This window comes from Alosa alosa, chromosome 20, assembly GCF_017589495.1.
Source record: "Alosa alosa isolate M-15738 ecotype Scorff River chromosome 20, AALO_Geno_1.1, whole genome shotgun sequence".
Taxonomy (NCBI): Eukaryota; Metazoa; Chordata; class Actinopteri; order Clupeiformes; family Clupeidae; genus Alosa; species Alosa alosa.
The window spans coordinates 14,647,434-14,791,612 of record NC_063208.1 but is presented as its reverse complement, the minus strand read 5'-3'; the positions used below and the strand labels follow the sequence as shown (position 1 = coordinate 14,791,612).

The window sequence follows — 144,179 nt, the reverse complement described above, 5'->3', positions numbered from 1 at the left end:
TGCTATTAAATCCGCTTAGTATCATTAGCATGCTGCACATATTTGTTTAAAACTCTTGCATTCAAGTTGACTGATCATCTCAATACCAACGTTTCCCAAAAGGGCTTAGCTGTCCCAAGGAGAACAAGTATTACCTTGAAACCTAAACACACATGGGGAAACTGAACAGTCCAATCAGACTGTGATAAGCTAGGCAGCTATGCTACTTTGTTTACAATATTTCCAGGCTTCAACCAGACAGCTGAATTAAAGAGGTGGAGTTGTAATAAAAATGGTAGGCCTATAGGCTAATCTGCATAAAGTGTGTGCTGTCATAAATATCAGACATTCAGTAAAATCTTTTTATATCGGGATATAAAATAATACAGATATATTATACTGTAATTAATCCTCTGGTGTTCGTAGGCTATTAAAATGTCTAGCCCCCAACAAAAAATAAGAAAAATCGAGGTTCGTGGGACAAAAATCGTAATACAAACCGAATCGTGAGGTTGGTGTATCGTTACAGCCCTAGTAGCCTATAGAAGTACCCTAAACCCCTCTCCTTGCCCCGCGCTCGCCCTCTCCTCAGCATGCACATTTAATCCAAATAAAACATTCATAATCGTGAACGCAAGGAGGTAGCTGCTCTTTGGAATAGGGTAAGCTCTGATAAAAATGGTCAATTATTAAATTAATATTAAGGTGCTATATTGTTCTTTGAGGACAAAAATTATCCCAAAACTCAGATTAGACCAAACAGTGAGTTCTGAGACATGGCTGCTTGGCTACATTTTACCAGTTCACTTTGGGGGGAGTTTAAATAGGCTATTCGGTAGCCTACTTAGCATAATGTAGCCAGGCTACACATAGCAAGCTAACTGGCTACAAACTAGCTTAAACAACTAAAACAAAAGCAAGTCACAAACTCAGTAACTTAATATTTACGTTTTAATTACAGTAGGTTATGTACAAAGACAAATAGAAACCGACTGTATTGCTCACAAATATATAAGAACTTTAGCTGAAGCTTGCCTCTCGACTTCACCCGCCAACACTGCATCCCTGAACTTGAAACTCTTCCTCTCCAATCGAGACATGGGCTGTCAATCAAAGAAATCTAGCTAGCACTACAGGTTGCTATAGACCTCTCCAGAATAAGTCCCGCCTCCGTAACTTCCGTATCCATCCAACTTCCTGGCGTCGATTGTCTATGGTAAATAACATGGCATTTCGAAATATCATACCGGTAAAACATAAATAGGTAGCGAAGTAGAAAAAGCTGGTGGGCAGATTGGCCTACACACTTCTGCCATCTAGTTTCCACTGGATTTTTTGATTGTCGGCGCCGTTTAAGTAGTATACTATAGACTATACTACTTAAACGGCGCCGACAATCAAAAAGTTAAGTAAAGTAAAGTAAAAGTAAAGTAGTATACTATAGACTATACTACTTAAACGCCGACAATCAAAAAATCCAGTGGAAACTAGATGGCAGAAGTGTGTAGGCCAATCTGCCCAGCAGCTTTTTCTACTTTGTCACCTACAGAGTTTGACAGGTACGATCTTTCAAAACGCTATGTTATTTCCCATAGACAATCGACGCCAGGAAGTTGGATGGATACGGAAGTACAGACTTATTCTGGAGAGGTCTATGCCAGTTGTCAGTTTGGTTCTTCTGGCTCATAGATATATATACTGACTGTCAGTATATCTATGCTTCTGGCTCACGAAGGATCCACTAGCTAATAGCTAGCGCTACCTATCAGTAGGGAATTTATAAAAATAAGTTGGGGGGAAACCCCCCAAACCCCCTTAAATACCGTAACATTTATTCATCATGTTGACAACATAGACTGTAAACAAGCTATTTTACAGTCTTTGGTTGACAACTTCAACCCTAACCTTATCAATGCAATCCTTGTTAGCTACAGGTTGCTATGCTAGTTGTCAGTTAGATTCTGGCTCACCATAGATATCTAAATTAATTGCATATATAATTTTTGCTGTGAAAGCATTTTAAATATTTAAATTCAAATTAATCATTGAATAATCAGCATTAGCGACATTAAAGTTCAAAAACTCTTTTATTATTATTTTCAGTGTTCAAATAATTGCCATAATAATCTATGATATGACCTAATATGCTGAGGAGATAAATTCAAAAGTGCTTCGGGAATAAGTTTTTTTTTTTTTTTTTAAACAAGGCATTTCAGGCCACAGATATAACCTAGGGGACACAATGAAAATAAATTAACACTCCCCTCAATGTCAACACTTATTTCTTTGCATTGATGTGCGACTATAGAGTTGATGAACTCCAGTGATATGCAAATTCCTTGCTGCAGACATTGCAGAGCACGTTTTCTTCTCTCTCCTTCATTTTACAGTCTAATTTTTACTGACTAGAATGGCTCGGGGTCAAAGGTCATACGGAATCGATTAATCTGCACTCATTTTTTTAATCAGTTATTTTTTCTCAAATTAATTAATCGAAATTAATTAGTTATTTTGGCAGCCCTAATATATATCTATGCTGGCTCACGAAGTTTAGATAGCAGTACTACATATATATAGAACACCTATTTTACAGTCTTTGGTTGACAACTTCAACTATCAGTTGCGTTAAAATTGTTCAACGTCCACGACCAGAATGATGATTTGATTACTAATCATCTCCATAGAAACGGACGAGGTAGTAGCCTTCTAGCCTCAGCTGGCCAATCACAGGGCGAGTAGGGCGGGACTCTTCCCCTACCACCCTACAAAAAAAACATCGCGTCCGGGCCATCCCACTGCCGCATTCACTCCTACAGACGCCGGGCTTCCCTGGAAATTACGATTTTGGGGCGTTTGTCCAATAAACATCTATCTTGTCTGCACTGAGATCAGCTACATTTTACCAGTTCACTTTAGGGGGAGTTTATATGCCATTTAAACCCTTACTTCCAAACAGTGATTTTATATAGTGAATGTGCAGTTAATAGCAGTTATTTCAATCGTGTAAATAATATTGTTTTGATATTGAATTTTATATTTATCATCGTGTATTTTATATCGTGTGTGTGAAAGCGGTTAACGTTAAAGGCAGTGCTTCTTACCTGACACATCCTATGCTGTCATCACTGCTCAGTCTAATGACATCACTTTTAGTCTAATTGCCAAAAGTTGACCTGGAAATGTTGAGTACAGTGAACTTTTATACATTAACAAGTTCTATAGGGTTATCAAAGTAAAAGTTGTTTGTTTGCCCTTTGGGCAACTTGGGCATTTCTCAGAATTCAACTTTCAAGATTCTCCATTCATTTGTCCTATAGACAAAATGAATGGAGGTCAATGGGACATGTTCACGTGACCTTACCCTGAATTCTGTGCAGCAATGATGGATGTCGGACACACATATAAAATTGAATTGACTTTATTGTTAAACACAAAGGGCGATACTGACAAACTTAAAAGAACAAACCCTCTCTAGTGGCTAACTCACTGACTAACAGGGCCTAATGGTAAGAGCTGACACTAACTAAACTCTGAACTTAACTGCTCAGTCTGTGCCAGAGTCTCTGCTCCACTGAGCAACATCACCAGGCAGAAAGAGAGAGGGAATGGAACCTGAACTCGGAACCTAGCCAGTGTGTCTCCCCCCAGATATGTCTCCCCCACCCGCCACCCAAGAGTAACCGTCCTATTCAGGGATTAGCTTGGGTTTGCAGCGGCAAAGGTTTGGGTGTTGGTTGCAGTCATGTTCAACTCACACACAAACACAAACACACACACACACACACACACACAAAGACACAGACACACACACAGACACACACACACACACACAAATACAGACATACACACAAAGACAAAGACACACACACACATACAGACACACACACAGAGCGAGACATCCACACAAAGACACAGACACACACACACACACACAAAGACACACACACACAGACATATACACACACACACACACAAAGACACACACACACACATGTTCTCCACAGCCAAATAGAGAGAGAGAGAGAATAAGGGATACAAAGGAAAGAAGTAAGACACACCCAGAGAAAGCGGATGAAAAAAGGAGAGACAGGGCCAGATGTATGTTTTTGTGCCCACATCAGGCATATTTCATTCGCAAAGTGCACGTAAAAGCATGGCGAGGTATGTACAAACAGGCCGCACTGAGGAAAAAGTGTAGACTGCCTGTCGTGGGAGCTGCAAATGGCTATTTGCGCTTTTCCGTGTCATGCATATGCATTCACAGGAGGGTCAGGGGAAAGTGGGAGTATTGCGCAAACACAAGAGACGTCAAGTGCTAATAGCATTTTAGCCTTGCGCCTGTTAAAAGCAGGTGTAATCGAAATCGCGGTTGAATGTGTCAATTAGAGAAACTTTTAGAGACAGCTGAATAAGTATTCAGAGCATCAGTTTTCTTCATTGTGCAATAAATAGTTCAAGTATTTTTAAGTAGATTAGTAGAACTACTAGGCCTACTCTGTATGTCGCTGCTCGTTGACATCTTATTATCATGTATGATCGCTAAAGTTTGTTTCTTTTTAATGTCGCAATTGGTTCACTATTCAACTGTGCTTGTGGTTCAGCTGTGGGCACACAATTAGCTTTGCAGAGGGGGCGTGGAAACAACTACAGATATGATAGTAATATGTAATAACACATCCAACACAACTACAGATATGATAGTAATATGTAATAACACATCCAACACAACTACAGATATGATAGTAATATGTAATAACACATCCAACACAACTACAGATATGATAGTAATATGTAATAACACATCCAACACAGATCTAGATCACCTCAAACAGAAAGATCACCTCAGTTTTCTTGAGCTGTAGTATGTGCGGTGGCACCCCTAAATCATAATGTACTGGAAAAATATTTTGCATACACTTTTATTCAAAATTCAAGAATTGTGTTTTTTGATGCACCCTAACGTGCAGTTAAGATTTTATGGCTTATAACGCAATTGTCAATGGAGAAATTGCATTGAATTTTTACATCCGGCATCGGCTGTGGGCGGGACTGTGCAGCTCTATTTGAAACTCTTCCTCTCCTCCACTATGACGGTTTCTCCAATCATCATACAGAAGCTCGGCGTCAGGGCCATCCCACTGCTCCATTCACTCGCAGAGATGCCGGGCTTCCTTGGAAATGACGATTTAGTGGCGTTTGTTCAATAAACATCTAGCTTTTCTGCTCTGAGATCAGCCCACTCTGTAGTGTCACTGAAAGTCCAGTGAAGCCGAGCGTCTATGGGTTTTTTGATGGATCGTGTCATCACAGCAATGTATTAGAGGCGTGAAGTCGAAATAGGTGACCGACAAAATCTTATTGCTGAACGAATTAACCATGAAGTTGAATACGTTTTCTGTGACATTTTAGGAGGCTGAGCTTCCCCTGTAGTCTTGTAGTGTTAATTTTGTCACCTATTTTTTATTTAGTCTTTAAAGTCTTAAGGCTCTGGTACGGTCCCGCGTCACATTTGCGCGTGTCCAAGACATGCGTCAACTTCTGCTGTCCTGAATGCACGTTAAATCATTAAGGTTAGCGCCTGCGCACTACGGATTAACTGTGATACTCTGCCCCACCAACTGGGGGCGGTACGTCGAGCCTGAAAGTAGGACACAACCACCAAAGAAGGCTGAAACGCTTGAATAAAAGAAGAACGTGGGATGTGCGAGCACTGAACGAAGGAAGAGCTAACGAAGGAAAAATCACCACGAGTACTTTCGCCTGTCTGCTGGGAAGTTTGATAAGTTGGCCCATCGCACCGCTCCATGTCCACCAGAATACACACATCACACCTGTTGGTATAGCTGAGAGACTTGCTTATAGCTTAGCCTACTTGCTTATTAGGCTACTTAGCCTATAGCTAAGTGACTCGGTGCAGCGAGGGCAGCAATATTGGTGCGATACAAAGTAAAGACATTTTTCTAAACACAGCAGTGTCATGGTAAGAAAGAGTTGTGCGTACATATGTCCTCAATTAAATTTGTATTGCGTCTTCACACCTGCCTCATACCAAAACGTATGAAACAAAAACCTGTAATTATGACGTGTCAATGAAAGTTTTGAAGTAGCCTAACTCTTTGTGTTCATAATGTATAATGTCTCACTGTATTTAGAGCGAGAGGTAGCCTAGGTTATTCCCAGGGATTAAAGCAAAAAAAATCATCTGACTGAAAAAACTTTAAGGCAATCACTTTGTGTCATGGTCGCATACTGACTCAATATTCGAACTCCATTTGGTCCAATACCCCTATACTAGTTCAAAGCTAGGACATATAACCAATATTTTATCGCAAGACTTAACCATTTTTGTTAATGGGCTATACATGACAAAACGTCAGCACAAGTTGTCAGTGCAAGCATTTATTTCCACAATGTTTGAACAATAAACACGGTGTAACAGAAAAAAATAAAGTTACTAAATAAGTTAACACACTAAAACACAAAAAAACAAGAGAAAATGAAAGGCCAATTTCTTTGGCCTTTTAGTGGTGAATCCAAAGTTATCGAACTTTAGGACACCTGATGCCCGCTTCTGAGTAGAGTTTAGATTCTCTGCCCGAGGTCGAATTTAACCCGACCCCCGATATTTCCAGCCACTATCCTCGGGCGGGCGGGGCGGTCCTTGATCAAGCATTTTTTTTTTTTGTTCTTAAATCATTAGCCTACTTGGGTGGGGAGCTAAAGCTATGCCATAGTCAGACTCAGAAATATTATATATTTATTTTTTTAGTAAGTAGGCCTAAGTAACAAGTCTATACAACGTTATACAAGTTAGGCTCAGAGTTACAAAATGTCATTTGTAATGTCATCGATCTGCGCAACACGTGTCATGCGCAGCTTCTCCACTCGCACGCATCACACCGGGCTTGCTGTCCTGTAGGCCTGTTGTGTAGCTTAAGTGCAACGTGAAGCTTGAAGATGTAGATGAAGATGAAAACAGGAGAAATAACTTCGAGCAAGTTTGGAGAAAAGTCGGAGGTATGCATTTGTCAGGTATGCTTTGTTGCATGCATTAAGTGCGCACGATGTTCACCTATGACAGAAAAAAGACTTTAAGATGAACATGAAGCAGGCTTGCCATGACAGAAATAATGATAGCTAGCCTTCAATGTCCTCTTTTGTCACTTCTCCAAGCATACACCTGAGAGCGAGGCAAGCCCTCACAGAGAAATACGTTGAGTTTTGCTGCAGGGACATAATTTACGTTGTAAGTGACGTTTCTTCATTCGGATTCATTTGCAATCCATTCCATTCTGAATAAACAAACATAGTTTAGCCTACATTCTTCATCCTCCGTTGCATTATTCATTAATATAATTCTAAACGGATTTCTGTGGCTCGGAATTGTAGTTGAGAACGTCAGTTATAATGGCCCACGTATTTAAAAAATGTCGGGTTTAAATCGGGCTCGGGCTCATAATTACAGTTAATGTGTCGGGCCGGGTCGGGCTCGGGCACAATGTGCACGGGCTCGGGTAGGGTCGGGCTTGATTTTTTGGGCCCGATCTAAGCTCTACTTCTGAGGGGGGTTTTTTGGCCTAGGAGGAGGGGAGGAAAAGGGGGGTTTTCCTGCAGGTGTGGCTTTAGATGAGCCAAAGGAAGAAGAGGAGCAGGGAGTTCCACCAGGAGTTCCTTTTGAGGAAAGGGGTTTCCCTGCAGGGGTAGATGAGGAGGAGGGGAGGAAGAGGAGGTTCCAGCAGGCGGACCTTTTGAGGAGAGGGTTTTCCTACAGAGGTAGATGAGGCCTTTGAGGAGAGGGGTTTTCCTGAGGGGTAGATGAGGAGGAGAAGGAAGAGGAGGTTCCAGCAGGCGGGCCTTTGAGGAGAGGGTTTCTCCTACAGAGGTAGATGAGGAGGAGAAGGAAGAGGAGGTTCCAGCAGGAGGGCCTTTGAGGAGAGGGGGTTTTCCCAACAGAGTTAGATGAGGAGGAGGAGGAGGAAGAGGTTCCAGCAGGAGTGCCTTAGAGGAGAGGGTTTTCCTGCAGGGCAGATGAGAGAGAGGGGGAGGAAGAGGTTCCAGCAGGAGGGCCTTGGGTTTTTCCTGCAGGTGTGGCTTTAGATGAGCCAAAGGAAGAAGTTCAGCAGGGAGTTCCACCACAAGTTCCTTTTTGAGGAAGGGGTTCCCTGCAGGGGTAGATGAGGAGGAGGGGGAGGAAGAGGAGGTTCCAGCAGGCGGGCCTTTTGAGGAGAGGGGTTTTCCTACAGAGGTAGATGAGGAGGAGAAGGAAGAGGAGGTTCCAGCAGGCGGGCCTTTTGAGGAGAGGGGTTTTCCTACAGAGGTAGATGAGGAGGAGAAGGAAGAGGAGGTTCCAGCAGGAGGGCCTTTTGAGGAGAGGGGTTTTCCTACAGAGTTAGATGAGGAGGAGGAGGAGGAAGAGGTTCCAGCAGGAGTGCCTTTAGAGGAGAGGGGTTTTCCTGCAGGGGTAGATGAGGAGGGGGAGAGGGTTCCTGCATGAGTACCTTTTAATTTCCCAGCAGGGGTATTTTTTTGTGTGGAAGGTGGGAGATGGCCAGCAGGGGAAGCTTTTTTGGATGTGGAAAAGAACGAAGATGAGGGGGAGGGGGGGTGGCCTGTAGGGGTAACTTGTCTGGTTGTGGAGTGGGAACGGTGGGAAGATTTGGTTGCTGATGAAGAGGCTTTTTTCACCTTCTTCACCCTCACTGCTGAGAGGACCTTTAAAGCTTCCCTGATTTTCCGATCCTTCTCGTCACTCATTCTCTCTGTCTTCTTCTTAAGATAGCCTTTGTACCGCTGAAATGAGAGGCCCAGTAAACAAAGAGAGCAGTGCCCTTACCAATTTCCCCAAGACAGGGAATCGGATTGAGCCTTCTGGTGTCTTCATTAAAAAAAATTCCCTCCACCAGTCAGCATCAATACGTGCAGCATTGTCATCAAACCCTTTGCCCTTGTCCTCCAAATCCAGGTCAGTCTGGTAGGCCCTCACCTCTTCATCCAGCTGGCCCAGTTCATCAATGGTGATGACATTTGGCAGAGCCTTGGCCAAAGTGCTAAATGCTAAAAGTATGTGTTTGTCCTGGATTAACGAACATAGTTCGAATTACAGGGGGTACTGGGGGGTACTATACCCCCAAAGAGACAGAAATATCAGTTTTGGGGGGGTCAGATAATTTTTCTGATATTGTGAAAAAATATTACAGTTGGCTACAATACAAGTCAACTCCTATTTTCACTAGGAGAAATTTAATGTAAAGCGATTTCAGACACCCCTATTATGGACCGTACCATTTTTAACCACCGTGGTGCTAAAAAAGATAGAGAACGACTTCAACTTCTCAAGCAAGTGTCAACGACGTTGAATGACAAAACGCTAGATTCCTCCAGTAGCCTAAATTCGGTTTGCTGCTGACGTGCATGGGTAAATGTAAGTTGCTAGTAGACGTCTAGCTTGTTGAAAATGTGCTATTTTACAACCTTCATGTATTAACGTGTTTTGTTCTTTCATAGCTCATGTCACGTCTTCATACATTTAATTACCGGCTACTATACCTGCTACTTACTTACCCACTGAGGCTAGTAAAGTGGACCTTGGTTAGTTACCAAGGTTAGTTAGCAAGATAATTCTCTTTTTAAATAATTTATTATTTTACATTGTGGTGAGGTAAAATCTATTGTCATTTCCAAGGAGATGAACTCCAGTCCATAGCCTAGGTGTCTATTGATTCTCATTTTATCTTGAATAAATTATTGTGCCCTTTTGAATTAGTTTGGCACAGATCCTGTGTTGTTTTTATTATGCACAAGAGGGTCTGATGTAGCTAAGCCTACATAACATTAGTGATACCTGTGGAACATAAAGAGCCAAGTAGCCTAGGGTAAATAGTACATGCTAATATTTGAATTTGTTTTTAATTGGTTAGTAGGCCTATTGTTTTTACATTCTGGCTATCGGATTCTTGTAGGTTACCGCTCTGTAGTTCTTATGTGGTAGTATGTTTTTTCATAGTAGGCTATATGCTCCTTAATCACATTAAAGATTGCTTAGGTTTCACATATCTCTAGGCAATTGTGTTGATTTGACACTGACTACCATAGACTAATGGAAAATTGGTTTCGGTTTATACAGTAGGCTAGGCTATATAAGAGAGTTGGATCTTACCTCCAGGTCTTATGAAATCTAAAAATAAACCAAATCAATATGTCATGAAATAAGCAATAGGCTTCTTGTAAAGGTAGTACTTTTACTAGTAATTAGAATGGTATTTCAGTGCACTTAACTTCTAACTTTTGAGAGTTGATCAAAACAGTTCTCTTTTGGATATATAATAACAATGAAATATTCTGTAGCAAACTGATTATCAGTTTGTCGCATGTTTACACCTTGTATGTGTGTTGCACAACACATGTTGCACTTCGATCACGATGGGGATTGATATGGACCATGATGGCCATAGAAGAAGTGAAGGAGCAGTACCCCCCAATTATGGTGGGGTAATTCGCACTCTGTTAACGAAGGTGACAGTGCAGACAAGGAGGAAATGATAATGTTGCTTAAGGGGAGGTTTTTTAGAAGGAATGCAGCTGCCTTGGTGTAGCCTTCTCTTGCAACTCCTGCACCCATGGTTTCTTCTCCACCCTGGCCTTGTTGACGGCAAAATGGCTGAATTTACCAACCGACAACAATTTGTTTGGATACTGTAGGTCTTGATTCTAGATATCCAGTTTCAACAAGCCCTTTACATCCAAGGGGATCGCATCGGGCTTCATGAACTTGGAGAGGACATCTCTCACCAGCAGCACCATCTCAACATGCAGAACATGAAGCATAGGCTTTTCATGCTGCATTCTCTTGAGAAAGACCTGGAAGGATGGGAGTATCCTTGCAATTCATAATAAAAAAAAAATATTTTTTAGAATTCGAGAATCTTCAATGCACATCATTGCAACTTACCACTGAAAATATTTAAAAACTATATCAATTCAGAAAGAATGTGGTTCCTGTGATAATTAACTGTTATTGTTCCTCAAGCTCCTTAAAAGGTGCTCTAAGCGATGCCACACATTTTTTAGGCTAAAACATTTGTCACATATGTCACTTACTGCAAACATCACCTAACCAACCACTAGCTGTCTGTGTCCTGAATACACTGTAAAAAAACGCAATCTCTGTGGACAGCCCAGGCTCCAAAAACGGCAACAAAAACAACCTGGGCAAACCTAGCCCATAAAAACATAACAAACTGTTCCAGCAAATCACAGACGAGATGTGCGTTTAGGAGTTTCAATTGCACGGGAGGGAGGGGGAGGAAGTAGCGAGCTAGCTCTCTGTTTTGTTTGAAAGTCAAAAGAAGTGATGTTACCCAGCATCGCTTAGAGCACCTTTAATTTAAAAATATATACAGTATTATATATGTTTACCATACCTCTGTATAAGTCGATCATGGCTGTGAGCTTATGGAACTCTGTAAAAAGTACACAGATCCTTGTCTTCCTGTCACTATTTGTGTCGGTTAGGCCCTTTGCTGATTTTGCAAGTTGTTGATGTAGTACATCCATCCTAGCCTTTTCATCAGATGTCACCCTATGCTTTTGCAGAACCTGGTTGAGCAGCCATCTGTAAAAAAAATAAAATAAATAAAAACACAGGACATACATAAGATTAAAAAGAGTAAAGTTCCTTTGCATTTGAGACTTTAAATTTAATAGAGAAAATATTGAAGGGAAAGACTAGACTACTGCTATCTCACCTGTATTTGCGCTGATCATGGGGTGAAAGGAAGCTGAAATAGTGTGCAATCAGTGGATCCACTAGCTCCCTTACCCTGTTGCACACTTCCAGCATCTGAAGGAACCTGCTGCTGATGGGGCGGATCAGGCTCTTGCTCTTCATGTGTAATAGAGATTGAAACTCTCCAAACAATTCCTTCTGCTTGGGGAACTTTTCGATGTCATAGTAGACATCTGTGCAGAAATCATCAACAAAATTCTTGAAAGGATTCAAAAGGGCCTTGGCAGCATTTGACACCATATGCACCGTGTCTCCATTGATGTCAAGGAGGGATTCGTTTTGTTGTCTGATCTGCGTCTCCACTCCAGATCGCTTCCCTCTCATAACACTGCAGTTATCTAACAAAACAGACACAACCTGATCCCAACTTAAATTGTAGGAGTGAAGGATTTCTGCCATTGCATTTGTAAGGGTTGAGGCATCTGCAATGTTCACTCTCCTTGAGCCAAAATGATGGGTCACAACTTTCCCCATATCCTCATCAAAAAAGCGTACAAGTACATTTAGAATCTTGTCCATATTCATATCAGTTGCCTCATCCGCATTCAAAGAGAACATCTTTGTTTTCAGTTTCATGGACAACTCTGTTTTGCAATGAGCTGCAATTCCATGTGTGCACAAGTAGGAGGCGTGTGCATTGGACAATGACAGCCTGGAGAGAGCGCTCTGGTCTTCTGCAACTGATCGAATCAGGTTGACAAGAGGCTGCGATAAGGTCAGGGACAAGGCATGCTCTGCTATGAAAGAGCAAATGCGTACTTTTGTGCGCAGACACGGTCAGCCATAGAGGGACTTACTTCTGTTGTGGTGGTTGTTACGCCAGGCAATGAAGATGTGTGCTGAAGAGCTCTAACATTAGCCTTATGGCTAGCATCAGAATTATGGCGTGAAAGGACTTTCTTGCCATTGCTCCCATACACGATTGTGGCAAACCACACAAAAGCAAACGCCTGGCATTTTCATTTTTTTACACCAAGAACTAAATGGCTTGCCATCATCACCTATTTCGCATAGCCAAGCCCATCTCCACTTATTTTTTACCGTTTTATCAATTTCCGACACATCAGTGCCTTCCTTCAGTAGAAGTGTGGCCATGCTGCCAAAACTGAAAGTAAAATGACGTGCTCCGATAGGCTCGACTTTCCTAAAGGAAAATGTTCGGATGTGCTTTTAAATTTGAATTAACCCTGACCTTTATTTTTTGTAACAAAATCCAGGCCGGGACTCATTTTAAATAGCCTAAGCCATGTTTAAAAGTATAGGTCTATGATAGGCTAAACCATACCGCTCATATGGCCGGAATCTTTTATTTACTTGGGCTGCGCAAAGCACAGGCCTTTATTTGGGCATGCTTGTGCGTTTTATTGTGAGGCATGCATTTAGTGTGGAGCTGCATACCGGTAGACTGAGATCAAAAGCAGAAGATTTTCGGTTTGGTTTGGGATTACTTTTGGACAGTTTGATTATATTGCTAAATGTTTGAATAGATGAAAACTGGGGATATTTGATAGTTCACTATTATGTTTCATGTAGTTGAAAGAGTGTCAGGATTTCACCCGCGATTTAATGCGATAGAAGCCGCTTTCATTCATTGAATGTGCGCTGTGCTGTAGTGGAAACCTTGTGGAACTGCCTAGCCAAGTAGCCTAAATTGAGTTTTTTTTTTTTAAGTATGCATGATTTACTTTTTATTAAATTCGTAGGCTGTAGGCTAATGCCTCCAGTCGCGGCAACAATTGTGTTTAAATGTAGTAGGCATAGCCTACTGCTTCAGCCTCTGGCAAGCTCAGAAGGGGGCGGCAAGCAACTGAGCTTGAGAGCGACGTTGGAGACCCATGGTGTAGGACAACGACTTTTTATTGACCACAGTATTAAACCCACCAACAATATATTCACATTCACATCCCATCATGACAGAAACAACATAATAGCCTACATTTTTTCTTGCTGTGTTGCTTCTTCATTTTCCTTGCACATAGGCCTACTAGCCTACAAAAAGAGAGAAGGACAAGTGTCCGCTCGATTGCCTGTTTAGTAAGACAAGGCGGCTAATCCAAAACGTCGGTTCATCTTTCTTTCTTTGATTCCTTAAATGCATTTATAGCCTATAAATTGGCCTCTTATTATGACCGCCCGCGCCTTAAGCGGCGATCATATAGGTTTAATCAGATTTTTTTTTTTTTTTTTTTTTTTTTTTTTTACATGTCAAATTTCCGTCAATGATTCCCGGGACACTGAAAGACCGGGGGTAGACAAAACTTGGTGGGCATGTAACCCCATGGATAGCATGGAACCATCGTTTTTTCGTTTTGATCTGTAGCCCCACGCTGGACTGCACCCCGAAAGGAGGGTAGGGCAGACACAGTTTTCTGTGAATATCTCAAAACCGTAGGGTTTAGGAGGACCATTTTTTTTGTATGTTGATCTCAAGGGGCCATGTCAACCCATTCCATAACCACTCATTTCATGTATAAGCCACCTAGTTAAACACAAAAAAGTAAAAATGAGGTGGTGTAATTGAAGGTATCTGTGACCTAACATAGTCAAAACTGCACGAAATTGGAAGTGTAGGATCATTATGACACCCTCTGTATGCACGCCAAGTTTTGTGGAATTCCGTTCATGGGGGGCCACACAATAAATTAATTTATGTTACTATACACCAACTGGCCTGTAGGTGAATGCCAGGTCAATCATACACATAAAATTTGGTGCAGTTCTGAACATCTTAACTGAAGATAGGGGCGATTAAAGCAGAATAATATTGCATTTTCATTTTTTACCGGGGGGTGGGGGTGCAAATCACAAATGAGTGATTATGAGCCAGGTTGATGTGGGCCCTTGAGACCAACATACCATAAAAGATTCTTCATCCTCAGTGCCACGGTTCAGGTAGTTATTTAGGAAAAACTGTTTTGTTTTTGCGGTTCAGGGGGCCCAGCAGGGGGGGGGGGGGTGGTGGTGGTGGGTTAACATGACCCCTGGAGGCAAACATACGGAAAAAATTGGTCATCCTAGGCCCTACAGTTCTCAAAATATTCACAGAGAACTGTGTCTGCCCTACCCTCCTTTCGGGGGGTCCAGTCCAGCGGGGGGGGGGGGGGGGGCTACAGATCAAAACGAAGAATGACGGTTCCATGCTATCCATGTGGGGTTACATGCCCACCAAGTTTTCCGGGAATCCTTGTTGGTGTACGTCACTAAATGTACACATAAATTATTTTATTGTAAGGCCCCCCATGAACAAAAGTACACAAAACTTGGCATGCATTCGGAGGTGTCATAATGATCCTACACTTTTAATTTAATTGCAGTTTTGACCTTGTCAGCCAGAGATATTGTGATGAAAACACCTAATTTTTTGCTTTTAATTTTTAACTAGGTGGCGCTATACATGAAATAAGTGGTAATGGGATGGGTTGACATGCCCCTTAAGACCAACATACATAAAAAGGTGGACCTCCTAGGCCCTATGGTTCTCGAGATATTCACAGAAAACTGTCTCCGGCCACCTACAGGCCAGTTGGTGTATAGTAACATAAATTAATTTATTGTGGCCCCCCATGAATGGAATTCCACAAAACTTGGCGTGCATACAGAGGGTGTCATAATGATCCTACACTTCCAATTTCGTGCAGTTTTGACTATGTTAGGTCACAGATACCTTCAATTACAACACCTCATTTTTACTTTTTTTTGTGTTTAACTAGGTGGCGCTATACATGAAATGAGTGGTTATGGAATGGGTTGACATGGCCCCTTGAGATCAACATATAATAAAAAAATGGTCCTCCTAAACCCTACGGTTTTCGAGATATTCACAGAAAACTGTGTCTGCCCTACCCTCCTTTCGGGGTCCAGTCCAGCAGGGGCTACAGATCAAAATGAAAACGATGGTTCCATGCTATCCATGTGGGGTTACATGCCCACCAAGTTTTCCGGAATCCTTGTTGGTGTGTCGCCACTAAATGTACACATAAATTATTTTATTGTAAGGCCCCCATGAACAAAAGTACACAAAACTTGGCATGCATTCGGAGGGTGTCATAATGATCCTACACTTTTAATTTCGTGCAGTTTTGACCTTGTCAGCCAGAGATATTGTGATGAAAAACACCTAATTTTTTTGCTTTTAATTTTTAACTAGGTGGCGCTATACATGAAATAAGTGGTAATGGGATGGGTTGACATGCCCCTTAAGACCAACATACATAAAAGGTGGACCTCCTAGGCCCTATGGTTCTCGAGATATTCACAGAAAACTGTCTCCGCCACCTACAGGCCAGTTGGTGTATAGTAACATAAATTAATTTATTGTGTGGCCCCCATGAATGGAATTCCACAAAACTTGGCGTGCATACAGAGGGTGTCATAATGATCCTACACTTCCAATTTCGTGCAGTTTTGACTATGTTAGGTCACAGATACCTTCAATTACAACACCTCATTTTTACTTTTTTGTGTTTAACTAGGTGGCTTATACATGAAATGAGTGGTTATGGAATGGGTTGACATGGCCCCTTGAGATCAACATATAATAAAAAAAATGGTCCTCCTAAACCCTACGGTTTTCGAGATATTCACAGAAAACTGTGTCTGCCCCACCCTCCTTTCAACCCAGTCCAGCAGCTTCTACAGATCAAAATGAAAACGATGGTTCCATGCTATCCATGTGGGGTTATGCCCACCAAGTTTCGTGTACCCCGTCTTTCAGTGTCCCGGGAATCATTGACGGAAATTTGGGCATGTGAAAAAAAAAAAGAAAAAAAAAAAAAAAAAATCTGACTAAACCTATATGATCACGCGGCTGGCAAGCCTGGTCATAATTAAATAGGCCTACGCAATATTTTACAGGAAAATATTGAAACGGGAAGACAACAGGAAAAAAGTTTAAATATGTGAGAAACCCGGAAAAAACGGGAGGGTTGACAGGTAGGCCTATGCCATACTAGGTTGCAAATGATATATGAACAGTCTCCTCTATAAAATCCTGAAGTGGAGTATTCTGGTTCAGAGTTGTGAATGTTTAATGTAATTAATCAGCTGTGTACGTTTTGTGGGGCTATCTATTGTGAATGTTTAGCCTATTCACCTGTAAAATATCCATCCATAGACATATAATGAACATAAACAGGCTGATAAAACACAAAAAGCTACCCCAAATGCAATGCTATCACATCTTTTCTAATTCTAGGGTGGTATACCTTGTCAAAAATTACTATGAGACTTATTCCCCTTGAATATCAATTGACCAAAATTAGGGGGTGTGGCTCAAGGACTAAATGTTGTAAATCTTTATTTTATACTGTAACAATCAATGTCTGTCAGCAGATTGCCGTGCAAAAAGTACAATACAATAACCCCCCCTCCCCCACACACACACACAATAATGTGTAACTTTTTTAAAAATGTTGTAGCTACAGTATAGCACCGTTGATACCACATAGCAAGTAGTGTCTTGTGCATTTCTCATTATATATTTAAAAATACCACAGATTAAACTGTCATATTGACAACTTGACAAAGCAGTTTGACTATCTTGTTTAAGCAATGGCGTACAGTAAGGACTTGTTGATTGCACTGACAGTTTCATTGGCATAAATACTCACTTTTGAAACATAAAGTAAGTATTTTGAGCGAGATACTGCTTAGGTAATTTTGCACTAATTGATTTCAGAAATATACTTTTGTGCAAATGTTAATGATTTGAAAAGATGCACAGATCCTAATTGCCATGGAATTCTGTGAGTCACTTTGATTAAATTAACCTTGATCTGTGTCTCAAATTATGTTGTCTTGAGTCCTTGAATTTGATGTTGAAGAAAGAGAACCCTGACTCAGGTTCAGATAAGACAAACACCCAGATTTGGCTCAGAAGAGGAGGTTTTATTAGCAGATTAAAAAAACAGACCTTCCACAGTCCTGAGAGTATTCCACAGGGAAAAACACACTGGGCCAGTCCTCATCAAAAGGCCGTCTTCAGAAATTGAACAAAAATAGCTCTGAAAGAAATCCTCTGGAAAAAAAGTTGATGCGATGGGTCTCATGTTCAGAACTTCACATCAGTGGTGTTTTGTCCCTCAGCGCACAGGATGCACACTGCTCAGTCTTTCATTGCTGACATATCAGTTTCAGCTTCATTTAATTGATCTCCATAAATTAAATGAATCATACAATCATGAAATCACCAAAACAAAAATTTCTTCAGCGATTTTATAGTGGATTCTGTTTGTAGATTGTCCTCCTATGTTTTGTCTATTTGTCTCCCTCTGCAGGGGCTGTAGTGTATTACTGCTGTCGGTCAGAGTCTCCGCCCTTCCTCGGTCTGCTCCTGGTTCTCACCTGCCCTGTTCTGTCTATCAATCACCTGCACCTGTTTGCAAATTCGGCCAGTCTGCCAGAAAGTTCTGATGACTCGTTCGGAGCTGACAAATGACAAATTAGTCACAGTCTGACAACATTATTATGTAGGTGTCTATTTCAACTCTATCCAAGTATTTGAAAATGTGATAGGCCTACTTACTGTAGTCCTCTTTGCTGAACTCTTGATCACCATCTCCATCAACATGCAGTGGGAATGGGCCCACCTTCCTCCTCGTCCAGCTGAGGTCTCCCGTGGTCAGAAGCGGAAGAGCACACAGCTTCATTACATGAGTAAAAGTACAGGATCCCTTTGCTAAATTTTACTCAAGTACAGGTAGAAGTACAACGGTCAGATGTCTACTTAAGTAAAAGTACTGAAGTACTTGTTTTTAAAAGTACTTGAGTATCAAGAGTACGAGAGTAGCCTACATTTTCTAAATATTGCATTACTGCCACAGTGCTTACATTTATGTACAGAAACGTCCTACATGGAGTTATCAAGTCCTTTTCATCTTTTTACTTTACTCCACTACATTTCTATCCATAACCGTGAGTCCCTGTTACTTCTTCTAAAAAAAAAGGAAAAAAGAAAAATCTCGGAAACCCTCAATTTGTTGTTTCCCTCTCAAACGTGATTGGATAGTGCAGGCGCCACTGATTGGGACAACCTATCAGCAATCACCTTCAGCTTTCCGCCAAAGTCAACTCCATGGTAAGATTTAGATAAGAGACGAAACCATAGATGAAACAATGGATGAAGAAGCAGAAGGTCCATCCCGGGAATGTGCAGTGCCAACCTGTGGCCCCACCTCGCCAGACTATTTAAATTTTCTGAACAAGTTAATGATAGTTTTCACTTCAAGTGTTTCAATTACAAAATAGTATTTTGTATTTGAAATACGTATTGTAAATGCATGTATTAGAAATAGGCCTACTGCCCATCCCTGGCAACATAGAGTACAATATTTTCCTCTCAAATGTACTTGAGTAAAGTCATGAGTACTCCCCAAAAATGATACTCAAGTAAAGTACAGATCCCTCAAAATTGTACTCAAGTACTGTACTCATGTAAATGTACTCCGTTACTGTCCGGCTCTGCCCGTGGTCAATAGTTGACCCTTCCGGATCTGTGGAGAGATTTGAAAGGATGATTCTGATTGAAGTCTGACAACATTAAAATGTAGGTGTCCATTTTGACTCTTCAAGACTCGTAGGCTATTCACCCATATTGAGTTTGAGTTTATTCACAATACCACTTCAAACATTACAATAATCCAGTAGCGGTACAGAATCAATTGGGTAGAGTGAATGGGTCCCCCAAGGAAGCTAGGCAACCTTATAGGTGGGGGCCCATGGTTCATGAAAGGGTAGTGGTACAGACAATGGTATACACAGTTACCACCTGTAACCAGATGGTGATGAGTAAATGCACGCAAAGCGCACCAAAACACATAACATACCTAAACTGAAAATATGATACTTACTGCAGTCCTCTTTGCTGAACTCTTTTCTCCTCCTGTCTGCCATCTCCTTCTTGAGGCAATTAACCTCCTTTTTTGCTTCTTCTTGCTGGTGTCAACCCTCTCATTCCTGTGCTTCTTCTTTCGGACTGGTAGACAGCAGCTGAAAAGTTCTAATAAGACCAAACAGATTCTAGGAATTCACTGAAGATTCTAGCCTGACACGTCAAACTCTTCTAGTCAGAATATGAGTCTGATATTGCTCCATTGGGACGTAATTATGGGGCGTGTTTCAACCGTTACAAGGGGGGAATACCTCTGCACTCAATTGGATAGATCAGAGCAATGAAATACTGTGAGCTGTAGGAAGAACACACTAACCATCCTTCTTCTCCACAAATGCAAACATTGTTTTCTGGTCTTTTGTATAAGTTATTGTGCCGTCAATATCTCCTACAACACCCGATAGTGAAATCTAAGACCACAAAATACGTAGCAGGATAGGCTACTTGCAAAAACGGATATTTCCCCTCCTTCCCTTTTAAAAATAATTCCGTTGAACACTGATGCTACAAACATGTTATAAACAGCTGGGGAAAGGTGTCGCAAACCCCTCAAGCAAACAGGTGGCCAATCAGATATTTAAAACAAATGACAGAACAGCATGTAACAATGCAAACAAGCTGTTTTCCCTTGATGAAAGTGAAACTGGAGTTTTCCCACATATCAACTTTGGCCAAAGTTTTCAGAAATAATCGTTTTCAGTGATAAAACCTGGGTTCAAAGACGATTGACAAAGCCAACAAAATCAACCTAAGCATGCTCAGATGATGTGAGACGAGACACTTCTGCAGGGGCGTCGGACTGGGGGTAAAACCACTGCTGATAATAGGGGCCCAAGGGGAGAGAGGGCCCTTGAAAAGTCTGGAATATATTTTATTTTACCTGGGATGAGGAACATGGGGGCCCATCAGGACTGCTTATGCAGGGGCCCAGGATCTTGTGCTACGCCCCTGCTCACCTGTCCACCATCGTAAAGTCCAATTTGATTGGTCCAAACAGCTCTGGTTCTAGCATAGTTGCTCCACAACGGAGCAATGCCAGACCGAACTTCCCGACCTCAAATGTTGTGGGCGGGGCTAAGTTCGGCTGGCACCCAGGCTATGAAGATTCTACTTTGCGAATGGAATCTTTAGCGTTCTGTAAATAAACATTCCAGGTGAAGTTACAGCGATAAATCTGAACAGAAACAAAGGGTTTAGAATGTTCAGCCCAGTGCACTCATATTGATTTTTTATTGGGTAATGCTATTTGCACCCCTGGTACAATTAGCAGTGTATGCTGGTGCAATTAGAAGTGAATTCTATTCGTACCCCGGTGCACACAGCAATGTGTTCTATTAATACCCCGTCTGGTACAAATATCAGTGTATGCTATTTGCACCCCTGTGCATTTATTCTGGCATATTGATCACACAATGTAATAATAATAAAAAAAACATGTTTTTTTGTTGTTACGTAACAGGGTGTGAATTTCTCAGCTGTGTAATACACTCTGAATAAGGTCTCATGCTGTTTGCATCAATGTATAGTTAGAAGTGGATGCTATTTGTACCCTGGTGTATATAGTACTGTATGCTATTTACACCCTGGTGCATGAACTAGCTAATTGTTGCAATCAAAACTTCCGTTTGAGAACTGATTTCTTGTTCAAATTGCGCGCCTTCTCTCCAGAGACGTTGGTACACATGCAAACTCACTCTGCCAAAACGCATCACACGAGAATTGAACCCCAGCCTCCCACATACTAACCTCCTTCCAAGCAGAGTGCGTTTGCAGGTAAACTTATAGTTTATAGGCCTGAACGTCATATTCACGAAATTTCTGTTAACTAACAAACTGACGGTTGTATGTGTTCACTGAAACAAGATTATGAAAATAAAACACAACTTTTCAATCTAAAACTTAATCTGAACAGATATTAGTGCCGAAACCTTTCAGAATTCTTCACTTTCTGCTGACGAAAAAACGAATGTCCGCCATGTTTTTTGTGTACGTGAGCAATGTCTTTTTGTTGTTAAGTCACAGGGTGTGAATAGCTCAGCTGTGTGGCCAAGGCTATTCATACCAGGGGTGTAAATAGACACACAATAGACACGTTTTTTATTTTACAATTGGTTATGGCTATGGTTATGGCTATATGGCTGTATGGTTATGATTCTTGGCAGACACTTTTGTCCAAAGTGATGTACAACAATAACAAGAAAGCTATGGGCCCCATTCCTCTCTGTTGAATTGCTCATGTAGTTCACGTCACACATGATTTGAGCTTTCCAACGGTGCTAGTCACAGATAGTAGTTGCTGTGATAAATCACTCGCGAGAAAGTTAACTTTGAATTACATCAAATTGAATCAGATTTACAGTCAGAGCTCTGCGTCCATCTCCACATCTTTGTCAGTGGAATAGGCTCTGCACTAGCGTAGTGACGAACTTCCGTTTTTGACTTGAAGTTGGCAAACCAGTTTCCTGTTCATTGACATGGCTGTTAACAAGTACCTGAAGATGAGTGCTTTAGTTGTACCAAAATGTAAGAAACAACACATATAGCGCTTTCACTCAATGCGCTTCACAGTGAAGAGGGGACATTACTGACCACCATCAATGAGAAGCACCCACCTGGGTGATGCACGGCAGCCAATATGCGCCAGGACGCTCACCACAAAATTATTTGTGGAGTGAAATTATTTGAAAACGCTATTATCTCCATTTTTAAAAACATTAAAGAGTCATGTTATTTAGTTGTGTATTTCAGGGAATATCAATAAAATTGCAGTTGTATTGTTTTGATTGAAGATTAATAACAATACCCAATTACAGTTCTACATTAATTACTTGAAAAAGAAATGTAAAACAAATGTACAGTATTTTTTAAAATTCGATTTGATTAACGTATATTATGTGTGGAGAGCCTTCACTCACCATCGTGAACATTACACAAATCAGTGACAGAGACAAATCAGTTCTAACCCTGCCATGACAGTATCTGCCCCCCCCCCCCCCCCCCACCCCCATATATTGAACACACAGTAACACACACCCCTGGTTTAGAGGCTTTTGCATCTAAACATCATCCGGCAACCTTTCGCTCAACACCACCATCTACAGACCGTTTGGTATACAGTAAGAGGCTGTCATAATGATCCTACACATCTGACCACCTATCACCAAGATTCCTGATTACAACGCTTAATTTTTGCTTTTTCATTTTTAACTAGGTGGCTCTATATCCCTGAGTGGTTATGGGACGGATTGAGATAGCACCTTAAGACCAACATACAACAAATATTTGGTCCTCCTAGGCCAGGCCATATGGTTCTCGAGATATACACAGAAAACTATATCAGCCCCACCCTCCTTTTTTTGGGGGGGGGGTCAAAATTATCAGAGCGATGTTTCATGGTCTGTCAGTGTCCTGGGAATCATTTACACAAACTTACTGGGAAAATATTTTTTTTTAAAAATTCTTAGAAATCCAGAAGAAAAAACATAATTCTAACTAAAACTAAAAAAGTCATAATAATACATTCCCCTAACCAGGTTTTAGGTCACCTTTTTAAAAAATGTATTTCCAAATGTAAATAATGCTGAAACATGTAACATTTTTATTTTAAATGGTTCTTTTGATGGATATATGAACCTTATCTTTTCATCTATGGGTGTTATTTGAATGAAGCTAACACTGTACAGGGAGCAATGACAGACAGTGAGCAGTGTACATCCTAAGCGCTGATGGATGAATCCCACTGATGTGAAGTTCTGCACATGAGACCCATAGCAGTGTTGCAGTATCACAGGTGCTCTATGTATGGATGTTGGTGTTTCCCCTCACATAGGTAGCAGATCTGCGCTGACCACCACCTCTCAGACACTGGGTAGAGGTGCTATCACAGTAGTAGCCATGTGGACAGCAGTGGATGCCATCACTACAGCACTGCGCCTAAAGACCAAACCAATCAATCAATCAATCAGCCTGCATTTGAAATCGGTCTAATACTGTAAAACCTTATTGAAATAAACATAACATAATGCATGGGCAATATACATGGATCATTGGCAGGAATAGTCTCTAGTCTAATTATTTGGATATTAAGAATAGTTTGTAGTCACTCACTGGCAAGTCATGTGTCAGCACATAAGAAAAATGCATTTATTTTTTTCACTCACAAGTGGGTGGTTACAGCAACCCCAGCCAAAATAAGGGCTTAAACAGCATGTTGTACCATCAGGGCAGTGAGTGGTGTGGTTATGGTTACACCATACCACAGACAGGTCTGTAGGCCTCTCCTGAATGGCGTTTGTCTCAGAATCAGGAAGGGAGAGCTTAAGAGGGCCAGTTTCAGGCTCCTTGGCAGGCGAGTTCATTGTCCACTGCAGTCTGAACCATGGCAGGCCATCTTTTACACACGACTGAGCTGCATCACCACAACGGTAGCCAGCTGGGCAACAGTGCAACTGGTCAGAACAACAGACAGCCTGGGAAAATAGGAATATGTTAAGCCATGAAAACACTTGAAAATCATTACACCATGAAACACTTTATGCTAACAGAGTTTTACAACTCTGATTCTGATTTCAGATTGTCTTGATATACAAGTCTTTATGATCTTACAAAGGGATCGTTGCAGCAGCCATATCCTCTCGTGGTCAGGCAGCAGGTGTTCTTGTCTGGACACAGACCCCCATCTGGGCAGACAACTGTTGCAGAGACCAGTCCTACACAGAGGAATGTCAGCACGGCATGGGCCAACATCTGCATCAAAACAAAGACCTTACATGGCACACACTATTTTTGTATTGTGATGTACAGGGGGGTATTCCAAGTACATGGTTTAGTGACAAACCTGAGTAAGTTAACTCAGAGTAAGTGGTAAACCTCCTAATAGAAGAGCTGTATGGCTTCATTCTCCTGACTAAACAATGCCATAGGGCTTTTGTTGTAGGAGGTTTACCACTTACTCTGAGTTAACTTACCCAGGTTTTCCACTAAACCATGTACTTGGAATACCCCCCAGAACAATAGAGATATCCAAACTTTACTTCAAATTGATTTTATAGTATCCTCACATTCTCACCAGAGTGGAGACATTGTGTTCTGGCTGTGACACACACACGCAAATTTGATGATTTGATGTGACAAGCTATGTAAGTTGTTACCTTAACGCAGTTCCTTCTTGTTTACTTTTGCTGTTTTGAACATTTGTGTTACAATGCATTTGAATGGTTAGAAAAGAAAATCCATCAATGTGATGGATGATCAATTGCACAATTTTGATTTGTTTTTATTTGTCTGTAGAATTAAATTGGCAGAAGGAATGGGTTGTGGACAGACCTTTCCAGCAACAGGATAAACTAATGGGGACCAAGCTCAGACATCCCAACCTGCAGAACCTCATTTCAGGGAGGTAGCCTACCATGACACCACCAGCACGCTTTGACTACTGGCTGATTGACAGTGAATGAGGAAGAGAGGTCGACTGTAACATCCACTCACAGAGGGAATTGATTACAGTAGTAGGTCTGCAAAAATAGCACAAAGAAAGATCAGTCAGGATGCTCTCCCTTTGATTCTCCCTGTCATTTGTGCTATCAGTCCCTCAAACTCGCTAAAACATTGTGTAATTGCGTGATTTGCAGGAGTAATTGCCATTTGTGGGCGTCAAGGAGACGCTATGAATATGCAGCTAGGAAACACCTCAAGCTTCTGGCAGAGTTGGAATTTTCACTAGCCCCCAAAATGCAACCCACAACTATCAGTAGGCAGCCTTTGCTTTCTTAATGGTACATTGTCTCTGTATAGTTTTGATTATCTCCTGGTCTGCTTCCTTAAACTAATATTGTAATAAATGACATAAAATATATGATGGCATGCTATTATATTTTTCTCGTCTGCATATGTGTCGACAAAAGGGAACACTAAAAGTGATAAAACTTTCTTGAGCAATGTTGCTGGACAACCACAGATCATTTGTTTTGATTGATCATGAAAATTTGCCAACTAAAAAAAAAATAGTTACCATTACATATTATCAGCTTTAGAACCTAAAAAACACACATAGGCCCCAGCCTTTGCAGACAATCAAATGAAGAAATTGAAAAATCACACTACTGCTTAACAAAGTGAAGACCAATGACAAAAACCAGGACAGGATACCACAGAAAATGCAACTATCGAGAGACAGAAGCAAATTAAATTGAGACGATAATCAGAAACAACTGAATGAACACAGACGTGCGAGTATAAGGCCTCTTATAGGCACTGGCCACCACAGCCTACCAGATCAAGTAAAAGGAACTCCATTTCACAATACCCATGCAAGCGTTTCCTTACTGTTGCAAAAACTCTTCAAATGAACAGGACAATAGGACGACAATTACAGACGATTCTGTTATCCAGCAGATGCCCAACCCCAAAACATGCAGTGCGACAAGATGAGACTTGTCACAGTTGAATCTCATCTAATTCAAACCTCCTCTGGCAGAAATCAAAATCCTCCCTGGTGATGACACAAATCACAAAACATGAAGACTTCATGAAAATAAAGAAAGAAATATGTCTGAATGGACGTCCTCGCCTTACTTTCACAGCAATCATCACTGTTATGCTCTCCTTTTCTTCTCTTTTCACCACTCCTCTGACGTTCGTTTACATTCTTTGAAACCCTTTAAAAGCAAAACAGAAGCGTAGCCAGAATCTTTCAACAGGGGTGGACTTTTGAGTAGTAGGATGGGCCACTATTTTTTGCATTCAAATTCCAAAAACGCCAAAGAGAGAACCCACAAGGGCAACCCACTACGGCATGGCATGCAGAGTCCTGTCCAGGGATCAGAACTACAGAAGACCAAGGTATTGTGGATTAATGCAATTACATTGAAGCAATAACACTAACAGATGTACTGGAAGATATGACATAATTCACTAAAAGAATCAGTGTGGGTTTGAAAAAGCAGTTTGGAGAATTTCCTAAAAGCCTAAAAGGGCAGGATACTGCAGGGCCATTTGCATCTCAGATCAGAATTGAAATTCTCAAAACCTACTTGTTCAAACTCCATATCATCTAATCATTTGTGCACATCAAAAGACATTTCTCCTAATCTTTAACAGCTTCTAAAGCTTTAGAATATCCGTGCAACTGATTGTGTACAAATGTCTGCTGTTTTTTTTTACATTTTCAATTGCTAATGTCATGTTGATCAAAATGCATGCATTGCATGGCAAAGAGCTGATGGCATATCATGGCAAAGAGCATATTCACATTCCAATTGACCAGGTTTAATGTAACTTTTAATTTATTTCCAAGTGTAGATACCACTCCAAAATGAATGAAGAAATATTTGTTTTGATGATTTCATGATTGTATGAATTTATCATTTAATTTATGGGGATCAATTAAATGAAGCTGAAACTGATATGTCAGCAATGAAAGACTGAGAAGTGTAGGCTACATCCTGAGCACCAATAGATGAATCCCACTGATGTGAAGTTCTGCATATGAGACCCATAGCAGGGTTGCTGCATCACAGTAGCTGTATCTCCCTCATGGCAGATGAAGGGATGTTGGTGTCTCCCTTCACACAGCTCATGGAGGTCGGGTCACATTTCCACTTGTACTCACAGCAGTGCTTACCATCTAGGCAGCATTGGCCCTTTGTGTAATACAGAGAAGACCGAGAGTTAGCAGTGTACTTAGTGATATGTGGCAAACTAGTAGGTATATGTAGGTGGATAGATAGATAGATAGATAGATAGATAGATAGATAGATATGAATTCATATGTTCATATGAACATTTCTTAAAGTGTAATTCCAGCGAAAATTGACCCAAGGGTGTTTTTCTGCATTAAAACACATCAAATAAGCCGTGGAGACAGTATTTTTCGTTGATCAACCACAACAGAGCTTGCTCCGGTATAAGCTATAGCCACAAATCGCAGTGGATTAGCTAAGGGCCATGAGTGAAATGGTTCCCAAATAGCATTTTTTTTACCAGTAATATTGTTCAAAACAGCATCAAACATCGTCAGTAGCTTGCTCAGGGTCCCTACACATAAAACGAAGCACCAACAACGTAGTTAGGGAATACAGAGTTTATAACAGAAGACTATGAAAACACTTACCAACTGTCCCCCTTATAGCTCCTCTTGAAGGAAAGTCCTTCTCAATTGAGAAGGTCTGCGTGCTAACCAGACTAGTAAACAGGCTCTGGCTAGCCTACAATCTTGGGCTTATTTGATGTGTTTTAATGCAGAAAAACACCTTTGGGTCCATTTTCGCTGGAATTACACTTTAAGAATAGTATTTTTGTCTCTTCACTGAAGAAAGAAAGGTAATTCTCTGTGACGACACAGTAGTGTTTTACCAGTGGGTACGGGCAGCAACCCCATTCTCCAGTGGGTGACTTGCAGCAGGAGTTGCCGTCGGGGCAGTAGAAACGTCCGTCACAGCGTATGACCTGAGTGGTCAGGGCCACGCTGCCATCTCCAGGGGCCAGCTCCAGTGTGACCCAGGGTACAGGAGCAGCAAAGTCTCTCACACAAGCCCTCAGCTCTCTGTCACAGTGGAATCCCACCTGACAACAGCCTGCTTCGCTCAGACAGCACGGGTCCAGCTGGAGGTATGCAAACATCTGGTATCAGTGGGTATAGGTGATTGGAATTTATCTTGTATTGCAAGTTATTTGTTCAGTGCTCATAGGCATCAGTGATGAAGATTTAACACTTCTGCTTACATTTTGGAGTCAGAGTAGTCTTCCAACATTTTTAATACATTTTATGTGCTTATTTTTTTTCTTCAAATTAAAATGCTCCATTATAGTCGAGGTATGAGTAGGCCTACATCTAGTGTCAGTTGGTAGGTGATCGGAATTTATATTTTATTGCAAGTTATTCGCTCAGTGTTCATGGTCAGGAGAGGAGAGCATGTCACTGGTCAGTAGTTTGTCTGCAATTGTATGTTTAATACCTGAGCTTTATCCGATCTGAGGGCAGGCAGCTGAGGAGTGGCAGCTATGCCTAGACCCCCCTTCAGACAGTGGGTAGAGGTGACATCACAGTGGGTGCCATACGGACAGCAGTGAATGCCATCCCTACAGCACTGACCCTGAAAATCAATCCACCACTCAGCCAGTGTCTCAAATCAATCTAAAATTAATATTGTTAAATGTTGAATTATGTTTGAACTATATTATGTTTATAATGTAATTAAAGGAAGGCAATAGTCTTGTGGAATCCAATAACAGTGACAGTTGGCATGAATAACTTCTAATTACGTAAACATTAAGAATATATTTAGCTGGAAGAGTTACAGCCATTGCCAAATCATGTGTCCAACAGGTAATGATAATGTTCACTCACTAATGTGTATATGCAGCAAAACCAGGATCCATATACGTATCTGCAGCATGTTGCACCATCAAGGCAGTAATAGAAGTTATCACACCACACCACAGACACGCCTGAAGGCTTCTCCTGAATGCTGTTTGTCTCAGAATCAGGCTTGAAGAGAGTCATCTCTGGTTCCTTAGCAGGCGTGTTTTTATACCACGGCAGTCTGAACCATGGCAGGCCATCTTTCATACAAGACTGAGCTGCTTCACTGCAGTGGTAGCCAGCTGGACAACAGTGCAACTGGTCAGAACAGCACACGGCCTGGGAAATAGGAATAGGGGACTAAGCCATAAAAACACTTGACATTTATGATGACAATGTACACCTTACAACACTTCAATATATATGCCCTTATATCAACAGGATGAATTGTTGTCTTTTACTATTTCTAAATATGCCCTATTAATTTCATTTTTGTTGTATTTTTGTAATTATAGCATGTATATCCATTTGTACAACACATCCCTTATATTTTATTCTACTATATACAGGCAGTTTTCTTCTCCTTCGCTGTATTCATTCAAACTACACAAAAAAAGCCAAACTTATAACCATTTGCTTCATGAACTCACGGAGGGATAGATGCAACATCCATATCCTCCTTCGGTCAGACAGCAAGTGTTCTTTTCTGGGCACACACGCCCATCCGGGCAGATGACTCTGGCAGAAACCAGTCCTACCCAGAAGGAAACCAGTGCAGCACGGGACAACATCTGAATCAAAAATTAGGGAAATGAAAGTGAAGACCTTAAATGACATTCAAAGTATTTTGTACAAAAAGGTGTTGTAAAATCCAGCAGTCCAAACATGATTTAAAACACTTTTATGTGTCTCATAGTCTGCACATTGATCAGTTGGACTGTCCAACTTGAACACTGAACAACTTTTTCTTATACGTTTAGAGAAGAAATCTTTATCTGAACAAAACAAGTGTAAACAAGTGTAACAAATGTATTATGCAGAATAAATGTCTACATTTTATAGATGGATTGATTCTCATACGTTCTTACACATTTCTGGCCCAGAAAAAAAAACAGTCAGGTTGTGATCTTTAGTGATCTGATGACTTATTATAGATATGAGCTCCAAGCCACAACTCACTGAAACCTATGACAGACATTACAGTAAAAACCTCCCCAATGGCACCACAGATCACAAGACATGAAGAAAGATTCAAGAAAAGCAACCAAAAAATATTAAAATTAGTAAGCAAACAAACATCAACAGCATCAGCTCACCTTACTTTCACAGCTAGATGTGCTTGGAGTTATGTTCTCATTCTCTTTTCATCTCTTGCCGACTTGCAATCTTTCAACCTCGGTCAATATATTTTTGGGAACTTCCCCTTTTCGATTTCAAATAGGAAATCTTGCTGTGGGTGTTCCTGTCAATAATTGATGTGATGTTAATGTGTGTATTAGGTTTTTGCTTCTTCTAATTGTCAGGACCCTGTCGGGTCTGTACTATGCGCCAACCCCGCCCCTTTGTAAGTGTTGTCCAACATTTTGCTTTTCTTTCATTATACTGCCATTTATCTAGCACTTTAATAAATATTCTTTATTAATTATGTGTGGACTTCCATTATGTTCTCATGCTTTGAGCCAAGCATGTGTAACATAATGAACAAGAAATGGCCTCAACATGTAATTGAATGGGAAGCATCTGACCAATAAATGATGAGCCTAACGTCAGTTTGGATAGTTGTGGATACTGTTTTTTAGAATTGATTTTGATTAAGTTTTATTTAGTATAATTTGTATTTTGTATATTTAGTATATTCTTTATCTTCTACAGTCCTTATTGCTTTGTTGTGTTTTTTATATTATGTACTTTTAATGACTTTTTCTGCTGTTATTGAATGTGTGTGTGTGTTGTCTGTATGTTCCCCTAGGGATCAATAAAGTATATCTATCTATCTATCTATCTATCTATCTATCTATCTATCTATCTATCTATCTATCTATCTATCTATCTATCTATCTATCTATCTTTTCAAATCAACATACATGGAGAAGGAACTCCATTCCTGAGATAATTTGTGTTAGCAACTCCTAGTCAGTCTCAAGAAGGATAAAGTTGGGAACGAAATTACTCAATGTGTAAACTATACATTACACAACTTTGGTGTGATTGTGTCTACACAGTAGTTTCTAATTGTAAGCTGACAACAAAATAAAATCCCAATGAGTTTTCCAGAAGGTTATGATAAATGATTAATCTTTGAACATCTTTACCAATGGGGTATTTCTCTTCAAAGAGAAGCATTGTTTTAAATGAAAAAAAGCTTTGCATAGGATATAGGATACCTATTTAGTATACATGCACATAGTACCTGTATTTTATAATATTCCCTTACATTTGCATTTCCAATAAAGATCATCATGACACATTTTATTTTGTCTCAGATGGACACATTACAAAACATAGGTTATGAATGTAACCTCGGTTCTTTGAACGAGAACACAAGGCGTTAACCAATCGAAAGTCATCCCCATATGACGTCATCAATTTGAACTAATCTCCAATCCCCCGTTTTAGGACATTTTTTCATGTGCCTTATAGCATTTTTACAAACTCATCGTATTTAAAACATTCTGAAGCAACTAAATGACCAGTTTCACATGGTCAATGAGGAACAAAGGGTTAACGTCACACGTTTTCCTTCAGAAAACAGAGGTTTTATTCATAATCACATGCTCTCTTTCAGTCATGTTTACTCAACGTAAACTAATGGATTACATACCACAACCCTCATTGAGATGGTGGACATCAAAAATCATTGTCTGACTGACATTTGCTTCATCATAACAAGTGCTCTTAGGGGCTCTGTTGAAATGTCCATATTTACCATTTTAAAAACAATTAAAACGTTGTGACAATGTTAATGTAAAGACCCATGTTTATCTTGCCCCCATGGATAGTGAGGAGGATGGTAAGAGAGGTAAAAATATTCCATATGGATCATTGTTGTAGAGTTACAAAAAAATCTTCAAATGTGGCTTTGTGCTAATAGATTAAAGCATGCCATGCAGGAAAAAGCTGAATGCTACAGTGACTTTGTGCTCTGCTGTCAGATGTCTTTGGCAACAAACACTCAACGTAGATTTGGCATACATACTGATATGACTATACTGAAACAAACCCCAAGCCTAATGATAAATATGGTGGAGGGTCTGTGATATTACAGGGCTGTATTTATTCCAAAGGCTGGAACCATATTATGCTGCAGTGCATGATATTATGAATGTATCTGTTAGTCTTTGTCATGATTGGATCATCCAGCATTTAAATTTGGCAACTGCCATTGGAACTTGCCATTGGAAATGTTTTTGTTAACCGGTTATCTGAAATTTAAAATAACCTGAACCTGAAAAATAACCTTTGAACTGTTTCTAACACTTAGAATACGTACATTTCAAGGTTAACTTCCCTAATCATTATGACCGCCACTAGCGTAGCAGTCATACAGGGATTGTCAAAGTTTGCTTTGTTTTTTTCATCAACTTCCTACATTTTTGGTCAACGATTCCCGGGACACCGAAACACCGGGGCACATGTAACTTGGTGAGCATGTAGCCCCACAAAATGTTGTTTGGTCCCCGGGGGCCACCCCCCCCATCCTCCCACCAAATTGTGCTCTCATTTTAATTGTTGCACAATTTAGTAAAATGTGTGCACGATTTACTAAATTGAGAGAACAGTTTAGTAAAATGAGCGCACTATTTAGTAAAACGTGCACACAATATAGTAAAATGAGTGCATAATTTACTAAAATGAGCACACATTCTCTCAATACACACCTCTTGGGCTCCGTACAAGTTAATTTCCCAAAAGATTTTGTTATACTTCTTTTACTCAATTTTACCAGGAGTGACAATAAATTAGCCTAGAAATCTAGACGCGCCCCTAGCGGCCGCAAATTACATTTGCTGCCAGGGCTAGTCTAGCAACTCTCCGTTGGCTTGTGAGCTCCAGAAATCGTAAACTTAATCAGGCCAATGAAATCGTGTATAGAGTCGTTAGGGTGGGCTTAACATAATGATTGATGGCAGAGTTGCAACGGTTTGGCTTGAATTCCCTGCTACTTGAAAACAAATAAGATGGATGTTGCTGTTGGCTTAACAGTGTGACACGAAAGCTTTTATTAAGTAGGCAAACTGAACTAGCCAACTAGTCTCGCTTGGTGGGAAACGATGGGACTCATAGCTGCCGCTGTCCCATTAATTGGCGTGCAGAGGGAATTTGAAAGACAACTGATTATCCCACCCCTCGGACTGAGCACTGCGAACGGTGAGTGCCCAGACCCTACATTTTAATGTGGGTCTGGCTCGTCAGGCTACCAATAAATGTGAAGGGCAATGTATTTTCAGTTGTGCTACATTTGAAACTATTATAGAAAATGGTCAGAGTAGCATCAGTGTTTCACTTCCCTCTACTGTACTGTGTGTGTAAGTTGCACACACATGACTGTGTTCTTTTACATGTTTGGACTCAATTGAAACCAGCGTATCACCTCATGACCAAAGCATTTTAAAGTACAGTAACACAATGTTAAAGTAACTTCAATTGTCATCATTCCGAATTAGTGAAAAGGGGGAACCCAGTACGTCTAAAACTGCCGAAAAAGGGTCATGCTACTACTTTAGGAATTTCAGTGCACTTTGCCAATGTCATATTATGGTAAAAAACTACATTGTGTTGCTTTAAGCTGTTACTCACTTGATCGTTGTTCTAACCACCAATGTAGTATAATCTATTATACACCCTATTTTGATCTTAGTGTTTAGTGTGTGTGTGTGTGTGTGTGTGTTTGTGTGTGTGTGTGTGTGTGTGTGTGTGTGTGTGTGTTTCAAGTGTGTGAATAAGTGAAGGTGTGAGGGTGTTCACAAAGACTGGGACTGTGCCCATCATTCTGACAAGTGTACAAATTGCATCATGCCTTTTCAGTTTTAGAAAACATGAAATGGGATTCCTTTCCTTAAAACAACCGTATCCAATGTGGTGATATCTTTTTGATCTTATGATTTGTCATTCTACCAGAAAGACTCCGAAAACAGATTCCGAGATGTTACCCCTGAAGAGCATAGAGCACGTGTACAGGCAAATATGGTAAGCAGTCTTTGGATACAGAGTCTTTGGCCTCCCGCATTCGATCCATGAGTTGTGAGCAGATCTCAAATCCTACCATCAAGAAAAGAGGACAGGGGCAAGGAGCCCACTCCTGGACATCCAGACAAGGTATCAACTGGTGGCAGTGGGGTGGTGGAGGAGGAGACCTCAAAGTCAGTGTCCTTTGTTGTAATTGAATGAAAAGATGACATTTCCAGGTAAAACTTTTGCAAAATGTATGATTTCCTCACTATAATCACAATCATGGACGGATTATGAACTTTCGGGCCCCTGGGCTCAGATGTATTAAGGGCCCCACACTAATTGTCGCATATGTGGGAGGGGGGGTTTGGGGGTCCTCCCCCAGAACACTTTTAATTTGTTTGATGTGATTTCCTGTATTCTGGTGCATTTTGGGGATGGCCAATACTTCAATTCAATCAGATTCATAGCCTACATCCTGATTTGTTGATATTGAGGCAATGATTCCATGGAAAGACTTGGGCTTCTGGGCCCCCTGACCCCTTGGGCCCCTGGGCCTGGGCCCGGTAGGCCCGTGCAGTGATCCATCCCTGATCACAATCCCCATTTATGGACACAGACAGATGAATGAATCCAGGTGACTACTCCAGCGTACCTGTATTTTCCCCACAACAAGGTGAATAAATGCAGATTTCCTAATTATCCCTTATCTAAACTGATCAGTCTCACAATCCACCATGATGATTTCTGTGTGAAAATCCGTTGTGATGTAAGGGAGAAATGCTATAGTGTGCATTTAGTCGAGATTTGTTCTTGACTGGCTTGATTTGGTTTGACGGTGTGTTACCATGAACGATCATTTTTCAGAACCTCTCTTCCCCCACTGTGCAGTCATACCAGTAGATGGTGCCCTTCCATCATCATATTTGGAAAATTTCAGCATGTTCCATCTCCAATTATTGTAAAGTGTATGTGAAATGTATGTCAACTATAAATCTATAATATATATTGCATTTGCTCACATGACTGACATCTATTTACACTAGATTACATTCACTAGATTACAGTCCTGGACTCCTCTAATAGTTTATATGTCTGGACAGAATGTGTACACCGATCCATGCTTGTATCTGTGTTTCATGTCAATGCTTTGTGTCTGTGTGTGTGTGTATGTATGTGTGTGTGTGTGTGTGTGTGTGTGTGTGTGTGTGTGTGCTCGTAGGGAGTATTTTAAGACTCCCGAATGTTGCTGTCCACCACGTGCTGTGACATTTCATTGGCTGAGTTGTGTTTAGGAGCAGAAGGGTTTCATGAGGATGAGGTGTGTGTGTGTGTGTGTGTGTGTGTGTGTGTGTGTGTGTGTGTGTGTGTGTGTGTGTGTGTGTGTGTGTGTGCGTGCGTGTATTTGTATGCGCGTGTGTGTTTGTGTATGTGTGTTTGTGTGTGTGCGCGTGTGTTTGTGTATGTGTGTTTGTGTATGTGTGTTTGTGTGTGTGTGTGTGTGTGTGTGTATTTGTGTATGTGTGTTTGTGTGTGTGTGTGTGTGTGTGTGTGTGTGTGTGTGTGTGTGTTTGTGTGTGTGTGTGTGTGTGTGTGTTTGTGTATGTGTGTGTTTGTGCATGTGTGCGTGTGTGTGTGTGTGTATGTGTGTGTGTGTGTGTGTGTGTGTGTGTGTGTGTGTGTGTGTGTGTGTTTGTGTATGTGTGTTTGTGCGTGTGTGTGTGTGTGTGTGTGTGTGTGTGTGTGTGTTAGTGCGTGCGCATGGTGAGTGAGAGGCTCTGCTGCTGCTGTACTGACACTGAGCAGGCTGGAAAGAGCAGGCTGGAGCCAACACAACACAACACAACGCAGCACAGCACAGCTCAGCACAGCTCGTGTCAGCCTGGAGCCGGGCCATGGCGTAGGTACTCAACACACACTCAATCAGCAGCACCCCGGGGCTTAGTCAGCGTTCTCCAATCCACTGCACAACTCTGTACACACACACACACACATATATATATACACATACACAAACATACACACAAAAACACAAACACACAGGCACACACACACACAGCACCCCTTTGGTCAGCTACTTCTGGACTAATTAGGCACGGTTGGTGAGCTTCTAGCTATGAGAGGGTCTTGTAGCTCAACAGGTCGAGCAAGGTGCTTGCAGCATCAAGGCAGAAGGGTTAAATTGTTGGCAGTACAAGAAACACAAGAGAACATGTGTCTTTAATGCTTTTAAAAAGTCCCTTTAGGTGGAAAGCATGAGATGTAATGCTCACGAGAAGTCCATTACATGGCGTGCCTTTAACCGCACATAGACCACCCAACAGGTATGAGAATATGTGGAACTGGCTCACACAGATAAGTAAATGAGTAAAATGATTGGTGTTATGGGAAGATTTCCAGGAGATTGCTTTTAGAATCGTGCAATGTTACCACCGAAACGCAGCATTTCGGACGGAATGGGAGCTAGATTCTACTGGTGGCTCCCCTGCTGCAGTGGTGACCATTTATTACTGTACCTCTGGCCACTATTTTTTCCCATGATGCTCTGTGTCACATTTTCCATCTCGAGCCTCCCTCCTGTTGCCCGCTCCAGGGCCTTGGGCTGCAGCCGGCACCGCTCAGCAGAACTGTGGTTCCACGATCCCACATCAAGACCACCCCCTTGTGACAGTAGTGTACCTCAGCTCATCTGGAATTGGCTTGGGCCGGAAAGCTCTCCCTGTGTAGGTAATACTTTGCTGGAGAGGCCTCCGTCTTGTGGTAATAATGAGTGTTTCTTGGCCAACACAGCAACACCCTCTATACACACACATACACTCACACATACCAACGCCACACACACACACACACACACACACACACACACACACACACACACACACACACACACAAGTAACCAACTTCTCCAACATGTGTGAGCTCAAGATAATTCTCACACGTGTTTCCTTCTAAATCTTCCAACAAACATGGGTTTGTGTGTCTCTCAGTATACACTACACACACTTCCTGGTGAGCGAGGATTCATTTTGCTCTGCGCTCACTTGGTCCTGTCACTGTAAACCAACACAATTTAAGAATTGATATTCATCCCTTGTCGTCAATTTTCAATGTACTGGGTACCCCTTTAGCGTCATTTCTCAATGAACATTGAATAAACATGAACAGTGGAAAATGACTGCATGTACCGTATACCGCATGTCCGAAAAGTGACAAAAGAGGTCATGTTTCCTGCCCAATACACCAGAGTGGTGTAGTGCAATGCCAAGGCATTCTGGGGGCACGGTGCCAATGACAAGAGATGCCATTACCCCCATTATAGGTCAGCATACCATCAAAATCAGTTTGAAGCTGTTATTTGAAGGTAAAAACTATGTAGTATTGCTTTAACGTTGCTACTTGGTGCCTCTGAGGCCTCAGGGTATAGTTGCTTTGCTGCGGCTGTCGGTGAATGGGAGGCCTGTAAAGTTCTCACTGTGGTAGTGGTAATGATGTTGACCAGATACAGGGGGCGGGGGGCGGGGTTGGTGGGTGTAGGGGTCATGAGATGAGGAAATGACTCTTCCGTTCTTTCCGTTTCTCAGTCGATTTCTCTCGGAGAGCAGACGAGAGTGAGATTGAGAGAGAGAGAGAAAAGAAAGAGGAAGGGGCTTTCTGTGAGAGAGAGGTTGTCTCGCCGCGGTACCGATGACGGGCAGAGGCGTTCGGTGAGGTCTGCACATGAGATCCCACACATAGAGGCTTCCTATTGAGGGGTTTGCACATAAGTGAAAACATACACACCGAAAGATAGAGAAAACATACACACGAAAGATGGAGGGAGAGACAGACAGACAGAGGGAGGAAGTGAAGGGAATGAAAAAAGAGAATAAAAAAAAACAGAGGGAGAGGGAAACACATAGGGAGCATCTAGCAGTTACACACACACACACACACACACACACACACACAGTACAACTGAGAAGGAAACTCACTGTATAGGGCGCATCTAGCAGTTAGGCAGTCTCCAGGCGAAAGAGGAAGGGGGCGGGTCTGTCTGCATACTCTCCCAGCGTTCTGATTGGTCTGCACACTTTCATTCATCCCACTAATGATTTATATGAGTGGGAAACTCTTAACTGCGGCTTGCAGGAACAGGACAGTGCAATGTTTGCAAGCAGCGGTCGTGTTGTTTTTGTTAGTTGTTTTAACTCGCCTTTCTGTATTTTCCTGTTGTTTAGGGAACAACATTCGGCATTCAGTCTTTTATGACCTCTTTCCTCCTTTCCTTCTCCTCCTTCTCTCTCTCCCTTTCTCTCTCTCTCTTTCTCTCTCTCTCTGTCTCTCTCTCTCTCTCTCTCTCTCTCTCTCTTCCACAGTGCATTTAAAACGCTCATTGCCCTCGTAATGAGAAGGGTCAAGTCAGACGGTTAGGTCTGGCCAATGTTTGCACGTCTGAGCGTGAGAATGCTTCAGCATTCTTCACTTCTCGGTGGCTGTAACAGTCAGAGCAGAACTGTGATAAGTACAGGGTTTGGTGTATATGCGCGCGTATGTGTCTCTCTCTCTCTGTGTGTGTGTGTGTGTGTGTGTGTGTTGTGTGTGTATTGTGTGTGTGTGTGTGTGTCTGTGTCTGCAGCTCTGCCTCGCCCCTTTAACGCATTCCACTTTCGCTCGACTATCTCGCCCACGCACTCGGCATGTGACTGCCAATGACAGGAAATCAAGGATGTCAAATTCTGCTCTCCCTGCCTCTCTGGCTTCCAGTCCCGTGTTACCTCTCCGGCCAGCCTGCCCCCTTCTCTCTCTATCTCCCTGGGCACACCAGCAAGTCTGCCAAAAGGACAGTCACACATTCAGGTTGATATCTATCCATGACAAGTCACGGTTCTAGATTATATTCATCGTTAATTCATCGCACACAGACCTCTTGGAGAGAATAGGATCTTTGCAACATCCAGCCCAAAGAGAAAAGAGAGAGAGAGAGAGAGAGAGAGAGGAGAAAGAGAGAGAGAGAGAGAGAGAGAGAGAGAGAGAGAGAGAGAGACTAGGTGGAGTAGAGGGCAGCACACCATATTTTGTCTGTGAGCAATTTGTTGATGTCAGCTCCGCTTGGCCCACGGCACCCCTCCCTGCTGTGATAGACGGCGGATCGACACAGTGTGGAGACGGGCCAGTGAGGGCCTGCATGTGTGGAAGAAGCCATAAGGGCCCCCGCCGCGTGTTGCCCACAGTGTGTTGCTACGGTGCTTGTTGACACAACCGAGCCCCCGCGTGTTGCTTCAGGGCTGTACCTCCTCCAGCTCTGCCTCCCGACGTGCCTGCCCTGCATCCATATCAAAACAGCCTCGTGCGTCGTGTGTTGTGTGTTTGTTCTGTACGCCCACCTGGTTTACCTGTTGCCTGTTGTGGGGCTATGTCAATAAAAGGTGAGGCAAAAGAAGTGGCAGCTCAACTAGACCAGTAACTGACGCTCAAGCTCAGTTGCTAGCCAAACTACAAGTAAACAAGGAATGTAAATGTCAAAAATTTAAATGTCAGCATACCTTTCCCGGAATACCCACCCTTGCCTTGAACTGGATTAAACTAAAGCTTTGCACACAGCAATGACCTGGATCACATGTGTCTTAAAACCATTGATGTGTGGAACAGGCTACAGTATATTTACATTGATATTTATTCATTCAACAGACACTTTTATCCAAAGCAATTTACAACAATGAGGAATAACATTCAAGCTACATTGCGGACGAGACGTAATAGTGAAGACGACATTGTTTGTCTATGTGAATGATGGCAGAGTTCTCCAGTCCTCCAAACAGGATCTGGGGCATGGCCACATAGGAACCGATTGTTAGCCCCAGAGATGAGGTCATGTTCCAGAGGTGTGACAGAGAACAGCTCCTCAGCCCTGGCCGGCTGGTGAATATTTCTCTCCGTTTGGCGATAATAAACAATTTTTGCTACGGCAAGTGCATTTGGATGACTGGGACATATTTCAGTGCTTCAGACACGCACATGCGCGTGCACACAGACACACACACACACACACACACACACACACACACACACACACACACACACACACACACTCATGCTCAGTCATGCTTACCCCACCAACACCCCACTGCCACACACACGGTAAGACTAAGCACACCCCCACACACACACACACACCCACATGAGGGAACACACACAGGCTCCCACACAGAGAACACACAAATATGCACATGCACACACCCATACACACACTCTCTCTCTCACACACACACATATACACAAAAAACACACACACACCCACGCACTTGCACATGCACACGCACACACACACACACACACACACACTCACACCCTCAAACCGTCTCCCTGTGAGTCCTGGTGCTCCCTCACGTGGCACCACCCTGTCTCCTCCCCTATAGGCCGGCCCGACTGAAAGACACAGTGTGTGTGTGTGTGTGTGTGTGTGTGTGTGTGTGTGTGTGTGTGTGTGTGTGTGTGTGTGTGTGTGTGTTTCTGAAAAGACACAGGGGGGAGACCAGGCCAAGTTTTAACTCAGATGATGTAATCTAAAGGAACGTTTTTTTTCTCTGCTAACCCCCTCCATACACACACACACACACACACACACCCTCTCCAAAATATGAACCACACTATACAGACTCCTGCATTAGCCTCCAGACTCTGTGAGCTAGATGTCTTTTGGCTCTGAACCGTTCATCTGTCACCAGACTGTTTAAGTTATAAGAAAAGCCAGATGAGATTTCTTTTGTCTCCGCAGACATACAGCCGCGCAGATGCACTTTATAGACATATACAGTTAGCAGACGCATACACAGACGCATGCTTTGAGCTGTCAGTCGCTTTCGCTGTCTGACTGCCAAAAAAGGTGTGCAGAATCCGTGAGACTATCCCAGCATCCGACGAATACATGTACTGTAGCCATGTGTTGGGATGTGTGCATGAGGGCCTGAGGCCGTCCTTTGATTCGAGTCCAGGTGCATGTAGTTGAGTTGAAATGATGGAGGAAGACAGTCATACTGAGATCCTCACTGAAACCATGTGTACAGTAACTTCTTGGCTTGAATGAAACTCTCGGAATGAATGGGTCTCGGAGCATAAGCTAAAAGTGAAACCGTCGGGAAACTTAAAACAAAGTGCAATTTCCATACTTGTAAAGATAGAGCGGCATCTCGATTCGTTTAGTACTAATATAATTCAAGTTACCTGTGGGCGTTTATGACTGTTATATCTAGCCATAGATAGCTGATATGAGCTTTCTTTTCAGGGTTTAGCTATGGGGCCTCATCAAAGGAAGAACTGTGGGTAAGAGTGAAAGTGACTTTCTTGGTTGCCATATAATAAAAAAACAAAATACAAATTCCAAAACTTGCATAAGGAAAATATAAAGCTCTTTGTTGATCCATTTTATGAACCTTTTTGGTGATTCGTATATGACCTTCAAATGATTATATGGACATTTGTACGGATAAGATAAGCATACACAAAAGGCAAACTTGGAGAAGCAATAAAGTGAAAAGCAACTTTTTTTCCCTTTTTCTCTCAGTCTCTCCCTTCAGCATTATTAACAGTGATTAGTGATGTGGGGGCAGCCGGTGGGGTAATTAATGATGCTTTTACCCCCCCTGCTCCCTCCCTGCCACCCCCCCCCCCCCCCCTCCCCCTGGTCCCCTTCCACCACCCGCATGGAGAGTGGTTCATTTGAACATGAATGCGTGGAGCAGCTGCCACTTAACGTGCACAAATGGGAGACGTGGCCGCGCACGCAGAGAGAGAGAAAGAGAGAGAGAGAGAGAGAGAGAGAGAGAGAGAGAGAGAGAGAGAGGGCTGAGCCACCGGGGGCGGTCAGGGGGCCGGATAAGCGTCAGACAGCTGGAGCTGGACAATGTGCTCTCAGTTATTCATTAATGCTGTTAATGAACGCATCGGGCACCGGCAGGGCGGCCTGGACAGTTTGGGGACTTTCCATGGGCCCAGCAACAACAACAGAAGCAGCCGCGCTGCAAGGCAGCAGGAGCAGCGAGGCAGCGTGTAGTGGGCAGTGGGGTCCAGTCCTAGCCAGAGAGGTCCTGACCCCTGGGTGGCTCTCCCTTTGCTGATAGCCCCTCAGCACAGATGAGAAGAAATGGGGGGAGGGAGAGAGAAAGAGAAAGAGAGGGAGGGAGAGAGAGAAGGAAGGAGACTGGGGCTTGGTGTTAGGGAGAGAGAGAGAGAGAGAGAGAGAGAGAGAGGAGGAGGAGAAGGAGGAGAAGGAGGAGGAGGAGGGAGGGGGAAGTGGCCTGGAACAGCCTTTTAAACAGTGACAGTTACGGGGAGCCAACTGAAAATTTCATAAATTTGATACATTAATCCTCTTCGACTGGATACAGGAAACGCTTATTTTAATGCCCCATATGGTGCCACACAGGGTTTTAACATATCTTTGCCAAGACTGGGAAAGTAGGAGGAGGATATAGCTCTAATTAAAAGAAAATTCATTTATTTTTCTAGATCAGACCCCCTTAATTCACTATGTCATCAATTGAAGAATCCACACAAAGTTTCCATCAAGACATCCTTCATTAATGAAAACTGATTTTAAATTGTGAAACCTTTATATTATTCTTTTTCATTATTCACTTTTAGTAAGGGGACAAATGACGACTCAGCAGTCAAGAGGAGGAGTATAGACTAGTCTCTTAGTCATCAGTCATCAGAGAGACATGTCATTTATGTCACTGAACATATGACCTTGTGTGTGTGAGAGAAAGAGAGTGTATGTGTGTGTGTGTGTGTGTGTATGTGTGTCTGTGTATGGGTGTGTCTGTGTGTGTGTGTCTGTGTGTGTTGAGAGTGAGTATGTTCAAGTCACACAGTGAGTGTGAGTGAGTGTGTGCTGGAGTCACCATCTGCAGAGGTGGCAGGTGTTCCTCCTTTCTTCAAAGAGCAGGTTTTTTATGTCCCTCCTCAAGTTAGTTGCTCGGTTTCCATGGAAATGCCCAACAGAAAGAGTCTTGTCTTAGGGGGCCTGCACTGGGGGAGGCTTTACTCTCTGCCTGTGCTGAGGACTAGAGCAAGGGAAGAAAGAGAGAGAGAGAGAGAGAGAGAGATAGAGAGACAGCCTTGACTGAAAACAACCTAGCATTGTCTGCTAGTTTGATGTTCAGTTTAAATGCAGACGTTCTCAGCGGATGTGGACTAAAGCCCTGACACACAGACCCTCTTGTGCTGATGGACTCCACCAAGTTCGATGGCCTGAAGTCTGCTCGATCACTGCTGTCTGGCAATACCTTTACATTGTATATTATCTTTACAATGTAAAGGTAATCACTGAGAATGAATAAATAAATAAACAAGCCCCCCGCCTCTCTCTTCAGTCTGCAACAATTAGGTTGAGTGCAAAAAGCACACTCTGGGGGCGACAATGGCTCTAAGTCCTCGTTGAGAGGCGTTATTCCTGTTTGACTTGAGTTTATTTGGATTGCCGGCGTCGCCATTGTTCCTTGATTACCTAGGCTATAAGCTCTCACTGGAGTGAAGCAACATTCCGCGAGATAGAGAGAGAGAGAGAGAGGAAAGGAGAGAGAGAGAGGGGGAAGGAGAGAGAGAGTGACAGGAAAGGCACACCCATGTGTGGAGACAAAAGGGCAGTGCTTTGTTGCCAGCGCTGCGGGTCTACAGGTGTGAAAGGGGATCTGAGGAGCCGCCGCCACCACTGGAGGCCACCGCTCCCTCAATCTGGGGCTGCGGAGGGGGTCGCCTGACCTGGGATGCAATCTGGTCCGATGAGGAGAGGGGAGAGGTGGGGGTCGGGTGGAGGGGTGAAAGAGGTAGCAGGCCAGTCACCTGGCCCCTCTCGTCTCTGCGCCGCTGGGAGAGTTTAGGTGTCTTTTCCCTCCGGGGATGGGACGAGGGGGTACGGGAGGCATCGGCCATCACCATCTGTCGCATCGCGTTCTCAAGTGTCCTCTCGGCCGTCTGTGCTCTTCTTGCCAGCGTGGGGAATGGAGGAGGTGGTGGCGTTGGTGTTAGCGGCGGTGGTTGGGGTGGGGGGTTGGAGAGTGACACTGTATCGCCTGACCTTTTCTCTCTCCGCACGTCCACGGAGGGCTGACACCTAATCAGCTCGGGCAGGTCTGCAGATGAGCCGACATGTGGCCGAGAGGACACCAGGGAACCTGCGGTCAGGGATCGAGTGTCACGGGGGGAGCGGAGTGGCCGCCGCCACCGCCTGATGGCTTTTGCACATTAAAGGGCTACAGTCATTTGTAACCTCCCCATTCAGGACTGGACGAGACCAGAGAAAGGGGGAGGAGGAGTGGCTGGCTGGCTGGTCTGCCCTGTTATCTTACCGTCCAGGGCAAATGGTTTGCTCACTGATATCACTTTATCCGCTTGGCAGACGCGGAGTGATGCAGCACAGCTTTTATCAAGGCACAATTGGACGCATGGCCTTTTCATATCCATCTGTCTGCTCGGGGCTTATCAAAAACTGCCATTTCACCTCAGTCAGTGTAATTTCAGCCCAGAGGGCAAGGGGAACCACAGCACAGCTGAGAGGGGGACCTCACAAACAAGCCTATCTCTCCAATTATTACAGCAGTCGACTTTTACTCATTGTGAGGGCATGCTGATTACTTACATGTTTCTGTGGAAAGTCTCAGAGGGCAGACTAGTGTTTTTGAGTGTTTTAAATACTTCAATAAGGTGATAATTAACCTAACCACAAACAATTCCCTTACATCTTTAACCAAGACCAAAACACAAAGACACAGGACTGAGCACAAGAAAGCTGTTTGCTCTCTTTTTAATTGTCTTCCTTTGCCAAGTTTATATGTTGTCTGAGTGGCAATCACCATGCCTGTTGTAGGACATTTGGAGGGCTGACACCTAATTTGCTCTAACATTATCAATAGAAGTTCAAATAACACTCGTATTCTATTTTCAACTGTTGATAAGTTAACAAATCCCCCCTCACAATTAGCGCCTGAACTTCTCTCAACTAATAAATGCAATGAGTTTTCATCTTTTTTTAAAGGTAAAATTGACAAAATCAGACTCAACGTATCTGCTCAATTACAAATTCAACAACCTGAACTTCCAGCAACAAACAGAGGGAAACTAAACTTGATGTCAGAGTTCAGCTTGATAGACTACGAAACACTTGAAAAAACGGTACAGAATCTCAGCCCTTCCACATGTGTCTTAGACACTCTGCCTACCAATTTCTTCAAAACTGTTTTTCACCTCATAGCGGCGGATGTCCTTCAAATTGTAAATGTATCATTGCTGTCTGGCACTTTTCCTAAGTCACTGAAAACAGCTGTTGTAAAGCCACTTCTCAAGAAGAATAACCTGGATGCCTCCATGCTAAACAATTACAGGCCCATATCCAATCTACCTTTTATTGGTAAAATTATTGAAAAAGTAGTCTTTAATCAATTAACCACCTTCCTAACATCAAATGGGTATTTTGATTACTTTCAGTCTGGTTTTCGGGCAAATCACAGCACTGAAACAGCTCTCATTAAAGTTTCCAATGACATACCTCAACACAGATTCAGGTAAAACATCAGTCCTAGTGCTACTGGACCTTAGTGCAGCATTTGACACTGTTGATCACAATATTTTACTACACAGACTAGAACACTGGGTTGGATTTACAGGCATAGTTATCAGCTGGCTAAAATCATAACTACAAGAAAGGAGCTTCTTTGTTGCCATCGAAACTGTACCTCAACACCAACGTCCTTGACCTGTGGTGTTCCCCAGGGGTCGATCTTGGGGCCACTATTATTCAACCTCTATATGCTCCCACTTGGACAAATCATTCAAAATAATTTGATTTCATATCATAGCTATGCAGATGACACACAAATTTACTTAGCTCTATCACCAAACAACTATGGTCCTCTTGAATCTATGTGTCAGTGTATAGAACAAATCAACACCTGGATGTCTCAAAATTTTCTTCAGCTGAACAAAGAAAAAACTGAAGTAATTATATTTGGTAAAATGAGGAAAGACTTAGGGTTGCCACTCTCCTTGACACAAAAGGGTTGAAGGCAAAGGATACTGTTAAAACCTTGGTGTATTAATTGACAGTGATCTAAATTTCAACAGCCACATGAAAGCGATAACTAAATCAGCTTTTACCACCTCAAAAATATTGTCAAACTCAGAGGGCTGATGTCAAAACATGACTTAGAAAAACTCATTCATGCATTTATCTCCAGCAGGGTTGATTACTGCAATGGACTGTTCACAGGCCTTCCTAAAAAGACTATTAAACAGCTTCAGGTGATACAAAATGCAGCAGCTAGGACTCTAACAAAAACTAAAACAACTGACCACATTACTCCAATTCTTAAGTCCTTGCACTGGCTTCCAGTAAGTCACAGAATTGACTTTAAAGCACTATTGCTTGTTTATAAATCAGCAAATGGAGCAGGACCTAAATACTTGTCAGACATGCTTCAGCAGTACACACCTTCTCGTCCTCTCAGGTCCCAGGTGAAAAACCTGCTAGTAAAACCTACAGTTAGAACTAAACATGGTGAAGCAGCTTTTAGCTGCTATGCTGCCTCAGCTGTGGAACCAACTTTCGGATGACATTAAAAAGGCCCCAACTGTAGCCAGTTTTAAATCTAGACTTAAGACCAAACTGTTCTCAGACGCTTTCTGCTAACTGTGCCGAGTTACAAATTCTGAATCTGCCTCGATAATTATTCTACTTTGTCTTTTATTACTTTTTTTACTACTTTTGTTTTTGTTTTTGCTTACTAATTATTCTTTATTTTTAAATGATTTTACCTTGTGTTTTATGTTTTCTTTTTATTATGATCTTTACCTTTTAACTATTCTTTGACTATATTGCCCTTCTATGCTTTTATTTGTTATTATCGTTTGGTTTTGTTTATGTAAAGCACATTGAATGACCTCTGTGTATGAAATGTGCTATATAAATAAACTTGACTTGACTTGACTTGACTTGACATTTCGTAACTGATAAAGGATATCATTACATATCTGCGATTACAGGATTATCAAAGATTCTCTGATCGACGTGTCATGTGTATCTTATCAAGGACTATTTCTCACGTGTCTCCTATAACCCTTTCATGATTTTAGTCAAGCACGTCATCCTGTCTGTCATCAATACACAATACTTTAGCATCTCTTGGAATGACATGTCACCTCTAGTCTGAGTGTGTGTGTGTGTGTGTGCGTGCGCTTGTGTGTGGTGTTGGGGGGAGTGCATACTTCGCACCAAACTGATTTTAATTGGGTTGTTTTCTGGAATCCTCCAAGTATGCATACTAATGTAGTCAGCCTGGCTAATGGCTATCAGCGCTCATTTGAAGCGAACAATAATGATGTGTAAAGGAAGAAGGTTACAGTTATTGGCCGGGAGTACATTGTCTATGGTCCATGCTTTGTGATGCTAATGTTGAATTTTAGGGTTGGTGAGAAGGGGGGGGGGGGGGGGGGGCTACAGGGACGGGGACTGTATTGCCACACAAACTTCAAAACTCATTTCTGTTTTGGTCACCCCCCACCCCTCTTTCTATACAGTTCTCACTGGTAGCAGCTCTGCGGCGTTTCTATGCACCTCTGGACCATAAAATTATATTTATGCAAAGCGCTTTGCGATGGCCCCCTCCAAGACAATTTTGTTTAGGAAGCATCAATTGAAATATTCTTATCCTAATGTTCTGCCCTCTCTTTCACACAGCTCCTCTACATAAAGCTATGGTAATGGGGCATGAAGACATGGCTCTAATGGATGTCTTATGAAGATAATCTGAAGGCAAGCCTTGTCATGTTTCTGACAAAAGTTCTGAACCATGCCCATAAAGAGGTGTGGAGGAATAAAGAGCTGTCCACAGACCAAGGTTTTCACAGAAACCTTTTTATACGTTTTTTTTTACTATAAAAAAATTACTTTGTTTTTTGGTATAACATTTTTTTATTTTAATTTTAAATTGAATAGATTTTAATATCTACAGTTAGACAACATATTATTTTCCAGATAACTCTGTGACTGTCATATTCAGTCTACATCTAATCTAAACAAAATAAACATTTATAGAAAAGCATTACATGAAAAGGAAATAAAGAAAGCAGAAGTTATTGTGTCTATGGTAAAATGATGGCACTAGATAAAACAATACAGTAATATAACAATAATAAACAACAATAAAGCAATAAAAAGAGAGATTAAAATGATATTTTAATGGATAATTCAATAGATTTTCTGTTTAATTTGTGTTATTAGCTATTTCAATTCAGCATCACTATATGTACATTAAATTTGATGATTTAATCAAAAATACATCTCTATTACAAACCCATATGTGAAAAAAACACTTTGTTCTGAATTTGTCACTTAAGACACATTTCAATATTTCATATTTAAGGATCTGTGCATATTTTTGACACATTCCACACTCTCAATTAAAAATCATACAGTCATTACAGTCACAGGTCATTACAAACCTTAATGTGGTTCAATACATATTGTTTTCAGTTAATTTTACAAACATTTGTACAAAATGTAATTTAGTCGACAATGTGTATTGAAAATACATACTTGCGCCATTTGTCTACTATTGATCCAATTAAGGTGTTTTATCTAGAAGCAGACAGCATAAAATTATATATCTAACATTAAATCATTGACAGTCGAGACTTGAACCTGGCCTTCAGGTATACATTTGACAGTCGCCTCTCCCAACATCGCATGGTTAACAAACTCCTTCCAATGCTCATAAGTCGGCTGTGGGTATCCAGTAAACTTTTCTGCACTCAAAACTTTTTTGAAAGCTGTGACGATCCTGTTTTTGACACTTAAACAAAACAAAAAAAACTATGAATGGTAAAGAACCAAGAGGCAGCACAAGCAAAAGGAGGCGGTTTAGCCTTTGTAGTCAGTGAGGAATGCGGAAATGTTCCTGCCCTGTGTCAAACCTCTCTGAAGGGGGTCAAGGCACATTGAGCCAGCGTGGGAAAGCGTAGAGAAGACGGAGCTCACAGACAAGCATTGCATATTCTGGGATTGATGGGAAAACCATAATGGGGGGAGCAGAGACACAGTAACGCGAAGAATATATTCAGCTTCATACAGTGATCCCTAGGAAAAAAGCAACAAAAAAAACGCACTGCATAAGCTGCGCACACTGATTTGGGCGAGGAAAACGCACCCCCCTCCCTCTCTCTCTTGGTAGTTGATCTATTTGAGTTGCAGTGGTGGTACCGCTGGAGGATGGGGGCTCGTGCGTGCACCATGTCTCTACCTGTGTGGCCCTGAAGACGGACAGTGAGAGATCTGTGCCGTGTTTGCAAACATCGGCTTGCGAAGACACCGGTTCCTCATCGCCTGTTTCAGAAGAACAAGTCACAGCAGAATTTTAAGTAAATAAAAAAGGTAAAGTTTATTTGTGCTCGGGTGAATTGCAGAGCCTTTGTTGCATTATATGCACGTGCATGTTCCTTAGAATAACTTTGGTGAACTGGGATTTTTGTATGGAAGTTTGTCTTTAGAGGTTTAATTGTAGGGTAAGCCCTACTTTGGGGAAAGTTGTACCAAATAGTTTTATTTATCAGTATTGCACATATTAACATGCATTTTGTAATGACACATGCTGTATACTCCTTTACCACACATGTGGTTTCAACTGACAATTTACTGATATGAAAAGTTTACACAATGAAATCACTAGACAGCCACGTGCTCAGGACTGTATTTAACCAAACAAGAGACTTTATTGCAATGAACGCACCGGAGCTATAGTGTTAACCAACAGACTTATGTTATAAAGTTCACTGATGTCGAATTTATTTCTTGATTTAATATTTTGAAAGTTTTTGTTTACAATATGCTTTCATGCATAATACACGCTATGTTTGATATTCGGCAAATGTCTAGGTTTATCTAGTCATTATTTGGACATGAATAGATATTTATATTTTGCCATGTGACTCCAGATGTTTTATGGGGAAACAGGACATGACTTGACATGGGTAATTGTTTAAAAAGTGGGAGTGGAAGAGAGCAAACTCGAGGTTAGCAGTGTCCAGAGAGGGTAAACAATCGTTTAAAGTCCGCCTGTTGTGTGCCTATTTGTGATAAATCCGGTTATATTTGTGTTTACCTCCGCTTCCTTTGTGCTTGCTTCACACAGACTGTAGCCTACACGTGCCAGAGCCGTTTTCCCAATGATGCCCCTGTAAAGAATCTTCGTCGGGATTCCCCGCAGCAGGCTGCATTGAACTGAGGAGCAATACGTTTTTAAGATGGACAAAGAAATAGTCGGTCAGTCCTATGAGCCTGTTGCCGAGATAGGTGAAGGTGCTTATGGAAAGGTGTACAAGGCTCGGGATTTGAATAATGGGGGTCGCTTTGTCGCCTTAAAACGAGTGCGGGTACAAACAGAGGAGGAAGGGATGCCTCTCTCCACCATTCGCGAGGTGGCAGTGCTGAGGCAACTGGAATCCTTTGAGCACCCCAACGTTGTCAGGTAAGGTGGGGGTGCCCTGATAATGTGTGTGGGGGATATTTCATGGTATCGTAGTTTGCATATTACTGTGGCTGCAGTTTTTGGATATGAGTGGATCCTTCAATTGTGCTTTCCCCAGACTGATTTATGTATTTCCTGTACTGGTTTAGCCTCAGTTGAACTCATATCAGAGGGGATGTTACAAAATCATGGAGCATGCATCTCTTACCATCAAACATTTTGATTGGTACAGTCATACTCGTATGTTGTGTTGCATTATACTGTATTCATATGATATGTTAGACTAAGCCATTATAGTGACACGTCATTGCCTTGCCATGCACCACCATGCCATATCCTAGATGTTGTGAGCATGAGGGGGTGGTTTGATTCCCCCAATAGTAGATATTTTACTGGGGGTGGGGATCCTTTTTGGTTAAGTGGAGACCTTTCTGGGTCTTTTCTTATTTGGAGTAGAATTAATGACCCCCTCATGGTGAGGTCCAACCTGGAATTGTTTTAGGGCTGTCCTTCAAAAGCCCAGCAGCCAATGAACTTTTCATCTGCAGCTAAGTAGTTCCCAAGTGCTTCCTATAGAGTGTAGATGTATGGATGGATACATATATAGATAGATAGATAGATAGATAGATAGATACTTTATTGATCCCCAAGGGGAAATTCAAGATCAGAGATCAGGACCAAAACTTTAACATTACAAAATGAGTCCTGATGACAGATGAGTCCTGGCAACTCCACTGCATGGTCCTCTCCATTACAGGTGGAAGCTCTGTCTTGCCATTATGCTCCATTGTAGAGCTGCTTCAGAATAATTTTTTTAATGGGTTCAAATCAGCACGACTGACCTGTTGCTCATCCATGGACAGTGGGAAGCTGCAGATTCTGAAGGACAAGTGATAGCACTTTCATTCAGCCTGTGCTAAGAGTGCGTCATACAGTGACCCCGCTCAAGGTCCAACCTTGCCGTTGGACGTAAATGGGAGATGGAGGGCAGTTGAAAAGTGTCTGATTATACACATAATATTTATTTGCCAGCCAATGTCAACTTGGGACAAGAGCTTTGACCAATTGGCTTCCATGTAAATGTGGTCTGCAGTTCAAGCATAACCTAGCCTTGGTAGGTTCCCACTTTTACTTGTATGATTTATTTGTACATAAGCATAAAACTAAAATTAAAGATAATTTTGTGCACACATGGGCTTGAGATTCTTAAGAAATGCATTTTTAGACTTCTTAGGTTTTTTTTCAGTTCTTTTTTCAGTAATTTTTTCAACATGTTCTACTGTTTTACTGACCTGATGTACACTTATGCAGGAATGGACAGATGTCACAAGCGAAAATTGGGTCAGAAGGATTTTTTTAATTGTGTGAGATTCAATTGTTTTGTGACTAGCAACCTATGTCCATCCTCTGTCCAATAAAGTTCTATTTACAGAACACACATATAATAAGCCTGTAATGGAGGCCTAGGCTGTAGGTTCACAAAAGAATGACAATGTCTTCAAATCAGTTGGATATGTAGGGAATGAAACTCAACATGAATAGATAATGTATAAACCCCTTCAGCCATAGTGTAAACCACCATCCATTGGCAGATAGACATCATATTTTTGCATGCTTATTGCAAATCATAATTCTGTTAGGCTTATGCTGCCAAGTTATAGCTTGTAGCTAAACAAGATTTTTAGTGATGGCAATACGGAAATAGATAGATCCTATAGATTGTTTATCTCTTAACCAAAACATGGTTAGGGTGAACAGAACTTGGTGAGGTGAATTAGCCTATACTTACACAAAGATTGCTAGTAAGTATTGTCATGTTATACCAAACAAACCCAGAGAAGGCTTTGACCGCTGATGTTTCTGATAGACTATGCTAATCTCATGCAAATAGAACAAATGGACTGATGAGTTTTAGGTTTTCCATGAGCTGTATCAACCAGCAAGTTTGCAACTTCATCTGATTTTCCTAGATTTTCCACAGCAAAAACTGAGGGAGCAAAAATTTAATCTGAACCAAGCCCCCCACCCCCCCAACCCCACCCCGACGCCAGCCCTGGTGTTACCAAAGAAGGAAGTTGTAATCTACACTAAATGGAGGCTCTGTTCCCTAATGCTAACCAGCATGGAGGCCCACTGATCCTTAAGTGCTGTGCGTTTTGGGCTGGCCTAATGTTACTACAGACAACCCTTGGATGTTTCTAATGAGAACATTATTCATTCCATATGGTTTATGGAGGCTCCATTGTACAGAAACAATTTGGTTCCTTGGAGTTCTTTTCTCCTTTTTTTAACCCCATGTTTTCAAGTGGTAGCTCCTTCCATGATGTCATAGCTAGTAATGAGGATTGACCATGAAAGCGTCTTTCTGTAGACCAGGGGATTTAGCCCCTGGTTTGTGTGACCAAGCATATTGAACCTGAACTGAGATCCACATTTTTTCTCAACACAGCCAAGATGATTTGTCATTCGAAACCCATTTCACATGGAGCAGGATTAGATATCTTTTGCAAATCCACCCAATGCCTCCCATGTATATGACTTCTCTGACTGAATGTATGCTTAGGCTTATATGTAAAATCTCACTGTCATTTATTACATGTGTATTAACGCTCACACAGTATTTACTGGTCATGTTGTACACTATGCATTACACATATCCAAGAATTGGTCACCAAGATCATTCAGAATACCATTTTTTTTGTATTTATCATTTCATTGGTAATGATGTTAGGGTGAATGCAATTGCTAGATTTTACTATTTATAGGTAGAGATGAATTACATGGACTCTAAAAATGACTTGAGATACAAGTTTCCTTTTATCTGATGGATTGGTGCGAGATACAACTTCACCCATGGTCACCATCACATACCCTACATAGGTTGCTATGAAACATTGCGTGTTACCATGGTTTGACAAAGAGAATTTCCTGGTTCTCAGTCTGAAAAGGAGGTTTTAAATAGCTTTTACCCAAAAGACTCCACTCTCTCAGTCCATGTATTATTATGAATTAGTTCATGGTGACCATGTTCTCTTGCACAGGTGCAAACATCAAAAAAACCCACCTGGAGAAATATAATGCACACTGCACAGAAGAGCATACCAGTTCAAAACCTCATGTCATTAGCATATTGGATTAGCAAAGACATTCATACCATTCCATTGTCTGTACTCAGAACATTCATTAGGATTAGTGAAAACAGAGAACACCTTTCTTTAACAATGTTCATTGTTGGACGTGGAGCAAATCAGTTCATGCTTGAAACATTAGGCCAAACCCGGTAGCATGCACACTGACTCAGACTCTGTACTGCTGTGGGCTAAAGCTTTTGGGGTTGTTAAAAACTGTTGCATTCCTCACATACTCTGCAAAGGTGTAAGTTAACTGGGATATGAAGGGGGGAGAGATGTCCTGTAGCCAAGATGATGATCAGTCACGGGGGCTGAAGCCGCCTTGACTGGTTGGCTCTTTTCATTTTGCCAACAAAGCCTCAGTATTTGAAGCATAGCGGACATTCTTTCAAACCATCAGCACAAACTAGTCTGGACAGTGACCTGACACAACCAAAGAGCCTTTTTTTTTGTACAGTGAAAGTGGATTATCAAAATCAAATGATTATTGAAATGAAGGCAGGCCGCAGAGAAGTGATGTCCTGGCATGATATGAAGTGCTCTTTTCAATCACAATTTGATCATTTGGTGAAGACCATCTTACATAATTCTTTTTAGAAACAGCAGGACCTAAAGCAAACCATCATTATGTGTTTTTCTACAGAGCAATTTTATCATTATATATTTTTTAAATGTTACATTTGCATTTGTTGATGATTCTTTTCTATGAATGGCACTGACGCTGTAGTATATTTCACTTCAATTCCTACAGTAAATGAGACTGAAAATGGTGTTGGAATCCATTTAAATGAACTAGCCTCCACAAAATGGTGTAAATAGCTGAGAAATGCCACTGCTCTCATTTCCTCCAGGCTCTTTGACGTGTGCACTGTATCCCGAACCGACCGAGAGACCAAACTGACTCTGGTGTTTGAGCATGTGGACCAAGACCTGACCACATACCTTGAGAAGGCGCCAGACCCAGGGGTACCCCCCGAGACGATTAAGGTACTACCCGCTAATGTCAATTTGCTATGCTAATGACCTTCAATGAATGCAAGGACTAAGCTCTCAAGGTCTCAGACTCTCTCCCAGAAAGTGCCGAAAGGTATGGCAAGCAGCCGGGGCGACTTTTTGCAGGAGGTGCCTTGGCTTAGCTCGCCCAGGCAGATGTAGTACAGCTCTCCCACACATCACAGTGAGCCTGGGCCTTTTGAAGACCAGTCCATGTGGTAGATGGGCTCCTAATTAGAGGGCCAAGCCCTTGTATGCTTCTCTATTTTCATTCTGGCCTCTCTGTTTTTTTCAAACCGTGGATTGGGCCGAGGAATGTTGTTTCAGTGTGTGGGTGTGTGAGTGTGTTAGTGTGTGTGTGTGTGTGTGTGTGAGGGAGAGCGAGTCTTGGTGTGAGTGTGTGCATGTGTGTGTGTGTGTGTGTGTGTGTTAGCATGTGTGTGTGTGTGTGTGTGTTAGCATGTGTGTGTGTGGGTATATGTGTGTGCACCTTCAGTCACTATCCCAGTAGTTCACATTTCAGGCCAAGCAGAATAGTGTTAATGGAAAGACCTTCCGGCTCAAAGCAGGCTGTTGGTAGCATTCATTCAGATAGACTGGAGCTGCTATCAGTCTATTAGGGATCCTGTTGTGTGACAAGTGACACAGAGATCCCTTTCAGGATGAAAAAGGTGCGGAACGGAAGTTCTCCAAGTTCCACTCCATCACCTAGAGTCACAGAGTCTATTTTTACCTGTTCCCACACTTTGACTTTTCAGTCTTTTTTCCCTTACCTCAGGCTTTGGGTTTTGTTACACTGTCGTATGGGAAAGCGTTCTCAGTGGCTACTCCTCTTCAAATTGATTGTTGCCGACTGAGTGTTGATTGACAAAAAAATCCCCCTTTCATAGAAAAGTTTTGCTACTTTTGTAGCCTAAACCAGCTTATTACAGTGAACAAGGAAGATGAGTCACCATTTGTCCTCATTTCAATGTCATTTTTGCACACATAGCACACATAATGGTTAAGAAAAAAACAGCAACCTAAAATGGGAAGTGTAAAGGCTCTATTTTGTTTGTATTAAGTATTCTATTTTTGTAAGAGATTAAAAGTATTATAGATATTCATGACTGCAGTCATTGAAGGGAAATGGAAATGTCTCCCCTCCATTCCAAAAAACCCTTGACACTCGGTCAGGAAATCAGTGATGTGGAAACGTGGACGAAAATGTCCTCCTGCTTCAGACTACAATAACTCCTTTAAACGGAGAACAGGGGGAACCTGCCCATATGGCAGAGGGGCCCGGAACTGATCCAGCCCCAATCGGGCCCGGACCCGTCCCAGTGTCTTCTCTCTGTTGACTGGGGTGGAGGACGACCAGAACCGAGAGAGTATATACGCGAGTCACGGGAGGACACAAAAGAGTCACTTCAGTGTGCGTTTGGTGGAACATTTGAAGCCCCCCTGTTCCTCATAGAGAAGCACCTCCATGCCAGCAATTAGAAGGATCCAGAAGCTGGTTGGCGAGACCACCCCTCCCCTCCCTCCCCCACTGAGTGGTGCCAATTTAGCTGTGTGCGATCTGGTGCCACCGGACCAGTTCAGTGAGGACAAATGCTGCCGATTGCCCAAAGATGGTGGCCACAGTCTGCCTCCCTCTCTTGAGCCACCACTTGTTTCTACTCCTAACCCTTTTTGACCCCCTATCCCATCCCACTCCGCTACAACCCTCCCCACCCCCACCACCCCACACACACACACACCCATTCCGACCCTAACCCTCCCCAAATCGCCACAACTTCATTTAGAGAGGACACCAGATTGCAGAGGCCTTCACCCCCTACTGACATAAAACCCACCCCTCTGCCCCCTCACCCCACCCTCACCCCCACACACACACACACACCCCATCCTGTCCACTCCTGCCCCATTTTAGACCCACCGCATGGTAATTGATGAAAGAGGCCCCAGGAATGAAATGAGCTGGAAGGACATCAAGCGGCTCCCCCTGCCTTGGGGGAGTGCGGCTGGCCTGGGCTGGGTTGGGCAGGGCTGGGGGCCTCGGCGGGCCCCGCGCGCCTTGCAGGGCCCCGTCTCCAGGGTCATAAAGGGGAGCTTAATGAAGCGTGGGGAGGGAATTACACTAACGCTAACAGGCAGATGTCCTGCATTGTGCCCGGCCACAATAAACAATATGGCCGCCTCTCCAGTATTAGCATAAGAAAGAGTTGGGGAGGGAAAGCTTTCTCTCTCTCTCTCCCTCTCTCTCTTTCTCTCTCTCTCTCTCCCTTTCTCTCTCTCTCTTTCTTTCTGTTGCTGTGTTTTGACTGCTTTTTTTAAGGTTTGGTTTGGACGCTGATGGTTGAGGGAGTGTTGGGGTGGTGAGGACTTTTTCCCCCTTCTTTTTCTTTTTCTATTTCTCTTTCATTCGACTCTTGAGTTTCTGCCTCAAACCAGCCACCACTACCCTCCTCCAGCCCCCCCTCTCTCTCCCTCTCTCTCCTTCTCTCTCCCCTTCTCTCTCCCCTTCTCTCATTCTCTCTGGTGGGTTGGTGGGGGTGCTATGATCAACAGGTGTGACTTGGGTCACTCTTTTGTTCTTGTCTGGGGTGGGTGTGGAGAGGGAAGCACTCCTCCCCAGCAGGGTCCTTTCAGGTGGACACTCGAGTGTCAGTCAGCCACATTCCTGCGCTGAATGGACGCGGTGTGGGCCCCCGCTCCGCTCCGCTTGGGCTAGTGTCCCCGCAGGCTACCCGCAGCGGCAGCCCTTCAAAGTGCTCCTGGTCTCTCCACACAGCAAGGGGTGTTAGATTACACCACACACACACACACACACATACACACACTGTACATAGAGACACACACACAGACATACATGTATACTGTATATACAAAGATACACAGAGAGAGAGAGAGAGAGAGAGAGAGAGAGAGAGAGAGATACTGTACAGACACACACACACACACACAGGCAGACATACATGTATACATATGCAATAACATACACACACACACACACATACAGACAGACAGACAGACAGACAGACAGACACACACACACACACACACACACACACACACACACACACACACACTCAGGAAACCCCAAGTCTGAACTGAGATGGTCAGCAATATGATTGGATTCATTGTCCTCCTTTTTTTGTGAGAGGAGTGTAGATATATATCTCTGGAGGAGGAGATTTCATTAGGAAGCAGCTTGCTCACACTGAACTCATCCTGACTGTAAACGCCTCAGCAAATCTGCTGAGTACAGCTGTCATGGGTTAGCTCATGGATGACACACAATAGGCCCCAGAAATGTTTGTGTTTGTCCCATAGTCACCTTCATGAGATAATCTGTGTTTGTGTGTGTGTGTGTGCGTGCGTGTGTGCAGGAGCACGCGTGGGCGCGTGTCTTTTTGTCTTATTTCCAATGGCGTCAAAAGGAAACATGGTGAAATGGCTATGTAAAGCAAACTTAAAGGAACTCAAGGGGTGGGGGATTGATGGTGGTGGTGGATATGTGTGTGTGTGTGTGTGTGTGGGCGGGGGGGTGATACCATTGTGTCAACCCCCCCAAAATAACTGCCTCCTCTTCCACAGATCCCTCGGTCTGTCAGGTCATGGCTGGGGGGACATTCAAAAAGGAGGCCTTGTTTATGCTCGCAACGCGCGGCCTAGGACCCCTCTCACTCACTCACACACACACTCACTCACTCACTCACTGACTCACTGACTCGCTCACTCACACAAACATACTCAAACACACACACACACGTTTCCTGGGCCCTGATCCCCTTTCTTCACATTGTGAGGTGTACTGCACTGCCCCCCCCATCCCTACAACCCTCAACCCATGATACTCTCACCCCCACCAGCCACCCCCTCCCCCTCACCACACACACACACCACTCGCACCCCACACCCTTCCACACACACACACACAACCAGCATGGCCGGCCCCGCGCCGTTTGCAAATGCTTTCTGCTTGAGTGTGCACACCATTGTTTCAGCAGTTTTAATCACTCACCAGCTGGCTGGCCAGTGAATGGGAGCTGTGGGCCCAGAGCCATGTCACTTGTGAGGTCTTGGACGTGGGCTTTTTGGGGGGTAAGACTGGACTGCTGCGGGCGGCACAGGACGGAGTGAAGTGAATTCGTGCAGCAACTGTGACCGCCCCCCCCACCACCCCTTTCTCCCCCCTTCCTCCACCCCTCGGCTCCCCAAGCCCCCCGAACCACGTTGACACCACCACAACTCTAATAAACACTTTCTTTCTCTTTCTATTTCTTTGTCTCGTGTGTGTGTGTGTGTGTGTGTGTGGTTTTTTTCCGTGGTTTTTAGTTTTTTCGCGCTCTTTTCCCCTCCATGTTGTCAACCGCTTGTTGACTCCTCCACTATCGCTTAGGCTTGCCCCTACAACTGCCACAACCACCATGGCCATCAGGTTCTCCTTATGTCGTTATGCAAGTTCCACAAGAGGAAATGGCCGTTGAGCCTTTCAGCATATTCGATCTTTTCTTTCTTTCTCTTTCTCTCTCCTTCTCTCCCTTTATTTTCCCCCTTCTCTCTCCCACTCTCTCTCACTCCCCTCTCTCTCTCTCTCTCTCTCTCTCTCTCTCTCTCTCTCTCTCTCTCTCTCTCTGAGTGCCTGTGGCATTAGGCTCTGCTCTCAGGCTGTCCCTGAGACCCCGAACAAGTGGATCCACAATTAGCCGGCGTGATCCAGAGACGGCAGCTGCAGGGAAACGGAGGCCCGCTGAAACTGGGCCTCACGGCTGCGAGGCTTTTCCTGCCTCGGCGCAGCCGTGTCAGTTATCAACATCTGCCACACTCCTGCTTTTAAAGGGACCACAGTCTCTTAAAAAAAAACGAAAAAAGAAAAAGGAATAGAAAAAACAAACCTGTCTTTCCTTGCTTCCAGTCACTACGAGAGCGCTAGTGTATCAGTTAGCAGGCGGAAACAGACAAAACCAGAGGAGTAAAAAAAAACAAGGGCTATTCTGGTTCTGCATTCTGGTTTGGCTGCTGCAGTTTAAGGGATTTCCTAACCAGTCAATCCAGAAGTTTCATTTCATATGGTGCTTTGAGAGGCTACACGTCTGAATACAGACTAATGCAGTTTTGATTAGTGTATGCAATGTCAGCCATTTTGTTTGTCATACAGTTGTAAACACCACAGGGTTCTTACTTCTGTAAAGGATGCTGAACTCTACACCGACTTAACACTGACATGACAAATGTATGCAATTACAACAGCAAGTAACAATGAGTAGCATTTGTAGTTGTTTTGTAAGTTAATTCTTATTTATTATCTTTTTCTTCTTCCTGTTCTGTCTCTTTTTCAGGATATGATGTACCAGCTGCTTCAGGGTCTGGACTTTCTTCACTCTCACCGTGTTGTGCACAGAGATCTGAAGCCACAGAACATTCTGGTAACCAGCGGTGGTCAGATCAAGCTGGCTGACTTCGGCCTGGCGCGAATATACAGCTTTCAGATGGCACTTACCTCAGTGGTGAGTACTACCTCAGCCCCCAACCCCATAGAGGAAGCTAACTCTGCATAAAAAAAGGCAGCCAATAGGTCCCCACAAAACTAAGCACAGAAATCATGTAAGTAAATGGACTCTATTCAAGTGCATACTAGGTCCTGGCTCTCCCTGGTGTAGTCCTCCAAATCCATTCTATTAGAATAGTGGGATTTCTAAGGAAGGGGATTCTAAATATAGCAAATGTCTCATAAGCATTTTGCTCCCACATCCCAAAGACAAAGGGTTGTTCATCAGGGACAAAAGGCTTGCTTGAGGCCTTTCCTCTGAAAACCTGATCCCTCTTTCTCCCTCTTTCTCTCTCACTATCTCTCTCTCTCTCTCCAATCTTATCTCCCTAGCTGTTGTTCTTTTTTATCACTCTGTATTGTCTTTGATCTGTCAGCTTTCTTTCCATTTCTCGTTCCATATGTTTGCAGAGGCTGTCTATGTTGGCAAAGTTCTCTACAATAATATTCAGATCTTTCCTCCATTGTTGGCTTTTGAGTAATGTGACACATGTGGCAGACGGCGAAATGATTGGTCGGTCCCTGGAGACTGGCGTGGAAAGCCACCAATCAGATGTGACAAGCGTGAGATGGCCACCAATAAGACAGCAGTCCAAAGAGCCTTGTGCACGTAATCTGTAAAGTGAGAATGACAGCGGCGGTCGGAGAGGCCCAGGATTCACGAAGGGCTCAGGTGAAATCGATCACAAGATCGGGTCGGGCCGGTGAATTCCTGCGGCCCCTGCTCTTTGAAGTCCAAGCCTCTCGCGGAGGGTTCTGATGTCAAGAGATAGGCTACATCGTCGTCGTCGTCTGAAAGGACTTTGTATGGGTTTTTTTCACCCTCTCTTTCGTTCTTTCTCTTGCTCCTTTGTAGAGGACGACAGGGACAAGACCCTTCAGTCTGCCGTACCTTTGGGAAATTAGCAACCATGCGGTTCTTTTTGTGTGGAACTAGCACAGAGCTAAAGTAATAATACTGTAACATCAACAACATATCTTTCCCCAATCTGTTCAATCTTGTAGTCAACTATATGTACACAAATGTTTGCTGTTTACCAGAAAATGTCATCAATTGGTACCTTAACAGTGAACAACTTGAATGACTGTGAAAGTTGAAGAGCGGCTGTGAATTCATTGTTTCCATGTCTGCCTCGTCTTCCTTGACTGCCTTGATGGGTTTACAGCGATCCCTTGTGTCATTTGTGTGGTTTCGGTGGTTTTGCGAGCGATACGACTCTGAGCCGTTGTGCAGCAAACCCAACGACCTTCACTAGGGCTGCGCTCATTTTAACTTGGGTCACTCATGCGTGCCTGCCCTACTATCACCTGGGAATCCACCCGAGACACCAGAAAGTACCTCTGCACTGTTCACAGCTTTTGTGGGTTGGGGAGGGGGCCGTTTGGGGAGAGCCGAAGACAGAGTAAAAGGAGCTTGGTAGATGGAAGACGGCATCGTTACACTAAGAGACTACGATACTAAGAGAGATCAGGTGAACTGTGGAGCTGAAAGAAGTGAGTTTGGGGAGGGAAGGGCTAAGAGGAAAAGAGATTGTGTGTGAGTAGAGATAAAGACGAGAGAGAGAGAGAGAGAGGGGGGCAAAGAGAATTGGAGATCCTAAGAGAGACGGAGGTGTTCAGATAGTAGCGTGTGAACCGACGCTCGGGCATACGGATCTCTGTCCTCCCTGATTGGTTTCCCCTCCTGGAATCCCCCTATCACCTGCCCTCCCTTGCAGCCAAACCAAACAGACAAGAGAAAAAGAAAAACAAATTCCTCTTTTTTTCCCTAGCGTTACTGTACACCTTAAAAAATGGAAACGGTCATAACGACGACATGAAACCTCCTACCCTCTTCCACAGTGAATGGTGGTGGCCGCCCCCGCAGTGCAGTTTTAGTAAACCACCAGAGAGTATGCTGCCTAGTTTTACCAGGTGAAGAGCTTTATAGGGGAATTGGGTGCATGTGAAAGGTGTGTGTGTGTGTGTTTGTATGTATATGTGTGTGTGTGTGTGTGTGTGTGCGCACGATGCACGTGCATGTGTGTTAATGTGTGTGTGTGTGTGTGTGTGTGTGTGTGTGTGTGTGTGTGTGTGCGTGTATGTGTGTGTTTGTTGTATGACGCATACCCAGCAGCAGGCTGTCCTGTGAGAGGTGGCCTGATTCAAATGAGGCTGGTCTGGGGTTGTGATACATTCATGACATGACTCGGCTGAGGGGAAAAAAAACATAAGCAGCAAATTTGCATAAGGAGCTCTGGTGGGGATTTTTCTCTAACTGAAATGGCAGCACTCTGTCATCTCTCTTTATGAGAAGTGTGTAATTTATCTCACGTTGGACCTTCTTCTGTGAACCAGGCCATTGTTCCTTCCATAAATGTGTAATGAATGTCAAGGGCCTTCACTGTACATGTCTAACAGGGGCTTTATGTTGCAAAGAGGACCACCAGCCAGCTAGAGAAAACAAAGTTTTCATGACATGTTGGAATTTCTTTTTACAAAATGGCCTTGGCTATTATTTTTCCATAATCTCCTTTGGCCTGATGTGTTTGTTGAAGACTGACTTCTAGTCACCCCACTCTGCGCCCCCCCCCCCCATTCCAGTCACCATGACATGAGAGAGAGAGGGAAGTGGCAAAAAGCACGACAATCCCAGACCACCCATCTGGCAGTACAGAGTTAGAGATTAGCATGACCATACAATTCTCCTGGGTCCTACTGCATTGTGCCGCATTCAGATGGACTCCAGCCCCCCTCCTCGCCCCCCACCCCCACCCCAGTCCTTGTCCACGTCGCCTGATTGACAGCCCTAAGCTTCTGACTCCAGGAATGAACACAGTGGTGGCAGCAGCGATGGTGGAGGCAGCCAGTGGCAGCGGCAGCAGACAGCTTGTTGGGAACACTGTAGTATCTGAAAGGGAACGAAGGGCTTGAACCCAGGGGGTCACTCCCATGCACCGACTGCCACAACTCACTCACGCAACATTACACGGATGACATGGCCTAATGAAGATAAGATTGGGATCTTTTCTCAGTGCGTTACACTTTTTCTATGCTTAATTCATAGTGTTCATGTACCATGTAGGGAGAAACAGTCATTCTATCAGTTCATGCCCTCAAAAAAAAATCTGTATGTGACAGAGTTGTTGACGGTATATGTTATGCTTTGAGTCATGTTTTTTTTCACTTTCATCTTCACATATATTTTCCCACCGATGTTGATCTTTTCTGATGTTGCTTCAGTCCATCTGTTTATACAGTACTTCTATAAGCCAGTGGCTATATCTAAGGTCCATGTGGCTCCTGTTACTGTAGTTTTATTAAAACAAGCATGGCAACAGGTTTTCCACTAATGAAGCTTGAGAGGAAGATGGCCTCTTCATGAGTGCTGATGTTTTCAAGAGCTTAAGGAAAGCACTCGTAACCACATTTGCTGACACACCGCAACTTGATTTGGGGAGTGTCAGCTATTGACATTGAAATGAATTGACACTTTTCAGCCACCTCCGACTTTCTGAAGAGAAAGGACTTCTTAGGTGTAGGCTAGAGGTCGAAAAACACTCTACCGGACTCGGCAAGACCAGACCTGATGGGACCTGGGAGAGTCAAGTGTCTTGACACTTCGGCAACACTGAAAAATGGACTATTCACACATGAGTTACAGCGTCAGTTGCTGGGGTCAAATAGGGACTCAAAATGGCTCCATCTATCACATTCATTGGCTGCAGGGCCAAACTTGCTTGACCTGATACCGGAGAAATCGACCAAATCAAAAGACAACATCTTTTGTCAAGCATCTTTTGAGTTCTACAATTCCTTGTGATTCTAAAACAAAACAAGATGGATGATATCTTGAAACTTCACTCCTTCAAAAAAACATTATAACATTATTAAATATTATAATGCAATTCTGAGTAAAAATTATTTATAATATTGATTGATGCGACATGAGATGGCTGTATTTTGATTACCTCCATGACAGAAATCCTCCTCTCTTGTACTGTCCTCAGTGTACTTTATGGACGTGTTAGCGTGTCTCCAGCCTTGGTCCTTCAGGCATGGTGCCTCTGTACCTCTGAGACCACAACTTTCACACAGTCCCCCCTATAAACAGACTTCTAAGGTAATGCCGATACTATGTTGTTCAAATTGATTTTTGTGCCAATAGCAGTCATTGTAATAGGAGACAGACTGGATTGTCCCATGAAAGCGATTAAGAGCCTGGCTCTGTTAGCGTCATGTGCACCACATTGCACATGAAATTGGATTTGGGAACAGCAGGGAAATGCCACTAATAATTTATATCCAGCTGATTATAATTGCATATTTTGGAGCGACCAGAAATCAAAAGAACCATCCCAGAGGAGCGTCTCAGAGAAGTTTCTTCCGTTTTCGGGTTTCTTTCTTTTCCCCTCCTGGGTAGTCTCAGAACCTGTTTTAAGCGCATTCCATCCCATGAGGGGCTAATGAATTACTTGCCGTGTTCTGCAGCAGCACCATGCTGTTTGTTTGCAGGGCCCGCAGTGTCTCCAGACCTCAGTGCCTCAAAATGTTATCAGCCGATTCCTCCAAACCATATTTAGAGCACACACCAAAATAGAATCTGTCTGCTGCAAATTTTATTATGCAGAGAGAGCGAGAGAGGGGAGGAGAGAGAGAGAGAGAGAGAGAGAGAGAGAGAGAGAGCCTTCAAGTCATACAGCTGTTTTGCAACAGGAGAAGGGACTTGCTTAAACTCTGCTCTGCAGACATCTTAAAGAATTGCCGCCCCACTCAAACCCCACCGCCACGACCACCAAAAACCCACTCTTCCAGAAAAATGTCTCTTTTTTGTTGCTTTTCCTCTTCCCTGCATACCACAAACTCCAAAACAACAACTGCTGTGGGAGTCCTTTGGGTCTGTCACTTCCTTCCCTTCCGACGATGGAATGAATTCCTCATGTTGGCAACACCTACAGACCACCGCCTGAGCTAGCTCTCACCCCCATGTCTGCCAACATCCTCATTCCTCTTAAGTCCCATCATCCTGACAATCAGGTTTCAAAGTCAAACACTGAGTTTAAAATGGTTCACCTATTGTTCATGCCAGTTATTGCCATGTAGTAGGACACATGTCGTTTTGCATCGCTTGCCCAACAAGACAGACACGGACAGGCCATTTAAGAAGATGCTGTGAATGGCTGTGCAGGAGATGTGTGCTGCTGTGATGGGACTGCATGAGGAATGTCTCACTGAAACACTACTGGTCACTTCAGGCCAGTGAAACAAAACTGAATGTAAGACGAGACGTTTTTGAGATGCTTTGCCCAACAGAGTTGTCTTGCTTCTTGGTGCATGTAGTTTTTTGGTCTTTTTGGAGAGGTTTATGTAAGTGAATTACAGCTCAAAGCATTTCTCACACTGCAGTAGTTGTCGGGTACAGGTAGTTAACTTGGCATGTTTGAAATCTTCATGACTTCACATCACCCACACACTGATATATTGACATATTTGACAAAGGTCACATTTAGGGGATATGAAAAACACAATAGCAAGCTGAAAACATAATCACAGTGCAAGAAACATATTTCGACATACAGGTGTATGCAGTGAAAGTGCGTTTAGTTGAAGCCGACATTTGTAGACTCCAGTAGGACCTGTATCGTAGTTGGTGATAGGTTAGATTACAGACAACCTGATAAAATGTGCACTTTGCTTGTGATATTTATCACTTCTGATAAAAGAGTAATCCAAATGAATAACTTAATTAAACATGATGGCCCTCAAAGCACTGTATGGATGAAAAGGTGTGTGGAGGTATGAACATTCATCACTGACCATATTTTTGCCATTAGCACTGTACCACAACCTCCATTACAATCTCCATCTTTTCTGCCTGTTGTGTGAATCAGACACAACATTGAGAGTGGCAGATTATGAAGGTCTAGTGTTGTCATCCCCAAACAGACAAAAGTCTGTGCAATGAGTGGCGTGTGCCAACAGACGCTGCCTACTAACAACGGTTCCCCTTCGCCCATCTGTCTTTACCAGTCCGCTTGCAAAATGGCCGCCCCACACTATGGCAGAAGAAGATTCTAGAAAGCATTAGGGGGTCATGGGAATAATTACTAGGGACTTTACACAGTGATAAAATTTATACCTTCCCTGTTCTGTAAGTCACTGAAGTCTGCTAAGTAGATAAATGCAAATGTAATAAGGGCAAGGAAGCTAATATTCTCAACTAACCAACTCAGGCTGTGTGTGAAGGGTTGGCTTGTACTCAAACCTGACTCAGCAAAAATTGAACTTTCCCTCTGGTCTTCAAATGACTGTGCATGATAACTGCTACCACTGACTTTGTTTCAGATTTGGATTTCGATATGTGTAGGCGCGAACTTCATCATTGTCGTTACTATGCATAAGCTGGACGAGATGACTCATCGAAAACCAACTGAGGCTCTGTCAGTGGATGGCCCGGCTGCTCTGTCATATCTGGCTCGAACGCTGCCTCATAGCACGTCTTAGTGTTAGCGTTGGCCAGCAGACAAACTTGAGTAGGCTGCAAATCACAATGAATCAGTCGATGGACCACAGACAAAGCTGTTTTGCAGTCAAATAACAAGTCCTAGGGTGGCTTTCCGAGTCAGGAGGGGAAGTTCTGTTTTTAACATATGGTTTTCGAACGCTTGTTTGGTTGCTTAGTTACAGCAGCCCATGTTTCCACCGATGGTGTAAGATCCCAGGAGTTATCAGTACAGTGCAGAGGCTGAGTGTGGTTTCATATGCACATATCTTGCTCGATAACCCTTGTCTAAATATGACATTTAAGATAATATTCACCTGAGATATTTATCTTAAAACTATAATTAATTAAGCATGCATATTAAAGATTCTTAAGAGCTGACTAAGTGAACTGTACACTTAGCTTATCTTAGCTATTAGCTCTGTGTCTGTCTGTATTACTATAGAAGCTAATAGCTTGTGGATTCCAATAACTCAGCAATTAAGCTACACACTCAAAACCCTCTGCATGGCTTAACCACAGAATCATTATCATAAAACACAAAATGTTGAAGTGGAATGAAACTTGTCAGTAATGGTTGTAACTGGGCAGGGGTGGAGTGGAGTATCTGGAGTACCCGGGTTGTACACCTGGAATAACAGGTGATGCAATATCTTTGTCCCTAGAAAAATAAAGAGAGAGTGAAAGAGAGAGAAAGAGAGAGTGAAAGAGAGAGAAAGAGAGAGTGAAAGAGAGAGAAAGAGAGAGTGAAAGAGAGAGAAAGAGAGAGTGAAAGAGAGAGAAAGAGAGAGTGAAAGAGAGAGAAAGAGAGAGTGAAAGAGAGAGAAAGAGAGAGTGAAAGAGAGAGAAAGAGAGAGTGAAAGAGAGAGAAAGAGAGAGTGAAAGAGAGAGAAAGAGAGAGTGAAAGAGAGAGAAAGAGAGAGTGAAAGAGAGAGAAAGAGAGAGTGAAAGAGAGAGAAAGAGAGAGTGAAAGAGAGAGAAAGAGAGAGTGAAAGAGAGAGAAAGAGAGAGTGAAAGAGAGAGAAAGAGAGAGTGAAAGAGAGAGAAAGAGAGAGTGAAAGAGAGAGAAAGAGAGAGTGAAAGAGAGAGAAAGAGAGAGTGAAAGAGAGAGAAAGAGAGAGTGAAAGAGAGAGAAAGAGAGAGTGAAAGAGAGAGAAAGAGAGAGTGAAAGGAGAGAGAGAGAGAGAAAAACATGGCACGCAGGGAGCACGTCGTTTAGATATCTCCAGTGCACTCTGAGGAAAAAGGAAGGGGAAAAAAATGAGAGAGAGAGAGAGAGAGAGAGAGAGAGAGAGAGATAGAGAGAAAATCAGTGCTTTCTCAAACTCCACTGAATTGAAAAAAATTGGGCCTGGGGAGGGAGAGAGGAAGGTGTACGTTGGTGTGTGTGTGTGTGTGTGTGTGTGGCGGGGGGTTCCCGAAGGCAAACACATACACACACACACACATATACATGCACGCACACAATGCTCTACCGCGTTCCGTCCGTCTTATTTGGTATTTCCTGTGTGACCCCTGCTGTCGGTCGTCCTTGGGGCAGTGCGCAGCCCTGCTCTTGGGCTGCTTGTCTGCACTGATTGTTGACGGGGGCTTGGCTGCAGGCCAACACAGGAGGGGGGCTTGATTGAGGATGGCGCTGGTGTGTTTTGGTGAAGAAGGGAGGGGGGGTGCACTCGTGGAAGGGGGGTTGACTTTGGTAGTGGTTTTTGGATGGTGGTGGTGGTGGTGGGCAGGGGGTTAGAGGGTGGCATCTGGATATTAAAGCCTTGCCTGTATCTACGAAGAAGAAGAAAAAAAAAAACAGAATAAAATTACAGCATATATCAGGAATTTTCCGACTAATGATGTGCGGATGTGGCGGTGCTGGGGAAAAGAGCCTGACTGTGCTTTCTTTGTTCGAGTTGAGAGGGCCCCATGCAGCATTCCTGTAGGCCCTGCATACTTTGGCAACAGTGGTGGAGTTTTTAAAAACTGTATACAGTTTATGCGCAGGGCTCCTTTGTGACTTCATATGTCTTTTTTTTTTCTTCTCGGACTCCTTTCTTGGCAAGGCTCAACAGTATTGTTGCTATTTAAATAGTCTTTTTATTTTACAAAAGAAAAAAAAAAGAAAAGAAAAGAAGAGGAGGTGGAAAAAAGACACACACACACACACACACACACACACACACACACACACACACACACACACACACACCAAACAGAAAGAAAACGAATGACTCAGGGGCTTCAAAATAATGGTGTTTACTGCCTGTGTGACGGCAGGGCTAAGAATGGCCCTCACTCGAGACAAAACACCAAGCTCAGGAGGAAAGAGTTTGACCCCTCAGGGTGCTGTCGACATTCACTCTTTGGGTTTGACTAGCATTCCTCCTCTCGCCTCTTACATACTGTAACTTCTGTGTTTTGTGTCACACCACTTCGCTTCCTGGTGGCATTTCGAATTTGGTTTATACTCAGCATTTGCATAAATATGCGAAAACTGGAATTCAAATTATTCGTTGCATTTCGATTCCGGGTCAGCAAAACTGTCAATGACACAAAGAGAGGCAGTGTTTCACAGCTCAGTGATACGTCCCGTAACATAATAGATGCTGTCATGCATGCATCTACATGCAAACGTGCAAATCCCATCTTGCTTCTTCCTGGAAGCTTGCAAGACTCGACTCTGTAGTATCCTTCATTGCACCATCACAACGACTTTGGAGGAAGACCATGCAACGGGGGCCATGTTTGAAAAACAACAAACCATGTGCATCCTTATCTGCTAAACTCATCGGCGGGGAGACGCAGCGCACGCTCAGGCCTCAGCTATCATGATCACAGCATCTATTATGAGTTTGGGGCTATTGTTAGCGTGTTGGGTCGTCACTCTAAGGAAGCAGCATCCGTCCTCTCTGCCTCGCGAACTTGTCTCTTTAAAAAAAAACGAAGCAGGAGAAGCAGAAGCGGTGTTTCGGGGCCAGTTCCCTGAAAGAATGCGGATGGAGGCTCTATATCGAAGGAGCCCTTTCATCCTTTGCTTCCTTTGAGAGAGATGGAATGTAAACATGGGCACCGGCCAACCCCTATCTCCGCGGCTTACTCTTAATCACGTCGGGTCGCTATTGTTTTAATTCCGCACAAGGAAATCAAAGGCTTCGGGCATGTGTGTGTGTGTGTGTGTGTTTGAGTGAGGGGCACGGAGGGGGCTGGCCCGCCTTTTCACAGACATAGGAGTGAAGTCACACACTGGTACAGTAGAGTATAGCATAGTCGGGGATGGGGGCGGTGGGTCCAGTCTGGAAGGGCGTTTTTTTTCCTCTCTCTCTTTTGGTTTCTTAAGTCTGACAAGGAGGAGAGGATGTTGGGCTCGGGTCAGTCAGTGCTCAGGAGCGGAGAAAGCCAGCTGGCCCGCTGGTCACCCTCCCCTTCCCTCCCTCCCTCCCTCCCTCCTCCATCCCTCCATCCATCCCTCCCTCCGCACCCCCCCACTCACAAGGAGAGAGAGGCGAGAGGAGAGGGAGAGAAAGTGTGTGTGTGTGTGTGAGAGAGAGAGTGAGAGAAGAGAGACCGAGAGAAAGAGAGAGAGAGAGAGAGAGAGAGAGGAGAGCGTTCTCACCAGAAAGGAATGCACAGAATGCTCTCCTTTAATCTGCAGTCAGGCTGGACCTCTTTATCTGACCCTCACATTACCATGCTGCTCCAGCACAGCGGTGCGGTGCACTGCACAACCCAGCCCAGCACTACTCTGCACTGCACGGTATGGTACAGCATAGCACAGCAAGGCAACACGGACACTAAGCCTCATAGCCCACTACCTGACTCTTGATGACACACAGTGAAACATACACAGTCTTCTCCTTGAAGATCTACATAGTGCATTTCTGATGCATGACACACACAGTGAGAGACACAGAGAGTGAGAGAGGCAGTAAAAAGACAGAGGGATAGAGAGAAAGAGAGAGAGAGAGAAAGAGAGAGTCATCTCAGCACTGCTCTTGGGTAAAGGCAGCACAGCTCAGCTTCTCAGCCCAGCAGCAGCCTCTGACAGTGGCCTGTTTGTGTGCTGAAATGAAAATAAGCCCGCGGAGAAGAGCCCGAGCCCTCAGTCCAGCAGCATCGGGAGAGCAGGCAGGGGCTGCGAAGGGGAAAGACCTTGACAGGGGCTGGGTGAAAGGGCCCCGTCATCTCTCGCTTTCTGCCGCAGGACACCGCGACACATGCGAAAAAGCCGCTTTTGCAAAAGTCCTCACTTCCTACAGAAGTCCACGCAAAAGTCCTCACTTCCTACAAAAGTCCACGCGAAAGTCCTCACTTCCTACAAAAGTCCACGCAAAAGTCCTCACTTCCTACAAAAGTCCACGCAAAAGTCCTCGCTTCCTGCCCCCGTGCACCCTGGCATTTGCAAAAAGTTGCGCTGGAAGGATTTAAGAAAAGAATAAAGACACACTGAGATGCAGTGTGTATATGCACATGCATTTGCACACTTGCACAGACACAAACACACACACACACGGCAGTGTCGTCACCTTATCTGATTCATGCACCCACTATCGTCATCACACCCCACCACCACCACCCCTCTGGGAGTTTTCCATGATGGCATAGGTAGAAGGTAGAACCATCAAGGGCTGTTGCTAGCGTGTCACTATGCTCCTCTGTGGTGCAGCCTTCTAATAATTGTACTCGACTTGTACTCTGTTGAGAGCGGATATACGTCTGAACTATCACTTAGCGGTGGTGTGTGGTTCTTCCTAGAAATCAGCTCTGCTACCCCAGTTTTTTTTCCTTTCTCTCTCTCGCTCTCTCTCTCTCTCTCTCTCTCTCAAGCTAATGTATGTGCATGTGACTGCATGCATCTGTCAGCGTGTTTGGTTTGTTGTGCAAGACAAACAGATAAGATTATTCTTGTACAGCTTTTTTTGCTATGCACTCGTTACCATCTAACAAGTGGTGAGTGTGAATTTAATTTGTTTGTGCAAATGTGTCAAGTGCGGCTGAAGAGCTGAATGAAGTCAGATGTTGAATGGGTCAGTGAAAGCCTCTCGGTTCATTTTTAGAATGGGTCATATGTACGTTCAGTCACATGACGACCGATACTTAAAGCTTCACATCCTTTTAAGTGCAATGACTTCCTCCCTGTTTCTGCTAAACCAGGAAGACCTCAGTAAGGAAGTGTCAACTTCGCACAAGATCTGCTCTAAATATAACTCTGAACATTTTACATCAGAAAAACGTGAGCACTCCCTCACATCTCTCTCATGCACATACACATGCACGTGTACACACACACACACACACACACACACACACATACACAGACATACACACACATACACACACAGACACAGACACACACACATACAACCAAAGCTGACAAGTACCTTTGATCTCTTAGATGCACATTTCCTGTGAAGCCACTCTAGATATTAGATTATTAGGCAACGTAAAGCTGTCAGAGATCAGTATTTCGTTTCACAATATTTCAAACAGCTGCTTCATTGCCACATTATTATCAGTGGTCACCATCATACATTAGAGCCAAGTCATTTCAGTAAATTAGCACTGTGTCCTCGAGGCTGTTACTGTAAGAACTCCTCAAGGCGGCCATCTTGCATTTCCCACTTCTCTCCTGTACCTGGTCTGCTAGCGCAGTCTGCCTTAGCAGTCAAGCTCTTTTCTCACAGCTCTTTGGAATACATATTTTATTCTCTGCGCTTCTGCTTACAAACACTGGCTCTGCGGCCCCCCTTCCCCTGATGGCAGGCTCGACCAAGCGCTCTCTCTCTCTCTCTCTCTCTCTCTCTCTCTCTCTCTCTCTCTCTCTCTTTTGCCGGCCCCCTCGCCCGAGCCAAGAGCACTGTCGGAAAGCTGGAAAGCGAAGGGAAAGCACCTGGAAGGCGTCCACTTTCTCGAGCGGGGTCACTGAGTTTCGTCTGGAGGCTTTCCCTAGCCGTGGCCGTCCACAATGCTGTCTCTCCTGTACACAAAAACGTTGTCCCACTCCCCCGCCCCTTCCAGCTGTCTGTATAAGGCATTTTTACTGTGCCTCGCGCCACCCGCGTCAAGCTGCCTACCCGCTGCTCCACCAGCGTTTGGGATTAGTGTATTGATTGCAGATAGGTGAGGAGAGGGCAGAAGCCCGAGGAAAGGCAGGCGGGGGGTAAGAGGCCTTTGTAACTGGGGGCGACTGGGATCAGCTTATAAACTGGCAGCCTGGGTGTTAATCCACTAGAAGCCCGTGGATATGTGTGTTTTTTGTTATGTTATTCTTTTTTTCCCTTCTTCTTCAAAAATGGGCACTCGCTCATAAGCTCCATGGGAGAGATCCCCAGTGGCTCGCTATGGAAATTTTGTGTGATCTCGGCATACCAAAATGGGAGCTCGGCGACCTGCACTGCCAGATATGATTTCATACCTTACGTAAGCCGAGCTCAGGAGCATGGGGACTTTTCATTTGATTTGATTTGGATTCTTTTTTTTTCCTCCCCTGTTTTTTTTTTTTGTGCCTTTTGTGTCTTTGGTGAAAGGAGACGCTGCCAAAAATATTGCGCTTTGCTGTGCTTAGTCATCCATGAGCATCTCTCAAGTGTGCAGAAAACCAAACAAAGTCAAACAGAGCCGAAGACAGTTAAACAAATGCCAAATAGGATACTCATGACAAGTGATTCCAGTGGTGGGACGCCAAGAGACCATCTCTCTCTCTCTCTCTCTCTCTACTTTGCTCACAAAGTCACTTATTACTGCTTTGAACTCAACAAACTTTGCAATGTGAAACCTACCAGCATAGAGTTCTCTTTTATAGGGTTCCATGTATGTGTAATGATTGAAATGTTTTGTTGGACATATGATCTCTTATATATCCTACCTGTCTGTCTGTGTGTGTGTGTGTGTGTGTGTGTGTGTGTGTGTGTGTGTGTGTGTGTGTGTGTGATGTTGTACAGGTGGTCACCTTGTGGTACCGAGCCCCTGAGGTGCTGTTACAGTCCAGCTATGCCACACCAGTAGACTTGTGGAGTGTGGGCTGCATCTTCGCAGAGATGTTCAGAAGGAGGTAAGACAAACGACACTGACCCAAAAAAGGGCTAAGCTCACATGAGTACATATACACTGTTACAGGATTCTCCATGAATAGACCTCATACAGACAGACATTGAAAACCATTTGTTTATTTAGGCTACTGTGTTTTGATGCCCTGCTATGCTAACTAGCTATCAAATGATTAAAATAAAACTTTAGAGTTCCATTAGCATGAAATGATAGATCTGGATGACGTTACATACTCTGAATTTAACTTGTAACATTACAACCGGAAAAGGTAGAAGCTGCCTGTCCAGCTTTCTGCTTGGTCCCCAAATACATACTGTATGTCCCACAGAGGTTTGCGCTCCTGTTAGCATCTCGTTAAATGCAACTGTGTCTGGATGGATGACATCCCTTACTGTATCTTTATGTAAAACTGTGTGATTGCAAGTTCCATGTTTTTTTACCTGATACACAAATGGGATTTGTGTGTGAAAATATGTATGAAGTATACTCATAGTTAATAGTGAATATATTCACTCAGACATTTCTGACTGTGAGTGTAAACGGAAACAGAGTCACTGTGTAAATCCAGTTCAGAGTGACTGAAGGACTTCCTCCATCAGAGTCTTGTTCTACAGGAATTGTCACTGGTTTACTTGGAAATATAAGTGAATTGTCCTTGGCATAGTGCCTCACATGTAACCTTAAAAATGGAAACAGAAGTATTTCAATAGAAAGGGACGTTGATTTGTATTGGTATGAATGCTAAGGTGGAATGAACAGGCAAGATGAATCCCTTTTGACTTCTGAACATTTCCATCCTCAGGCTATCTGTCCAATATCATCAACGTCCTTTGAATAAACAGTCAGATAGAAAGGATTTTTTTTTTCAAATGGGACTGTCCCCATGCATGCCTGATTGCCTGCTAAAGTAGGCCCAGGACTCATAAGAATGTCATAGGGTGATATTAGGAGAGGCTACTTTATTCCCAAAACCTTACCACACAAACACACACATGCGCATACATAGTATAGTATAGTAGTATATATACTCTTTTGATCCCGTGAGGGAAATTTGGTCTCTGCATTTATCCCAATCCGTGAATTAGTGAAACGCACACAGCACACAGTGTACACACAGTGAGGTAAAGCACCCACTAATCCCAGCGCAGTGAGCTGCCTGCATCAAGAGCGGCGCTCAGGGAGCAGTGAGGGGTTAGGTGCCTTGCTCAAGGGCACTTCAGCCATGCCTACTGGTTGGGTTCGAACCGGCAACCCTCCAGTTACAGGTCCGAAGTGCTAACCAGTAGGCCACGGCTGCCGTTTAATATGTACATGGTACAGTACATGGACCCAGACACGGACTCAGACATGGACTCAGACATAGTCATCAACATCAAAAAGGTGAAACGAAACCTTTGGCTTTGCTGCTGAAGTTTCCTTGAGATCTTCACGTAACAGTTCACTTGAGGCAGAAATACAAGCAGACAACACATAGACAAGAAACACTCGCCCACAACGTAAAGCAATGTCAGTGTTGTTTTGGCAGTCAGGTTATTAAGCCGTTAATGCTGCATCTGGAGTAGTTGCTGTGGTTTCGGCGTCGAAAGCAGGAGAGAGGAATGATAGACGTGACAATGTGCGGTCTAACGAACCTCTCCCTCTGTCAGCCTAAGGCTGTCACTGATATGGTATGGCAAGACGCAACAGCAGCCAGTTGAAATCGTTACCCCCCTCCCCTCCACCCCATTCCCTTGGCAGGAATGTAACCTTCCCTTAAAGGAGCATATTTGTTATTTCTTAATTAAGACTGAGTGAGTGAGTGAATGAGAGAGAAGGGGGGGAGAAAGACAGAGACTGAGGAAGAGTGCATAGAGAGAAAGAGAGAGAGGGAGAGAGAGAGCTCAATGGGGCTATAGATAAGCAGCCATTCATGAGGTGGGCTTGATGCCAAGTCACTGGTTCACTGTGCAATTTGTACTTCCTTCCCACTAGCCGTGCTTAATAGGACACACGTCCCCATTCTGTAACGGCCGAGGCATCACAGGTGGGTTTCGGAAGAGATGTGGATATGTGTTTGCTTTACACGCGTGGGTGTGCGTGCTTTTTTTGCGTGGGCGAAAGCACGTGGCATGAAAATGTGTGTGTGTGTGTGTGTCTGTGTGTTTGATCACCCCCTCCCCCCCCCCCCCGCCATTTCCAGTATAAACAGATTGTTGGCTGATTGTACCCATTGTGTTCAGACGGATGTGAGAGGCCCGGCTATCACCTCTTACAGACAGAGGTGAAGAAAGAGAAAGAGAAAGAGTCAAAGAGAGCTAGAATGTAAAAAATGTAAAGGTGAGGGGGTGCGAACGAGCAAAATCTCTCTTCCTGTCCTGGTGACTCACATGTTCTGTGCTTACTTGCTCACACAGGGGACTGACCTTTCGGTGTGTCCCCGGCCCTCGCTCTCTCTCTCTCTCTCTCTCTCTCTCTCCCTCTCTCCCTCTCTCTCTCTCTCTCTCCCTCTCTCTCTCTCTCCTCTGCCCACCTGTCCCTGTGATTCCTCACGAGAGCAGCCTCCCATGCCTGCCACGTGGCGTCCACGCGCCGACAGTTGGACTAGCGTCAGTTCACACTCAGTCACACACCCTGATGGTTTGGCCTGGTTGGGAGGTGTTCTTCTGTTTTATTGTCTCTTTTTCTCTTCATTCGACCTCAGACACCTAATCTGATGTTCCTGAGACATATGATCAGTAGGCGGTGTCTCTGCACCCGGTCTCTGATAGTGTAATTGATTGGACCAGAGCCTTGACGCGTATATATTCCGCACTGTGTGGCTTTCCTGTAATTAAGCTAATGTTAATGGGCCATTAGCGCCCACCCTGGGACTCTGTTTATGTTTCCCCTTGAGAAGACAATTGGATGGCAGACAACCACCAGATCCTATATTATTTATTATTATTATGCTGTGATTCATGAATGTAGCTTCTCTGATGGTACATGAATGTAGCTTCTCTGATGGTGAGTTGTAGACATCTCATAAATTGTGTAGGAAGCCACAGTGTGCATACTGTGACAAATGTTAAACTGCCATTTTCTGTGGTGTTGTAGGCTATTCTCTTTTTTTATATGTCAGACAAAACCATGAAGACTCAACTGTCACAGTCATGCATAGTGGGCTGTTTTGTGGTGTGACTAAAAACAGCGCTGCTAGATTATAACTTCGGGACCCCCACCATACTCCATAGCTTTACGCTAGCAGCTCTGCACTAATGCTAATGACAATAGCTAACTGGCTAAACAGTTGGTCAACATATTTTTCTTAGATGTAGTGACTGGCTATACTAGGTATGAAGGATACCTGTGTCCACTGACAGTGGGAAAGTAGGAGGAAGTGTTGCAACAATGACATGAAACTAGCATGACAACAGTCCACCATGTTTCACTGACAAACACCATGCCAAAATCTTATAACTTAATTCCATTTCTGTAGGTTTCAAACATTAGGTTTCTCTTCCCATGAAAGAGAACAGAAGGATTTATTTAAATCAGAATGGGTACTGCAACATTTTGGCAGGGCAGCTGGATTTCAGTTCAGCTGAGGTACAGCAGCTGAACTCATCTGGAATGAAATTAGAGGAGAAATTTAGTTTATGTTGGCCTTAATCAGGTTCATGCCCTCTCTTTTCCTTAGCATCCGACTTGACAACAAAAAAATGAGGTCCACTAGCAAAACTCAATGTACTAAGTGGACTGATAGCTTGTCATTTGATTATGTCAGAAAGATGTGGGTAGCTATAGACCCGATTTTGGCTAAATAATGAGGTTAAAACCTCGGATTTAGGCCATTTTTTACAACATTATGGCAAACACCCCTCCCTTTAGGTACATACACCATAGATAATAATACACATTTGCAGTTTTGCTGGCTAGAATAGATTATATTTGAGCAGTGTGTTTAATCTACATGGATGAAATTACTCATCATGTTCATCAGCAGTTATGTTCTGTTTGCCCATGATAGGGAAAAAGGCAGTTGCTAACTTTTTGACTTGCCACTGACAGAGAGACTCAGTCTTGGGGTGTGCTTTCAACTACCATTACTTGTCTATGATTAATCTGACTCCTACTGTAAACACCCATAGGAAAGCAACATTCGAAATGAGATCTGACCTGTTTCCACGAAAAAACCCTCTTAGGAGAAACAAGGAGCAATAAGAATAGATTGGGAAGGAAAAAAGGGTATTTTTAGATCTGAACTGAACTTAAATTGGAGTAGGGCTTAGACAAGAGGAAGGCTATTCTGGAGCTTTTGTCTCAGCTCAAGTCCAATTTAAGTTGTGCTTCTAAAATACTCTTTTCTCTGTTTTTATTCTTCCTTATATCTTCTTTGGGGAAACTGGTGAGATCCCAATAAGAGCTGATTTATTTCTTGTCAGTCAAAGAAAACAGACTTCCGAGACAAGGCATTTTCTTTTGGACATGCTTGATAGCAGCTAAGTTAAAAGCTAACTGAGTAGGGTTTAGTAGGAGCTGTTGATGTTGTTTTGTTGTTATGTTTTGTTATTTGTAAGTTAACAATGTGGTGTGTTCTCTGGGATTTCAGAAGAATTATCAGGGTGTTATAATGTCAATCAAGTGTGGTGCTGTTGAACAAGCAGACAGACAACATAGTTTGCAACCAGGACATTGAAACGCTATGATTCTGTAAAGGTGATTGTTAGAAATATGTACTGACTCTTATTTTTCATAATTTCTTTGAAAGGGAATGGATAGAATGGAATTCTTTTTTTTTTTTGGCTGTTAGCCATCTGACTCTGACAGAGGCAAAGTTATCTGAAGAATTAACATATGGTTATTTTTGAATTGGCAGAGATGTTTAGAGTCCCAATGGCTCTTGATAACATGGCTGAATCAAACACAACAGGACAACAGGCCTCATATCATTAAGACGGAGTGCACATTCCTTTTATATGTCAGTTGTGCAAAAGGTTTTTCATTAAACACGTAACCCAGGTAGTCATAGGGTTTGTGTATTTTAGTTTAGCAAACTCTAATTGTGAGGAACTTGCACCAACAAGGAGATACTTTGTAAAATATTTAGCTAATAGCTAATTTCCTGTCGCTATGTGGACACAATACAATGACAAGTAGGCCTAAAGCCTTTTATTTTATCCAGTCAAACAAATGGGGGTGGGGGGTGCTATCAGCAGTGAACTATTTATATCCATGAGTTCTGAGTTTGAGGCTCACCACAGTCACTCAAGGGCACAGCTAATGCACTCTCTGGGCACGCCTGTATAGGTGTGTGTGTGTGTTTGTGTGTGTGCGCGCGCATTTGCGGCTCCACTCAGACTCAGGTGTGCAGTTACTGTGAGGCGAGGCGAGCGTAGCAGTCAGCCCGACACTCAACATGACATAAGACGGCACGACACACCACAGCGCGCCACAATGCAGTGTGGAACAGCACACCTAGCAGCCCAAGCCACTGTAGAACCTGGCGACAATCCAAAGCCACCTGGAGGCACAGGCAAGGGTGCCTTTTGATTGTTCACAAAACCGCGTTCCTCTTTCTCTTTTCTTTCTCTCTATTTTCTTTCTTTCTCAAGCTTTATCTTGCTCACTCTCCCTTTTTCCGCCCCTCTCTCTGCCTTTCTCTTACCCTTACACAGCGCCCCCCGCCCCCCCGCCACACACACACATAGGTGATTCACTCGCCTTTTTTATAAAAGGCCACCTGTTAGAGATTAAAGGGCACCTGGGATCAGTGCTTCCACTCCGGTATTCGAGAAAAACTCAGACTGCTGTCACAGAAACATTAATGGAGGCTTACGGTTCACACAAGCGCCACAACATATGCGTCCTCTTCCTGCATCAAAGCCAGACACTTCATTTAGCCTTTTGGTGTGTGTGTGGGTGTGTTTGTGTGAGTGCTTTGCCTCATTTCCCATCCATGTCCTTTTGGAGGGGGGGGGACACACATGTTCGGAGATCAAGGACGTTCTCTGGTCCTCCCATTTGGAGGGGCTGCGAAGCTGGCCTGCCAATGACATGTCAGAACTCTTCGAACTTGAAGAATCTTCTCACAGTCCTTCCTTATCTTTTTTTTTAAGCAGAGGAATTTCATCAAGGTTTTTTTCCCAAAGTCTTTCGGCATCTGGCGGAACTTTTTTAGTCAAATCAAACAACCAAGCCTACTTCCTTGGTATGGTGATTCACCTGAATATGGATGGATTTGTTATGTAGCCTGTTACTCAAACTTGTGTCCGTATCAGTCATAGAGAAAGTTGAGTAGTTAATGTGTAATGCACATTTAAAAGTTCCATTCTATATGTCAGATTATTGGCAACCATGTTGCATTCCTATTAGGAAACTGATTAGTCACAGTACAAAGTAAACACACATTGAATGAACAGTCAACATTTCTGTCAGACTGTAAGTACTGAAAGGAAGACATGTAGGCTCAACTACAGATTCACAGAATCACAGATATTCACATACAAAAGACATGCAATCAACCACACAACTGCTATCTAGTTCACCATCAAAATATGTGCATACAAGCTTGCAGTTTAGCTTCTACAACCCCAAGGCCAAACAGAAACACAGTTACACAAGCATGCCTGAGAAAAACACACACTTGCACGTAGATATGCTCAGGTAAGTCTCAAACACACATTCACACCCTCACTCAAAGGTATCTTCATTTTCACCCACACATATTAAGACTCACATTTTCCCCCCCACACACACTTATCAGCCATTCCACACCCATACCCGTAAGCACACACACACACACACACACACACACAGCCAGCATACACAAGCAAATACAAACACACACATTCCAGAGGTTGTCCCTGTGGAATGTGGACGGCGAGGCTGGCACCAGAAGAGTGTGACTCAGCTGTGGCAGAGCCCATTCACTGTGCCCACACAGTCTTAGAAAGGACCACACAGCTATAGGCCTCTCTCTCTCTCTCTCTCTCTCTCTGCCTTTCTCCACGTCTCTCTCTTTCTCCTCTCTAAATCTCTCTGCCTCTTTTTTTTCTCTCTCTGCCTTTCTCCAGATCTCTTTCTCTCTCTCCTTCTCTTTAAATCTCTCTTGCCTCTCATCTTTTTCTCTCTCATTTTGCCTCTTTTGTCACTCTTTTCCTCCTCCTGACTCTCACCAGGTCACTGTTTTCCTCTCTCCTTGCTTCACTCTATGTCTCTCTTGCCATAATGTAAGCCTTGTGTGAGCCCCAGTCTTATTCACTCCCATTAACAAATCACCGCGGGTGAACGCGATGCCCCAAGAATTTTGCAGCCATACTTGTTTTGGCATGGCGGTGCATTTGATCCCTCCTTGCCTTTGACCTCAGGAACTGATTTGGTCCAGATCTCCTCATCTCTAATTGCATAAAGAAACACTCGGCTCTGTTTTGATTTTCTGGAAAAGCGTCCTCCTGGAAAAGGAAAGGAGGTGTGCTTATTATCAGAGATAGGTGACTGGTGAGGAAGGGAAGGGCCCAGAGAGAGAGAAATAGAGAAAGACAGACAGAGGGAGAGAGAGAGAGGGAGAGAAATGCCCTAGACTTAAGTCATGTTGTGATTTCAAAGATAGTTCTGTCCAGACTAGGTATCTGGGGGGCTTTAGACAATCAGGCCCCCTCTGACAGCATAATTGCCCTCCCTCCTCATATGTTCAACAGGCGAGTCGACAGGCCCCCCCTTGGTTGCTCGCAATAAAAAGAGCTAATCTTCAAAGTGAGGAGAGAGTATGGAGGGAGGTGTCGGATCTCGGCATTCTGGGAGATTGTCACGGGGCGAAGGAGGCTTTGGAACCAGAGCGCATGGCCCTTCTTTACATGGCCTTTTGTTTGAGTACAGTGAGGCACAGTTGTTGAGGCATGGAAAGAGAGAGAGCCAGAGAAAGAGAGGGAGAGGACAAGGGAGAGGGAGAGAAAGCATGGAGGTCTGTCTGGAAAAAAATTGTCCACAATGCCCTGCAGAAGGACGACCTCTAGTGGTGAAATACAATTATGTTAGAATTGTTTTTCTTTTAACCCCCTCCCCGACACATGTGATGAGAACAACTGATGAACAACTACACTTTAAATTTACCGAACTTCCTAGGATCTACAATACATCCCGTTCTGCTCGGCAACACGCACGCCGAAGTGTGCGTCACACTTCAGGGGATTAGTGTGGCCGTCCAGATGTCATTTCCAGGTGTTCTGGGGAGTAGACTGACCAATGAGACGGCTCCGTTAGCTCCTGTGACAGGAAGCAGAATGCGCTCATGCTCCATGCTTTCTCACAGCTCAGGCAGTCCACCCTCCTCCTCCTCCTCCTCTTCCTCCTCCTCCTCCTCTTCCTCCTCTTCTACCATCCCTCCAGTTCTTTTCCTCTTCCATTCCATCCCTCACATGTTACAGAGCTCTCCCACACAGTCAAGTAAAGAGCTGAAGCAGACGCCAGGGATAAATAGCTTTTCTTCTCCCCTTCCCCCCTTCTACTTTTCCTTCTTCTTCTCCTCTCTGTTTTTTCCCCCCTTCTTTTTCTCCTTCTTCTTCTCCTCTCTGTTTTTTTCCCCCCTTCTTTTTCTCCTTCTTCTTCTCCTCTGTTTTTTTCCCCCCTTCTTTTTCTCCTTCTTCTTCTCCTTGCCACTGGTGGTTTGGGGTTCTGAGAGCAGGGCCTTGTGTTGCCGTCGCTCGCCGATGTCTGCTGGAATTTGTGCACGTGCCAAAGGGGAAGCTTGGCCGCCCACGGCTGTCCCGAGGCGTCCCAAAGCCGCAGGAACCAGCAGCAGGCCCGGTGTCCTCACAGCCTCGCAGACCACCCCCCTATCCCCCAGCAACCCCCCCCCCCTCTCTCCACCGCCCCCTCACACACACCCCACAGGACTTCCAGCATGTGGGGCTGTCTCGCATGTGCTGAAAAAGCTCTCAGTTCTCCTCTGGTCCCGCCAGGAAATTCAGGCCCGCTTTTTCCCCCACACTTTGTCTTTCTTCACTCCCTCTCTCCTTCCCTCTTCCCCTCTCTTTTTTATAGTAGGTCTTGCTGGATAGATCATTACGTCAGTGGCTCTGTGTGTGTGTGTGTGTGTGTGTGTGTGTGTGTGTGTGTGCGTATGTGCACTCCCACCCACTGCCACCACCACTGGGGCCCTAGTGTGCAAGGAAAAAGAGGGGGATTTCATTTCTCTGCCATTGGAGAACCAGCACCAAAAGTGGTGCTTGCTTCCTTGAATTGTTTGAAACTCACAAACAGCAATAAAGAGAGGGGGGTTTTCTTTTTCCAGATCACCACTGAGAGACACATTCATCAGGCAGCAGCATTCATCAAGCGCTAAAGCGACAATAATAACAGAGATGCAAAAATATAAACCATCTGCGGAGCAGACAATGAAACAGACCAAACAGAGATAGATGAAAAGATCATCAGATGGAACAACAGTGAGAATGAGAGACAGGCAGGCAGACAGGCTAACAGACAGATAGACAGATAGCCAGGCAGGCAAACAGTGAGACAATATCAGCAGACTGTGAAACCAAATGATGACTTTATTGATGCAACACAGATGTAGGGTGTGACCCCACATAATTTTTGTTTCAACATCTCACTTGTACATAGGGGAAGAAGCCATTATTTGTGCAAGATTATTCTCAAGAGGGTGAACTATTCTCACTGCCACTTTTTTATGATGCGTTTCCTGTTTCATGACTCAATGTTATGTCCTCTTCTGTTTCAGACCTCTTTTTCAAGGGAAATCAGATGTTGACCAGTTAGGCAAAATATTTGAGTGAGTAAGGTGCTTCTTACCAACTAAAGTTTGTCAATATCTGTACTTACATTTCCTCAGTGGAATATTACTGATGTAAAGGAAGGCGCATTGCATACAAATCAGATAAAGTATAATGGGATTGATGCTGATGACTGGTCATGCTTGTGACTTTGTAGTGTGGTAGGGGTCCCGTCTCTGGAAGACTGGCCGCAGAACGTGGGTTTGCCTCAAACTGCTTTTGCCCCTCGCCCTCCCAAACCAATAGAAGACCTGGTTCCTGATATGGATGAGCTGGGGAGGTCTCTCTTACTTGTAAGTCCTAACTCTGTTCTGTTCTCCACCTCTCTCTCCTTTGACTCCTTCCTGTGAAACCTTGTGCATCGTACAGATGTTAACTGGCATTCTTACTGCATTGTATTTGCTATGTTAATGTGAGTTTGGGTGCATGGAGATGTCCTAACATTAGCGTGATCTCATCTCTCTCTCTCTCTTTCTTTCCCTCTCTTCACAGCAATTCCTTTCGTTCAATCCCTCCAGAAGGATATCGGCCTACGCTGCTCTGTCCCACCCCTATTTCCTGGACCTAGACAGTCCCAGTAAGAATCTGTACAACCAGCCGTTCACCAGCAACAAACGCTCCCTGGAGGAGAGGACTACCGATGCCTTTAGTCGCTGTGGAGTAAGCGACCGGGGCTCCGACTCCAAAACCCCCCAGAACTAGTCTGTCACAGCCATGTTGTGGATGCTGCTTTGTTTCGTTTTTTATTTTTATTTTTTGTAGAAAGAATGACTTTGATTCTGATTATTTTTTGAAAAGACAAAAAAAAAATGCAAACAACACAAAAGAGAGATATGAACAATTGGCTGGTCTGGTTTGTTCTGCTCGTTTTAAGTTTGATTTTTCTTATTTTTTTCTTGAAGACCAGGCAGCGCCCCCAGAGCAAAATTCAGAGCACTGGAGTAGACAAGAGAAAGACTCCACAAGCTCTCTGCTTCGTGCTCACTCCCAAGGGGGGTGGTGAGAAGGGGGAAATCCCTGGTCGCTGCTTGGAGGGTGGGGTGGGATGGGGTGGGGTGGCGTGTGTGTGTGTGTGTGTGTGTGTGGGGGGGTGTGGGGTATTGTAGTTCCGAGTGTTTCGGAACCACGTCTGATTCCAATGGAGAATAGTAGACTGAGTGAGATCTCGCTGCTCAAGGTCGTCTCGTCTGCATGTCACTGCCAATGTCTCACTTCGGGAAGCGTGTGGGGGATTCACTAGATGAACTGCCCACGTCCAAGAAGAATTCACTGCCAAACTGTTTCACTATGGTCCCACTGCCAATGTCTCGCCCTAACAACAAGGGTTCACCGTCATGTCTGTCACTGCCAATGTCTCACCTGGTTTAGGTTTTGTTTCCGAACGACCACCACTTTTTCTGCAGCTTCACGTACCCGGTCCTGTCTGGTCTCACTCCGTACAGTTGGCGCCAGCTCTGACTGGCATCGCTGCCACCAACTGCCGAGTTCTTGCCAAGGCTGCAGCAGAAGCATGTCTGTGTTCCGTGTCTTCCTTAGGTTTTGCTTCCTCTAGAGTTACCAGACCTCATCCTTCCCCCAACACCACAGAAAACCGTTGAACAGATTCTCACTTGGCATTCACACATCTCCACACACACACACACACACACACACACACACAAAAACACACATATATACACACACACTGACACAGTCCACTTCATCTGAATACAAACGGTTAAATGTTGTTGATCTGTCATCTTGTGGTTTCGAGGGAGCAGTGCAGGCAGAAGGAAGCATGGGCCGCTGCTGGACTCCTTTCATGGGGTTATTTTTATCTACAGTTGATTCTTGTTTGATCAATGGTTATACTTCCTCTTTTAGGTTCTGCATTTCACTGCTGCATTATGGGAAAGTGAACTAAACAAAAAAGTATGTCAATGACTTTCAGAGTGTGAAGGAAGAAAGTGGTAGTCAAGCGAGCTCACTACACGAGCACTAGTGAACTAACTCTCATCCTCTATGTTTATATCCAAACAAGAGGAAATGAAATTGTAGTCATCATTGTAATGTTATTGCTGGTGTTTCTGGCCTCTCTGCCATTACTTTATGAACTTGAAGCTTTAGGGACTGAAACTAAATGAGTTTGCAGTCGGCACTCTTGTTAGCAAGGAAGAGGGGTAGAAGGTTTGGGGCGAAGTAGAGAGCCCACTCAGTGTAAATGCAGGTAGGGTTTAGAATGAGCTTAGTTTATAGTAGAACCAGACCGGACGGTAGAAGTAGATAGCAAGTTTAATCACAACGTATTTGATATGCGGGTAAGTGAAACTGGTTCAAAGTGAATACTAACTAGTTGGTGAGAGGGAAGTAGAAGGGAAGGACACGAGTGAGAAGCAAGCTGGTCCAAGATTGCCAATAACAAAGGTAGTCATAACATTGCCTTAGGCAAGAAGTTGAGAAGCTATATCCTTGTTGATAACTTATCGATGGTCTTTGCGCTGCCACCTCCATTAACTGGCTCAGAATGACTGAATGAATCTTGACAGGCTCAAGGTGACTGTTCAAGTCAGATGAAAGACTAAAAAATCATTGGAGGATGAATTCTTGTGAAAGTACAAGTATATGTAAGAGTACAAGCGGGCACTGTATGATGACACAAACACGTACAACACACACACTCAGACATAAGCAACTTCAAACAGATGTTAAAGCACTGGTGCCTTTACCCACTCAGGATTTCTCTCTTCGACTCATTACTCAACACTTCATTCACTCAGGATTTTCTGGTTGGTTGTAGATCAAATAGTTCAACCTATGTTTTCAGGTTTCATTCAGGCAGGTCATAACTCTGTTCATTTGCTACTATATCATGCTAACTAGCATTTCTGTGCAAACTTAATGTCATTAAGTACCATGAAGTAGTTTAGAACGTATTTATGTCCAAGCCGGGTTCATGTGACATTGTGTTGTCAGTCATGCTATGTATATACACTTAAAGCATCTGTGGACAACATCTCTATTTAATTTTTGTTTGTTTTATAGCACAAAAGTTGATGGAAAATGCACCTGTGTATATCAGTGCTTTCATGCTTAATTGCTATAGGTTCTTTTTTACCCATGGGCCTCGGATGAGGAAAACCAGGGTAAAAAATTATTTGATGATGCATTGTCTTCACTTGTGAGTGTGTAATGACTTTTGTCATGGTGCAGCCTACACAGGGCATGCTCAAATTTATGCTGCATTCCAGACAACTCGGAAGTCAGATATTTCCTAGTTGGAATCTCCCAATTTCATTCCAGACTAATTCGGAGGTCGAGAATTCTGACCTCCTACTTTAAAAAGTACAATGGAAAGGCACTTGAAGTTGGAATTGAAGTCCGACCTCCGACATCCAAGTTGTCTGGAATGCAGCAAAATTGTACATATAAATCCATTTTTGCATCTTTGCAGGGCATTACTTATGTTAAAATGCTCGCTCAATGGTGAATTTAATCAGCGGAGTACAACAATATCTTCTCTGTACTCATTTAGGTTTGATTTAGATACCTACAATTATTGTTGGGTATCTTTGATTGTTCAGTGCTGAACATTGTAGATCTCCTTTAGAAATGGAATGTATGCGAGTCTGTTCCTAAGATGGAACTTGAATGTGTGTGGCAGCAAGTTCAGTTGTAATCATGCTGAGAGACATAGCACCTTTTTAATGCCTTTGAATACATGTCAGTGTGCATCTTTTGCCCAATGACTCTGACAAAACAAAGAAATGCATTAACTTTATTGGTTTAAAGCTGGCAAAATTCACTCCAATTATTCCAATTCTCCTATTCCTAATATTTGTGTGTAAATATAATGTATTTAATTTTTTTACACATTTGTCTTAGCAGAGAATATAGCATATAGTCCCCATATCAGCAATGATTTACAATGTTGTGCAGTGTATACAATGCATTCCTTATAGTTAATAAACTATTTGAAAGTGCTATTTTTCTTTTTTTGTTTGTTTGTTTTACTTGTAAACTGCTGGTCTTTGGTACTTAAATTAGTCTCTTTTCATTTAATGATTATTTATTGAGTCTAGACATTCATGTTTGTTTGTGTGTGTTTTTTCCCCAGTTACTTTTTAAAAAATAATCCCCTCCAACACACCTCTTTTCTTCCAAACTTGTTGAATAAATCTGCCTTTCAATGATGGTGCTGTAAAATCTTACTTCAGACTTGAAACATAATGTTCAGAGGACTCTGAGGATTTGTGATGGAACTCACTCTCTGCATGGTCCTTATCAGAAAGAAAGTGTAACTTGTGTGTGTGTGTTTTTTTTATTATTATTATTTGATTTGTGGGGTTCACTATTCTGTATTTCTTTCAATTTTTTGAGAGGATGCTCGTGGTTGTCTTGAAAGAAGCCACAGACTTATTTGAATGTGCATAAAATGGCAAAATTATTATGCACAGTGCGGGGCCCCATAATTCTAAGCATTTTACCTGCTCCATGGCTTGAATAAAGTACTGTGCCTCTGACTATGACAGAGTAATATCTTAATCTGTTATGAAATATATTCACTTCACGCTTTCAATTATTTTAATTATTATAATTAATATGCATTTATATGAGACGCATTCAAGCTCAATTCAAAACTGCATCCACCAGTTGTTGCCTGTTTTCATCTGTAACCTGTGCCTATATAGGACAAGTTTTTGACTTATATGTGCTTGACTTAAAGAGGATGCAGTCTCACAGTCTTGTGCGTCAGCCTCTTCACTGCGTTTGTCAGACAGATTCATAAATATAACAGTAAATTCAAATCTCACTGGATAACCCAGCATATCTTTACACAGTAAAGTAGTATCTTTACACGGTAAAGTAGTATCTTTACACGGTAAAGTAGTATCTTTACGCGGTAGTTTTTACAGTATACTTTCTAATACTTCGCCTAAAACGTGTCTTGCAAAATGTTAGTTGCTGGGAAAATTGTACTTTGTAGTACTGTTTGTAATGATGTCTATTATTGTTAATTGTTTTTTATATATATATATTTCTTATGTAATTGTGTAGTGTGGCTTTAAACATGCATGTGAGTAACCAGATGGAGCGACAGTCAGGGTTTTATGGTATTTTACATCAGACAGGTGGACAGGTAAAGTGATGAGGATGGAGAATTGAAATTCAGTTTAATGCAGAAAGTGATATGTGTTTTTTATTTTCATTAAGCATGATGATGTGTGAGGTATGATGTGCTGTAATTATAAGTGATGTATATTATGTTTTTTGTTATCATTGCATATAGCCTAACGAAATATCATATTCTGTGAGGTGAAAGAGAGGATAAAGCTGCCCAAATTAGTGTGTTTTTGAGCTAATGTGAGAAAGTGATATTTCGTTAAAGTACCAACTCAGTTGTTTTTCGTTAAGCTTGACTGGATTTTGTTTTGTTTTTATTATTATTATTATTATTATTATTATTATTATTATTATTTTTATTATTATTATTTTGCTGCTCAGATTTAGTGGTTAGTACACATTGATTTAAGTGGTTTGTTTGTTTGTTTGTTTGTTTGTTTTTAACGTGTAAGGCAACTAGCCAGCATAAAGTGCTTTAGATCGGAAATGTTTCATATCTATTTTGGCTCTCTTGTCATATTTTAATGAGCACTAACTCATTCATTCAATACTCTCTTCACATTGATTACCTAATTTATAAACAAATAGGGCAGACCAATTAATGAACTAAATGATTATGAAATTGTATAGTTTTCTTTTTATTTTATTTATATCCCAGTCTTGAAACCACGGCAAGTGTTTTGGTTTCAATCTGTAAGTTAACTGTATGGCCCAAGTGGCTAAGGCTTCATGCTAAAAGGCCTAGGCCTATACATTTTGCATGAATCAAATCACAAAAAGATCATGTCTAAACAGAAAATCACAACCTAATTTGGTATGTCATTTTTCCACTGCATTAGGATACAGACGGGAGGGCTGGGGTGTTTTTTTTTTCTTTTTTTTTTTTACATAATACATATTGTTGTGGGTTTGCTGCTAATTCTGTTTTGCTCTGGCTTGATAAATTATGACCCGTCAAAAGAAAAATTCTGATAAAGAGCTGCTTGAGTTTTCGCTTACGTGTTGTATCTGTAACTGCTTTACATCATTTTTTTATTTTTGTAAAAATAATTAAATAAACTGAGTGTAAAAAAACTTTGTGTTGGCTACATGTTTTTCATTGCATGAATATCCTAAGGCACATTTTCAAGTACCTTCTCCACATTTTGGGAGATCATGTCTTTCTGTAGACATCCACCAGGGGGCACAAGTCAATAAATGTCTCTTCAGCAACAGCAGTCAGTGTTCACAGTTACCCGCTAGCTTGGAGGCTAACACAACAGCTTAGGAAGATATGTAAACAAAGACCCTATATCGGTATTAACGTTGCTCTTAGAGGAGAAAATGGGGAAACGAGATAATAGAGTGGTGAGTTATGTGTAAAATGCTACCATGTCAAACTGATCTGTAACTATGATAACTCTGCGCATGACTTAAGATAACGTGAGATCTCAGAAATGTCTAATTTAGCCAACTAGTTTAGCAAGCTAGTTGATGTTAGCTGTCTTATGTGTGTTGTTTAACAAGCTTGATAACGTTAGCTTGATTTTATGGTGAACGCGATGGTATTGTCAAAGACTTGTTTCTATGTCGTATATACGTATTTCTGTGTTTCATAGAAACTTCAATTGCCATTATAGCTAGTTTGTTACTTCTAGCTAGCAAGCTAACTCGCGCTTGGTGGATATCTAGTCAACAGCTAATGCTAGCTATTTTTATTGCTTGCTTGCACTAAGATAACTACGTGGCTTGCAGGCTAGTCTGCCTCAACGCGGCCCGGTGTCTTTAAAACAGTTGTGGCATTGCCCTAGTTGCCTATTAAAGTTAGCTAAAAACTGATTAATGCAGTCACACCGATATATGATCTAGATGGCTGGCTGTGAACCCAGCTGATTAATTTATTCAATACCACGTTTGCGGTTGGCTAGCCGATATTAGCCAATGCTATCGCACATGTGAAAGAGTGCAGTGGCATGTATTACCGGGTTTAATGTAATCATACCTATATCATGGAACTCTCCCCGTTTTCAGTTTATCCCAGTAAATTGCGAATGTTTGTATGCTCACTAAATTCTAGGCATATTTGAACCCCATTGCTGCAGCCCGAGCGAGAGGACCGGCGCCTAATGCTGGGCCTTCAATTCAAGATTACCTGAGCAGACCAAGGCCGACATGGTGAGCAGGGAGCTTCTGCAAATCACAGTAGCCCAGTAACTTACAACGTAAACAGGCTAACAATTTAGACTTTGTTTTCAGCGGTTTCAATTAGACCATCTATCACGAATTTGCTTACGAGTCTTTCTTTATATTTGTTGTATACTTATTTCTCGTTGTATTGTTGGTAGTTTTTGTACTGGTCACATTGAACCTGCATTTATAGCACCATTACTTGAAAGGATGGTTTAATGGTTTGATGAGGATTGATGTTAATGACTGATTTCCATCAATTATTGTGTTCGCATCAAATCAGGGAAGAGGTGAAGGAACAGCTAGAGAAGAAGAAGAAGGGCTCAAGAGCTCTGGCAGATTTTGAGGACAAGATGAATGAGGTACAGTCCTGGATGAATTATGTCATGTAACATGACATGTAACTGTACTGTTAGAGAAGTCTCTGAGAAGCTATATACACACCCTGTATATATTATTATTATTTTTCCTTGGTATGCAATATTGCATTTGTAGAGATGGAAAAAGGAGCTGGAAAAGAACAGAGAGCGAGTACTTGGTAGAGGTGAGAAGAAGGACAAGACGGACAAGGACAAGAAGGAGGTAAGAGTCTCAAAAACACAAAGCATGAAGTAGCAGTGACACATTTGTCTTAGAGCTGGCTTAACCATCAACTATCTGTCTTTGACTTCCAGAAGAAGAAGAAGGATAAGAAGAAATCTAGTAGGGTGAGAAGAGCGCTCCATTTTGTTCAGACACAAGCCACAATGATGCCGTTTGTTTTATTTTTTTTTTTCTGAAGTAGTTGTGTTAAAGCTGCATATTAAACTAATAATTCTGTGTATCTTTGAGCTGTGCACATGTTCTTCTGCAAGTTGCCAGGCATGGTGGCATTTCTTGGCATCTAACAAGCTTTGCCTGTCTTGTCCTTGGTCAAGCATTCTTCATCTTCCTCCTCCTCCTCATCGAGTTCTGATTCCTCCAGCAGCTCCTCTTCAGAGTCTGATGATGAGGTATGTGAAAAATCTTGACAATCAATTTTATAACCAAACTACTGCTGTGCAATACAAATGTGGCAAGAAGTATAACCATAACTAGTATCAAATTAACGGTGCTCTAAGCGATGTCACACCTTTTTTTGGGCTACAAATGTTTTTTGTCACTTCAGCAAACATCACCTCACCATTCGCTAGCTGGCTGTGCCCTGAATACACCGTAAAAAAATGTGGTCTCTGTGGACAGCCCAGGCTCCAAAAACGGCAACAAAAACAACCTGGGCCAATCTGGGCCATAAAAACATGGCAAACTGTTGCAGCAAATCAGCGACGAGAGTTTCAATTGCACGGGAGGTATGGGGAGGGGAGTAGCGAGCTAGCTCTCTGTTTTGTTTGAACATCAACAGAAATGACGTTATCCAGCATCGCTTAGAGTGCCATTAAATAAATATCCTAAAGTATGGTAATCCTGTGGAAATGTTTCATATTTGTTCAGTTTGCAATAAAAATGTGTGCTGTTTTACAAAGGATGAGAAAAAGAGCTCTAAAAAGAAGAAAAAGAAGAAACGTGCTGCAGTGAAGAGAGAATCTGATAGTTCCTCTTCAGGTTCCGATGCAGACAGCAAGGTACGGCAATCATTTATGAGTTTAACACAACATCAGAAATATTTTTTGTCAATCTTCACCTCTATCATATGTGGGTGGGAATTAGCAGACACTTTTATCCAAGGTGACCGGGACTTGCATCGTTTGGGGATCAAACCCAGGCTTACCACTTAAAAGGCAGCGTCGCCAACACCTGCTCCTAATAAGATAAAATTAATAATTAGTAACTTTATTAATCCTACAACAGGGAATTGTGTTACAGCAGCCAACCATAAGCAAAACAGACAGCATGTAAACAATGTACGCAAACAAAAACAAGCACCCGACTTGATGGCATTAATTGTGCGAACAAACTGTTGTAATTTGTACCATGCAGGATTCCTCCATGAAGAAGAAGAGGAAGCTGGCTGAGGTGGGTGAACCTGAGGTTAAGGTCGAGTCTGAGGTGAAGACTGAAGCAGAAGTGAAAGCCGAGCCTCAAAGTGACGAGATGGAAGAAGGCCTGGAGTCCGAAGAGAAAGAGGTACAGTGTACCTTACTACAGGACTTATTCGATCTCACGGCTGTTATGAATCTTCAACTCTCATGAGTTGTCTTTGCATTTTGTGTTATGCCTTTAACTGCGAATGAACTGTTAATGTATTGCAATTGTATGAACCCTGTCTTCGTTTTTAAAAAGTGACTGAAGTGGAGCAGAGGAATTATCAGGCCTATATCATTACAAGGGACGCAGTGACTAATATTTTGCAGTGTTATTTTTTTGAGCAAGCCTTTTGAAGCATATCCTTGTAAAAGCACAACATTCTGGGTGGAGACTGCATGGATCAGTGACTAAATGAGGTTTATCAGTCCTGATGGCAGATCACGTGTTGTCAGAATTGAATGCGTGTGAAACCGTGCATGATGTTAGAGGGGAATCTTTGAAGAACTGTCAGTCTAGTAAAGTAGAAATTGAAAGCCATGAGATGTAATGTAATTCTCCTCTGTACCGTCCATAGTTCTTCAATGGCTGTTGTGCCACTGCTTTTTAAAACCGGCTGAAATACTGCACAAATGTTTTGCCTTCATTAGCGTGAATGAAATGATAGTTGAATTTGTCTGTTTGTGGCCTGTTGGTAAATGCGTTGCTAGACAGGTCACCCACAGGTGGCGCTGCCACTCTTTAGTAAATCTGCTCGTGTGACTTTAATGATGGTCACAAAAACAACTGGAATTTCTTCTTCCAGGACGGTGATAGGACTTTCGTTCTTTTAGGATGGAAGCCAATTGATGCTGAACTAGAAGTAAGTAATCGGGTGTATTTGTCATGTTTTGCCCCCAAATTATGTCTGTTGATCTCTTTTTCATTAGCTTTGTCATTAAAGGAATGTATTGGACTTCAGTGCACCCTTTCGCAACTGTATACCAGGACTGAGATACAGTATTTGACATACTTTTTCCCTCATTCATCCTCTTGAATCTACCATCTGCTTTCCAAATACTGTCTCCGATACCTTGTGTGGTCTCCGAAAGGGTGTTCACAATCACACCCCCCTTTTTTTTTTTTTTTTGTTGTGCACTGCTCTCTGAAATAACGTGAAATGCTTGTTTATATTACAGGGTGAGTACAGGAAGAAGACTGTGATCGTGGAGAGGAGGATGGAGGTGAGGAAGATGGTGGTGGAGGAGAAGAAGCTGCCCGAGGAGCTGACTGCAGACGAGAAGAAAAACACAGAGAAGAAGAGCTCTGAGGAGAGGGAGAAATCCACAGTAAGCCGCTAGGGTTTCGCAATGACTTGCTCTGAGTCGACTTGCCTGTTGTCAGCATATGCATTGGTTTTCCAAACACAGCATGATGCCAGGCATCCATTTCCCCTGTGTTTATATTAATTAAATCATCAGCGGGTAGTCAACATTGGCTTGACAGTCTTCCCTTTTTTTTGGACTTAAAACAAATATGAAGTTGTGCAACGCCTACTCTGAGCACTCTTTCATAGGCCTCTGTGCTGTCTTTGCATTATGTTTACTGCACTATCGTATTAGATGCCATCTTGTATAAGACATGTCCACTTGTGAGCCTTGCTGTGAGAACTTAACCAACCATTCACCCATATTCCTGGTCATGTCCAATATAGACCGCAGTCTGAAAATCCACCAGTACGATTTTACTAATATAATAAAGAACAAACATCCTTAAGGGGATTCACATTTGGCCCATAAAATATTTAATTAGTCATTGGTTGTTTTTTTTGTTGTTGTTAAGAAGGCAACCCATGTTATTTTGGACTGCAAGCTAATATTGGGTGATGAGTTATTATTATTTTAGCACAAGTTATTTTATACATCATACAGTATGTGTTGGACAAAGTGTGGTTGCTGATGGCAGTGAGCATTAAATAGATGATGTGATCCTAAATGTTTCTCTGTCTGTCTTTTGAAGGATAAATCAAAGAAGAAGAAAAGGAAGAAGCACAAGAAGCATGGCAAGAAAAAGAAGAGGAGAGAGCGGTCAAGCTCGGACTCGGACTGAAGTGTTTTGCGGGACTGGACCTGGGCTGCAGAAGGGGAATGCACACATCATGCCAACACGGACCGACCCCCCACAGGGAAGGCCGCAGTTACGGAGCAGGCGACTTCGTTTGGGAAGAGTTGGGACTTTTTTTATCTGACGTACATGATGGACAAGATGACTTCCTCTCTGCTCAGGAATCAGAATGATGATGGCAGGACTTTTTCGAAAAGCGGGATTGGATGGGGTGGGGTGTTGAGAGCGTTGGGCTTATGGCTCTTGCAGGGATCGCTTGTTTTTATTTTTGTTTGTTTTGTTTTTTAGCAATCCAAATAAAAGTTAATTATGCCGTCGGTTGGTTGAGTGTGACTCCTCAGATCTTCACAACAACTCATTATTATTTGATGTCATTTGCTGCCTGTGCTCTGTATCCATTGAGGTACTGCTGGAACTGGGGGGAAACAACTTGCAGCAGGACTCATTTTTTATATCAACTTTTCCAAATTGATCAACTTTCTATGTACAAACAGTCAAAGTCACTGTGCTACATCTGAAGTTTTGGATGACACTATTGCACACAAATAGGGCTATAAGTAAAAAAAACAACACTGCATTTAAAAAAAAAAAAATCTTCTTGTAGCATATTTTTACCTCTTGAGAGTTCTGACATGTACTTTCCCCCCCCTGCTGTGATGACAACGAGCATTCAAGTCATTGTTTAGTTGGAACCGTTGGATTGAGCCGTGCGAGACCGTTTTTTTTTTTTTTTTTTTTTTTTCTCCTCTGTCTTTAACGCCAGTGCTTATACATGCATGTAACCTGACCACTGGACTCTCGACAGACTCACGTTCTAGTTGTCATGGTGAATGTAAAAGATTGACACAGTAATTGTAGAAGGAAGCCCGCGTTGCTACTGCTGCTGGGCCCTTCAAAGCGAGGCAATGCAAGGAGCATGACCGACCGATGGAGACATGTTTTGAGTTTCATTAAAAGTGTTCCTGCATCTGAAATGCCCAAATTGTTGGGTTTTTCTTCTTTGAAGTGTGAGTTACTGGGAAAGAGATGAACACATAGCCACATGGCAAATACACAAGATTTTAGCTTGAGGATTGTTGTTTTGTGTAAGGTTTTGTCTTAAATTATAGCTATAAATCAGTTCCTTTGTATGTCAACATGATGGGACCATTCAGAAAATACAGTGTCTGAATCAACTCGAATGGGTCGATTTATGAAGGAGGTCATTTTAATGGGTCATGACCATAGCCTTGTGAGAGGCCATTGATGAAGAATGGCTTACTATACAGTACTCTTAGTAGCATTTAAAATCGGCTGTGTCAAATGTGCCACTGTAACCCTTAGGGTCATGATACATGGGGCAATGTTGTTGGACAACCACATAACTAGTTCCATGTATTCTGATTATTAAAGTACTTAAGAAAAATCTTGCCCAATACCAGTGGGAATTTATACAGTCTATGGTGGGAATGTAGGTTATCCAAACAAATAGCAATAGTCTGGCCTGTTGTTCAAAAAGTTGTCTCGTGTATCATGAGCTTAAACTTGGATGGTATGTGCATGATAGTTTACGCTGCATACACTTAAAACTAATCTGTTGAAAACAACACAACTTGCGTTGTTTTTATCACATCTGTGTCCAGATAGGGACAACAAAGTTTGTGTTGTTTCCTTTTTTAATTTGTTACACAATATGTTTTGAAAATAACACAACTTGAGTTGAAAACAACACAACTTGCATTGTTTTTTTTTTTAGCACATCTCTGTGTCCAGATAGGGATTTAGGATAGGGTTTTCAGAGAGTACATACTTTTCACTCAAGGTTTAGCATACATAGACTCTGTGTTTACACTGGTTGTCATGACTGGTGATAAGGATTCAGTTTGTTGTGTTTTGTTCATGGTTCTTTGAGATGCTTCTTCATTGACTTGATGGCAGTTGCTAGTGTAAGACCGTGTGCTGATCTTTAAACTCTGTTTGCTCAGAATGTATTCATTTGAAGTCACTGTTATTTAGACGTCACACTGAAATTGTCTCAAGGCAGTTCATAGAAACTCAAACCCTAACGTGTGTGTATGTGTGTCTGTGAGGGAGATATATTGTATGCGGTTGTATGTGAATGAGTGTCTGAGAGAGAGCTTGTGTGTATGTGAGCAGTTCATAGAAAACCAAACCTTAACTTGTGTGTGTGTGTGTGTGTGTGTGTCTGTTTGAGGGAGAGAGAGATTGAGTATGATTGTGTGTGTGTGTGCGTTTCGGTACACTGGTGAAGACTGATACTGTGCCTCAGGAGCTCTAGTTGAGTAGTGACAGGGCCTCGCCACAGTGAAGTGCGGGGACTGCCAGGTGTACTTCTCGCTCACTCCCTCTCCTGCCCTGTCCTGTCACGTGGGAGGGGCCGAGTGGCTCCTCTCATTTCCCTGGCAAATGCTGTCATCAGTTCTCTCTCCTTGTCACAAGACGAACAGCTCTCCCCTGAGGATAGGAAGGGACCTGGGAAACAGACATGAAGTCCGTTGGGAGTCCGTCATTCCTGCTATTTTGTGCATCAGTGTTCGTCCTGTCTGGTAAGGGAATATTATTGAATTAACTCACCATCAGCACCAGTAGGTTGGATGGGACATACCATCATGCAGGGTTTTGGCAAAGCTTGAATGTATTCTTGTATATGTTGTTCTGAGGGGAAAAAATGTATTTTGAATTGGCCAGATGGGTGTTGTGTTTTAATACTTTTATTCTGTGTAAATTGGGTTGATATTGTGACTTGTAAATTTGGCATTATACCATTACTTGTGCATAGAGTCAAGTGTTTTTACTTCTGACTAGTTTCAGGAGTCAGAGACTGCTTTTGTAAATGTAATGCTAAAATATAGTTGTTGCCAATAACAGAATTCATTCCAGTCTGTTATATAAGGATATTAGGAGGGCTACACAATGTAATATCTATATATTCTGTGAAGAACTTCAAAACTGCAGGTAGGAAATACCAAAATTACCATCCTCTATCTTCTATCCAGCAATTTGCCAGATATTTAATTAGGTAATTAACTATTGATTAATTAATATTAAATGTATCTCATCTCACAACATACCAATACAGTGACAGTAAATACACCCCGTGTGAGGTCCATCATGAAGGTATAGGGGAAAAGGCCTGAAGTGCCTGACTCACCTTCTATTCTCATAACAGACAGACTGGTGCGTAAGAGCAGCCATATCATATGACTTTTTACAGAAGTCCCCACTTTGGCACTTGGTGTACACAGTATAGCATCAAAGAAATATGTGTACGAGTTCCTTGTTCCGTATGCAAAACATTTCGCGATTTCGTTCGTTCTCATAAAAGTCTGAGGAAGTAGTCCGAAACAAGATGACTTTCTAATTTGAACACATATTCCCAGTGTACCTTCTGCAACAATGTGTTGCATAGAAAAGTACTCCAACTGTTGTTTTTTACCCAGGCTTAAATGGATTATGTGTAGACATGTTTGTATCATGCTGATGGTCTCACCGTGTCAGTAAAAGGCAAGCACCTCACCTCTGAGTGTTCATTATCCCTCCATAATCCCCCTCTCCTCCGACTACTGTATCTCCACAACAATCACCAGTTTGTTTAGGGACAACAGGAGCGGAGAGAGCCAAGCACACTCCAGTTTATTCATGGGGGTTCCTTAGTGTTTGGCCTGTTGCATTGGCACACGTCCACCTCACAACCCCACACACACACACCCCTACACCAACACCTTCCACTATTGCACTGGCTATAGGGGTGGCCTTATTTTTTATTTAGTACATAACACGAGGCACACAGTAAGCTATTGTCATTCACAACACTTGCCTGTTAGGCGAGCTCCACAGAAGCAGGCAGGCGTAGGTGTTTGTGTGTGTGTATGTGAGCGAGGAGGTTGTTTGTGTGTGTGTGTGTGTGTGTGTGTGTTCTGAGAGGGTCAATTCTGAAGGTAGGAGGAGGACAAGAAAAGGGGAGAGGATGTACACGTGTGTGTGTTGGTGTGTGTTTACCCCTATGTCGCCTACCTGCCTGCTGTCACACTGCATGACCAGGCACAGCCTGGACCAGACACACAGCTGCCACACACACACACACTAACACTCTCTCATACACACACACACACACACACACACTTTCTTTTATTTAACATTGCCCACTGACTCAACGGCCATTGTCAACAGCACTCAGTGGTAATTAGACACATTACCAAATCCACTAATTATCCTCATCCCTGATAAAAAAAAAACCTCCAATCTTTAACAATCTTATTCTATTGTGTCCATGTGTTGTGTGTGTGCATCCTCCAAGGAGATAGCATTATCTCACTTATCAAGGATCCTCTAGGCAACAGAAGCCCACTCATCATTGTGCAACCCAAACGACTCATTGTGATGTTGAGCGGATCCTTCACGCCACTTAACTGTTTGTTTTAAGACCAGTTCAGAAAAAAAAACAATTAATTACCAGGAGTCTTATACTGATCTTTCAGTGTGTCTTTGAAAGAGTCCGGTAAATATTTAATCAGCCCACAGTTACAGGATGGAGCTTAACTGAAAGAATATGGTTATAGCTGCCCAGCCAAAATACATATAGGCTAAGGTTGAATTCATACTTGGGTCAACAAATATCTTCACTTTACATGTACTCTGGGGAAAATATGTCACTCCATAACAAACAGAGATTTTGTTCAAGGTTTATAGCAAAGATTCTATAGTTAACCGTCTCTGTTTATAGTGTATTGTCATGTGTGTCATGTATAAGCATGCTTTAGGTAGAATGCTTTATTGTCATGTGTGTCATGTATGTATGCTTTAGGTAGAATGCTTTATTGTCATGTGTGTCATGTATGTATGCTTTAGGTAGAATGCTTTATTGTCATGTGTGTCATGTATGTATGCTTTAGGTAGAATGCTTTATTGTCATGGGAGTGTCATGTATGTATGCTTTAGGTAGAACAGGTTGAGGTCATGTGTGTCATGTATGTATGCTTTAGGTAGAATGCTTTATTGTCATGTGTGTCATGTATGTATGCTTTAGGTAGAATGCTTTATTGTCATGGAGTGTCATGTATGTATGCTTTAGGTAGAACAGGTTGAGAGCAATCTTATGAATACAAACCTGAAACCTCTGAAGAGCACCCAGCAGAGTACAGGTGTTAGTCTAATGAGAAACATTACTGACCCTGACTGCTGCCCCCACACACACACACACCTCGGTGTAGTGTAGTCAAATGATTAGCGACACAAAACAAAAGGCATGTCGATTTCCAAGAACAAGCCGTGAGGCCCCAAACTACCACACTGTCTTTTACACTCTTATTTGTGTCATCACTGGATCTTATTCATACATATTAATGCAACAGTTGCAAATAATTATTGAGAACAAATATTTTGTTTAATTAATCCTTTACAAATGATCAACAAACATAATGGTCAAAATGTATATTTACAAAGATTTAAATGTATTTTTGTGCTTTAATGATGCTACTACCCTATTGTAAATATAGTAGTACTACTGGGAAATAAATGCTTTGTGTCCCATGCAGGATTTCAAAGATGACCGTGGTGTTGATCACCTTGCTCTACCTGTTAAGCCACTGCCATGCATTAGGGTTAGAATCTCTGGCTCTCAGGCTCAAACTATTTGTTTATGGAGTTTAATTCAAGTTAGAAGTTAGAATTGACTGGTAGTTAGCAGACACTTTTGTCTAAAGCGATAAGGTGATTAAATAACCTCTAACATTTACATGGTAAATCTAACTAAATTGACATATTAATCTTAAAATGTTAAGATAGTTCAGAAAATGGATGCAACATTTGGAGTGCTGCCATTGTTGAGTTGGCCATAGTGTGAGGAGTCAACCTCATTTGGTTATGGTGTTCAAGTTAGTTGATGGTGGACACATCTCTCTCTCTCTCTCAGATACCAGCTCCGATTCTCCAAGGCCTCGGATCCTTCATGGAACAAAGGGCATGCCTCTCACTCTGCCCGTGATGACCCGCTTCCCGCTGCATGGGGTCGACATCCAGGGCAGCTGGTCCAAGACCAAGCCTGACCACTCGCACCTGGTGTCCTTTGAGAACGGTGGGGTCATCAAGAAGAGGCTGTTGCGGAACAGGATCTCCCTGAACCTCTCTGACGCCTCGCTGCTTATCCACCGACTGGACGAGAGCTCGGAGGGGGAATATAAGCTGGAGCTGAACATCGAGCTCTCAGAACACAACCACGAGCAGCTGATGCACAAGGTGGAGACTGTGTATGTGACTGTGGATGGTGAGATTCATTTCCTTATTTCCCTGGAGAGTTTTGGTTTCACATGTTTGGATTTCCTGTCCCTTGGTTTAATACAGACAGGGTTTCGCTCTCATGACGGCTATTTGTGTGTTTGTTTTTCTTATCCAAATGCAAATGTTTGTTTACAAATTTGTGTTTCATCCAAATGCGTACAAGACCTGCAAGTCTTTTTAGATTATTTCCTTTCACAAATGGTTTATTGGATGACATCTCCATTTCTTACTTGGCCTTCAGATTATCAAGGTCCAGCTACATCAAAGACATTTTGGATCAAGTACAGTGTTATTAATTGACTCATGATTTTGTCACCCAACAGTCCCTGTTTCAACACCAACTATTGAGAAGAGGGCGGCTTATGAACTCATAGAGGACAGGGACAATGTAACATGGACCTGCTCAGTCACCAATGGTACCAAGGTTCAGTACCAGTGGCTGAAGGACAACCTTCCCATCAGACCAGACGAGAGACACATTTTCTCATCCACAAACAACACGCTGGTGGTCCAGCCTGTTCGCAAAGAGGACATCGGCTGGTACACCTGCCTGGTCAGGAACTACATCAGTAAGAGGCAGAGCCCAAGCGTGGACCTTAACATTTACTGTGAGTAATGCAGCATGTTGTGGTCTTCTTCTACTTTCTCTTTCTCAAGGGACTGACTTTACTGACTTTAAATAAATGAAAGAAAAGGACCCCAAATTGGAATTTATTTTCCAAACTTCTGAATCCAAGCCTAGTTTTCTGCAGTACTAGACATAACATCAAATCTTTAAATTGCTGAGTTTGGATGAAATAGGAGTGGTGTACGAACTACCACTGTTGGTGGTTAAGTGGGGCAAAAGACGGAAATGTCAACTGTCCTTATTGAACACGTTTACAGTAAGCACCACGACCACAGGTGGAAAGCACAGAAAACTAGAACTAGAATTTGCATGTATGCACCAATAAAAGAGCTTCTCTGTTCTCTTGTCTGATAGTGTCATCCCGTGAGTGTCACCCTTTACAACAACAACAACAACAACAACACATTACATTTATACTGCGCTTTTCATGACACTCAAAGCGCTTCACATTGAAGAGGGAACGTCACTAACCACCACCACCAGCACACCGTGTTACACATTAAATTTTGAATTCTCTGAACATATTCTTTTAGATTATCTACCTGAGGCAACCAAAAACCCTACTGCAAATTGTATAATTGATTAAAAACTATAACTAAATATTTCTTTTAAACCTTTCTTACTGAACATTGTTGACAGTGCATTCATTGTTAGATGTAACACCTACACAAATGTTGTCCCCGTAGCTGAAATGTAGCATGTTCTTTGAGTGCCATGTGCCACCGCCTCAGGCTAGGACTGATAAGAGGTCAGTGCAATAAAAATAAATACCATCTGTGACCAGGAAACTGAGCAGTCCACACTAGTAATTTACGGTTATACAGTATGTGGCTTTTATGGCAGATTTACCTCCATGGGCATGAGAGTAATGTTCCTTTTGTATTAAAGAAGTCAGCCATCTTCACAGAGATCAAGCCCATCAAGTGCATTGTGTAGAAAAGCATAAACATTACGTTAAAGGTACAGTCAGTGACTAATCTTATACATGTTTGGTCAAATTCAGCAAATTGCTCCTCGTGCTCATCTAGCTGTTTGTTCAGTGTGTGGGCTCCATAAAACTGGTGTTTGTACACTGTGCGCCTACACAGTCCTGGCTCTGGGAAACAGGCACAGTGGTGCACACTGAGCAATAGACAATCTTAGCCAATCAATATGGAGTGTCAGAAGCAGAGAAGGGAATGGATGCAATTTGATTGGCTGTTTAGCTCAAATATCAATAACCTCACAAAACTGAAACAAAATGACACACTTTTCCTTTAATAATTCTACAATAAAGAATAATTGGATAATCCTAATAATTGGAAATCCTAACTCTAATAACATCTACAATGTCTCTCTTGGGGATTCTCAGATGGTCCGTACAACCTGGCCATAAAGTCTCACCAGGGTCTTAAGACTGGGGGGGTGTTTATGGTGGACCCCAGTGAGGTGGTGCTTTTCGACTGCTTCGCTGACTCCAACCCGCCCAACAGCTGCGTGTGGATCTCCAAAAATGGCAACAGGACGGAAGTGGTCATGACCGGCCTGCAGCTCGAGGTCAACCCACACGAGCTGGCCCAGGCCAAGGAGTTTGTGGTCCGAGCATTCAACAATGTCACCCAGAAAGAGGACGAGGCCCAGTTCCTTGTTGTGGCCAGCCCTGGCTCAGGTGAGTGTTTCAGATGAAAGCTCTGATGAAAGGCAAGGTTTCCAGACAGCTGGAAAGGTATTCGGCCTCAAAGGCTGGTAGTTCTGTATAGACTGTACCTGTTATGATTAAAATGACTTGGTGCAAGGGAAGCTACCAATGGTTCAGCTGGAGCTTTAAAGGCACCAATGAAAATCAGTTTGGGAAGATACAGAGTAGTGAACAAGCATTTGAATGTAGTGCTTTTAAAAATGGTGTTTTGCAGTCATTTTACATTCAACGTCACATGATCAGAAGTTCCTTTCCACTGATTCCAGGCCTTTGCATACCTAGATGGTGAGAACTCAAATGCACATCCTGGTTATCCATTTAAGTTTAAGAAAATTACTGCATCTCATTTCAAGTAATAGTACTGAACCTGGTACATGACTGTCCAGTGTGAGAACCAGTTATATGCTGTTTCGAAATGGGCTCTTAATAACCTCGTGGTTCAGATAAAGATATGAAAGGTTATATCCACCCCCTTTCAGTTGCTAAGCATATATTATTGTGTCCTGGGTGTAAACGGCGACCGGAAAGTAAACAGCGGACAGCAGGTGTTCACCTTGCACTCTGCTCTCTGGTCTGTCGGAAGTTTCTGCTTGCAGCTACAGTTGGGGCTGTCTCGGTTTCAGGGTGGAAAAGCATACAGGTAGATACCTGGCTGTGGAACAGGAAGTGAGGTGGTGTATGTGCTTCCCAGCCCTGGTGATGTGCAAAATCATCCACAACCTTTCAGTGTTCGATGACACTTCTCTGTTTCTCCTTCTGTAAAAAATTATTTAGGCCTATTTTTTTTATTACAAGGTATCACAGGGTAGACACGTATCATATCAAGGTAGAGGACTTTTTTGTTGTAGCATGCATACATTATAGTTAAAGATCCATGTAAAAACTGATTTGTACTTTAAACTTTAATTCCAAACAGGGTGATATTGTGTTCATATAAATGTAACATGCATTTAGTAATGAGAAATAAACAATCATAGGTTTGTAATAAATATATGTTATATAATATATAATATATATAGTATGTTCTTCTCATGTTTCGTTTTTTTCAACAGGAAAGCAAAAATTGACTCAGAAGGAAACCTTCCTGTCTCCGCTGGCTGCCATTACTCTTTGCTGTCCCCTCATCATCATTGTTTGTGGTTTGTTGTTGTTCAAGAGGACATGCCATGCAAAGCAAGGTAATGCACACGCCTAAGCAGTGTATGATAATAATGAACTAACATTGTTTTCCAATTGATGACATAAAGGTACAGTTTCCGATTCTGGTGCTTTGTTAGAGTTCAACGGCCAATCAAATTTACGCACCTTTTCCTGTGTGCTCCTGAAGCATCATGTTGATTGGCTAGAATTGGTGCAGTGTACACTCCCGTAACGGACAGCTGCAGGACCCTGAGGGGTGTATTTACTTCAGACAAGAAGTGTATTGGATTAGAATCACAGACTGAACCTTTAATACAGTATACCACTGTACAGTAAAACATGTATTTTATTCCCTTGAAGTAAAAGCTTATACTGCCTTTAACCACCATTATACATACATAGTCTAAGAATAGGCTTAATCTTAGCATGGGAAACTGGCCTGCTGAGTGCAACAGCAATGGGTGTTGATAACATTTCTAATTTCAACAACAAAAACATTGTTTGTTTTTCCCCATGGGCTTGATTTCATAATGTCATTTCATTGCCTTTCAGTCATAATTACGATGAAAGACACCCTCTCCAAAAGGTAAGACAACCTCCATGAAGCCTTGTGTGTCTGACAGTTGGTCCCACCAGGGCAATGAATGTTAACTCTGTTTACACAGCCAAATGACTTTTAATCTTTAAACGTCTCTCTCTCTCTCTCTCTCTCTTTCCTGCACAGGCCGATAACAGAACAAAAGCGACCCCACCGTTCAGGTAAGCCATGCGCGGTACTGTGTTTTTTTTATTCCAGGACGGCCGTCTGTTGTCAAGCACTGCTGTGTACATAGCCTGCACAAACAGCTGTCGAGCTCTGTGAACCATCTCTAGATCAGCATATAACAATCACGGTCATATCATGCCATTCTTTTGGCAACATGGCAAAAACGCAAACACATCTTGGCCCTTCATTTGGGGCCAAGTGATGGAGGAGCAAAGCAGAATGGGCAACTTTTGTGCAAGCCCAATAACTTGAAGTAACACTTTCCACAAGTGCACGTGACGTGGAAAGAAGTCTTATTCTTTGACTGTGGGGCACGGAAGCGATGCTATCAGCTTCCATGGCATGACACAAACTGAGGGGAATGATATTTACGACTGGGCTTTAAAATACAATGACATGAATGCACTTTGTCATATCTTCTGACATTTAATATAATTACCGGTAAATAAACAGTGATTACACCCTTTGGTGCCACATGGCAGCAGATTGATCCCTTAATATAAGATGATATGTAATGATGTATATGCTTTTCTGATAGGCCATGAAGATGCGACTGAAGACTTTGGCATCTATGAATTTGTTGCCATACCTGAGAGATTGGATTCCACTCAGGTGCGTTTCACTCTACAGACCTAAGAGACAATAAAAGCCATCTAATTTGATTGAGTCTAGACATACCGTCCTTTGCAATCATACATCAATACCTTTATGAGCACAAATAGGACCGTTTTCAGATCAACTTCTTTAACTGTACTTTTTTACTTGGAACTTATTAACTGTATTGTGTACTTCTTTTAGGCATCATGTAGATCTCTGGCACACCCTGAATCCACACAGGATTTGCATACCACTATCTATGATGTCATCAGACGGATCCCAGAAACGCCCACTCTGAGCCTGCTGAAGTGAGGCTGGGCGGGCGGTAGACAGTGTTTATATGCGTTTATATGAGGTCATTTCAAATGTGACTTCAGTGGAATAGTGAGAATAGTGGCACCTGTACAGTGAAGCTGTGCTTCGCTTGAATCCCTGGGTGTGTGTCTCATGTTTGTCATGTGTGCAAGAATGGGTCTTGTCCCTGCACCATTTCTGTAAGCTGACTTGATGAACATGGGATGGTTGTGGTGATTAAAAAAAACAACAAAAAAAAACATAATTTTTTTTGCTTATTTCAGTGTTTCTGACAAATATATTTATTTAATCGCAAATTAAGGGTTCTCTTTAACTATATTTGTATGTTTGTTTTGTATTTTCTCTCATTTGATATGAGTGCATTTCAATTCTGAGCAGGAATTATTTGAGGCATATGGCCATGAGCTTTTCCAGGGCTATTCTCTGTAGGAGTGAAATAAGGAGAATTTCACATGAATGGTTTAGCAACCAAATGTGCCAAGTTGGAATTCATATTGGCAGTAGACATGTTTTGAATATGTTGAATTCCCCTCTCCCTAGGCAAAATCATCTCTGCAATAGAAAAAAACATTTACAGTCCTATAGACATATCTATGTCTGAATCACAGATGTAAATAATATATACTTATTTTATATTATTCTGTAATGCTTTATTTTTTAAAGCTGTAACGACCGTCATTATACTTATACTACTAAGACAACAGGTCTTCAGTGTTTTTGCTATATTTTACATGCTCCGAGTGCAAGTGTACTGTAATTGTCTTAAGACTTTGCTTTATCTGCTATTTTGTACAGCCACACTAAACAGATGTGTGATTTTCTATCTGAATAAAGATTTATAGCAAATGTAAGTTGCTTGTGTATGACACTATATGGGATAATTATTGTAGATGATCACAGTTTGTGCTGAATCCGTTTTAATAGATGAGGAGGACATATAGTGTTGTTTCACCTGTCTGGAAGGAGACCGATGACAGAAGGTTTCAGTGGGTGGCAGTAGGGCCTTCCACCTGCGCATGCTGATTCCCAGTCACGACTGTTGTGTGTGTATGTGTGTGTGTGCCTGTGTGTCTGTGTGCATGTGTGGTCTCTGTGTGTTTGAGTGAATATATGTGTGTGTTTTGTTAGCTCTCTGAAGGAATTTGTCACCTATTTTGCACACGTCAGTTGCATGTAGTTCTCACATCCTGTAAGGCAACACAATCCTACATGCTATGCTAAAAACATAAAAAGGAGTAAATTGGAAAAGTTGGAGGGTTAATGCTTTGTTTGTTTGTTTTTCTAAATCTGAGCAATCTTTAGCAGCTCCCATTACAAGGAGACCATCTGTTCAACTTTGGTCTCTGTCTATATCTTTGTGAGTGTGTGTGTATGTTTGTGTGTGTGTGTGTCACGGATGCGCAACAAAATCATAGCCTACCTGTGCTGGAGTGTCTCCACCCCTTCATTTGACAGTGAAATCATCAGGCTGCCATTACGGTGAGCACATGTCTTCTGCAATGCACTTCTTTAGATCACGTGTAGTGCTTCCCTCATATGCGGGACTCTTTTCTCTTAGATCAAGATGATCACAAAAGTTTTTCTTTTTCTTTCTGTTTTCTGTAAACACTTTTCAGTGAGCTGTCCCATAAATCACAGTCAACGAGCTGAGGAGACCCCCATAGATCTCTATCTTTGGATATGGCTTAGCCTACCAGGGTAGGCCTACTCCAGTTATTCAATAACTGCCATCTGCTGGTAGACATATAGCATAGACATCTATGTATATAGACATCATCACTGCACTCTACATTTAACCATTATTTGATGAGTTATTCCCTATCATAATCCAAGTGACTAGTTTACTGTGTATCGTTGTCAATAAACAAACAAACCCCATCCTATTATTAAGACACATGAGACACGCACTCCTTTGTGGACATTCGTCTTCAGGTAGCCCCTAAAGCGCTGCCTAAAAGGTTTTGGCATAGTGTGTGTGAATAGTGAAGCCCAGCATGCATAATGGCACCACTACACGGCTACCCGAAGACGAGCGCACTTTCATGTGAGTTCATGCTTATTTAACCCTGCAAATGAACAGCCATGGGATACGTAGTTTGCTTCAGGACCAGACTGACAGTCTGCCTTTCGACAAATAAGACTACAAATCCCGTCTACATTGGTTGTACTGACACTGACAAGTACTGACACGTGACCAGAAACTATCATGGCCCCTTTCGTTTGGCTGTAGCAGATCAGAGGAGCTCAGAGACACACAGCTTTATGTTTCAAACATTCTCCTGTTTTGTTGTCTGACGTAGCGCAAATATGCAGAAAATTAAGTCTTTAATGGCCCGACAGGTAAGTTATTACAGTTGTTGTTTTCCCTTGTGCCCAAAGTGGCAAGCCCATGTTAGCAAAACACAGGCTAACCAGCTGTATGCTTTGGCAACAGCTAGCAAGCAAGTTTTTTTTTTTTTTTTTATCAGCTGGCAGGGATGTTGCTTGGTAGTAATGTTACTATCTTAGTCATGTAAAATAGAGAAGTGTCGACCCCTTTTCCGATAGATAAGTGATGTGACTATATGCTGGAGATGCTTAGGTGACATGGCATTGCTCAAGTGGTAGCCTAACCTTCGCATACGAGGAAGTGCAATAGATCTCATGTCATTTTTAGCCTGAGGTTAAAATTTGTTGCTATTCAGTTTAACGAAAAGAACATGCTGGCTTACCTGAAGCCGTTCATTTAACTGAGCTAGGGACTGAACACACTGGTTTTAGTCATACAGATTGTAATCAACATCTGTTGACGTAGCCTATTATGAGACTGTTACCTGTCAGTGCACTCCTTTCGATGTCAGAGGCATGATTTCGATGTCAGTGGAGTGGATCCGCAGTGGTAAAGACGAGGGAGCATTGGCTTTATCCCTTTTATTTTTCGTTTCCCCCCAAGGGTCTAAAAAGTCCCCAGGAAAGCATGGCAGATATGAGTCCCGTGGAGAATTTCAGGATCCCAAGTAAGGTGAGTCAGTTATGGATCACTGTAGCTGCAGTAACAAGCTGTAATCCACAGCTGGAGTCAACCTGTTTAACCATTTACTTTAACTTAATTGTCTTATCAGGTGATGGAGAATTGTGAAGTTATAGGCCAACATGCTGATGTGTATATAAAATATATTGTGCTTTTTCATAATCTTTGAATGTTTGAATCAGTACATTTTTAGGATGAGACATGTTGATGCTCTTACACAGACACCACCCCAAAACATTCATATTATAGCCTACCAGTAGTTATAATGCATTGCCACATTGTCTAAACTAAAGCTCATCATTGCAAACTTCCTAATGCCTCAAGCAAAATGAGCCCTGTCATATGAAAGTTGCAACACAGAGTTAAGTCAAGTAAGAAAGTTCTAATCACCAAGATACACATGGCTTCTTATCTTTGTCTCAATCAATAAGCAGTGGTCTGCATAATGAAAACCAAAATGCCACGCAAACTGAACATGCCTCTTCAGCGAGGGCTATAAATTCAAAATGATACACTTTATGTGACAGTTTGCCAGCTTTATGGTCAGTTAAGTCTCGGTTTAGTCCGCAATAAATAAATATGATGCAGTTTGAGGGTTTTTATTTGAAAGAAGCTGGCAGATATGATTCCTGGTTCACTTGGGTTGGGAGTCAGGGAAAAAAAAGAAGCTGGATAATTTAATTAATTAGTTTCACAGACTTCGGTGTCTAGTCCAGTGCCGTTAACAGATTGTGTGTGTGTGTGTGTGTCTGTGTGTTTCACACGTTAACAATGAGGCAGGGTCATGTTACTTAAGGTGGCTGTTCCTGTTGGTAGTCAGTCAGCCATCTTGTATGTGATGGTCATCTCATTGCACGTGGACAAGGTTTCACTTGAGCTGGCCAGAAGTGCATGCCCAGCAGGGCAGTTTGGTTTGTCTAGTCTGTGGTGCCATTTCACCAATTTATACAGATTTTGGATGTGATATAGATCTCTGTGGTCTGAGGGGGAAAAATATGTCTGGAAAGCCAAGGTAATGTAGTCATTCAAAGTGAAGCATGCAAAATGAAACTTTTAGCCATAATTTCTGTAAATGACCAGAAGGCTGTGTTAGTCAATAGATGGCATTAGTCAGTCCTCAGGCCAAGAATGGCTGAAATCCTCAACAATTTTGAAAAGCTGGTTGATCCTTTCTTACTCACTTTCAATAGCCTAACGATTTAGAAGCAGAGTAGGCTGTTTGCCTTTGGGGGAGCTTTTTGACCTTCCATGTTTCCTGCGGAGAGTTTCTTGAGCTGAGACCAGCTAGTGCAGACATTGATTCAACAGGACTTTTAATTTCCTTCCCCTCCAGGCCTGTTCAGTGCCTGTAGTCTATCATCCTTTGCTGGTACTGTAGGGGCATACGGAATGGCAATCACCGAACCTTAATGATCCGTGGTGACTCTTAAAGCTAAGTGATAACTGATCTTAGTGCTTATTGCCAGTAACATTGTCTGAAACCCCCATGCCCAGCGTTCCAAATATGCTCTCTGGTGGCCCTTTTGTAGTTTGTTACTTTTGTAGTTTGAGTTTAGACGGCCAGAACCGCAGGCACGTAGTCCTTTGGAAAAGAAAGCACTTTCATCATTTTACCCTTGACTGTTTTTGAAGGGCGGGCGAGATGGAAGATGAGAGAACCATTTTCTTTTTCTCTTCTTCCTCCTCGAAGAACATCTGGTCGCCTATCCCCAGAGGTTTACTCCTGCCACTTTCTGCAGGCAGGCACAGCGTCATTACACAAGTGTGCTGTGATTGAAAGGAAAGAGGGGAAAATAAACACAAACACAAACGAGCAGGAAAGTAAACAAAAGCTGGGACTGGGGACGAGTTGAATGCAAAATGGATGAGATGCTGCTTTTTAAACCTCTATTAATTACCGCTGCCATGCAAAAATTTGAATATTTGACAGTTTGTTTTTTTCCCCTGTTCTCAGATTTAATATTGATTGTGTCAGCGTGATGGATTGTACCAGGAGTGCCAGTAGGCATCTCCTAGCAAGCACATGGTTAGGCTCTTCAAGTAAATGAAACAATACCTGGGCTTTTTTTTCCTCTCTCAAGGATTTGCCCGTGTGTGTCATCTCTTGTGAATATTAATGGGCTTTATTGACTAGCTTACTCTCAGGAATAGACAGATTGGAATAGAGATTGGTAGGATAACTACAACCATTTTTGGTGGAAGTCATTTAAGTTGACAGTGTTTTAGGTAAATGGGTACGGGGAAAACAGGATACAGTGGAGTGAGAAGTTCCTACTGCTAGACACAGGGTTCCCATATTCGTTGAAAGCCTGGAAAATCATGGAATTTTAAAATCCCATTTCCAGGCTTTCAAAAGCTTGATACAGTTTACAATAAATAAATAAAAAAGGTGGCTGTCTTAATTGTCATTTAGTGATTAAGATAGGCGTGTGGTATAAATCATGGAGTTTTGTCTAGCTTGTAAAATGTTTTGATTAAAGATCCTTGCAAAATCATAGGGAAGTTTTGAAATATTGTGATTTAAAACCCCTCAGACTGTTTCCCAGGCACCGGATCAAGACCTACCACGGCTTCTGGTGCATATGTGTGCTCCTTTTGCGTGTGCACACTACCCATGGATGGGTTACTAAATGCAGACGACAAATTTCCTTCAGGACACATAAAGTTACTTAACTGACTTGTAGTGTCCTGCTTCCAAGTGTTTTGTAATTCACCGCAGTGTGTCTTTGGCTCTCTGTAATTAGTACCGCCCATAAATCTCAATCCCCGCCCTCTAATTGGCTGTCAACAAATCTTCTCTTCCTTAGCAAAACGGAAAGAAACATGCTTAGTTGCAAGATTAGTTGTCTTTCATGCATAGAAAGATAACTAATGTTGTCCATGGAGTTTTATAGCCTACATTCACCCTTGGTTGGATGCCAGTGCCTTTTTCTAAAGGAATTGAGTACCCATGTCATGTATAAATCTTGACTAGTGGCACCTACGTTCGTTTTGCTGGCAGACCAGTTGCCAGCAACTCCAACGCTCAACCCAAGCCCAGCTTTGAATGGGGAACCAGGTACAGAGAAGCAAATAATCCACTAGTTAGAATGGGGAACCAGTTACAGAGAAGCCAACGATCCGCTAGCCAGCTGGAAGGTTATCCTCGCCAAGGCCATGGAGACGGAGGGTGGCTTTGGGGCACTCCTGTGGTGCCAGCAGGCGCTTCCGTGGGTCGGATGCATGCTGCATGACCTGATGATGGTGGTACTGCTGACCCTATGAGAGGTCCAATTTAACACAGGGAGGAGTGGTCGTGGCCGATGGGTGAGCCCCATGTTAATTAAGGGAACACTCACAAAGAGCACCATGGGTCTGGATTGGGAACTATTTATGCTGTGGGACTAGAATGTCCAGAGCAGAGCCAGCAGGGTGCTAACAATGGATGCCAAAGCCAGGACAATTTGATGATGGGATTGATAGATGATGGGAGAGAAGGAAGAGAAGAGAGAGAGAAGAGAATGATTTTTGTGTGGGAGAAAGGCTTAGATGTGGGTTGGCTGTGCTTTATTCTGCCTTTTTCTTTGTTCCTGCTGACTGGGAGATATTGCTGATAAAGATGTGCCCACTCACATTTCTCTCTCTCTCTCTCTCTCTCTCCCTCCCTCCCTCTCTCTCTCCTTAGGAAGGTTGCATCTTGTTGTCCCATTGTCTCTCATATCAGTCCCATCATCATATTGTGCTGGCTTTGGTGTCCTCTGTTTGCACTCTGCTGGCTCTGCCAAGGTTTTTCACTCTGGCTGATTCACAGAAAAGTGTCTGACTGCTCGATAGATAGCCCGACTGTTTAAAGAGCTCTTCTTTTCACGCTGTTCTATAGATACCTTTATTGTGATGGCCCAAATAAAGCGACATCCTCCCAGGCATCTCCTTTGTAATGTGTTCTCTGTGGACACCAAACATCTCATGGGAATCTTGTTATTGTCAATAAACTGTCCAGCAGGGGGCAGTACAGTCATTGTAATGAGAGCAGGAGATGGGGATAAGTGGAGACAGAAATAGTTTTTGAGACGGGAACAGGTTTGGGGTTCAGGGTGAGCTCAGTCACGAGTAGATCAAAGTGCTGCGACGATGACATGAGAATGTCGGCATGTCACGCCGAAGGATTTAGTGCGAGGTTAATTTGGCCTGAACCTCATTCTCACGTCACATTTCTGTCAACAGCACGAGGAAGGGACTCGCAAACAGAAGTAGGAAAGAGAATGTGTGAATTGGAGTGAGCTATGCCCATCACCCCCCCCCCCACCAGCCCCACTCCCCAACAAGGAAGCAAGTTTGTGTCTGTATAATAATATGGGGTGTCAATGACGCAATTGCACTTCATCAAAAAAAGGCAAAGATTTAGCAGCTGGAACCCAATCAACCTCATTCAAACTCATCTTCTCTTCGCTCTCCATGTCTCCATTGCTTCGTCTCTCCTCTCCCGACCCTATTTAGTCTCTCTGTCCATACCCCCTTTCTCCTCAAAGCCCTATTGTCCTGCTCTACAGTTGCTGTTGCTGTGTCATCCTCTACTTGATAGCACCTCATTGTACGGAGGCTTTGATTTTGCGGCTGTGTTTGAGAGACGCCACTTCAGAGGCGGTCCCTTTTCATGTGCCGAGAGATTGCTCACTGGTTTTGTTTGTTCTTTTTTTTCTCCCAGCTAATTGCAGATAAAAGAGGGTGAACGAGAGAGAAAAATGATGCCATGACGAGAGGCCTTAAATTCGCTGTTTATTGTTTGACGGGTGGAGTGAGTTAATTAATTGGGTGGAAGGCCCTGAGAAGTCGCCAATGAGGTCTAGTGCCCCTGCTGGTGGAGTGATGCAACAAAGGTTCCTGCACACTCTCCCCTGTTCTGAACACCTATAGTCCAGGCAATCTATGAGAAAAAATCACCCAACCCAAAACTAATTGCAACAGAAATTATTTTTGTTGTATTCAGTTCATGAAACCTTCCCAAATCACATACCAAAAGTCCATGAAAATCCAAGTGGTGGAACATTGTCAAAATTGGAATTATGTGTGCATAGGTCAATGGCAAAAAGCTGCACTTTTGGCAGTTTTATTGAACTTTTATAGTACAGGGGATATGTGAAAATTAGGTCAAATTCTTTCATATAAGCATGAAACTTGGTGAACTTGTACAGTTTGGAGCCCTGAACATTTTCAGATATAAAACAATTATCAAAAAACCCTAATGGTCGCTGTGGCAACCATTAAATGTTCCACTATAACTGAATTACACCTATATTCTTCATTATATCTCCTGAACCAAACATGGTATCTCAGAACAAGTGATGCCTACAGGGATGAGCAGTATTTATGGTACATGTATTCCATATTTCAAATACAAAATATATCGTATATTCGTAATTTGTATTTGACTGGGTTGAATAATTTGTATCAAAATACTTTATAGGTATGTATTTTTGTAGTTTAAAATATTGACAACTATTTTTGGTAAAACCAATACTTTTAGTTATGTGATGACATAAAAGTGCAAAACATTGAATGTAGCCTCTGACTGGTGCTGACTTAGAAATTTGCCCACACTTGTGATAATATTGACATTCAGGAAGATGATCCAGTGCAAGTTGAGTAACTTTAGGCGGGTCAATATAGGGTTCAACATAAAATTGATACAAAAGGTTTTTTCATGGATTCTGGTACTGGCATGCTAAATAACATACTAAAAATCTAGTAAAATCTGACTGAGAAAGGGGTCATTTTCAAGATGGCCACCAAAATGGCTGCCAAGAGGTTACAATGGCTATGGGCCCTATCATGACGGTCAACAGCACGGCGCAAAGCGTATAATCATCACGATGCAACACTATTCTACTTTAGAATATTGTACACTATTGTACACGTATTTCTATTAAGTTTTTTGTTATGCCCGTCTCTTTTATTGAGCAACGCACTAAGGGTGTGGCAATTAACGACCTAAGGAGGGGTCTAGCGATTATCTAAAAAATCGCTATCTTACACTACCTAAAAACGATTACGCCACTGACCAAGAAATACCTGGTCAGAAATCCATGGCGAAGTTGTTTATATGTTATTTTAAAGGGACACCAGGCAAGCCTGATGCCTTTTCTCTACAAAACTCCCACACGCCGGTCTGAAGCTCTTTTCCTTTTTGTTTGCATCTTCCGGCCAAGGGTTTTGTTGCTTCTTCACGGCTCTGCCATTATACACACGCTTGCAACAATCGCGTTTAGTTAGCCTGCCTCTGTGCTGTGGATGCAGGAAGTGAACTGATCCTGCTTCGGTCGGCGGGTACGATACACTGAACTTGCAAGCGGGATATTCTTCCATATCATATACCGACTTACGAAGATGAGTAATTAAACGTTGCCTGGTGTCCCTTTAAGAGTGCATTATCAACAGTGATGGGCGAGTGCACAATTACACCTGCCTTTCTCGTCCCACAGGAACGCGTGCACCAGCACATCCATGTAAAACATTACAAATTACACGATTACAATGGGGAACATAATTATAATAAAGATATCAGTAATACGTCCCACAATGAGTAATTATTCACCATCATTTGCAGTCACAAGATGTAAGCAACTCCTCTGCAGGATAAATGTCCTTAGGTTTCTTATTTATTTAAACACTATTGTAAGTTTTGCCTTTTTCAGGCTATTTTGTCAATGGTAACATATTGTCAGTCAATAGTAAAAGTATTTAACTGTGTATAACTGTTTTGTCGTTGACTATGATACCACGGAGAAGTTAGTTTCACATTGACAATGACTTCAAATAATACACAAGTGCAGATGTGTGTAGGCTATACTGGTTTTAGTAAAGCATATTTTAGTGGAATACCTGTTCCATAATGGTCCTCAAGATGCAAGCAGATTCCTTCAAATGCGCCGCTGACTATCAAAATATCGATGCGCTTTTGAAGTCGCACTGTTTGCTGTTAAAGGAATGACAGATGTCACTCTCATTAGTTTAAAGGATGTTAAGCCCAAAACACACCCATGACTAATTAAGAAACATAAGATCCACCTTTTGCCGGACTTTTGAAAACAAAACCACACCCAATGTGGACTTGACAAACCCCTAAGTTATTTGCTAGTGACCATGTGTATTAGACAAATATAGCCCTATATCTCAATTACTATTCAGCCCACAGGGGTGAATCTGAGGACAAACGATGGTCAAATTAAACAATAATATGATTTTAAATGTTAATATTGAACATTTTTGAATGCTCTAGCTTTTTCAGCGATAAATTAAAATCAATGTGTTTTAATACAGAGTAAATGCAATATAGGAATATGTACCATGTCCAAGGCATGGAGGAAGATAATACTTAACTGGCATTATATCTCATCTAGAGGGCATATGCTTTTAGAAAATATATAGTTTAGGGTGGTTAATCTGTTTTACCTGGACATTATAGGCCAAAATGTATCCACTTTACACTAGATTCAGCTTTACAGAATACAGGGCAATGTATTGTGCATGGCATGGAGGAAGATGGGAAATGTCTGAAATTGTGTAATATCTCTTCTAGAGGGTATATGATTTCAGAAAATATATAGTTTAGGGTGTTTAATTTGTTTTCCCTTGACTGTACATGCCAAAATGTGTCTACTGTACACTAGATTCGCCTTTGCAGAATAGAGGGCAATATGTTGTGCATGGCATGGAGGAAGATGAGACATGTCTTAACTGGTGTTATATCTCATCTACAAGTAATATGCTTTCAGAAAATATAGAGTTTAGGGTATTTATTCTGTTTTTCATAGACAGTATAGGCTAAAATCTATCCGCTTTACACTAGATTCACCTATACAGAATATAGGGTAATGTATGTGCATGGCATGGAGGAAGATGGGAAATATCTTAAATGGTGTTATATCTCCTCTGGAGGGTTTATGCTTTCAGAAAATATATAGTTTAGGGTGTTTAATTTGCTTTCCCTAGACAGTATATGTCAAAATGTGTCCGTTTTACACTAGATTTGCCTATACAGAATAGATGGCAATGTATTGTGCATTGCATGGAGGAAGATGGGACATGTCCTAATTGGTGTCACATCACTTCTAGAGCTTATATGTTTTTAGAAAATATGTAGTTTATGATGTTTAATTTGTTTCCCTTAATAGTGCAGGCCAAAATGTATTAGCAGTTCACTTGATTCGCCTATACAGAATAGAGGAGGATGTATTATGCATGGTGTGAAGGAAGATGGGACATAAGTTGATTAATGCTATATTTCATGTACAGGGCATATGCTTTTAGAATATGTATAGTTTTGGCTGTTCTATTATTTTGGTAAAACCATGACCCATGCATAGGCATCGTTTTTAATTATTAAGCTTAAACTATATTTATTAGTATAGCATGCACCTTTGCCAGACATCACAACAGTCACCTCTTTGGAGGCTAGCTGCAGTTATCTGCACCTTTCTGTCGAATTTGGACATTATCCTGTCCATCTTCAACTTTGCCTTTATAATTTTCCTTTATTCATTCACTTACATAAACATACTGTGCTGTCTGATTACTGTTTTAGCCAAAATTGTGCAAAGTAAAGAGGCATCATACAGGCCCCTCTGATTGATAGACAGTCTCTCAGTCAACCCCGGCAAGAGGTCAATTACTATAAGTCTATAAGTCTTGGAAAATGATGAACTGATACTTTTTGTGTGATAGGCCTATACTGTATATGATTCAGTGGCCTCTAAATCAGACCACCAAAACACTTTCCTAGGCTAAATAATGCTTAACTATGTGTTGTACAACTTTAACATTGTGGAACACTTGCAAAACACACTGGCTCTATTTAAAGACTCAACAACCATTTCCATTGATTCAAAGGAATGTAAAAATAGACACCAATTAGCAACAAACCAGTCTGAAATAAGCCTGAGAAATGTACTAACTCTTTGAAAATAAAAGAATGTTCCTCAACAATGCAATATTAAAATTCCATGTTAAGTTAGATGGGGTCAGATATTCTTTAGAACGCTTATTCTATAACATTCTAATTACAGTTTTGTCAGTATTTGCTGAAGGATAATGCATAAAACAACCCTCATTTTAACATATTTCCACCAACTGGATTTTCATGGACTTTTACTACGGTGTTTAGATCACCAATTGAAATATAAAAATGTGAAAATAAATTCTGTTGCAATTAGTTTTGGGTCAGACCTTACTTTGCCTGGACTACTAGCTCACTTTGCTAAAGACCTTAAAAGTCCAACACCGTAATTTCCCAACTATTAGCCGTGGCTTATACATTGATTTAGCAATTTTTTTCAGCTATGAGGTTAATACATGTGGGCAGTTAATATGGTATTATTATTATGTGTTATGCAATTATTATTATTACTTGCATAAAACACTGTCCTGCGGCTTGTACACAATTCGGCTAATACATAGGAAATTACTGTACCTACCCATTTTGATCGTTATGATTGAATACTGATCTGGTGATGTCCACCTGCACAATGTGTGGTTACATGGCTGTAGTGTGGTTTAATCTTTTCAGTACTCGATGCACTGCTCTGGTGCTCTCCTTTTGAGGTTAATTTAGGCAAAGCTCTATCCCCTGTTTGAGGCTTAAAAGTCACCAGGCCTTCCCTCCTGCTTGATTTTAATGTGACTGAGGCTTTTCAGGAGAGTTCCTCGGGAGGGGACTCATCAGCCTGCGACTGTCTCAAAGTTAAACCCTTTTTGAAGAGTTGTGTGACAAAGCAGCCCAAAAAAACCAACTACAACAAGTAAACAGACAACCATCAGATCGGCAAACAGATAAATTGGGGGGAATTGGAGACAGCATGGCAGCAGGCATTGAAGCCCCCGTGAGAATGTAAGCACACACAAACACTCACACACACCTCCAAATTCAGTTCTCTTGTGGTGGATTTTTGTAGCTTTCTGACACTTTTTTTTTTATTTCCTTTACTCTCCCTCTCTCCTTTCTTGCTGGTGTGAGTCATCCTACACCAACCTCCCCCACCCACACCACCCTCCCCCACCCGTCCGCCTCCACACTAGCATCCACCCCCTCACTGGGGGCTAATGCTTTCTAGCCCACTGCTCCCAGCTCACACACACAAACACACTCGCTCTCTCGTTCTCTTTTGCAATCTTTCCCTATCCTTCCTCGTTCTGTATCGGTTTTTCACCCTGTGTGTCCACTAATCTAACCAGCTGCCTCGCTCCCTTCATCTATATGTCTCTCTCTCACTGGCATGAGTCTTCCCTCGCTCTCTCTGTTTCTTTATTTAGACTTCCTGCACTGTAGCCCTCTGCTCTGTCATCCTACACGGAAATACTCCTCACGTATCTGCCTCCTTACTAGTAGCTCTGAGACGTGTAACGTGTGTGTGTGTGTGCACGTGCGCAACGTGCTTGTGGGTGTGCGACCCACTTGTGTGGCTGTGTGTGTGTCCGTCTCTGCGTGTGTGTTCACGTGTGTGCATTGTACGCGTACATGCAGATGTGTAAACAAGCTGCAAACCTAGGACACGTCCTCTGGTCCCCCAGTGTGTGTGTGTGTGTGTGTGTGTGTGTGTGTGTGTGTTCAGATGCTCAGAAAGGGCCTTAGGCCTGTGTGTAATAGAATTTGAGTCCCCACTCATTCCTTTCCTGGACCTAAAGACTGCGCCTTACCCTTGAATATTTTTGTGGAGGGAGGGAAGTAGAAAAGAAGGAGCTGGACCTGAATCACCCTTCTGCATTGGGGTAACCATGACGCCCGGCACCGCATAATCCTAATGCACAAGAGCCCACTCATACCAGACAGCTAGCTTGATTCAAAAGCCTTATTTACAGAAAGGTACAATGGATGGAATGGATGGTTTGGACTTTTGACACACACACACACACACACACACTTTTGTGTGCTCTACAAAGAGTGCCTCTGTTTCTGAGCTGTGCCGGGAGACACAAAGCCTTTGGTGCTTTTCGATATTCCCACACTCACAAGGTAGTGCATTCTTAATTGTTCTCTCTGTGAAATACCACAGGTAGCAGACATTCACATTTTGCCTCTGTGGCTTCGAAGCTGTTGGGGCGTAGAGTTTAACATATGAAAGAATAAAAACTAAATAAAACACAGTGGAATGAAAGGAAGTTTCCCGAGTTCAAGGGTAGGTGTTGGGTAAATTTATAATATATATATATATATATATATTGCATATGTATATATGCATTTATTGTTGACGTCTGTGGAATGTACCTCTATTCTAAATAACATCTCTGCAATAGCATCATCAGTGCTGTCATCTTTGTTGTCCTCATTGTGTCCTTTGTATTTGAATCTTCAAAGCAGTAGAAACCCCCGTAAGACAATGTTTCTGTTTTTTTTTATTTTATTGATGGTTTTCCCTCTCATTACATGCCATGAATATGTGTCTCTGGGGACAAGAGCTTGAAATGCTTAATCTGTGGTCTTAAATGGGCCAGGCAGCTCGATGCTAGAAATCAATGTGTTCTGCTGGCTTCCAGGCCAGCGCCAGGGAGGCCTCTGTTCTATCCCCTCTCCTTTCCTCACTGGGGGTAATCTTTAAGCAAGCGGATAGAGCGCCTAACCAACAATAAACCCCCTGGGGAACCACGTCCAACTCTTGTCTCAATGTGTGTGTCTCTCTCTTTTTCCCCCTCTGTGCTTATGACTCCTACTTCTTCTCTTTCACTGTCTATCATTTGCCTCTTTTCCCTCCCACTGCCTCTCTCTTTTCTTTTTTTCCTTCTCTGACTACCCTCTCTCTCTCCCTTCCTCTCCCTCTGCCCATTCCTGTCTCTCTTTACGTTCCCATTCTCTCTAATCCCTCTTTCTTCTCTCTCTCTCTCTCTCTCCTTCCCCGCCTCTTCCTCCTCCATCCCTCTCTCAGGAGGAGCTCCGTGAGATGCGGGAGCAGCCCATCGACCCGCAGGCCGAGCAGGAGATCATCGACAGCATCGAGGAGGTGTACTTCTCCAGTGACTCCTTCGACATGGTGCAGCACGAGCTGGAGGTGAGCGAAACGGAGACACATGGGCTCAGTCACACCCCCCCTCTCCCCCTGATGGGGAAACGTCAGGAGGGTGACTCCAGCAGTCGACCTCTCTGAGATAGGAACGCCTCTGACGCACAGTGCGTATCCATATGTGTGTGGGTCGTTAGGGTTGTTCTTACACGCTAGACGGTAATGGGGAATCCAGTGAAATCGATCTCTTCTCAACCGGGACGTACAGTGCTGAGGGTGGGGTTGGGAATGGTATTTCACCTGTGAGGAGAATGCAGAGATAACGTTATTGGCTCCACTGCATTAATCTTGTCATTTTGCTACCGATTGGTCAATTTGTCTAGCCCACCTGGCTGGCACTGGCTCTCCAATGACCTGTAGCTCCTGTAATCCCCCAGACCCCGGACGCTCTCTCAGGAGAGCAGTTCACTCTTCCATAGCCTCCTGTTGACCAAGGGGTGCAGGTGACTTGCACACTATCCCTTAAAACGGGCTGTCTTCCCAGCCCTCTCACCTGAACGCCCCACTTCTGTTATCTCCAGGGAGCAGCGTGCAGGAGGCGATCTGGACACTAACCTCCTCATTTCCCCCTCCAGCGGTGGAGCAAGAGCAGCGCAGGGTGGTCGGGGTGGGGAAGTGTGTGTGTGTGGAGGAAGGTCTGCTCGACATCTGCACAGACACCGGCAGATTGATGGATTATCTGCTCAGACGCGGGCGTGAAATCTCATTAGGTTTCAGTGGCGTTGCCACACCGCACCACACTACACCGCACCGCACCACGCTAGAGATGAGAGAGGATGCGGCATGGCGCACGCAGCACCAGTGGAGGGGAAAGTAATTACTCGTCTGCCGGAGTTTCTTTTTTCAAACGGTTTATTTATTTATTTATTTATTTGTTTATTTTTTCCCACCTTCCTCTCTGCTTCCAGGAGCCAAGGGGCGGGGATGGGACTGATTGTTGTTATTGTCGATTATTGATAAAGTGCAGGAGTATTTGGGTCATTTTCATGCCGCTGCTGAACTGTGTTTACATGCAACATTTGACTAAACTCTTTCTTCTTTTAATAAGAAAAAGGGTTATTTTGCAAACCTTTTCAATACGGCAATAAGTGGTTCTAATTCACCTTTGTAGAAGAACGTTTAGTCCGCACACCAGAATCTGCTCCTTAGCGTTTTTTTATTTGTAGGCTATCTTCTACTTGCTTGTGCCTTGCTGTCCAGCACCCAGTACTCAACTACTTGTATGTGCATGCTGCACTCTTGAACTCTCTAATTCACCTTTGGCCAAGTTCTTTAGCTTGTCACTCTCAACATTCACTGTCACTCTCAACATTCAGATGTAGATTTACCCAATCCCTCGACTAATGCATTGTGTTCTCCTGAGGTGTAGTTAAACATGTAAGCAACCTCCACAAATAGAAGTTGGGCCAAGTCGCTCCCGAGTCCCTATTAAAATTGAAGTGCTGTTCTGTTTTAAGGAATGTCCTTGTCTCGTACATGAGCTATGCCATGCATTAAACAGGAGGGCTCCTACATTACCACACCATAAAACAGATGAGCAAGAAAATCCTTTGGGTGGGGACACAAAAATGCTGAATTGACCTTAAGAAAGTGAAATGTAAACACAGCAATCATTTTGACAATATAAGCTTGAATTTAATGAAAATAACTATTTCGAACTTGACACTGTTTTATTGTGTATACAGTTTGTTTTACCGGATCTTGCTTGCTTATACTATTTAGGATTTTACAATGTTATGCACGAGGCTGCATCTACTGCTTATTAGTACTCAGTACTGCTAATTAGCTAATCAGTACTTGCTTGTTAATTGGCTTCTAAGAACATCCAGATCTCCCCTTTTGGTGAGCAAAATCATGAGGATTGGAAGATCTTCTGTGCAGCCTTTAACAAGCAGAGAAAAAGTGGCACAGAAAAAGCAGCACATCCCAATAAACTTCATGCCTCCCCCTCTCCCTGAGTTATTGACGGCATGATCCTCCCATATCTGTACTAATCTGTTTTCCCTGTTTCCCCCTTGTTTTGACAGAAACTCCCACCTGACCTCAACCTCCAGGAGATTGAAGAATACAGAGACAAGCTGAAGCGGCAGCAGTCGGCGGTGGGTACCAGATCCTACATACCCCTCATTCCTCCATCACTCCCTTACACACACACACACACACACACACACACACACACACACACACACACACACACACACACACACACCTCCATTAATAAAAATCACAAGCTTGTCCATAAAGCAGGCTCTTCTGATGCACTAGCTATACACCCAATCCCTGTACCTCAAATCCTACCAGGAAACTCAGTCTTACATTTCCTGGTGAGATTGTGTGTTTCTTAGCCCTTGGTGTGTGTGTGTGTGTGTGTGTGTGCACCATATATGTCCCACTGTGCTTATTCACATGGAACGTACACACACACACACACACTACGTGCTCCTTGTAACATCTCCCCCAGACGCTGGATGTGTTTGCTTACCGTTTGGTGATCGTAGACGCACTGTTTGGCCGAGGTGACGGTGAGGGCAGCATTTGCCTGGCAGGCTCAGTTGGCCTCTGCCTCACCTCTCTGCCGTCCCCCTTCAACCCCCACTTCCCCCCACCGACCCCGGCAAGAGCTTTGACTTTCTGATATCTCTGACTGTTTTGTAGTAAAATAAAGGCGGGGGAACAAAAGCCAACAGCCCTTCTTCTCCTGTCTGCTCTTATGCAATGTGTCGTCTGGCATTCAGTCCATCGAAGGACCTGTCAGGCCAGCTCGGGTGGGCACCACAGGGCCTGGGGGCAGCATAGAGACACACACATACACACACAAATACTCTCTCTCTTTCCCTCTCTCAAACACACATACACACACACAGACAAATACGTACTGATATTGATGCTTACAGTAATTGAAAGAGACAGCGCGCAGGCTTCGCGATGACTCCTGGCTTGCCGTTTAGGCCTCAGGCATCCTGCCGCCAGGGTTTATGAAACAAACAAATGACCTGACGAGACATTTGGAGACAGTCCTCGTTCTACCCACCGACTGCTCTGCAACCAGCACTTGATGATGGTGATTGCCACTGAGTGGTAGGTTGAAATGCTGCAATATGCCAAATCTCTCGGCGTAATGCCCACTTGTATTTTCTATTTTTTTCTTTTGTAGGAAAGTGGCTCTTCTGTTTAAGTGAAAAATGAATCCCTTTTTGTGCAGTCGTTTCTAGCTGATTCAGTTCTGCCTGATATGGCAATTAACCCTTAGAACCCTATTGACACAAAGTGCGTCAAAAAACACACCCTCTCTTCTCTGTTACATTGCTCCGCAACTGTTCATCGCAGCGAGACAGAGGAGAAGTGGGGCTTTCCAACGAGACCACACACTTGTCTGTACGTTAAAGTATGAAAATTTAAAAAAATCTTGAAATTAAATCATATTGCATCATATTTACAGTCTATACTTCTCTGTGTTCACCTGCGCGCACCCATTACTCTCGATTGAATTACTCGCGAACCCGTGATCGCATAGATATGGTAAGCATATCAGATGAAAGAGGAGACTCCGGGCTATCCATTGCTACCATGTATATCGATCCTTCTGGCTTATGAAAACAGACGAAGTGACTGCAAAATAATAACGTCAGGTACACAAACCAAAGCTGCACACCCATTACTCTCGTTTCAATTACTCGCGGACCCGTGATCGGATAGATATGCCATGTCAAATGAAAGAGGAGACACAGAGCTATCATTTGATACCAAATACATCCTTCTGGGTTATAAAACAGACGAAGTGACAGCAAAGTAATAACTTAATATAGCTGGACTTACCCCACGTTTTTGTCTGTTTTTGTGGCAAAGCATGTTTATAATCCAGCGCTATCGTGTGTTTCTCTATGGCAAAGCATGTTCATTATCCGGTTTTGAGATCCTAGCAAATTCCTGCATTGCATCCAGTTCAAGGCTCACATTGCATCCCAATTTGTTTAACAAAGAAACACCTTTTTTGCCTTTTACTTTGTTCATGGCAATCCAGTAAAAAGTTGAGAATCATTATGAGTGCATACACATAGGCACGCAGGCTAACACGCAACCTCGGGTCAAGTCAGGTCAGATCAGTTCGTGTCACAGATATGGAGCGCAGAAAAGTCATTTTTAATCACTAAATAAAAAATGGCATTTATTTCTTTAAATCACACACCACATATTTCTGTAAATTGCTCAGCCCCAGAGTATCCCTCCAACATGGCAATTATATTGCCCAATTCATATTGTTCTCTTGGGTACCGTGAAAACACTGTCCTGAATGAGTGCTCTTGATGTGGTTGTTCATGTCACCACATTTGACTGTTTGACTGTTTTAATGCATCAGGATAAGTTAGGACTAATTCCATTGTGTTGCATATTTCTGCTGGGAAACAACTTGCACCATCAGATTAGATCAGCTGTGAAATATTTGTATGTATATATGTATTTATATACATTGTATGTATATATATGTATGTATATACATTGACTTGAACCATGAGTTTAGAGAATCAGCCTTGTTATCAGCTGTGTTAATTCCCAGCCCCCTACCTGCAGTACATCGAGACATTTTATTCAGGATGTGTAAAAGTGACATCACATATTTATCGGTCTGACAAATAGCAGGAGTGCTGGAACCAACCTGTGAGAAGTAATGAGATTCTCTCTCTTGCTCTCTCTCTCTCTCACACCCATACTGACGCTTTCCCTCTGACATTTGAAATATAAAGCACGGCAAACACATCCTTTAAAAAAATTGAATGAAAGGAGGTTCCCCCCGCCGTCTTAATTCCCCCGATCCGTTCTCCGGCTGCAACGTTTTTCATCTCTTAATGCCTTGATGGCTGAATGACGCTAAATCTAAGGCTACTGCTGCTGGTTGAATCCCTACAGCACCCCCCCCCCCTGCCCTATGGCTTTGCTGGTTTTGCTGCTCATATAATGAAAGATCCGGCGCTGGCAGCAGCTGTCTATTCTTCAGGGGAGAGAGAGAGAGAGAGAGAGAGAGAGAGAGACAGGCAGGCAGGTCTGACACTTTTTTGGCAGCGGCTCATCATCCGGCTAATTGCTTGTCGGCAGTTTTGAGTGGCAAGCAGATTAAGACCGTCACCACAGCAGCCTTACGCTCGCACTCCGAGATGGAGAGAGGAGAGTCTCTCCTGGTCTTAGAATGTAAGCGATTATCATGGTATTGACATTTCTTTCTCTCTCTCTCTCACACACACACACACACACACACACACACACACACACACACACACACACACACACTCTCTCTCACACACACACACACACACACTCTCTCTCACACACACACACACACACACTCTCTCTCACACACACACACACACACAGACACACGCGGCACACACACACACACACACACTCTCTCTCTCACACACACACACACACACACACACACAACCCCTGTTTGAGAGAGCGGTGGGCTTTTACTGTACCAGATAGTCTAGATTAGGGTAGAGAGTAGGGCACTGGAGACTAGAGGGTGAATACTGGTAGTCCTCATCACTGCAGTGGGGAGGAACGATGGCTGTCGGAGCCCATCTGCAAGCAGTCTAATCACTAATCAGTCCGTCACACGCACACACGCACACGCACAATGTAAGTGCATTTAGATTGATTTGGTCCTTATCGTGGTCGATGCAGTGGGGCCAGCTCATGCAGCCCGGCCCCCTGGTGGGTATTGACCAGAGGGCTCTGTGACGCTCGTACACTCTTTAATTAGCCTTCACGTTTACTTAGCCTGGCCACTGAATAAGAGCGCACACACGCTCACACACACACTCATCCTCTCTCTCTCTCTCTCGCTGTCTCTCTCACTTTCCCTCCTTTTTTGTGTCTTCTATCATTCTCTCTCTGTCTGCCTCACCCGCTCCATTCACTTCTCTTTCAGTTTGAAGCTCGTTGTTCTATATTTAAGGAATTCCGACTAATACCGTCAAAAGTGAAGTAGCGATCTACAAAATAATTGGTGTGCTGCGTTACACGCAGAGATAGATATCACCCTGACGGCAACGGTGCGTTGAAGAGAATTGTCAGGGCTCTGTGATTTTCCTGCGGCACCAGGAAGGAATCCACAGGAAGAAATCACTAATCTTTAAACGAATGGGGAAATGAATGATGGAAAAGTGGGATGACTCCACATTCTTGGGTGTGTGAGCTAAAGAAGAGAGGGAGAAAGAAATGGAGAGTGAGAGAGAGAGAGTGTGTGTATGTGTGACTGTGTGTGTGTGTGTGTGTGTGTGTGTGTGTGTGTGCGCACGGAGTGTGTGTGTTTTTAGGGTGCTTTATTGCGTGGGTAATTTTGAGCTCACTGAGCTCCATTCATCAGAGACAGAGATGTGTTTACTTCCTACTTTTAAGCAGTATCAGGCCATGTTTAAGTTATACAGGGCCTCCAGGGCCTTTCTCTCTCTCTCTCTCTCTCTCATGTGTATGACATTCTGTGTGTTTGTGCATCTTACTATGTGACAAAACAAGTGGCACTCGACTCAAGCGTCATCCTCTTAAACTGGGTGTTTTTGTTTTTTTTTTACTCCACGTGTTTTCCTTTTGCTCGCAATCAGTCAGTACAAAAGAAAGAAAAGGGCGCAGAAGCATTAACGTATTACTTCTCCCTCTCTGCGAATAATGCCAGCACCCCCCCCAACCGCCCCTATCCCCTGCAGCCTTCTTCACATTCCCCACTTACTTTCGCGTCATGACTCATGACTACATGAAGTGTAGTCTTCCCTTTGATATAGACGTCTACTTCCTCTTTTTTTTTGTATTTGCTTAGCAACAGCATGCGGCGATGAAGAAGTGTTAATCCAAACATGATGTTTACTCATTATGACTAATGTGCCCGCCAGTCTTTTCCATCGGACTCGTGGCTCAGTTCCACGCAAGTCCGGTTTCCGAGCTCATTAGCTTATCTAGCCCAGCCGGTCCAGCTAGATGCGGACCAGAGGGGCTGAGGCTACAGCTGGACATTGCCGAGTAGTCAAACTTTGGGCTGGATTATGGGGAACCCATGTGGCCAATAGGTGGCGCAGTGAGATCAGGTTCACCTTCATAGCTGATGACCCCCCCCCCCACACACACACACACACACACACACACACACACACATGCACACACACGTTGCAGTGGTGTGAGCTGGAACCTGACAGGCAGAGCCAACTGACCAGTATGTAGACGTCACGGCTCAATGTTCACGAACACCAATCCCATGTGGTGTGCGAATGGGGTAGGAGTTGGGAGGGGTGGTTGTGGGAAAGTACATGAGACTGCAGGGCCTGGCCGTACTGTTTGTCCAGTTCCTTCTACCGGGCAGGAGGAAGCTTAAACCCCGGCTGTCCTCCATGTGTGTTTTTTTCCAGGAGTGGTTTTCTCACTAGATCACTCTGCACTACTCTTCCTTGATACACTGATTAGGGTTCTGTCTGTCTGTCTGTCTGTCTGTCTGTCTGTCTGTCCTTCCTCTCAGTTTCCTTGGTCTTCTTTGGGTCTGTTTGCCTACGTATATCCATTTTGCCGTATAATCCTTGGTACATTTGTTGTGCCCTGTGCCCATATGCCTATCGTTGTTTACTTTTTGTCAGTCTATGTTTGAAGGCACACATCTGTTTTCATTCTCCCTGTCCTTTATATTCATTCAGTCTGTTTCTTTTTCCTTGTCTTACTCTCTCTCTCTCATTTGTTCTCTCTTCCTCCGTCTCTCCCTATCTGTTAGCTGTCAGTCTTCCTCAGCTCATGGCTCTGTCTATTTTGCTGGCCCGCTCTGTTGCTCTGTTCATTCTGCCATTCTACCATCTGCATTCAGCCTCCACTTATCCCACCCCATCCCTCCCCATCACCACATACTTAGAGAGGGAGGGATGGATTACGAGCAAGGATGGATTACCCAGGGGCCCAAGGGGTCAGGGGCCCTGAAGCCCTGAAGGCAAGCCTTTGCATGGAATCATTGCCTCAATATCAGCAAATCCGGATGTAGGCTATGAATCTGATTGAATTTAGTATTGGCCATCCCCAAAATGCACCAGAATACAGGAAATCACATCAAACAAATTAAAAATGTTCTGGGGGAGGGCCCCCAACCCCCCCCACATATACGACAATAAGTGGGAGGCCCTTAATACATCTGGGCCCAGGGGCCCGAAAGTTCATAATCCGCCCATGGGAGGGAGAGAGGGAGAGGGAGAAAGGTAGTAATGGAGGAAAGTAGTGAGATAGAGGGAGAATAAAAGAGAGTGTGAGTGGGAGAGGAGAGCGAGGGGGAAGAGAGTGTTAATAGGAGAAAGAGAGAAAGAGAATGACAGACAGACAGAGTATATCACAGGACAGAGAGAGAGAGAGAGAGAGACAGATATATAGGAGAGAGAGAGAGAGAGACAGAGAGAGAGAACAACAGACAGACAGACAGACAGACAGACAGACAGACAGACAGACAGACAATGAGGACAGAAGACAGAGAGAGACAGAGAGAGACAGAGAGAGACAGAGAGAGACAGAGAGAGACAGAGAGAGAGAACAAAAAGAGCTTGAGAGCAAGATTGGGGGAGAGGGAGAAAGAGAGCACTGCAGCCATGGTAATAGGCAGGGCCATGGCGTGCTTTCTGACTCCTCGTGCACAGCCCCAAACGCATGCTTCACACCTCATGTTGTTGTTGTTTTTTTTTCTCTGGCTTTCTTCTCCCCCTTTTTTTCTTCTCGGCGGTGACCTCATCCGTTGCATCAGGCTTGCTTTCCGTCACCCTGTGGTCAGCCCACGCTGCTCAGAACACCAATAGCATTGTGATGCCCCCACTTTGCATGCTTTATATATTCATCTCCACATGGAAACTGAAATGTCATTTAGGAGCCTCAGAAGGGGCCTGTCTTTGCCTTGGTCACTCCTGTGTCCTCTGAAGGATTCACTTAGGCGTGTGTTGGAGTTGGCATGTGACACGCACTGTCCATAAATGCTCTCATACTGCCAAGGTACATCTATATGTGTTTTTAGCCCATGTGTTGGGTGCCCATGGTGCCCACCACAGCATTTCCAGCGGTTTTCTATCTCACAAATCAGTGTTTGGTTGTTGAAATTTGTTTTCAAGTGCTTGAACAGACACTTAGCATTCATAGCGCAAGCCCTTTGGAGAATATAAATTTGCATTCAAATCCCCTTCAGCGCTGGTGTAGGAAAATTATGGTGGATGATCAGATTTTAGTGCCTGGAGGATGCTGGCTAAGGACTCCAGTCAATTCTCCCTACAGGACAGTGGGAAATGCAAGGATTCCCAGCTGTGCATAGTTGTCAGTTTGTCCTATGTTTCTGAAATTACCTTTTGACCTTGTTTTTTTATTTTTTATATAGGTCTCCAAAAAAGTTGCTGATCTCATCTTGGAGAAGCAGCCCTCCTATGTTAAGGTAAGTAATCTCTCTGATCCTATATCAACTCTCTCTCTCTCTCTCTCTCTCTCTCTTCCACTTACCACACACACACACACACAGTCCAACACATGGTCACCTGCAAGACCCTGATGGGGCGACACTAAGTGTTCTGCCTCCATTAAATCAGACCATCTCATCAACAGCCTACACCAGCTGGGCTGTCCGTCTGCACCAAAGCATTTGTGTCAGGGTCACATTTACAAAAACGCGTACACATTTCTCCTGTCTCTCTCTCTCTCTGTCTCTCTCTCTTATCTAGAAATGCACTGAAGGGATTTTCTGTGTTCTGGTGCTGCTAATCCTGAAGCTCTTTCACACATGTTTTTGTCTCCATGGCAATATGTTCTTGCTGTGTTTTCCTACCCAATATAATGGCTGATCACCGCCCCCACTCCACCACATACACGCCCGATAACAATGGCTTTTTATAGCTCATTTTAATAAACGCTGTAAATCATTCTCTTTGTATTCATGACGTACACCGTGTCTGATTAGCATGTCGGTAATGGTCTGTTTCCCTACCTATAATTTTTGACGTTATTTTTTATTTTTTTTTACTTCAAGCGATCACTTCCTCCATATTTCTTCAGCCTTTTTCCCTGGGATCATCAAAGGGAGTGGAGAAGAAAGGGAGTGGGATGTCTCGGCTCTTTTGCCTGCGGCTACCTTCCCTCAGATCACTAATAGGATCACTTTCAGAATGTTTTCTTCCCCCCCCATCTCTCAGTCGCACACACACTAACACGCGCAACTTAGCCGTCTGTTGTGCGCTAAGCTTTGATCACGGCTACGGTGGGATTCACCACGTTCAGGCTATACGTAAAGCCTCTTGGCGTCGGGGACTCCCGAGTCATGGAGTGGCTCGATTAGTCTTTTCAGAGGTGTCCCATGAGCCAGGGGAAGGTCTGGCGCTTGCGTCAGTCTAAAAATTAGCAACCAGAGCGCAGTGAAGTCGTGCGATTAATTAGGTAGATATATGAGCGGATTTGCTGAGATTAGGTGTGTCAGTGTGTTGACTCGCTTCAAAAAGCTGTCCAGCTCTGATGCCACTCGAAATTCTCTTCAACCTCCTGTCTTATAGAGTGCATGACAAAAAGAGCTTTAGATAACAACCACCTGCCCACCCTCTCTATCTTTCTTTCTCTCTCTCCCTCTCAGATGTTCTCCTCTTCCTCTGATACCATTGATGGGCATTGACCTTACCTGTGGCTTATGCCAAATTTCGGTAATTGTGTATTTGAAAGGAAGACAGATAATGTGAGGAAAAGAGCTAGTGTATTTCCCCTGAAAGGTATCACAGTGCCTTTCAAGCCTCAAGGCAAACTCGAGCCCCAGTGCTGGTCTCCATCTCCACCAGTCTGAAAGCAATCTCAGCCTTGATGAGAGGTAATAATAGTGATTATGTGTGCACCTACGTGCGTTCAGGAACAGTAGACGAAAATAAAACTATGCCATTCCCATTTGTCTCACATGATCATTAGACAGAATTGATTCCACCTCCTCAAGCGAGGTTTTGCCAGCTCATTATCAATCGGCGACTCTGTGCATTGTGAAACATGTCTTTAATAAATTAAGCGATTGACTGGAATGGACAGGAATGAGATGGATCCATCAAAAACAATTGAGGCGGAGGACCTAGTGCGGCCATCTTGTAGGTGGCCTTTCTTCATCCCTCACGGTATCCAGATACTTATCGGCTTTGAGTTAGAGGGGAGGATGTATAATTGAGTGGCCAAACTTGCCGGTACCTAACTGCCTTTCAGTGAGAGGAGATTGCACACTGGCCCAGCAGGTGAGAGTCCTAATGAATCATGGCCAGAGACCCTGTCAGGTAACAATGAAGAGAAATTAAATGGTCTCGGCCCACGGTTTATTTATTTATCTATTTATTTAACTGGCCACAGATGCTCCTGTTCTGGGAACGTTTGACTATTAAACTGGCGTTGAAAGGTTCTCATTGTGCCACCTTAACACGCTTGGCCATTACACTTTGGATATTGACCCTGATGGAAGTGGTCGGAAAATTGTTTTTCAAATCCATACACACATGCACACACAAATGCTCTTGTGTCCCTTTTCCTTAGAGAGCACCATGTTGGTTAAGTCTCTCCTGGAGAGTTGCATTTTATAGTTTCCCTGACCAATATCCAATGCATAGACAATGCGTCAAAGTCAGGAGGGTAACAGTGAGGTGCATGAATATAAAACACCCAGGGGAACTCCCCAGTGACTATATACCAGAGAGGATGACCTTGACATATGACTTGTGACTCCTTAGAAATGCAAGGGATTTATAGCAGAATAGTTTGCTGGATTTTTTTTTTTTAATCAAGCCCATCCACAGCACTGCATCTGGAAGGGATATTAGTTCTTGGGGTTCCAAGTAACCCTTCAAGCTTTCCTAATTTGGAATGGGACTGGAACTTTGGGATACTTGCAATGACAAAGACATGCTGGGGTAATGGAAAAGTAGTGGACTATTAAGGAATCGCAGTGGAATGGCATCTTGGGGTGGTTGTCAAGTGCAGGGCACAGTGCCCTCCTGCCCATTTTTTACACTAATGTTTGCCTGACCGGCAGCTAATCTGACTGTGTAAGTTGTAAGGCACATGACCATGCATGGCTTTCTTGAATTTCCCCTAGGGATCAATAAAGTATATCTATCTATGGCTTATGTAAATCCATAAATACATCATGGAGGTAATCTATAGCTCTGTTCCGCGCCCATCTTTTTTCCACCAAGTCCCGGACTCACTGAATTCGTTGGCTCTGTGAGACCACAATTCAATTCCTTTTCCTTGGCTTCCCTGTGTCCTAATCTACATCCTGCACTTCTCACTCCCTACTGTGTGCCCACTGCTATGACTCACTGAGGGGCCACCCAAAGGGCGCTTCCAAGGGTACTTGTGGGAGATTCAGGGTGTGCACTGTTTGTTCTGAGGATGCTTTGAAAAACTCAAGGGTTTTGAGAGAGTAAAGCCATGTCAAACAGCCAACGCAGTCCACCCGCGCCCTCCTGTTAACCTCGATTCTCCACGCCGTGATTTAAACTAATTTTTAATGCTCTTGTATTTTTCAGCTGAAATATGTTCTCCTGTCTTGTCCTAATTTTCCTGGCCCGTGGTTGAGTGATCCTCTTACGAACACACGCCAGCATTCTCGTCGGTAGTTTTCATGCATTTCATTTGCATGCATGTCGTTTATGGCCTATTCAAGATGGATTGTGAATAGGTTCACTTTTTCCACGTCTGGTGTTGCCCTATTCCCAAAAAGACAGTGAGGACTAAAGCTAAGGCATTTGAAAGATCCTCCTTGTTGGCGGAAGATGTTGGGGGAAGAAAGGATCTTTTGTTGCCGCTTTGCTGCCTGTTCACCGTGGCATTGATTTTCTCCACCTCGTATTCGCTCGACAAATAGTGATTTTATCGTGGCACTTTCCTGTTTTCCTCTTTGAGCACTCACTGTTCCTCGTGGCTTAGTGGCTGTGTGTCCTATGACGGGGTCACCCAGCATGCTCTCAGACCCCGGGCTGTGACAGCTGGCTCTTCAAGAGCGCGAGAGAAAGAAAGAAAGAATGAAATAAAGAATAAAAAGGCAAGAACAGAGGAGTGGATGGGTGGATTGGAGAGAAGTTTGTCACTCGGGCGATTAGCTCAGTAGCTTGCGAGGTTGCACTTGGGGGCATGTTCCATCTCTGCAAGGTGTCAGAGGTTCCCCCAAACGTAAAGAGCTGCCTTTTTTGCTTAAAAGCATCCCCAGCCACTCTCTCTTTTAGAAAGTCAAAAGAGGTGAACAAAATAAGGAGGAATGAATTCACTGGCATGCCATGTTCCAGTTTGTATTGTCGGCAAAAGAAAATGGGTATACGGGTTTACATGGGTCACTGAGAACCAGAGCCCTGTGACAAGATGTACTCTCACTGAACTCGTTAATGACTAGGGTCTCAGGCAAAGGACTCAAACCTCTCTGAAAATTAGAGAAGCAGCTCTGTGCGTGATGAAAGCTTTTTTTTCCTTCTGAAATGAAGAATGATTTGCTCTGAAGGTACTTCACTCCTCACCACACAATGTTCCATTATTTGGTGCATGTGGGGTTCTGCTCGAAAGAATGTGAGAATGCAGTCGCACAGCAGTGTCCAATGTGTGTTTGTGTGTTTGTTTGTTTTATATTCCAGGAGCTGGAGAGAGTGACGTCACTGCAGACCAACCTGCAGCTGGCCGCAGTCATCTGCACCAATGCCAGGAGGTGAGTGAGGGTTTGAGGCAGCGGCACTCTGATCTGTAGGACAGCCCACAGCACCAAGAGTGGAAACACTGGGCCAAACTGTACCAATGTTAAAGTTAAAATTCAGACCTCTCAACGCTGCACTCACATTCTTTCATTCTGGGAGGTGATTCTGAGAGGTAACAGTGTTCTTGGTGAAGGGACGACAGTATAGACTATATATGGACCGAAACACGTAATGTTTTTCTTTTTGAAAATCAAAACTTCTTTTTGATGTTTCAGAGACCAATTTCTTTGTTATTTCTTGTTATAACTAGTGCAGTGGCCATACAAAATTAACCTGCCGGCACACTGCAATCTGGAGTCAGTTGTCATGTTGGAGAGGTCAAGATATGCAAAATGTGTTTTTGTGGCTGCTGGCACACCGCTTCTGAAGTTGTTGGCCATTTTGTTCAAGTCAAGACTTGTTTATTAAATGTTGTGTTTTAATGATAGCTGTAGCATTTCACACCCAAATAGCTTCACAGTTGACACTGCACTCTCTTAAGTCTTCAGAAATACACCCATCCAAGTCTGTCAGACTCTTGAAAAGAACACATTTCTCATATTATAGATAGATATTAGGAGAGAACCTCATAGCATGGTAAAAATGGTCCTGTTACCCGAAGAGCATGCCAAATGCATTGTAATGTCATATATTAGATCTGTAGGGTTGTCAGAATTAATGAAATATGTTCCAATGATTGTGTGCAGATCTAGATAAATGTGTCTTTTTTCAGGACATACATCATCAATCGCTGATGTTCCAGGTGTGACTGAAATTAATCTCTATTGGTTTTGCTGTTGATTGTAGGCAGCTGAGCTTTTCTAAAGAGGGCTTCACTGAGGCCAGTCTCGGGCTCCTAGCCAACCAGAGGAGGAGGCAACTGCTGACCGGCTTACTCAAGTCTCTGAGGACCATAAAGACCCTGGTAGGATCCTTCTTCCTGTGCCCCAATTTACTCGGCATGCAGAACTGGACACTGCTGCTAACCGGAGAAAGTCATTAAGGATGATTAAAGAGAAAAAAATCTGAAAGATGATTAAAATTAAAATGATTAAGAAATCATATACATAGATATCTACCCTGAATTGCTTTTTGTAGTGGTGCAATCTATTGTTGTATTCCCCCCTGTTAACCTGGGCATGAGTCAGCTAACTGTATGTTTTGTTTTCCTTTGTTTTCACAGCAAAGGACGGACGTGAGGCTTAGTGAGATGCTGGAGGTAAGTCCCCACCCCCCAACTCAACAGCTCCATGTCCATAATAGTGGATTTGAGGGCAGGAGGCAACATAGGTCAAACGGCACTTGAGGAAATGTTCTCTCTGCTCTGTGGTAGCGAATGTTAAGAGGAAGCTTGCCTCAGTCTAGCTGGAGGCACGTCCAGTTTCAAAGGCTTTTGGTTGCAGGCAGGTTTGAAAGGGATTCACAAATGCTATTAAAATGTAGGTGTTAAACAAACTGCATGGTGGCTTTTTATAGAGTAGAAACCACCATGACTGGTAGATGTCGGGTTCTACTCTCAGATCCTGTGTTAAGTCTCAGTAGCTCTGACACTTCTCATGTTTTGCCTTTTATGTTTCTCTGTTTCCTTGCCTCTCCTCTGTTGTTCTTCCTCTCTGTCTCTTCTCTTTCTTTTATGGTGTGTGTAGGAGGAAGATTATCCAGGTGCTATCCAGTTGTGTCTGGAATGTCAAAAGGCGGCCAGCACGTTCAAACACTACAGCTGTATCAGGTATGTTAGAGATGCCGACATGAAGGCCACAGTGCCAGGAGCTGGTATTGACTTTTTAATCCAAAATTGGACTTGGCACTGACAAGAATGGATGAATGGATGGACTTTGTGGAATTAAAATGTCTGTCTCCTGTAAAAAAAAAAAATCTTGGCCCCAGAGCAGCATTCATAATTGGCCAAGCCTTACTAGTCTAAAGCGCCATTCGGTCTCGATGAATGCGTCTATTATTTGTTTGTATGCGGTGAGTCAGGCTGCTGTATCTGGTTTTCCCTCTCAGATGTTTTCCGAAGGTTGTTGTTGATGAGAAGAGCACTTGATTGAAGCACCATGTTTTGTGTTAAAGTGGATCATTTTCATACGGCATTGAAACCTGCCCAAACAACCATCTTGTGCTTTCACTGTGACTCACTTTGCAGCCCCGAAAGAGAGGAGAGTGAAGTGCACTTTGTCTTTTCAATAATCCATCGTGCTTATACACCTTTGAGTCTGGACTTTGCTCTTCAGTCTAAAGCATTTTATGGAGTTGATATGCACTGGCCAGGTCCTTGAAGACATAGACTTGCTTATAAGCCATGACACATTTTTTTTAAATTCAGCGATGCTTTAATAGGACTAAATGTAGGATGATGAAGGATGACACACACACACACACACACACACACACACACACACACACACACACACACACACACACACACACACACACACAGTATGTGTTCTTTTAGGCCCCTTACCATTTCATAAGATGTACCACTTAATGTTTTTATCAAGGCATGATTCATCAAGAGCTACTCAAGTGCTCTTGATGACTTTTCAAGGTGGCTACTGTAGTCTATTTGTGTGCAAAATGCTACATGCCAAACATCTGAGATCTTAAGCAGGTACCTTTGTCATTGTACCTTTGTAGGATTTGTCATGTATTATCACAGTTTAATAAATATGACACTAAACGACCCTTGAATGACATTGAATGTGCAATGTTATGTAAGGAGTTCAAATACATCCGCAGAGACCACATGCAAAGGAAGAACTCTTTATTCAAGGTGGTTGGTCATTCATAACCATTATGATGGCCACAGCTTTTCTGATGGTATTTGACTGGACAGGTGGATCTGAAAGATCATAATCTCTCTTTCTCTCTCTCACACACACACACACACACACACACTTGCACACAGCCAGTGGAGTCCTTCCCATTTTCTACTTCAACTCATTTAAATCCTTTCCATTCTGAGAGGGTTACAACTGTGCATCAAACTGTGCAGACTTGATGAATGTGCCTTTAGACTTTGCTTTAAGCACATTTTCTTTTCTTGAGCGCCCGCCGAAGTGGGGAGGCACTCTGTCCCTGTAAGCCGCCTGGAGTCTGGAAGGAAGCCCCAAAGGATTTGGAGAGTCTCTCTCCAAAGTTTTGCATCATAGGCGAAGAGCTCAGACACATTGTCTCAGGGGAAAAAAAAAATCTCTTTCGAGTGTCTCTTCCGTCAAACCAGAAATCTCATGGAAGCGCCAGCCTGCAGACATCTCCTGCATCCTCTGACCCTCCAGAGTGGGTAGAGTCAGAAGGTTTACCAAGGAACACTGTCCTTTTGATTCTCTGTGCTTTTGAAGAGCAGAGAGCAGAGATAGTCACCGTGGTCTCTCAACCCCGAAACGGGTATGTAGTGTGTACCGCTTCCATCTGCTAATGTCTCTTTTCACTCCATCAACTTGAGGTGTGAGATGGCGGTCACGCTCTCGTGGGTGGTAGGGGGTTGACGTGGTGGTGCTGGTTGGTAGGGGGTTGACGGGAGGTTGAAAGCAAGGATGGTGAAGTGGGGAGAGAAAGGAGAAGAGGAAAAAAGGACCGGAGGTGAAGGAGAAAAGGAGGTGTGTGCAGGAAGTGGAAGACAGTGAGCCTTTGGTGGATTCAAACAGCAGGACTCTGACATTCACCGTCTGGCAGGATGACGTTGTTGGCTTTTTTTTTTTTTTGCCAATCGAACTCCCTCTGCTGCCAGGCCCATTGTTTCTGGAACAATCACCCCCTCCTAAAAAGAAAAAAAAATGCAGCCAAACGTGTTTCCAGGTTTTGGAATCTGGGCTAGAGACGCGTGCCTTCTGGTTTACTGGTTTTCTACATCTATGCCTCTACAACTGTGTACTGTCTGGCGCCTGTGTTGTTGATTCCATGAAGTGTAGTTAGAGGCTCCCTTGGGCGATGACTCGGGAGAAGCACTGCTCGGTGTTCAGATTTGATTCATGCAGTAGAAAAAAAACTAAAAAAAAAAAAAAAAGAATCCAGCAGTTATTGGCTCCATCTGACCCTCCCCACCCACCGCCACCATGTCTACCCCTTCAAAAAAGTCCCACTTCTGAAGCTTACCCTGCTGTTTTCCCTGGTGGGGCACCATCATAATGAGGCCAGGCGTGAGCTGGTTTATGGGCCGGCTGCCAGGCCACGAGTTCAGGGGAGCCAAGCTGCTGTTGTTGGCTGCCTGGTTCCTCCCTTACCTGCTTTACATTTCTCCCGTGGCCCTTCAATTTCTCTTCCTCTAACCGGGAGGAGGGGTGGAGACGGCGGCTCCATGTTAAATAGGCTGTTAGATTGGATTCTCTCGTTGAATAAGGCTAATGATGCTCTAATGTGCCACTACCCTCAGGGCATGGACCAGCGGCTAGGTTCTCTTAAAAATTGCCTGAATTAACGCACGTTCCAGGCAGGGCATAGAGATGAATTGAATGGTACAGCTTGCTTGCGGCACCAGGGTATTCAGACCCAGGTAAGTACAGTGGTTGGCACACAGGACTCAACTGACCATGCAAAGTTCATGTGCCCTGTGGTGAGCAGTCTTTAGTTATTAACATCGTGATTTTACTTTGGTATAGATGTGGTGGCTTTCTAACTGCCTGAATAAAACAGTCCACACGCAACTCACAGAAAAGCACATAGAGCTACATTTCAGTGTGTACTGTGAGTACTGCTTTCTCAATCTCAATGTGTCATTGGGCTAAAAACACAGTAAAACAATGGCATTTCATTTTGGCTGCCAATTCCTGTCCTTGCAACTGTAAATAAAGGCTTAAGTACCTCTGTAAACAGATGTGGAACGTTGGACCTGGCAGTGGTGCATCTCAGAGTTGGCAGTCGCAATAGATGAGCTGTCGCTAGGCGTGAGCCCGCAACGGGCTAAAACATCTGTTGTTTCGCACTGCATGGCCAAATGAGCATGACTGTTCTGTTTGTCAGAGTTTGTTTCGCATTTTATTTCACAATAAATGCGAACTGTAAACTAACCAAAGGTGCCTACCGCAAGGTGTATCGCGCTCGTACAATATTGTACAAGCCAGTGCTTTTTTTTCTCCACAAATGTGTAATGATTGCATACAGTAATGTATTCTCAAAGTAAACACACACCTGCTGTGTTTATTTTCTTGTTTTTGACAGTGTAGTCAGAACACTAAAGCTAATACTGTTGAGCATACTGAATGATGTATGCAGGATTGCATACAGGACATAGCATAGCATTGATATTGCAATCATCTAAACAGTTTATCAGTTGAACATGAAATGGAATTTATTGTAATTATCCCATGTTTTGGTGATCATGTTGACACCCTTATATCAAAGAGCAGACACAGACTAGTCATTATAATCAACTAAATGTGATAAGAGTTTTGTTATGCATTTAGTTGTGAATTATATTTATTTGATGGCCAACCATCTGCCAACATCCTACCATAGAAGGATAAAAACAATGACCGAGAACTCATAGAATCACAGAGACTCACAAAGAATTACAGCTACCATTTCCTTAGGATCCCATTTGTGATCTGCCATCACAGCACTGTTAACTGAAGCCTAATCTGGGAACCCAGAAGCTCGCATCATGCTGAACGAACAACTGAAGCCAGCACCTATCGCCTTGGCCTTCTCTGGACTTGACTTGCCATAGGAAAACTTCTGTTCTCCACTGCACCCGTGCTTTTCCGTGTGAGCTTTTGGACACGGAGATAAAACCACCTTTTGCATATCTAGGGTTTCTTTTCCCTTTTTTATGTAATTGCCTTTCCCTCTGCCCATTTATGCCTAATCCGCCTGTCGTAAGGGAAGCCGTTTATCTCTCCCTGCTAATCTCTGGCTGTAATGGAGCCTTCAATTACACGCCCGTTCAGGACGTGGCTGCAGTTAATTACTCTCTGACCTCACCGAGAAGAATTGGCTGGACCGAAGGATTTACCGGCTGACTTACCTGTACACATTTATTAGCCACACACCTGCATCATAGCCCCCCTCATAGACCGACATTGCTTGAATACTACAAAATGGCTGTCGACTTCAGAATGGATCTAGGTCTGACTTGGCACAGATGTGTTTCCATGTTTGGGTGTCGTTTAGGTGTGTTAAGCCTTAATGAAACAAACATATTCATTCAGTTAGTTGATTTGGGGTTTCTACCTCCCCTGTCCATTGAAGCTAATCTTTTTTTTAGGGCTGTCAAAATAACTGATTAATTTCGATGAATTAATTTGAGAAAAAGTAACTGATTAAAAAAAAAATTAGTGCAGATTAATCGATTCTGTATGACCTTTGACCCCGAGTTCTAGTCAGTAAAAATTAGACTGTAAAATAAAGGAGAGAGAAGAAAATGTGCTGCCTGGATCATTGATTGGAACAATTACTTTTAAAAAAAAATGGCCTGATGGTGTTGATAAAAATAAAGTGTTGAAAATAAAGTCCTCTGTAATGTCTGCAGCAAGGAATGTGCTCTATATACATTAATGCAAAGAAATAGGTGTTGACATTGAGGGGAGTGTTAATTTATTTTCATTGTGTCCCCTAGGTCATATCTGTGGCCTAAAATGCCTTGTATGTGAAAAAAAAAAACTTCTTCCCGAAGCACTTTTGAATTTATTTCCTCGGCATATTAGGTCATATCATAGATTATTATGGCAATTATTAAAAGAGTTTTTGAAGTCAATGTCACAAATGCTGATTATTCAATGATTCATTTGAATTTAAATATTTAAAATACTTTCACAGCAAAAATTATATATGCAATTAATTTAGATTAATTAATCACAGAGTATGTAATTAATTAGATTAATTATTTTAATCAATTGACAGCCCTACTTTTTTTTAACTTCAGAGTGCTAATTTTGTTCCACTGGAATTAGGAATATTAACTGAAATCTAAACAATCCATGGAGGAACCTTCCCAAAAGTCGTAATCAGTTGTTTAGAGTCTAGCAAATATAGTTAGCTGCAGCAGATGTAACATTTGCATCAGTGTCTGGGGGCAGCCGTGGCTTACTGGTTAGCGCTTCGGACTTGTAACCGGAGGGTTGCCGGTTCGAACCCCGACCAGTAGGCACGGCTGAAGTGCCCTTGAGCAAGGCACCTAACCCCTCACTGCTCCCCGAGCGCCGCTGTTGTTGCAGGCAGCTCACTGTGCTGGGATTAGTGGGTGCTTCACCTCACTGTGTGTACACTGTGTGCTGAGTGTGTTTCACTAATTCACGGATTGGGATAAATGCAGAGACCAAATTTCCCTCACGGGATCAAAAGAGTATATATACTTATACTTATACTGTGTGTTCACAAGCTACTGTGCCTCTTCACTCTGTCAGCAGCCTACATGGTTCTAATCTAATGTAAGTTCTTGTTCTAATCTAATGTAACAGACTCTCTGTAGAGGTGGGTTGAAAGGGAGAGGGGGGCAAAGAAGTTTATTTTCCTCCATTGGGAGTTGGGTTTGTCACTGAGGTGATGCAAAACGAAAACAAGAGGCTTCCACTGGTTGCATCCTCTCTCTCTCTCTCTCTCTCTCTCTCTCTCTCTCTCTCTCTCTCTCTCTGTCTGTCTCTTCCACCTCGTCATTGCCGGGAGTGCCATGGAAACAACAGTGTCACGTTCGGTTATGATTAATTTTCCATTTCTTCCGTGGCCTTCCTGGGACGTGGGGTGGGATGGGTGGGTGTAGCAGAAACTCATTAAAACGTGATTACAAGATGCCTCATAGAGCATGTGTGGGGGAGCCCCGAGCAGTCACGACGGAGGCGCACGGCACGGGAATGCTGAAGCCACTTCGCTCGGCATCGTGGGACATCCTGCCGGAGTGTTTTTTTGTGCGTGGTGCATGCTGTTTGTGTTGTGCAACGCTCCAGGATTGAGTTGAGGCTCCTCCTTTTCCGTCCCCCAAAGACTCCACTGCGCCATGCAAGTCTCTTCTACAGGGCTGCAGGACTCGCGCCACGGTGTGATGATACCTCTGTTATCTGTTACCTTTAAGTAGCTCTATTTATACGCGTGATAATTCTTCGTTTTTGGAACAGTAGTCGTATTCACGGAAAGGTCAAACATCCCTCCTCAGTTGTGTAACAGTGGCTTGGTTCTCAGCTCAGCTCATCTCCTCCTCTCCCACTCCCCACTGCTCTCTAGCTTTTTACATGCTGTTCCCTTTTGCACAGACCAGCCACATTAACACTGGTAATTGAAAGGAAGCACCTAGGGTTTGCTTCAAGTGTCTATCTCTCTCTCTCTCTCTCCTTTTTTTCCTCTGCTAAGCGTCATGGGCTTCTTATAATGGAGATTTGATGCATTCTGTGTGATCCTCAGACAGGGTCAGGGCGGCTGGCTTGCTCCCTCTTGTCAGAAAGAAGCTGTGTTTGGGGGGAGAAAAAGAAAAAAACAAAAATGAAGGGGAAAAAAGTAACCAAAAAATATAAACCCTCTCAGTTCTATGTGTATGAAAGAGACTCTTAGCATCTGCACCCAGCTGTTCTGGCTAAGGCATGGCCTTCCTTTACCCTCATGGCCAGCGTTCTATTATGGACCCATGTGCTGGCAGGGACAACATTGGTCCCAAGGGCAAACCTTGTCCCTGGACAATGGACCATTTCAGTGTCCTCTAGAATTCCCTCGAATCTACCTTGCGCAACTGAGCACGTCGATGGAGAGTTGTTGTACATGGTAAATGAAAGCTTGGCTCCAGCTCTGCTGTGTGGTGGTACTCAGAAGAGAGATGTCACTTGCTGTAGGGGGTGCAGAGAAACAGTGGCTCTCCCTGTGCTACAGGTGGCCCTATTCATTGGTGGAGAAAGGCTGTGTGTGTGTGTGTGTGTGTGTGTGTGTGTGTGTGTGTGTGTGTGTGTGTGTGTGTGTGTGTGTGTGTGTGTGTGTGCAAGCCGCTGGGCTTAATGGAGTGGAGCGAATAGTTGGGTTGCTTTGTACACAGACGTACAATAGCTGCTATCTGTGTCTCTCTCTCTCTCTCTCTCTCTCTCTCTCTCTCTCTCTCTCTCTCTCTCTCTCTCTCTCTCTCTCTCTCTCTCTCTCTCTCTCTGTGTCTGCGTCTCTGCTTGGTTGGGTTTGTCCCACAGTTAAAAAGGTAATCTGATTGCTCCGA

The 144,179-nt window shown here is 43.0% G+C and overlaps 5 protein-coding genes across 8 annotated transcripts in view; 4 read left to right on the top strand and 1 right to left on the bottom strand.

Annotated features, from left to right (window-relative positions):
* Nucleotides 1-26,913: 26,913 nt before the first annotated feature.
* On the bottom strand, nucleotides 26,914-38,114 carry LOC125285609 (progranulin-like). Its single transcript, XM_048230137.1, has 6 exons — nucleotides 38,094-38,114; nucleotides 29,604-29,744; nucleotides 28,999-29,292; nucleotides 28,607-28,744; nucleotides 28,005-28,253; nucleotides 26,914-27,292 (listed from the first exon to the last, which is right to left on the bottom strand). The coding sequence occupies exons 2-6, from the start codon at nucleotides 29,742-29,744 to the stop codon at nucleotides 27,164-27,166; spliced, it is 951 nt and encodes a 316-aa protein (XP_048086094.1). The 5' UTR covers nucleotides 38,094-38,114; the 3' UTR covers nucleotides 26,914-27,163.
* A 10,969-nt stretch (nucleotides 38,115-49,083) lies between these two features.
* cdk6 (cyclin-dependent kinase 6) lies at nucleotides 49,084-84,551 on the top strand. The gene is made up of 8 exons (XM_048229517.1): nucleotides 49,084-49,522; nucleotides 50,280-50,615; nucleotides 54,598-54,733; nucleotides 60,067-60,234; nucleotides 73,683-73,792; nucleotides 83,486-83,536; nucleotides 83,695-83,830; nucleotides 84,030-84,551. The coding sequence occupies exons 2-8, from the start codon at nucleotides 50,392-50,394 to the stop codon at nucleotides 84,237-84,239; spliced, it is 1,035 nt and encodes a 344-aa protein (XP_048085474.1). The 5' UTR covers nucleotides 49,084-49,522; nucleotides 50,280-50,391; the 3' UTR covers nucleotides 84,240-84,551.
* A 5,283-nt stretch (nucleotides 84,552-89,834) lies between these two features.
* Nucleotides 89,835-95,881, top strand: fam133b (family with sequence similarity 133 member B). 2 transcript variants are annotated; one of them, XM_048229593.1, is made up of 11 exons: nucleotides 89,835-89,984; nucleotides 90,694-90,791; nucleotides 91,087-91,165; nucleotides 91,299-91,385; nucleotides 91,481-91,510; nucleotides 91,721-91,795; nucleotides 92,306-92,404; nucleotides 92,760-92,906; nucleotides 93,610-93,666; nucleotides 93,983-94,132; nucleotides 94,803-95,881. In XM_048229593.1, the coding sequence occupies exons 1-11, from the start codon at nucleotides 89,961-89,963 to the stop codon at nucleotides 94,890-94,892; spliced, it is 936 nt and encodes a 311-aa protein (XP_048085550.1). In that variant the 5' UTR covers nucleotides 89,835-89,960; the 3' UTR covers nucleotides 94,893-95,881. The 2 variants fall into 2 exon arrangements, with proteins under 2 accessions (XP_048085550.1, XP_048085549.1); XM_048229592.1 differs by having other exon boundaries at nucleotides 91,478-91,510.
* Nucleotides 95,882-97,309: 1,428 nt separating this feature from the next.
* Nucleotides 97,310-107,158, top strand: hepacam2 (HEPACAM family member 2). The gene is made up of 9 exons (XM_048228979.1): nucleotides 97,310-97,453; nucleotides 100,819-101,169; nucleotides 101,507-101,791; nucleotides 103,163-103,459; nucleotides 104,542-104,667; nucleotides 105,182-105,215; nucleotides 105,354-105,388; nucleotides 105,934-106,007; nucleotides 106,194-107,158. Exons 1-9 carry the CDS (start codon nucleotides 97,393-97,395, stop codon nucleotides 106,302-106,304), a joined length of 1,374 nt encoding a protein of 457 aa, XP_048084936.1. The 5' UTR covers nucleotides 97,310-97,392; the 3' UTR covers nucleotides 106,305-107,158.
* A 1,351-nt stretch (nucleotides 107,159-108,509) lies between these two features.
* vps50 (VPS50 EARP/GARPII complex subunit) overlaps nucleotides 108,510-144,179 on the top strand; it is a 137,970-nt gene continuing 102,300 nt past the window's right edge. For all 3 annotated transcript variants that reach the window (XM_048229255.1, XM_048229256.1, XM_048229254.1), the window contains exons 1-9: nucleotides 108,510-108,647; nucleotides 109,240-109,308; nucleotides 121,209-121,331; nucleotides 123,371-123,442; nucleotides 130,714-130,767; nucleotides 134,966-135,036; nucleotides 135,869-135,986; nucleotides 136,245-136,280; nucleotides 136,708-136,790. In XM_048229255.1, coding sequence (XP_048085212.1) covers nucleotides 108,615-108,647; nucleotides 109,240-109,308; nucleotides 121,209-121,331; nucleotides 123,371-123,442; nucleotides 130,714-130,767; nucleotides 134,966-135,036; nucleotides 135,869-135,986; nucleotides 136,245-136,280; nucleotides 136,708-136,790 — 659 coding nt within the window. In that variant the 5' untranslated portion in view covers nucleotides 108,510-108,614. The remainder of the gene's footprint in view (nucleotides 108,648-109,239; nucleotides 109,309-121,208; nucleotides 121,332-123,370; nucleotides 123,443-130,713; nucleotides 130,768-134,965; nucleotides 135,037-135,868; nucleotides 135,987-136,244; nucleotides 136,281-136,707; nucleotides 136,791-144,179) is intronic.

What these genes read in the sequence shown, in the direction of transcription:
- LOC125285609 (XM_048230137.1), bottom strand. Translation starts at nt 29,744, where the DNA reads ATGTTGTCCCGTGCTGCACTGGTTTCCTTCTGGGTAGGACTGGTTTCT. An exon ending in TCAGATCGGATAAAGCTCAG is followed by an intron (nt 28,254 to 28,606) that starts GTATTAAACATA and finishes GCATACCTCCAG; the next exon opens with CTGGACCCGTGCTGTCTGAG. An exon ending in GTTGCTGCCCGTACCCACTG is followed by an intron (nt 27,293 to 28,004) that starts GTAAAACACTAC and finishes TATTACACAAAG; the next exon opens with GGCCAATGCTGCCTAGATGG.
- fam133b (XM_048229592.1), top strand. Translation starts at nt 89,961, where the DNA reads ATGGGGAAACGAGATAATAGAGTG. An exon ending in GGAAACGAGATAATAGAGTG is followed by an intron (nt 89,985 to 90,693) that starts GTGAGTTATGTG and finishes ACTAAATTCTAG; the next exon opens with GCATATTTGAACCCCATTGC. An exon ending in AGGAGAGGGAGAAATCCACA is followed by an intron (nt 94,133 to 94,802) that starts GTAAGCCGCTAG and finishes TGTCTTTTGAAG; the next exon opens with GATAAATCAAAGAAGAAGAA.
- hepacam2 (XM_048228979.1), top strand. Translation starts at nt 97,393, where the DNA reads ATGAAGTCCGTTGGGAGTCCGTCATTCCTGCTATTTTGTGCATCAGTG. An exon ending in ATCAGTGTTCGTCCTGTCTG is followed by an intron (nt 97,454 to 100,818) that starts GTAAGGGAATAT and finishes TCTCTCTCTCAG; the next exon opens with ATACCAGCTCCGATTCTCCA. An exon ending in TGTGTATGTGACTGTGGATG is followed by an intron (nt 101,170 to 101,506) that starts GTGAGATTCATT and finishes GTCACCCAACAG; the next exon opens with TCCCTGTTTCAACACCAACT.
- cdk6 (XM_048229517.1), top strand. Translation starts at nt 50,392, where the DNA reads ATGGACAAAGAAATAGTCGGTCAGTCCTATGAGCCTGTTGCCGAGATA. An exon ending in GCAGAGATGTTCAGAAGGAG is followed by an intron (nt 73,793 to 83,485) that starts GTAAGACAAACG and finishes CTTCTGTTTCAG; the next exon opens with ACCTCTTTTTCAAGGGAAAT. An exon ending in CAGTTAGGCAAAATATTTGA is followed by an intron (nt 83,537 to 83,694) that starts GTGAGTAAGGTG and finishes GTGACTTTGTAG; the next exon opens with TGTGGTAGGGGTCCCGTCTC.